The sequence below is a fragment of the Corvus kubaryi genome, unplaced genomic scaffold, assembly GCF_017639235.1.
Source record: "Corvus kubaryi isolate FWS band 111438036 unplaced genomic scaffold, C.kubaryi_AGA036_p1.0 37398, whole genome shotgun sequence".
NCBI lineage: Eukaryota > Metazoa > Chordata > Aves > Passeriformes > Corvidae > Corvus > Corvus kubaryi.
The window spans coordinates 53,169,980-53,314,158 of record NW_024581137.1 but is presented as its reverse complement, the minus strand read 5'-3'; the positions used below and the strand labels follow the sequence as shown (position 1 = coordinate 53,314,158).

The window sequence follows — 144,179 nt, the reverse complement described above, 5'->3', positions numbered from 1 at the left end:
AGCAGCTCCAGGCATAAATACACACGTGGCATATACATACAGAAATCCCCACAGCACTCTCCAGCTGAGGGTTACTCACACAGAGTTTTCCCCACAAACCCTGCCTCAAGCTCTGACTGGCAACTGGGGCCATTCCTGGCTTGCCTTTGACCTCCCTCAGTTCTGCAGACATAAACGAGGTCTGCTCCTCTTTGCACACAACACTCCCAGCTAACAGGAAAAGCAAGTGGAACCAGAAGTTAGCTACAGTTGTCAAGCCAATATTATATGCTGGGGAAACCAGCAGAAGTTGCAAATCTCCAAGGAAAACTGTAAGCCCTCTTGCACACAGACTCCTATGGATAAGTAGGTATCTAGGATCTAGTATCCCCCCGGGACCTCAGCTACTGTGTCTTCTCCCTGGGGAGTCCTCAAAGCATGTTTTCTTCTCCTTCACACCCTAAACCTGCAGAAGGCAGCAGCTTTAATCCCTGCTCAGCAACACTTCTGCTGCTCCACAAGCCAGCCCTGGCAGGGGCTGTGCTTGGCACAGGTAAAGCAGATGCCAGGTGCACATCAGCAGGGAATCGCACCTCAGAATCTCACATGTGCTCGCCGCTGGAGCCAGAGCTGCAACCAAAACCCTCTGCAAGACGTGCCCTCCCAATCCCCACCCATCTCTGCAGCAGCAGCTGGGAGAACTAAGCTGCATCCCTTGTCTGGCACATTTGCCCTCATATCCCTCTCTCCAGGTGTGCACATCTTTTTTTAACATTAAAGAGAGACGCTCCAGTGCCTCCAACAGAAAATAGATACCCCTCATTGTCTGAGACTGTATTCGTAAAAGCCAAAGTCTCTGTAAATTACAATTTCATGGATGTTCTGCTGTTGGTCTGGGTCCATTAGAGACACTTATTTTTCTTACCTTCATTTCCTCTCTGTTCTTCTAAGTAATAGGCTTTGCTGGTGCCGGTTCCATGCTGCTGCCCCTTGGAAATAGCTGTAGGTGAGAGAGGATGAGGATGTTCACTCCCCAAAGCCTTTGACTGTACAGCATGGGAAAAAATGCCACCTGCTACCTGATAGGGACTAATTTCCTACTAGGAAAAATGGTTGCTAAACATCTGGCCTGACAGCTGATTTCCAGCAGAGCTGTAGGAGGCAGCAGAATATGCTGGACTGGAGACCCTGGCCACAGTTCAGCAGTACCAGGCTGCCCACAGCAATAGCAACAACAACAAAAAGAACTGATTTATCTTAAGCCTCTGGTTACCAGAATCCTCTGCAAATCACAGACAGGGAGCACAACAGTGCCTGTATGTAGAGGAACACAGCACCACAATGAGGATTTTATGGAAGCCAGGACCTCAGGGAGGGGTCTGATGGAGTTTAGCCCATTCCACTACCAGCTGCAGGTGCCTGGATTTTCCAATATTACTCCACAGCTGACATAGTAACAGCCACTCATACCCTGACTGCAGTGCAGTAACTCCTGACCTGGGGAGAAGGTGCCCTGAATTTTCTTTTTTCTCTCCAGAGCCCTTTGCGTGCTAACAAGTTAGCAGTGTTACTGGTTCCCTTCCAGAATGGGATTTGGGGTCCTGCTTTCATCCCAGGCTCCATCCAGGCTGTTTCTGGGAGCCCTGGCCAGTCATCTGATCCCAAATAGCAAAGGGCACCCAAGCAGCCCAGGATTTGTGAGCGGTGATGGTGAAATAACCTAGAAAGAAAACACACCTTCTGCATTCTGGGGAGTCCACCACATTTCCAAAAGTGAATCTAAAACTTAGCTATGAAATCTTTTACATGAGAGAGCTGGACCTGGATGCTGGAATTCTCTTTTCCTGGAGGAGAAAAACTTCAGTTTTGAAACGGTGTGGAAATGTCCAGGGAGCAGAAGCACCGGCAGTGAAGGGAAAGCCTCAGGGTAGAGCTGTTGTGCAGATCCAGTAACATCAGGGCAGTCTGTATTTTGCAATGTGGCTTCATGCTGAGAAATGAATTATCTTGAATTATGAATCATTTCTGGTAAGCAGTGTGTTGTGAGGAGATACTTTAGGAGGGAGGGAAGATTAGGGAGCCCTGTGCATGGCCACAGAAGAAAGACAGCAGGAGGACATCTTGGAGCTCAGCCTCCTGCCTTTGCTGCTTCTTCTAAGGCACAGCATCAGAACAGGAGACATAAACTCCATCCGAACTGTGGAGACCCATCTGATTTTGCTCATTTCTTTGGTATTTGGGTGAAACTGAATGAGCTTTTTCAGCAGTCTGACAACAGAGACTTGGCATTGTCATCATAAAGCATGAGAAAAACCATGGAAATTGTGAGATTGGCTTGAAAAGCAGAAGATCTTTTATTATTATTATTTTTGCATCTGTTTAGAAACAATGCACATTCTTTGTCTTCAACTACAGTTCACTGAAATGTCGGGGTCTGGCTTTTAAGGAAATCTGTCTTTTTCAGTGAGAAGGAATAAGAACATTTTTTTTCTCATTAGTGATTGTTGTGCAGTAGTATGACACTGAACTCCAGGCTTTGGAGTGGGGGCAGAAAGCTCCCAGTGCCTTTCGCGGGGCTTGCTGTCAAGTTAATCAGTGAATTGGCTGGTCATTGACGTGCATATAAATGCAGGCCTGACTCGTGCTCCCACCGTTCGTGTCCACTCACAGAGCTCACCTCCCATCCTGCACAACTGCACAAGCCAAAAGCATCCCCTCAGCTGCCAGAACAGAGACAGCAGATGTAAAAATTGGGGTCTAGCCTTCCCATTTGCCTGCAGCTTTCACTGAGTGAAGTTATCCCCTTGCCCAGTCCAGATCTCTAAGGTTTGGCAGACTTGAGCCTTTGGACATAAGCACACAACCAGAGTGCTCAAGTGTGAAACACTAGGTGGTAAAACCTTCTTATTGCCTTGATGTAAGTCTCATGGCTTAGAGTCCTCATGATGAAATTCAAAAAATTAACCCCAAACATTTTTCTGCACAAGGAAAGCCTGTCCCCTGACACCTCCTCCTGCATGCCTGGTGCAAGCAAGACCAGAATCAGGCCCTTTATCAAAGAAATAGGAAGTTTCCCCCCAGTATTGCAGTGAAAAATGGCCATCAGTTTGCATTAAAAAGAAACCGCAAACTTGGTTCGAAGTGCTCAGCCATGGAAACGTGGTTATGTGGCTCCCAGGATCCCTTTCTCTCCATCAGAATTCACATGAAAAGCCCTCTCACTGCTTTCCATGTCAGCATTAACTCTTCCAAAATGATTGGCATCAAAGGTAGCAAACACTCCCCGCTGACAAAAGCCCCGCTCTGCCTGCCTGCAGCAGCCCCCCGCCCGCCGCCGCCCCACTCCCCAGCGCTGACAGGTCCCATTGTGCCGCTGTCCCACAGCAGCTGCACAGGCAACAAAGACATCAAGGCACAGGGGCTGGGGCTTGTTGGAGTTGTGGCAGGAAACACAAGCAAAGGAGAAAAGTGAAGCTGAAGGGAAGGGATCAACAGTTGGTGACTTACGAGCGCACTCAGAACACGTGAAAAGCAGCTAAAACCTAAAGGTTTTCTGCAAAGGTACCTGCACAGGCATTTCTGCCTCTGATTATCCACTGCTCTGGCTTCCAATAGCACCGGAATCACTCAGCTAATTGCACTGTAAAAGTAACGGCCTATGAAATTTTTAATGGAGCAGATTGCACTTATAATTTTTTTTTCCTCTGTGGTTCAATATACTTCAATATCTTTTCTCTCTTCTAACGTTTGATTGAGGCTGACAGTGGATTTATACAATTGCCTTTCTCCATGCCATAAAGACTAAACTGCAAGACAGGTCTTTTTTCCAGCTGGATCCAGGCAGCTGAGGGCCACAGCTGGGTGATCGAATGTTCTGAGGAACATCTGAAAATACATCCTCACCACCAAGTCACCAATAGATGCATGGAGCAATCACTTATCAGCAGTCACAGAGCTTGGGCATCCCTCTGCTGTGGCACAGCACGGGGTGAGGACAAAAGGCAGTGGTCCTTGCTCAGGAAGGCATGGCTGCTGGGCTTCTCCTGCTCCTCCAGGGAAAATAGAACTGGAAAAGGGAAAAGCAGAAAATACTTGAAGAGGTAATGCCACGGATGGAAGTAAAGCAGTATTTAAAGCTGGATGAGGGTAAAGGTGACATGGACCACTGTGATAGAATGCAGCAATAAAAGTACCAGTGGGGGCCAAACTCAAGGGAAGACTGCAGCATCTTTCTGCAGGCCATTTAGGTCCAAAGCTGCCACATCTCACAACCACTGCCAGCCCCCAAAGCTGACAACAGCCTGCCATTGGCTAGTGGGAGGTTGCAGTTCTTGAGCAGAAATGAATTATCTTATGCTGGTGCTGATATCCAAGAGAGCAAGAGATATCCAGCTACAATCAGATCCTACAGAGCCGTCTTACCCAGTGCCACCTTCATGGGATTGAGGATATAAGCATCCATCTTCTTTCCAAGTTCATCACTCATCCAGAATCCAGGTATTCCATTGCCTGGGTTGCCTGAGGGGTTCATTGCTTGCCTAATGACAAAAACTCCTGCACAAAGCACAGCCCTCAGGGTCACACGAGTACACAAACATGGCTGAAGGAGGAGAAGGAAAGGGATAATGTGATATATTGAAGCTCTGCATATGGAGCAGGGAGAGCCAAGAAGCGCAGGGATCCACAGATGTTTTTCATAAGACATCAAAATGAAACATCCTCTCAGCTGTTTCATATCAATATCATGAAATTCCTATTCCCTCAGAGATAACAAAATGGTCCATTTTCCACGCTGCCTCAAAAAATTCCTGAGTGAAAAATTCTAGCTCCAGTCAGTCCTAAATATTAGCAGACAGGCTGGGAATCATCTACAGACCACAGCCCCACTGGGCTAAGTCCTGCTAGAAGAGATGGGATCCCCTTAGTGGACTGTATCACATGAGAAAAAGAGCACAGAGAAGGAGCAAGCAGAACAAATGGAGGAAGAAGCCCACACCCCAAAATTAACAAACACCCCAAGCCATAAATAACTTGATTTCCTGACTGAGCCCACCGTAAAAATGATCACCCATGGTCTGCACCAAGCAGATCATCATGAGATGGACAAACAGTGCTGCATAGGTGCCACCCGCTCTCACATCTGCAGAAAGTATTGATTTTACAGTGTTAGTGGGAAGCTTTGCTTAGCATTGCTAACTCACACAAACACGCACACGATTCAGATATATCCTAATAGACAGCTCTGGCCCATGACATTCCTTCAGGTCAAAATTAAAATAAAAGGCAGAGACGCGGCGTGCACCTCTGGTTAGACTGCTGGCTTGCTCAACGCAGAGGCTGCCTGCAGTTAATCAGCCTTCTTTCTCCACTAACTGTCACTGCAAACAAAGGAATTAGCAGAAGGTCTGTAGGGAGCATTGAGATAATTTGGCTGGCTGAAGCAAAGAGAAAGAAAAGAAAAGCAAAACAAAATTACTGAGAAATTTACTTGCACTGACCTCTCCATAAATATTTAGATATAATCATCATTACCTTGGAGTAAATTAAGTTATAAACAGTCTCCACAATTGCACATGATGAATGCGTATCGGCATCAGAGAGCACCTTATTGCAAGTTAATGTGGAAACAGAACACCTCAATCAATCAGGATACAGAAGAGCTGTCTTATGATACCAGCCCATCTCAACCTATTCATACAGGACACCGTACACTCGCTCATCCACACACATCTGCCCCCCCCCATTCTTATTATATTAACAAATACATATGGAACCCCAGGAGATGGTAAGATGTATGTTTGTGGAGCTGGAATAACGAGGGATGTACAGTACGTGTTCTCAGTCGTGGTGGTGGTATTATTTATGTCATGGTACATCCACGGTGACTGAGGATATGGCCCCTCTGTGCTGAGCTCTGTGTACAAACACAGCCAAAAGCCATCTGGGTAGGATTCATCCGACTAGACACAGATATCCTCAACAGGGATGTTGAGCTAATCACCGTCAGCTCCTTTCACAGCCAGCCGAGAGAAATCGGCACTTCCCGAACACAACTTTCCAGACCTATTTTAGACATCTAGTTTAAGAAGAGATGAATCATGCCCTGGACTCCTTCGGCTGCCTTGGCTCTGTCCCCGCAGACCGTTCAGGAGCCCCGGGTGACTGCTGCTGAAGTCAGCACCGACACTGCGGATGCCAGTTTGATGAGACGAGTCCCATCCGCTCCGACCGAGAGACTTGAGGGTTTAGGAAAAGCAGACAAACACATGGCAGGCCAAACAGAATCATATCTGAGCTACATTTTTGGATGTGAAACCATGTAGCCTCCCAGGGCTGATGACTTCTCTGGCTTTAGAGCTGGGCTGCTAAAGAGCAAAGCAGAAGGGGGAGCGTGTTGCAAAGGCCCGTGCTGCTTGCACCTTGCCTGCCCCTTCACTTTCAGCGTGAGGGCTGAGAGATGACAGTCCCTGAGCTTTGCCTTCCCTTCAAGCCACAGAGGCTCATTCCCTGGCCATGTCTGGCCCTTCATCTCCACCTCCTCCCCACGCCAAGCTGGAGTAGTTGCAAGTGCAGAGAACATTATCCAGTGAGCTCTGCCATGGCACTGCCTCACAAGGACAGGCTTTAGGAATTGGCTTCTTACGTCACCTTCCCCATCACACATTCTATTGCCACCTCCCAACAATCCAAAAACCAGACATGCCACAGTAAGGGCTTTCCGACCTGCAGAGAAGAAAGGGTGTTGGTGGAACAAGACAACTGATGAAGAAAGTGTTTCTCAGGAAAGGAGCATGATTAGAGATTACTAAGGCTCATGACTTCAGCAAGGTCTTGTAAGAGAACAAAGATTTTAACTGGAGGCTACATGTGCCTAAACCTCTTGAGAAAGTCACTGAAATAGGTCCTAACACTATAAAGTGCTGGATTTAGGTCAGCTCAAGACATCAGTGCATCATTCTCTGCCAGTGATCTTAGGAACAACTGGCTTCATTTTTCACTTTAGGGTTTTCTCTTATGGGGAAAAGGTTCATATGCATTCTCCAACATGAACTGGGATGTCCAGTCCACAGTGATGCTCAGCTTTTATCTGCCTTTACAAAACATCAACAACAATAGACAGCTCAACAGGTAAAATGTGCCAGACAGAGAAAATAATTAAAATGCAAACCAAGTGGGCTGAGAAGATCCTTCTCGCAAGAAGGTATTTATAGCAAGAGGTGAAAGAGAGACAACATAGCACTGACTGTCTATACCCTGTTACAAGGTGAAATAAAAATATTTTTCCTTCTTACCCTCCTTGTTTATAGCCTAAATAGAGTAAAGTAAATGTGAGTTTGTAGCTGCCTTGTTCCCTAAGCTGGGGGACCTTTCAAAAGGAGGTATCACAGATGCCTTTGCTGTTTTTGCACCAGCCCTGCCAGATTCTTCTTGGGACAAGACCCCATCTTCTGTCAATGCCTTCCCTCAGTGCTACAACACTGACCCTTAATCCAATAATTACCCAGCCCAGTAAATTATTGCAATTAAGCCCAGTTCCCAGCTGCAGCTGTGGACAGCCTCCCAGCAGGGCTCCTGACACAGCCCAGCAGAGTGGCCAAGCCTGTTTTGCCAAACAGCCTCTCATCCCTACTGAGACTTAGTCTGAAGGAAGAGAAGGAAATTGCTAAATCTTTCAGCACAAGGCCAAGATTTCTATAGATACTGAAAATCTATTGACGGGCTCAGATCAAGGGCTTTTTAATTGAGTGAAGAACATTAATTAGTAAATCTACTGACTTCTAAACACAGCAAGACCTAGGGCTTCAGATTTCCATTGTGCAAGGACAAAGCAGCTTTCAAGGTCTAGAGAGCTTTGTCCCTCTGCTGCCCTACGTCCCAAACAACAAAAACTATCTCAGTTAATCGTGGAGATATATGGATGGTGCAGTGACAATCAGACACTGCTTCTCTTTAGCTGAGGGAAGCACTCAGAAGAGTCATCAGGGATGGTTATCTCTGGAAGGTGAAGAGGTCTGAAAAAAACACAAGGTATTGCTAGAAAACAGAAAGATCAAAGTTAAAAGCATTTGGATGGATAAAATGGTTGCAAAGATTATTACTTCTTAACATATAAATTACTCAAATCATTCCCATTTTTCTGCCTTCATGACCATATGAAAGAGGAGACCAAAGGCTTAGGTTCCAAGATGTTAAATCCTAAAAAATCCACCCATGTTTTACGTTGTAATACGTGAAGCACTTTTCCTGGAAAAATTGTCTGCAGACCAGCACCAAAGGTTTTAAAACATGTTTGTTGTGGAATCAGAAAAAGAAGAGATCAAAACACAGCAGCTCAGCAGAGAAGGATTGCTGGAAAAGCAGAAACTAAAAACGTAATAACGGGAAGATGAAGACGGGAGGAAGCAGCTCACCAAAGGGAATGGCCTTGCCAGGGAAAGGTAGCAGAGTTTATGGCCCTGCTCTTTATTAGCTGAGGAAGTCAACGCATGCTTCTGGGGAAAAAAAATATAGGAAAGGAAATAAAAAGGAGTTTAAGATTATTTTGATGGCTTGAGGCCAGATTCATAGCAGACCTGAGTTGTGTCTGGGGATCTCTTCTCTATTTCTAACGTTCCCTGATGTTCTCCCATGAAATGATGGCTGGGAGGCTGGCGAGCACCATGTTTATGGTGTGCCACTCTACATCCTTTCCCTGCACCTGCCATCCTGCCAGCCCACACGATCCATCCAGCACCACTCAGCAAATGTGTAGACCATTCTGTACTTTCACAGTTCCTAACCCACTTTCCAGAGATGTGGGGGGCCCTTTCCCCCGCTGGTCACTGACACCATGGCCACATTTGCCTGCCCAGAGACACCACTTTGGCCAAACTTTGTGGCGCAGGGACAGTGCACCTTAGAAGCCAGCTGCAATTTTTGACCAGAAGTGCAAAACTTGAGAAGGCTGAGAGTGTGCAAGGAGCCCAGGGAGGGAGAGTAGGACCTTCAGCCACGAAGGTACATGATATCCATGTACAACCACCCAGACAGCTCCTTTTCTGAGAGCAACAGGATGGTATTTTGGAGAGATTTTAGTGCCCAGGGAGAGCTAGAAATTACCCACCATAAACAGGCAACTTCTGGACAAGTGCAGCAACACCCAGCTTACTCAGTTTTCCCACATCTAATCAGGAGAAGCCAGGATATTTTGACATGAAACTTGTGCAGGGATGTAGATAGGTGGGGGCTATGTTTCTAATTCTGTTAGGATCTAACTATGGGTGATGGCAGCCTGAGAATCCTTAATGGACTCAGACGGGGAGAAAAACTTTGCATTTCACTTTGTAGACCAGTGACAATGCAGGGCACTTAGAAAGATACTGCACATGTTTGCATATTTCTTTGCATGGCTGCAACACATTATGCCCCTGGCCCTGGCAAGGTCAGCATTTACAGAGCACAGTGGACAAGGTGACAGTCCCACAGTGATACCTATCCTACATGTACTGCTTGCAGCCATCCATCCTTGCCTTGGTGCAAAGAGTGAAGCCTGAAGCTGAGTCAGGATACCTCCTAAGTTAGGGACAACTTTCAGCCTCTTATGGCAGGGTGGCACATCACCGAGACACAAAAGCATTTTTTCATTTAAATCCTTCTTAATGGGGGGTTATTGTGCTGTCCAGAAGGATGGACACTGGCACAGCAAAAGGTTCTGCTGGCCTGTTTAGCATAACCTGGAGTTTAAATAGAGAGGCAGCATTTCCTGCGTCAGCTCACTGCTTCAAATCTCACCTGAATCCTGCATCATGTATGAGACATCTGCGCTGCACACTGGTGGAACAAATCTGTCAGCAGAACGAACATGCAGGGACAAATCTATCCCTGTTCCAACAGCAACAGTGTTAACCCAGGGGACTGCTTTTGGCCTGCCAGAGTCAAATGGGACTCCGAGCAAGTAGGTCCCTCAATGCATCTTGGAAGACAAATGAATGACTAAAATAGCATTAGGGGAAGCAGGAGATGTTCAGTGTGCTGAGATACACTGGCTCAGCCGTGGCAGTCACACTGCATTTGGATTCAAATTCCCACCAACCAGTTGTGCCCTATACAAATCTATCCCTTAGTTAAAAAAAAAAAAAAAAGAAAACCCCCCCCCCAAAACCTTCTTAAAACCTATCTTGTGTTATGCCTTCAGGGCGAATTTGCTTTTAGGAGCATGAATAATTCATGCATGTTCATTTATTATTAATTAATATTCCATGAACATGCATGGTTAATTCACCCAAACAAAGCACTGTGCCCCAACACTCTCCCTGCAGCCTGGCATTAGCTATGCACCACAGCCCAGCTGACCAAGGTATTCCACCAGTGCCATTTATCACCTCTCTCTCCCCAGTATCCACTTGAGAACATTTTGACCCTTCTTGCTGGTCACTGACTTTCTCCATTTCCAGGGCTGCAATAGGACAATTCAGCTCTACTGAGCTTAAGTATTGGGAGAAGTTGAAAATGTGAGCAAGAGGGAGGCAAGAAGAGGAGTTTGATTTTTTTGGTGTGCTGTGCCAGACCATACCCATTTCCATTCTGGACAAGCAATGCCAGGCACACCAGGTCATCATAGGATCACCGGTCAGATGGACTGTTTGGGGGGAATTATTCCTCATTCAGTGCTGTGTCACCAACAGCCACAGCAGCATTTCCCACATGGAACTGACTTCTGTCAGAGATACTTCATTGCTGATATGGCAGAGATGTCATAAGCCATATGCCCATGCCAACCACATTCTCCTGCTGTGCAGACATTTTGCTGAGAGCACACAGGGATCCCCAGCAAAGCCAAGAAACTAATGAAAGTCTTTTCCATTTCAATATAGATCCTCATGTGCATTGGCTCTGGCATCAGTCTACACCATGGAGGGGCAGCTGGGTTTTTCTCCTCAGCATCCCTCCTCTGAAGAGCCCACAGTTTTTGGATTTTCTCCCAGTCCTGGATCTGCACCCCAACACATGAGCAAAGCCTGCAGAGCCAGGACAAATTATGATCCATTGCTGTCCAGAGGAACCCCAGCTGAGCCCCCTTCAAGCAAGGTCAGACCTGACACTCATAGCTCTCTGCAACCATCACCATCTACAGACTAGCAATCCCCATTTTTATGGGACAGGCAGAGCAGCACTACCAAATGCCCCATGAAAAATATCACCCTCAGATATCACCCACCACCATCCTCATCATTGTCTCCACACCAGATCCAGGAGGACTTCGGGTGCAAGCAGACTCACTTGGGTCAAATCACCACCTGGATCTTCTTTGCCCTCCCAGAAAGTGCCCACAAAACCCCCCACGAAGGGATGCTTAGCTCTTGAGTCTTCACCTGATAGGAGCAGCCCTGTCACAAAGCATTCCTGGATGCTCTGTTCATGTCCGAGGTCTCAAAACAACCACTTCACCTGCATCCTCTGTGTTACAGCCATAAGGGTGCAGGACCAAGAGCTGGATTTCCTTTATTTGGGCTAAACCATTGCAATCTCTTTATATGGTCCTATGTCAGTCCTGATTTCAAGCACAGGAATGCCGAGAGGAAATAGTAAAAAACTCCCTGTGTGTTAGACACTGGAACAGCTTCAAATCAAGGGTTAGCTGAAGCAAACAGAAGAGACACGATTTCAGCATTTATTAAAAGCAGAAAACAGCACGAAAAGAGGGAGAGAAGACAGCTTTGCTTACAGGAGATGCTCACATGGTACTCAGCACAGTGGGGTACCAACCAGAATGATGGACAGGCCCTCGGTATTTCTGAAGCAGCACATGGAAGAAGAGAGAAATTAAAAACAACAATCTAATCAGTTTTAAATAGTGCTGGGTACAAATCACATGTCTAAAGCCAGATAAGCCCATCTTTGAGAGCCTGGAGCAGGGAGTGGAGACCAGGCAGGAAGCACCCCTTTCCCTTCCTTCTCTGTAACGGTTCGAAAGAAAGAACTGGGTCCAAATTCCCCCAGTTGTGGCATGTTTTAGACCTGTACATGAAGTGCTTGATTCCAGTAAATACCCCAAGCACCTTCCTATTGCCTCAGATTGTTTTACCAATAGAGATAAGTTCAGAAACACTCTGACAGTTACAGACAATTTAACACACAGGGGCTGCTCAGGGAAAACTTAAAACTATCATAATTCATCCTCCCCTTCCCCCAGTCCAGAAATGAAAGATTAAACCTGGGAAGATTTATTAAACTGACATTTTAATAGAATTTTTAGACTTTCCATGTTAATAGTTTAAATATAATTGAATTCAATGAAAGGGAGCAATACAGGATGGAGCTGGTGTCCCCCAACAATAAGAATGTTTCAAACACTGGGGCATATCACTAATGCATAATTTAGTCCTATTTGCATGGCCCTTAGAACTGGGAGTAAGGAAAACACAAATCTAATTAACAGAGTGAAAGAAATGCCTCCACCAGCAAACTTCATCACAAGCTCCACTACCACACACCCACCCTCTGCAAGTTACAAACATGAAACAGATGGCAAGGATGAGAAAAAAAAATAAAAGACATCACACATCAGCTCTTGGAGAGGAAGAGGGGGGAAAAAACAAGAGAGAAAGCAGAAGGGATAGGATGGATAACCATGCTACTTGACGATGCAGCAATTAACTTGCTGAGGGTGGAATAATTCTTGCAGAGCCTCTCTGGTCAAAGCACTCTCCCAACTTAGCTAAGTAGATGTACTGAGTGCAGTGGAGAGTAAACCAGTTTCCATAAATCCCAGCAGGAGTCCGTTTCACTTTATAAGATTCATGTGAAAAATTGAAAATTCAGGTTCTTCCAAATGCATCTGTAATCAGCAGGCTGAGCCCCATGGGCCCCAGAGGTGACTGTTCACAGCACAAAGTAGGGTTTCACAATCACACTGTGATTCTCTACTGCATTTTTAAAGGTTAGACATTAATTCCTGATCAATACAAGGAACAGCAGGCTACCCCCTACCCCCACTCCCAGAATTGTCTTACATTATTAACTGAGCCTTGGCATGTCCTGGAATTACTTAAAATCACAACTCAGAGCTGTAAGACACAGGGTCCATCCAGATCCAGAGCAGAGGGGGGTGACAAAGACCTTCCCCAGTACCTTCTTCCCCCACGCAGAGACAAATCCACCCTGTTTTAGATCTGACAGTTGAAGGCAAACAAGATTCATCATGCTTAGCATGACACATTCAAAAACAAACACCAGAATCTGAAGATTCTCCAAGTTAATTGGACTTTGTAGAAACAGGTGATTCCAAATTAATCTTCATGATCGAGTCTACCTCCCTTAACAATGAATGTGCCACACTTATTTTTGCTGTTGTGCCATCACCATTACAAATTTCATTGACATCAAGACATCTCCCTTTGGAGCTGAAAACAAACTCAGTGTATCCCAAGCACCAAGTTTTCCAGCAGCATTAAAAATAAGGACAAAAATATAAAATCCAGGCTAGTCAACAGCTTTTGGTCAGTGAAAATTTTCTGGTCTTCTCCATACATGCGTGTCGGGGTGTCATTTGCTTTCCATTCACGTGATAGGTGGTGGCTGCTGTATTTGATGATGCAGTTTGACATGGACTAGGTCAGGGGCAGGATATAAGCTGGTCCATCAATCAAATTTAGAACCACTTTTTGATTATTGGTCATGCTGGTTCTTACCCTGTCTCTCTTCCCTCTTGGTAACACTCCTGCAGCTTTGAAGGCTTCAGCTGCTAACTGTACAGGTTCCTGGACTTCAGGCAGCATTTTGGGGTGGTTTTGGAAACCTTCACAGTTAGGCAGGTTCATTAGCATGCGCTCATGGTCTCATATTTTTTACTGCCTCTCTGCAGGGCTCATTTATTCCACTGAAATCAAACACAAGAATTCCCCCAAGGCATCCTTGTCGGATATGAAGTGACTGGGCTGCACGACACACTCTTTCCAGGTACTGCAGCAGGTACAGGGAAGCTTACGATAGTTTTTGGTGTCATATCAATTCATTATCAAAGGGGAAATTGATGAATATCCACTTTTGCTGAGTTAGAATCTCCTGATGGCTAATGAGCGTGAATAAAACGTTATGCAAATTAGTGGCTGACGAGGGAATTCGGAACTGAACTTGAATATGAAATAGGTCATTAGTATAACATCTTAACATCTGTTGATTGTTTCTAATGTTACATTTGAGGCAAAACTGTTTATGTTGAGATTTAGTGAGAAGAACCCAAGCCGACCCTGCAGTCGTGTACGCACCCTCTGAACTTTGTGCCACGCTTGATGTCAGGAAGCAGGAGTGATTCTGGCCAAACAAACAGGTCCCCACTCCTGGAGAAAAAACAGAGTTTATGGCCTAGATTGCTATCTGATCAGCTGCTCAGGACACCTTTGTATTATGTGTGCCTAGGTGGCTGTGCAGTGTCTCATAAAATATGAATACTTCTTCCAGATCAGATGGTGCTTAATGTGCATTTACTGTATGAACACTTACAGGTTTCTATTATTATTTATAAGTCTACAGTGTGAGAAGATTTTCTCTAATGCTCAAGAAGTGACAGTTTCCCTCTTGCCAAGGACAAGCAGAGAAGAGGACACATCAAGAGAAAGGCAAACAGCAAACACTATGTGTAGACAAGGCAAACTAGATTTTCTCTAAGCCATACAGGCCATCTAGGTGTTTAAAAGGAATTAAAATTTGAATGGATTTGAGCTTTGTGGGCTTGGTGTAGTGTAAGGTACAGTTTGTGTCTTGTCCTTTTGGTACAATCCAATCTGTCTGGATTCCTGCACATGGGCTTATTTAGGGCTTGGGGGGTTTTTTTCCAGGTTGAAGAAGGAATGATGAAAGTCCTCAAGTAAAACAGGAAAAACTGACTTTCTTTGAAGATAAGCTGCCCCAAAGGGTCTCTGACACATCACAGGAGAGGAGTGGCAAATTAATGTTGGAGGCAGTGTGTCAATGGTCTTTAAAAATGAAAAACTAATAATGTGACCAAAAAAATCAAACAAAACCAGTCTCAAAATAAAGGAATATTTCTTTGTGGGAAACAGGCACTGGGATACACAGATGTACTCACATCCCTCACCTCCCCTGAGGCAGGATAGAGACCTCCCAGGAGGGCTCAGTCTCGTAGAAAATGGTGATCATCAGACAGTGTTTTTTAATTTGCTTCTGCAAAGAAGAAACCTTCCACTCTTGTGACATTCAAAGGGGAGATGGAAAGGGGAACAAAAGGAAGAAAATCTCATTCCTACCTTCCTCCTGCTCAGTGGTTCTTGAGCTATCCATATGAAGTGGGGAAGGTGCAAGAGGAGAAAAACAAACCGTGTGCAATAAGCAATAAATATCTGTGAGCAAAGCAGTAAGTACAGGATGCAGCACAGTGAATTTCAAGCCATGGCATGAGATTCAGCTTCTCTTCTCTGAGGTGACCACCAAATTCATCCCATCTTCAGGTACTTCTGATGAGGATATTTCTCTCTGGCCAGAAATTCTACCCTTCCAAGATGAAGTTTCAGCTTCCATGACCTAGTTTTGACAATCCTGTCAGAAGTTTCTACACAAACTCTACATAGGACAGCATCAGGAGCCCCCATTTAAATGAGGTCCATCTTCAGGAGAGGGAGTGATAAAAAAGGTGGTTTGTTTCCCCATTATTGCTTTAAATCCAGCACTTTATTTGCAGCCCCTGTTTACAAAAGAAAAAAGCAAGCCTTGTGGCAACAAATGATCAAAGCTGACACAAGTAGCCCACCCAAGCCATGGTCTGGAGTTTTGGTCAGCAATAGAAGGAGAGCAAAATACAAAGGTCACTTCTAGATGAGATGCATAACCAAGGAGAACACAATCAGGGCAAGAGTCCAAGCAAAGAACAGACCATGCTTCTTCAGAAACAAAGGCATGAAAAAGCAGGGAGACAAGAGTACTGTCTAAAATTTCAGTGAGAAGAGAGGATACAGCACAACACTTTTTCTGTTGAAGTGTTCTGCCCATCCCAGCCATGCTCTATGTAGTGTCTCCATTTGCTTAGTATAAAAAGTTGTTCACTGCCTGAGGTAGGAGCTTTGATCCAAGAGACTGGTGTCTCAGGATGTGCCAAAGCCTGCTGTCTTACAAGACAGGGATCACAAAACATGCCCTTTATCAGAGCAAGCCAAGGCAAAAAAGTAGCAATGCAAGTACTCAGGGCTTAGAGTTCTCCAAGCAGAGGACTCAGGTTGGAGAGATCCTCATCAACACCCACGGTAGTGATTTCAAAGACCTCATTCCAGATCAGAGCCACCTCTATAAACAAGGGGTGAGGAAAGACAGTAGGAGTTTCCTGATCCAACATGCACTGCAGCCCTCTGAACTGAAACTCCAGAGCTGGTGTACGGAGCCACGGTGGGGTAAAGAAACCTAGAAGCCGTGCATCTTAACCTCAGCTCAGGGACTGCAGCTGCCTAAACATCCAGATATCAAGAGTCACCAGATTTATTGAATGAGGACCCACAGCTCTTACCCAGACCCATGCCAGGCCCCCACATCCCCCATTCATTGCCTACTCATAAGTGCTAAAATTCACCTGAGCATCTACACCTCCCTTCTGCAAACCACAGTGGTGGACTACTACATTTATTATCCCATCACAATTAACCACTTCTGATTAGTTCAACTAATTACTGGGTGCTAGCAATTACTCACTGACAGGCCTCCTCAGAGTCTTTAATAGCTGTTCCCACAAGAACAAACAGGTGAAGGCCAGAAGAAAAAAGCAAAACAACTAAACAAAGGGGAAATGAGGGAAAGAATTAAGAAATCCCTGGACAGACCCAGGTCCTTTGAGATCCAGAGCAGCAAACAGCCCAGCTAATTAGCATGCGTGTTGCATTGCCAGCATGCATGGAAATTTTCCCTCCAGCCCTTTTTCTTGCAGAAGCTCATGATTTGGGATTTGTCCACAATACAAGCACTAGACAAGATGTTTTTGCACATTGTCGTTTCAACACTGTAATGTCCCTCAAAAACACGAAGTCATGTCTGGGTAAATTTGTTTAGAGGGTGAATTTTGAATCCTAAGCCACAAAGTGGAGGCATTTTCTTTATAGCTGACTGAAGACCTCTGGCAACAGGAGGATTAGGGGAGAATGGAAAATCTGAAAAAAGGGAAGCCTTAACTGATTGGGAACACACTTCTTTTATGGATAACAGAGGAATAAAATCCTTAGGAGGATGCTCTACATGTTGTAATAGCAACTGTATGTTTTCTGTTTCAGACCCTGACAACAGAACAGAAAATAAGTTGTTAATGGCACTCATAGAAGCAATCTTTATCTGTATTAAATTCTACAGTATGCAGAAAAAACCATAGCTTTGTATCAGATGCTTAGAGAATGCTCTTGCTCCTATTGTCATTGAATTTTATGGGGTTTCCATAAACAGGAGAGCATCCAGTGTCTTTGTTTCCAGGGGCTGCATGCTTCACCCCCGTGGCTGCAGCACCTGGAAGGTGTCTGCTTCCAGACACCCTACTCCAAACCCTTTTGAATTTCATAATACTGACCTGACAAGCTTTAAGGGAGGATTTTAACAGGTCCATAAAGCACATGTGTTGACTTCCAGGTGGCTTTTTAACCAGAAGCCAGTCAGCCACAGACAACATGACCACAGATCCTGAAGTATCTCAGCATCCCAGAGACAGTCTCCAAGCACAGCTGAGATCTTATCAAGTCTTATCAGGAGGACTGTAATCCTGGGGAAGCTGCTGGAGAACAGACATTAAGCAGCCTGACAACAATAAGCCTGGTTCAGTGCCTTATACCTCCCTTACTCAAAGCATGATTTTCCAAAATGATGAATGATTGTTTTCCAAGTAACGGTTTTGCACTAGAAACGCTCACTATTTCCTAAATTGCCCCTTCAATCTGGAAAGACTGCAGTGAACACAGGGGATTGTATCCCACACTTTGAGCCTCGACGCGTCACAGGTGATGGTGGGAGGACTGGGCATGCTTGTGTGGAGACTGGTGGAAAACATGATCCCCACAGTGGAAAAGTTTCCTGAGCACAAGACCTTGTCCCTGGGGTGCTGGGTATCTGTGTGGGGTGGGTTGAATCTCCCTCAAAGCCCACAGATACAGACAGGATCATCTGCAGGTCACAGAAGGAAGAAACACTTATCGCACATACGCATGAAATTATTACCCAAGTGCATTCCCTGCTTGAGCAGGAAAGGACAGTGAGCATGGTCAGGAGATCTCTCTCACCCCGACAAACAGCATCATGCAGGTCCTTTCCCTTTCTGAAGAAAAACAAGGTGGGGAAGAGGGGGAGGGCACAGTTAAAGCTAAATTGTGCCATAAAACTTTTTCCTGCAACAAACCGATTAACATCTCACTCTGCTATAGAACTCGAACAATGCTAAAGGCTGCAAAACGCTGTCTGAAAAGGCAATGCAAAACAATGATCACACAAAGAGCCCTCGCCGAGGCAGGAAGGGCCCCCAGACAGCCCCTGCCCAGCCTCTGCCCAGCCGTGGAGTGCTTTCGTGCTCATGCCGATGCAGGAAAGGTGTTTTGTTTCAAAGCGCAATCTTTCCGAATGAAGTGTGCACTGCAGAAAGCCAGGGCACGCGATGGCATCCCCTTGTACAGGAATTCAAGAGCCCTTTGCTCAGAAACCCACCCCAGGCTCTGCTTTCTGCCCTCAAGGCACTCTTTGCTCTCATATGCAGCCCAGGGACTCCCTCCTGTTCTGCTTGTGTGGAGGTGGGAAGCACATGAGGATGTGTGCAACTGGCCACACAGCCACCTCCTGAGTTCAGCCAATCTCTAGTTCTGCTACATTCAAGGTATGCAACTTCCATTCTTCTACAGTTCTGGATGAATTTTCCAGACCTAAGGAGATTATCATGTGAACTGCATAAGAAAAGACTAAGTTTTAACTCATGCTTTTGCTAATACAGTGCTGTAAATCAGTTGAAGGTCAAGCAGTCATGAATATCTGTAAGGTTAAATTTGATACTTCTATTCAGCAATACTTTTTCCTGCAGACACACATGCACATAATACTGTTTTTTCCTTAAAAGTCTTCATACATTTTCACCTTTTTTGTTCATTTCTGCTTGCTTTCTATGACTGAAGTGGACAGAACATCTCCCAGGCAGGCTCTTGGAGATCTCAAGAACAGCATCTTCCATGGTTGATCCCTTCTTGGATCCTGTAGGCACCTCTGGTAGCAGAGCCAGAGCTGCAAGTGGCCTCCAATATTTGGGGACCCAAAGGGAAAGCATCAGGAGCTGATGCACTGAAACCTGGGGGTCCTGGCAGACAACAGGGAAAAGCTTCTTTTTATGCACTGGAACAGATTGACCAGAGAGAGTGTGGAGGCTTCCTCACTGGGGATATTCCAGAACCATCTGGATACAATCCTATGCCCTGTGCTTTGGGATGACCCTGCTTGAACTGGGACATTGGACCAGATGACCCACTGGGGTCCTTCCAACCTGACCCATTCTGTGATTCTCTGATTCTGTGGTCTTGCCCACTCTCCAAAGTACAACAGGTTTTCGTGTTCCAGGCTCAAAGACGATTCACAATTGGACTTGATCTTAAAGACCTTTTCCAACCTTAATGATTCTGATTCTACGAGCAGGGCTGGCATCCAGGAGCAGCAAACCATGGCCTGGAAAAGGTGGGTGCAGGAATTTCCAGAGAGGCTGCTGTCAGAAAATCAACATCAGGAAGGAGCCTCTAGGGAGGGGAAGTGTCAGACCAGCTTGTCAGTCAATAGGGAATGGCTGGCAAAGACAAGGCTCCTGCCACGTCTTACAGGGGCTTTATTTCTCACCTGCAAGAAGAAATTCTGGCTATCCCACATTCATGAGGAGGCACATCCTCCACACTCCACCAGGCAGCAAAGCAGCAGTGGTCAGGTGTGACCAGCCTTGCCATGGCCACCAAAAACAACCACCAGTCATCTTGGGCAGGTCAGGCAGTGCTGGGCAGGGCCCACGTTGGGGGCTGTGAGCCTGCAGGAGATGGGGCTTCGTTCAGAAGGAAGATGTGCCCAAGGAAAGGCCCACTGCTCCTCTGCACCAGGCCTGAGGAACAGCTGGCCACAGCGTGAACATCCATGCTGGTCTGGGATGTTTAACATCAAATTGAGAGGGAATTAAGGTGCTTGGGTCTGTGACTGCTTTACATTAACTCTGGATGGTATGAAAACATAACCCACAGGTTTTGCTTTTATGAGCAATACTTGGCTTGTTCTGTTCCTGAGCTTGTCTCCTGTGCAGTGTATTTCTTGTGCTGATAAATATTTATGCTCCGTGATTTTGATTTATACAAGGGGCTTAAATATTGTAAAGGTGGATATAACCAGCATAAAACAACATAAAACAAAGCACCAGTATCCAGAATGGGGTGGACTAAAAAGGGATGGCTCCTGCAGCAGCCAAATTTTACCCCAGAAATGACCTCTTCCCCTCCCAGGAGCAGCACAAATTGGCAGCATCCCCCTCTCTGCTTTACAATTGAGATTCCCAACCTGTGTGTATCAAACAGGAGAGGTGTTTGCAGTATTGCCAAGGTTACTAGAGTGAAAACATTGCAAATGGCATTTGCATGATTGTACTTTCAAATCCTAACTTGTAGCAACAGTGCATTTTAAATGAAGGGGATTTATAACTCAAACCAGAACACTAATCATATTCTGGAGTAATAGGATTTATTTGTTGGTTGTTTGGTGGTTGTGGGGTTTTTTTAAGCTCAGAGACAACAAGATATGTTCATGAAAAGGGAGATGGCTGGGCTTAAACCCTACTCCAACAACATTTTGAAGGGATTAGGAAAGAAACAAGAATGTGCTCCATTTTCAATATGCAGTTCAGAGCCTCTGTAGTCTTTAATGCCTCCCTGCTATGAGAACATCCTAAGTTGCTAAACAAGTTCAGACAATTGCCATTTTAAATGTGAAACTCAGCACAAAAAAAAAGGAGTTGTCTGAGGATCAAGAATGGATGTTTAACAGCACCCAGATGTTCTCCAGCTATGAAATTCCTTACCCAAAGCACAGTGGGCGCATTTTGAAGCAATGCTCAGTCCTCCACCAAGGCTAGGATTTACAGCCCAATATCAAGACCAGCTAAAGCTGGAAGCAGTTGTCATGTTCCCCACAGCAGTGGATTTCTGGGACAGGCTGTTAAGGTTCTGGAGCACCTGACTTAAAGGCATGCAATATTTATGGGAGAAAGAGCTCATTTAGGCTGTAATTTAGGAGGTGCACTAAATCTCCCTATATCCTTACATGGAATAAGTGGATTAAGTCAATGTACACCACCCAAAGAGCTTGATTTTAATCCCCATGCCCTGCACACACCAGATTTCTGGGAATAAAGGTGCTCCAAGAGGGTTTGATGATTACCAGAAATAGCTCCAAAAAATTCCCTGGATTTTTGACAAAACGGAACTTTTCCAGACATTTCTGAAATATCTCTGTATAACACTTGTTAAAGACACCTTACAGGGCTTGCTTTAATATAAAAATTCTCGGTGGTGGGCTGTTAAGATATCCTTTCAGATATGGAAAACCAGGAGTGTTCATGTGGTCTGTTTCTGCAGCCATCTGAAGAGATAATAAACCTCATCTGACCACTGAGAACTTCACAGTACACACACTAACCTCGTCACTTAAATTGCATGATCATATACTTGCTGGCGATTGATTTTAGACTAGTCAAAGGATGTCAATTTAGGCAGCTGAAACCACCACCTAAAATCTCCAGTTGTGCTTGGAAATTCTGGCCTTCAGTATATTCAGGCACACACTGATTTTATACAGTGTGTGTATATATATATGTATAATCTCACACACATACATGCATCTATAAATGAAAAAATTAATCTGAAATGTGTTGCCCCGCAATCTGTCAAATAAAGCTGATATAATAAATATGTCACTTTATTTAACAACTGATGCTGAAGAGAACTAGGCAGAATGAAAGAAATGAAGACAGGGCTTAGTAAAAACACTGAGGAAGGCAGAAATTAAAGCAATCAATCACATTCTCATGGAATGTCTACACCACTCGAAATAATATTTTATTGTCTGCTATTGATTGGATGCCACTGAACAAAATTACAAACAATGAATCTGGTGTTATAAACAAGAATCACAATAAGAATAACTTATTTCAAAGCCTTGGCCATACACTTTGTAGACTGCAGAGTCCTGGACCTCTGTTTCCTGTACCACCCTAACCTAAGAGACATCCCTGCTCACTGACAATGGGGAGGCCAGGCTGCAACAGTGCTGAAATAAGGGAACACTCCCATTTTGCCCTCCTTTGCATTTTAAGCATGAATATTTAAAGCTTACAAAATTTGGTAGGATTAGAGGACCCCACAAGGTAGGAGTGCACAAGAAAAGTGACACTGTTTGTTTCAAACAGTGAGATCTCAGTTTAGGAAGGAGGAGGAGAATACCCGGAATTTTATTCTGATGCAATCATAAGAAAAATTAAAATAATTATGCTGAATCAGAGAGTAAAGTTGTGGTACTCAGCAGCCAGTCCCAGGCAATGTTTTGGAAAATGAAAGAAAATTTCTATGGGCCCTCCAGCCAGTGGCCCCCATATCTCTTGCCGGGTTCCTTGCCCTTGCTCCAGTGGGATGCTGCCACTCTGATCCATGCAGAGACAAGGGACATGGGTCGGGACACAAGCTGAGCCTGATGGAGAGAGCACAGGACAAGTGACATCCTCTTGCTGCTCACCAAGCCACAAGTTACTCATCAAACACCTTCACTAACAGCACCAGGACAACCTGGGAAGAAAGGTGCTGTTTATGCTGAGCACTGGTCTGAAAGACTCACCTCCAGAGAGAATGAGCTGACACAGCAGTGAGAAGTAGGACCCACAGCTGTTTCCAAAATCCCTCTGAGCTTGGCTTGTTGTAAGGAGAAAAGAATATGTGGCAGGGGGTTTTTGAGCAACTGAGGGGAAGTCCTTTCTCAGCCCTCTGAAGCTCAGAAGATGATAAAACAGCATTACTAAAACCTCTAGAAAAATAAAATGAGATGTTTAGATAAGCCAGTCATTCCTGATAGTATCCAGACTCTAAAATGAAAGTGGACAAATATGAATGCAAAATGCTGGATGGAGAAGCAAGCAGAGAGGATGGGATAGAAGACACATCTCCCCGTCCTGCATTGTTCTGTGATGCCACTGGGCTGTCACACATTAGCCATTTACAGACACATGCAAATGGCATGAAAACACTGGGCCAAATCCATCCACGGTGCAAATTCATTGAGTTCCAGCAGGTCTACACTGGGTTCTAATTAGGCTTATTATGTATAACTGAACATAATTCTAATTGGCAGCTTTGATTACACCCCACATCATTTCTGCTCTAATTTACCCACGTGGGACGAGAAAAAGGTAACACTCAGATCTGGCTCCAACAGTGACAGCAACAGGAGGAAGAAGGAAAACCATCCCTGGAACTGTGCACAATGGCCATGAGTGGAGTTGGAGGTATTCCCGCTGAAGGAACATTTATCCTGCTGGTATTCAGGAATCAGGTTGTGTTTAATTTACCTTTATGCAGCTTTACCTACCCAATAGTTTACCACCCACCCCTGCAATATCCAACCTCTATGACTAGAGATTTTATGGAATGGGAGTCCTTATAGGCATTTGGGGAGTAAAATCTCTGCTTGGAATATGAGGAAGAGTGTGTTTGTGCATGGGTAGGATTGCAATTCAAGGGATTTGAAGTTAATAATTATTTTCTCCCATCTGTCTCATATACTTCCCCTTCTTTTATAGACTCCACATGTCTCAAATTAGGAGAAAATCTCAAGCCTACAGGGATCAGCAGTGCCAACCCCACCTTTCTGGGAAGGAGAGGCACTTCCAAGGGGCTTCCAGTTAATGTCGATGAGAGTTGTGTACACTGAACATACCCATCAACCAGTTTGGAAAGAAAAGCTGCTGTCCTCATGAATTATAGTCACTTCAGAAAGCTTGGCCTAGACCCCCACCAGGGTGAGATTTTCCTTGAAAGACTGTGACTGCTCAATAGTGTCCATGGGAAGATCCATGGATCTTGGTTAATTGATCCTTTGGAGGCTTTGGGCCCATAGAGATGATGGGCCCAGGTTGTAGAAAAGTTATGGAGGTAAAGGCACAAGCGGTTGAAAGACAAGATACAAAGTGGTTAGTGATGGCTCACTCCCAAACCTGCAGAGGTTTGCCCCAGATCTGGGTGTGGCCAACATCTTGATTGCTGCCTTCGATGAAGGGTGGAGAACTTGCTTGTAAAATGGCTGGTGGGATCAAGTCCTAAGGGGTTGCAAGTGTTCAAGAGGACAGGAGCAGAATTCAGACAGGCCTCAGCCTGAAATGCCATCTGAAAGCAGCAAGAGGGAAATCCAGAGGAACGAGTTCAACCTCCTACCCTCGGGAGGGACATCTCCAGAGCACGGGCAAACAAGAGGTGCTGGTTTATGGTCTGGGGGACAGGTAAAAGGGCCACAAAGAGCCAGCAATGAGAGCAGCATCCCATCAGAGTTGTGGGATGTACTGACTGGAGGGGATCCACAGGGAAGCACATGAACCTGCCATAACATAAAAGGGGATAACTCCCAACTTTCCTGCTGTGGCTACCTATCCAAGTCCAGGGCAGACTCTGGGTTCCCTATTGAAGACCAGGGATGCTTCCTGCTATCAGATCAATGCACATCCCACAATCAGACCAATTTGCTGTTTGGCCACTCCTGAATCTCAAGATGCAGCTCTGGCTTTGGGACCAAGCCAAGCTGTGCAGAGGAGGACACCACATGTCCACGGCACAGTTTTTGGGGTGGCCAGTGCTCTGCACCCAGTTGGCAGCAATGCTGTGTGCACACAATGAGCATTTAGGGGGTGGAAGGAGCCTTCAAGATGCACAAAGCCAAATCTGTCCAAGTGTGAGCGAGGGAAGGCAGCAGGGTGGAGGAAAGCCATCTGGCACCCTCTAGTGTGACGCTCTGAGAAAAGCTCGTCCCTCCGCACCCAGCGCCGTTCCTCAGCAGCCTCTTTCCTCGCCCCCGCACCGACCACCCGTGCCCGCAGGCTCCGTCTCATCAACCCCCTTTAATTACCATCCACTGTAGCAAGACACGAAACTCATTAGTGCGAGCAGCATCTCCTCGTGATGAGCCTGTCGTGTCCCAAGACACCCAGCGCGTGTGAGCCCGATCAGAAGGAGATGCACAGCCCAGAGAGGCTCTAATGGAGATTTTCAAAGCTTTGGGGACCTGGCGTGGCTGAGAGTGAAGAAGTGCCAATGCCAGCGCATCAGGGCCACCATCGCTCGCAGCGTCACATGTGCAGGGTTGGGCATGAAAATAAGACACGTCCCAGGGCACATGCTGGGAAATTAGACATGTTGGTGTTGGACAGCATTAAGATGGGAGAGAGCAGATTCAGCTGGCTGTGTGACATCTGGGGTGGGACATTTGTATTAAGAGAGTCTAAATTAAAAAAACAAAACCGCCAAGGACAGGCCAGGGTGTCCCAGCCCAGCCCGTACCCAGCAGTGTAGGCACAGCTAGAGCCACCCAAGCACATTTCACTTTTTACGATTTGGCTCTCAAGTCGCTGGAAGAAAAACAACTTTCTTCTGTTCCTAATCACCTTCACTGTCCTCCAGTGAACTTGTGGGTAATGTATGCTGTGTAATCGGAGCAGCACTGCTCCATGAATGGTAAACAGGCACCCATATACTTCTCAGGATGACGGTTCACAACCAAGGAACCAACACAGAGCACAGGCAAGAGGAGATAAAACATCTTAACCCAGAGAGCACAGTCCCCTCCCAGGCACTGGGACCACCTCCACAAACACTTCTGAACAAAATGTCCTTCTCTCCCAGGGCTTTGAAAGCGAAAGGGTTTTGGAGTCAGGCCACGTGGCAATGGGACAGTGTTTGGTGGCCTGATCTTCAGCACTTAGGATGGTGTAGGTAGGATGTAGGTCCCAGGAGCCACTGCCATCAGAGACAGGACAGTGCCAAGTCCCAAAAGGCCACATGAGTGGTACTGCAACTACATTAATGTGAGTGTCCATGTTGACCTTGAAGAGCTGATGTCTAACCAACCTTCGTGCCAGTGAAGACCACCCCTGCCTGACATATCACTGCTGGCATTTTTGCGTGTTGGAGGTTTCTATGATCTGCATGGAGTTTTGTATTTGGTTTAGGGCCAGCTTGTCACCTCAAAACAGTCCTGTATCCTCATCCCTCATAGAACCATTTAGGCTGGAAAATACTTCTAAGATCATCAAGCCTAAACCTCAAGCCAGCACGGCCAATTCCACCACTAAACCATGTCCCTCAGTGCCACATCTACACATCTTTTAAATCCCTTCAGGGATGGTGACTCCACCACTGCCCTGGGCAGCCTGTTCCAATTCTTGACAGCCATTTCAGTGAAGAAATTTTTACTAATATCCAATCTAAACCTCCCCTGGCACAACTTGAGGCCATTTCCTCTGGTCCCCTCAAAGAAACCAACTCTGACCTCTCTACAAGCTCTTGCTCTTCCTTGTCCTGTTAGTCCAACACCAAAGGACTCTACTTGGGTAGGGGAAACCCACAGCCATGTGTCTCCTGCATCACATCTTGCATCCTCACCACCATCCTCTGTGTCCTGTGCTCCTCTGAACCAGGAGTATATTTCCCATGAAAACCAGCTGTCAGTAATGCAAGCCATGGATCTGGCTCAGCTCTGGGTAAATCTGGATCCAATTTTACAAAACCCATCTCACAAGCAAATTGAACTCCTATAAATAAACACAAAACCTGGAACGTTTGCCTGGCCCCTGAAACAAAAGAAATTTTGCTACACAGCTTAAATTTTTATTGCTAGTTAGCGTAAGAGAGGCAGAAACGAAAACACAGGCTGAGCCAGGAACTGTGCAAGCTCTCACAGGCAGATCAGCCAGTGTATCCCCTTAATAACCTTTAAAATGCCTCTTGCCTGTCATGCTAAATTGCATGGCCATTTTATGATGTGGACACATGTTCACAGAGACCATCCACAGGACAGACTGATCTCAACTGATCAACGTATTCAAAAAAGAGTGACTTTTCCCCCCCTTAGACATGTAATATTTCTTCTTAAAATCAACTATTATTTTCAAACCAGAGACTCCCCAAAACCAAGTAAACCGAATTCAGTGAACTAAAGGCATCAGAGGTGACTCAAGCCATGTTCAAGGCTTCGAAGCTATGACCAGATCACCAGCACCCATCAGAAGCAGCAATTTTTTTTGGAGGAACATTTAAACAACTCCCTTACACCAGCCTTTCCACTTGCAAACCACAGCTCCCTTGACGTGTGCTGCTTGATTTTTTTCTGGGAAACCACAGAAAGATAGAGTCTTGACATAGAAACCTGACAGAAGCAGTGCTTCAGAGGGCATCACTTTAAAACAGGCCTTGGTTGCTCTGTATCCTGCCTACCACAGCAAACATCTAGAGAAGAACAGCAGACAACTCAGTGTGTAAAACTGGATTGTATTTTCTAGTTCTGCTCTTAGAGAGGTCACAAAAGGAAGAGAAACTGGGATCCAAACCTGATACTTGATCTACATTAGTGCAAAGTCACAGTGATCCACACCCACAGCTGTTCAGTGCTACTGCAGTAAGAAAACTAATACAATGATACCCAAATCAAATGGGATGTCTTTCATCCTCCCCCTGCCCTCCCCATAAGTTTTGAATAAGAGCCATTAAATGAAAGCTGGAGGGAAGGCAACTGCTCAGGGTCAACTGACTCATCTCCCTCATGGAAATTGCAGCTGGCAAGGGCTTGGCCAATGGACCTCAGGAAGGAGACAGGGGCTGTGTTGGTGAGAGCACAGTGAAGTCAGCTATGGTGAGAGAAACAGCCTGAGCTGTTGTAAAACTGAGGAGCTGAAACCAGTGAATGGAATAGAAAGATGAGAAAAAAATGGCAGGGAAGGGAAGGGAAGGGAAGGGAAGGGAAGGGAAGGGAAGGGAAGGGAAGGGAAAGGAAAGGAACTGTTTCAGTTGGAAAGGACTTGAAATGACCACTCAGTCCAGCTCCCTGACCAGTTCAAGGCTGACCATGGTAAAGGCTATTACTAAAGCACTGTCCAAATATCTCTTAAACACTGACAGGCTTGAGGCATGGACCAAATCTCTGGAAAGCCTATTCCAGTGTTTGATCACCTTCTCCGTAAAGAAATGCTTCCTAATGTCCCATCTAACCTCATCCAGTGCACCTTTGAACCATTCCCACACAGTCACAGGATCCCAGAGAGAAGAGCTCAGTACCTCACTCTCCACTTCCCCTCCTCAGGAAGCTGTAGAGAGTGATGAGGTCACCCCTCAGCCTCCTTTTCTCTGAACAAGACAAACTCAAAGCCCTCAGCAGCTCTTCACAGGACATTCCTTCCTCTGCTTTGTTGCTCTCCAGACACATTCAATGACCTTCACACCTGTCTTGGGGTGACTTTATGATGTTGTATCCCCTATCGCCGCTCTATGCCCAGACATGAACCCTGTGCCTTTCTGTGTCTTTAAGACTGGGTGTGAGAGAAGGAAAAAAAAAAAAGCCAGACGAACTTTTCAAAGCAGTTTTGTGTTCAAGAACACAGAAATAGCTGCTGCTTCTGCGGCAGCAAGCACGGAGGAAGCACCCTTTTGCTGCTCTTCAGCCAGCTTTCAGCTCAGTTTTCTCCAGAGAGACACAGAGAGTTAAATAACTTTTTTTCCTGGGGCTTTGGTTTCTTCTTCTCTTCTGGACTGTTCAATAATACCAGAACACACCAGGAGACCCTACACCATTGGCCTGGAGTGGGCCTTATGCCAAACTCCAGCTCTGAAGAGGAGAGAGAGAGAAAGACCACAGAAAGGACTCTAAAATCTTCCCAGGTTTCTCTCCACAGTGAGAGGTTTTATTATTTAGCATTATTATTCTTTTCCCGTGTGTTTGTTAAATAAACAGGGGCTTTTTCCTTCACTTTCCCCTTAGGAAAATTTATTTTTTCCCAAACCTGGTGGGGGAGGGATGGCTGTAACCTGCCTTCTATCAGAGGACGTTCCAATTTGGACGCTCCTCCGAATTTGTCTCAAACTGGCACAACACCCTTCTTAAATTGAGGGGCCCAGAACTGCCCACAGTGCTCCAGGTGAGGCCACACCAACCCTGAATAGAGCAGCACAATCACCTCTTCTGTACAGCTAGTCGTGCTGTGTTTGAAGCCACCCAGGATGGATTTTGACCTCTGGGCTGTCCAGTCTCACTGCTGATTCATACCGAGCCCGCTACCAACCAGCACCTCACTGTCCCCACATCTCAGCTGGGAAAAGAGAGGAGTGCTCAAGCAATGGCACTTACCTGTGTTCGTGCTATTAGAGAAAAAGCTTTAAACTCAGCACATTATTTCTTCATTTCAAGTACTAAAACAGAGATAGATTTTTTTTCTCAATCTCCCTATTATCTTATTCCTCTTGCTTTTTCTTTAGCCATTACTTAGTTCAACTCAAACTTACTGTTAAGTGTGCTCCCATCAATGCTGGTCAACAAAGCATTTAGGCACGTGCTTAACTCAAAGCAGATAACTAATGTACATTCAGCAAAACTCACCCATACACCTCACTTTTTTTCTCTGAAGAGGGGTTCTTGGTTGCTTTAAAAGCTGTATTTCTTTTCAGCACAAAGTACCACAGCCACAAAAATCAATGCACTCTGCTCCATCAGTGTGCATCTGTCACTCAGCTCCCAGAACGGGGAAAAGAAGAGGCACACACAGAAAACACTCACCCAGTCCCTTTCCTTTAAGAACACCCAAGAGTAAAAAGATGCATAATTTAGCAGAATGGTTTTATTTGTGTATCGGGTTATTTTAAATGTCAGCTGAGGTTATGTTCTTGTCTTGAGTTGCTGCCGGGTGTTGCTTCAAAGTCATTCTGAGTCACTGCTCTCCATCTTCATCTGCTGATGGGCCCCCAGGTAGTGATGGAAACATAACTTCCCTTGACATGGATAACCTCCAATAAAGGAGTGACTTCCCTTTTGACATGCTGATTAGAATAAACGAGGGGAGGCGGAAGGGAAGAGGAAGGTGACTGTAGCTCTTGAAAAGCAAAGACAATGGGCCACATCCTGCTGCCTGCCTCCGTGCCATCAGATTCACTGCAAGTTATTTGCAAAACCGCAAGAAACTCATTAGATTGCTGCTACGACTATTGATGGAAATGCAAATCTTTACCTACAGGTCCTTATTCCACAGCAAATTAACAGCAGGCTGGGGAAAACCAAAAATCTGTAGTCTCAGGGCTGGGAGTCCATCAGAATGAAGTATAATCTCTTTTTCAGATATCACTCCAAACAAAAAGACAAGATCTAACTTCATTCAGATTTTCCATTAGTTGCATCAACATTAACTTGAAAGAAATTCTTCCATGTTTCCATGAGCCCAAATAAGGTGAGAATCAGAGCCTGAGAGTTCCATAAACTGGCCTGGTACAATCTGAAAGGGCTGTGCTCAGAGAGACACAGTCTGGCTGGCAATTTACAAGACGAAGGGAAATCTCCTCTAGAGTCGAGTTTTGTTTTGGCCTGACACAAGATTTTACCAAGCCCTTAATTCTTTCCATTATCTTCCATGGGCTTTGGATTAGGCTCTTTATAGTGAATTCAGCTTTGGTGGACCAACGTGATACCTCAAGAGATCATCTAGCTGAGAATCCAGGTAGAAGGTTTTCAGAAAAATCCTGCCCTGGTCTTCCAAGGGGTCCTGCTGAGATGGTGACTGAGTCTGCATTGTTCCCAGTAAGGCCACCTGCAACTGGATCACACAGCCAGGGGTTTCATCTCTCTAAGAAAGAGCATGAATACCCCCCACCTCAACCCCTCAGTAGGGCCTGCACTCACTGTCACAAGCTCATTTCCCACAGAGAGCCAAACATTGTCATTTACACCAATAAAAAGCTGAATTCAGCACTCTTTCCATAAAACGGATCGTGAACCCTTAACACCACTTGCCTCTCCTTGGAATAATAAATTATGAGGACAAATGGCAGAATCATTATCAGTTTCAATATCCAGTCATAAATAGTCTTGTAAGAACACTCAAATGATGGTGTTTTATTGCATTAGATATCAGTTGCCATTAATTACAGCATGAAACTTTTGTACTTTGATGAAAAGCATTTTAGCCAGCTCAGTTATAAATTTAAAACAGTCTTAAAACAAAAGTCACCCCAAGTTGTGGTGTGGAGATTTTTTAATCTATAGATCTGAACACATAATAGCATTTTTGGCTTGGAATGACACAAAAGCCAGGTTTTATAAAAGCTATTTTATTGGACACTCATTCAGCTTCAGCGCTCACAGCAAACTAACAGTACCCATGACTATGTTTTACAATAACACTGTTGGCAGCCAGATTTCACTGCTAGAGATACTTCATAATTCATTTGTTTAGTGGGGGTTTTCTTCCTAATGATCAAGTGCTGTCATGAATCAACGTGATCTAGTTTACGTTTCTGCCCTGTTTCTTTTGTTTGGATCATTTCTCCCTCCTTCTGTTGGCATAACTCACCACGAGGGACAGAATCACAGCTGGCTGGAGAGCAAGCCTGGCACCAACAACAGCTGCTGGGTCAGTCCCCAGAAAATCTGGGATACACACAAACTCTCACAGAGAGAGAGAGAAAGCTCACAACTTCAGCCTATGAGCTAAATTTTCAAACAATTGTGGGATCTGTTTTCAAATTTCCAGTTCAGAGGGATTCAGGCTGAGGCAATTTACATTGCTGCTCCATGGCATTGATCACAATTTGCATTTGTTTGCAAAAGGGATTGAAGAGATTATCCCAATCCACTCTGGGCATGGCAGCTTTGCAGCCACCACAGCCAAATTCCCCAGAAACCCGGATTCAGTGCCTCTGCTCAGGTGAACAACAGCATATTTATTATAGCAATCCCTCTGAATTCAAACATCCATACATGAATGCACAGTCCCAAATCCAGGTGCACTGCAGCAGTTGTACTGGATCCCATTGATTTCTCAGTAGATTTGCAGAGGACATATTTCTTTCCTTTCCCAGCCCTCCAGGAGGAATTATGGGTAGCCCAGTATTTAAATTATTCTCATGACACCTGGGAGACCAAGGTTCGGCTCTTGTCTTACCAGAGGTTCCCGTTTTGCCCAGAGACACAGGAAAAACACCCAGTTTCTCAGACATATGGTGGGAATATGCTCAAGCTTAAGAGAGCTAAGCTTAGGAGTCAAAATCCTGTGACAGTCAAAGGAGATCAGGTTCCTGCATTCCAGAGTGACTTCTTGCCCTTCCCATGCCTGGAAATGGTCCCCGAGGAGATTTGCTCTGTGACCTTCATGGAGACAAAGGTGAAGCTGACCACTCTGCAGTTTTCTTAGGTCCTCCTTGCTTGAGGATGACCTCGACATCAGCATCTTCCCAGTCACTGGGGACCTTCCATGATCACCCCCACCGTTCAGAGATCATAGTGAGCAGTCTTGCAACGGATCAACCCTCTTCCTCAGCACCCTTGAACACATGCCACCTGGTCCCATGCACACAGGTATGCCCATTTTGCTTCACCAGTCCCTAAGTTGATCCACCCCTATGACAGGTGGCACCTACCTCTCCTAAATCCTGCCACTAGGCACAGAGATGAAGAGGTTTGACAGCAGACCTTGTCAGTAATGACAAAGGCAAAGAGCACCTCAGCCTTCCCCATGCCCTTTTGTCACTAGGTTGGCCAACACATTCAGCAGCAAATCAATATGTTCCCATTTTCCCTTTCCTGTGATTTACTTATAGAAATCCTTATTCCTGCCCTTCACACCCCCACCAGTTTCATCTCACTTTTGGCTTTTTGAATTTCATCCATGTTAGAGTATATCTGAGATCTGAGGACAAGTGACATTGGCCAAGACTCATCAGCACCTGTAAAAACAGATGTCATTGTCGCAACTTGACTGTTTCTTGAAAGGGTGACCATTTGCTTTTTGACACAAAAGTGAGAAATTGAAGAAAAACAGCCTAACTGCTCATTTAAGGCAGCCTGTTCCTTCCCTTCTGCTTAGCCAGTTAAAACCTCATTTGACAATCTGAGAGTTTAGCTCTCAGTGCTCTTGCTTAAAATATAACAGATGGCCTCTAATAAGTAAATTGAAAAGTGCAAATAAGGTTAAAACAATTTTTCTTTATTGAATATCATTAACTTCAAGGCTGTCCACTTTAAAATGCTAATTAAACCTCACTTCCTTTTGCAGGGTTCTAGTGAAGAAAGATTGCCGTGGGGTAAATTCCTCTTGTTTGTAGAGGACCAGCCCAGCAAATTGATAGCAAACTGGGCTGTTACATGCCCCAAGATTAAGAAGTGGAGTTGGAAGCTTTCCATTATTTGTCCCTTCCATACTAGTTCCTTCCCACAAACCAAACACAGTCAAGAAGGAAGAGGTCACCTGTGAAACCCTGCTCTGTCCACACAGCAAACAACAGCTTCTTTAAAGGTCATCATTGGTCCAAATCAGTGTTCACACAGGATTTCTAACACTTTGTTACCACCCTACAGCATGTTGTACTGTAGGTATGGGGCTCTGTATTCCTGGCAACATGCACAGAGTACAAGAGGTCCTTCAGTGCCTCACCCCCACCTTGCTCCTAATTTCCAGTGCAAATTTATTCACAATCAGTATGTGTCACTTGCTCGTGTGCCAACACTGTCCTTTGGCTTGAAGAGCTTTCTCCACCCCCAGCCTGAAGGATTTTTACTGAACAACCCAGTAAATAATTTTTACTGAATAACCCAACTGCTTCGTGCTTCCAGCGAAGCAAGTTAAACTTTCAGTCTCCTCTTCTAGGACAGCCCTTCCCTTCCCCTAATCAAGGTACCAGCCCCTCCCTCACCCCCTTCCAGTTTAATTCTTCTTCCTTCAGCACAAGAGAGCAGATCTGGCTGGGTCTTACCAAAATTCTGCATGAAGCAATGTTCCCATCTCAACTGGGAAAGCACACAGGTAAAAGTCCAGGATAACATTCGCCTTCCTCATGGTCAGGTCATACAGTTTTTAGTCATCATGTCAAAAAATTAGTATGTTTTTTACCTTTCACCTCCTTAACTCCTTCTGAAGGTTGAGCTCCCAGTCTGAGGCAGATTCAAGAAGCACCACAACTCAGCCCCCAAAGAGAGCCTTGTGTCCAGCTGGTGCAAAGCAGCCAACTCTTTGGACAACAGCCTCAGGACAACAGGCCATCACTGGGAGCAGGGAGCTCTGGGTGCTCCCCCTGCCTGGTGGATTTGACCCCAGGTCTTGGTTTGCAGGCCACCTTTGGTAGGCTGCAGGAAACTCAGGGAGGGAGAAGTTTCCATGTCTGCTGTAAACCTGAGCTGCTGTAGAGCAAAAGTCAAGATGCATCAGACCAGAAGAAAGGGAACCTCTGAGTGCCTGGGTCCCCTCACCAAGAATTCCCGAGTCAAGATGCATTCTCCCTCTCCCTCTAAACATGGTTCTCAGTCATCTGAGCAAGTTAATTTGCTTTGTCATTTAAAAATTCAGAGTACAAATTACAAAATGCAGAACCTGATACAAATTGCCTATCCAGTCTCAGTGATTTCTCATCCGGACAACCTGGCTGAACTTCAGCATCCTTCACTGCAAACTGCTCATACTATGGATAATCCAACACTGCCTGTCCAGTAAACCAAAGTTACAACAAAGTTGCTGGGCCAAGAGGGAAGGGAAAAGAGCCTATTGAATTTACTCTGGTCTTTATGGGAATCCCTTGTCCCACAGAGGCTCATCTTTCTTGCTGTGGAAGCCCATGACCAAGGAGGGTTGACAACAGGCAAGGGCAGTTATAGCAACACTTGTTTAACTGGTCCGTTTATAAATCATGCCAAAACCACACACAACACAGATCAAAACAAAAAATCTGTATTCACTGGACAAACAGCAAAATGAGTCTGTGCTGAAAGGTTCTTGGGAGAGCCTGCCAAACACAGAAGCACAGAATGGTCTGGGTAAGACCTTAAGATCAACTAGTTCCAATCCCCCTTCCACGGGCAGGGACACCTTCCACAAATGAAAAACAATGGCTGTATTTTCTGAGCCAAAAATAACTCTGAGGAAAATAAAACACTTTCACAGCAAGGGAGGGCTTGAAATGCAGCTTATTTACTTATTCATTCAGTTGAAGTCTCTGACTAAATCACATATTGGATTAGCTGCATTCAATGTTTTCTCTTTCCTCTGTTTGAGCAGGTGTTCCTTCTGAGGGACAACAATTGCGGGGACCCAAATTATTTAACTGAGAAATGGAAATTGGGAAAACATATTGCTGCCTTTCAAAACACCTTTCTTGATGAAAAGGGTATTTCTGCTATATGCAACTGTCCTCAAGCAGGGCAGGAACCCAGCAAAGAAATTGTTCCAGGAGTGACAGGGGAATGTCCCGTCCTAACCTAACAAGCTGTGACAGCTGTGTGAAGAGATGCTCCCAGGTGGCATAAGCTGTGATATCAAAGTTGTGTGACTCCTTTGCTTCTTACTTGCTTTCTGCAAGATGTTATATTTTAAGATAAAAGTCCTCAGCTAAGAAGCAGCTCCATTTCTGCACCAAGTCCTTCTGTTACACAGCATGGCTTAGACAATTTTTAAGGAGAACTCCATCTTCCAAAACACCAGTATTTATCAGGCCTGGAAGAGAGTTGAAGTTTCAGGAGGGTAGTGCATACATGTCAATCAGAGAATAAATAGTGTCCTCGAACAGCAAGTTGAGCACACCTTTGTTTTCCTGTGCAGAGCTTGTCTCAGTCGTAAGGGAGCTGTCTTTCACTGAACCAGTGTTCAGAGCTTGCAGGCATAACACAAATGCCTGAGAGAGTCCAGCTTGAAGGGATAAACACAAGCAAGGGCATGCAACTAAAGGATAAAAAGCAAGAATGTAAGTAACAAAGATCTTGAACTGTGTCTGCTGGATATCTCCGTGCAGGTGTATGGAGAGGCAGTCTGAGGGGAGTTGGGGAGGTCAGTCTCATGGATTCGACAGTAAAACCAGAGCAGTCCTGGAACAAGAAATCTTTCCAGCTGTGCAGTGGTAACTGGAAACAAATCTTGTCTCCAAAACTGAGACCAGCTTTCAATCAAGTCTTCAGGAGTTTTGGCACAAGAAGAGAAACTGGCTTTTTCTGTCCTCATCTCCACACCACTGCCTTTCTACTCAGTAGGAAGAAACTGCTCACTCAGGAGACGAATCACCTGATCTGTTGTAGACATCTGCCACAAGGTAAGATGAACAACAGCCAGAAACTCCTCTCCCTTGTGGTCCTCTCCTTTGATTTCTAAAGGAGCCCATATGACAGCAGACAGAGATGTCTACACTGGTCAAATGAATCCCACACCTGAGTGACCAGACTCCTGTTTGGCTGATGAGATGTTAAAAGAGGAATGACAACCAGATGGATGCATTACAGAGTACTCTGCCAAAATATACCCAAAAAAAGCATCTTAAGAATGTGTCACAAATACCTGTCATCTAAAGATGTTAGCACAAAAAACATTGCATGACATTAATAACATCCCCAAAGTAGTCAGGCCGGCGATTGACCATCATGTGTAACGGGTTAATGGGCAGGCTGACTCACCAACAGATGAGGTAACTCTGTGAAAGACTGGAATCAGAGATTGTAGCTGTGTCCATAGGCAGTGATAGCTGCTCCTTCAGCCTTCCTCTCAGGGTATGTGCTTCAAGAACACTGAACCAAGTCACTGAGCTCCCACAGTGGTTGAGAGGTTCCCAGAAGTATGGGATCACCACAGAAACACTGTTCTCTTTGTCAAGGCCAACTTTTAGAAGCGGCAGAGAAGTAGAAGAACAAGAGAAGCAAAATGACTCTTGGGGCTGGATTTCAGCAAAGTGTCACGTAAGAGAAGCTCTCAGCATCCCTCAGAAGTGGAAACAGCCAACAAGGTAAACCATCTACAAGAAAAGGTTGTTATCTGCTGCAAGAGAGGAAAAAACTGGTTCTAGGGGGGAAAAAAAATCTAAAAATATTACATTCTAGCAATGTAAGTTGTGATGGCTGACAGCTAAACCACTTGAATTGGCTAACCAAAGAGGCTTGATCCAGACTGCAGTCAAAGCACGGAAGGTGAGCAGGGGTTACGCAAGGAATTCATTCCGAGTCCTTTTGCCTTGCACATCACATAGCACTTTTGACCTGCACAAAGTGAGCTTAAAGTAATAAAGAGGTAACATTCTTTGGTGCAGACATGATTTTGTACCCAATTTGCACAAGAGTATAAAATTTCAAGCCACATGGAATTGGGACTACAGTCACCTTCAGAGAAGCTTGTTAGGGAAACACTCCTCACAGAACAGTGATGCCCTGGTATCAGATGAGTGAGTGCTCTGCCTATTTTCCTTTGCCATTTGTTTGGCAATTTCAACCCATTTTAACATGAGGGTCAAGATGGCACCAAAATCAAAATCCAAGAGGTTACGTGAAAATTCATCAGCTGAGGAGAAGAAAAATCCAAATTTCTCCAAAGTTGCCTTCTTCTAAGGAAGAGGTTTGAAATTGGCCTCATATTGATGACAACACCAAGACCAGACAGTTGAGTTCTCTGAAATGTTGCTCTGTTTTTCCCTCAGCCCCTAACCTGCACGCAGCAGTCCGGGGACCAAGGTAATAGAAATAAGGATAAAACAAATGATTTGTTCAAAGTCCTGCTTTGGCTTTTTATGGCTTTAGATACACATCCTTCACTGCACTGCTCTGTGATCTGTGGTGGTAGCTCAACTCCAAAGGAAAGCAAGCTGAAAAACAAAGAGGTCCCCCTGGGATTGCACACGGCAGTATTCAGCTCAATTACTTATTAAAGCCCCAACACAGCATAGATTTTTTTTCAGTACATTACTTATTCAATCAGAGCTCCAACTCTCTCAGACTGATCCCTTAAGAAAAAGCAAACATCTTTCCCTGTTTGTTTCCAGCTGCATCACAAAAGATTTTAAAGACTTCAGGCTGCAAAGAAAACTGTTTGTCTTTGGGTTGTTGTACAGCAAGAGCTTGTGGATGAATCCAGTGCAGCTCTGATTGACTGGTGAGAGCACAGGGCCATCGAGCTAGGGAAGCCGCTTGGATTTTTCCATGTAACTCCATGACCCACCTCCAACCTAGAGCAGCTTTGCTTGTGCAGGACAGGAGCTGCAGGCTAGACAGCAGCAAAACAATCTCTTTGTGGAAATCAAGGGGTTTTGGGTTTTTTACAGGGGATGAGATCAATTTTCCATGAAGTTATTCTAGACTGGGAATAGTTCATCAGATATTTAAACACAGAAGCTAATCTTTCAACTAGACAAGATGGGCATGCCGTGTTGCTCACCTTGAAGAACAGTAAGGTCTCCTGTAGAGGAGGGAGGGAATCAACCTCTGTCAAATATTTAGAGGTAGAAGACATGGCCTTGCCTTTAGGTTTCTCTTAGCTAAGCTGTTGATTAAGTCATAGAATCACTAAGGTTGGAAAGTAAGTCCCAGATCAACGAGTCCAGCTGATACCATAACACCACCTCTACTCCAGACAACCAGAGTAACATAAGGTAGATAAGCTGGCAAAAAGCCCACGTGGTTTTGGAAACCAAAGGGCACCAGATCCTTCCATCACTGGAGACTTTTTTAAAGGGATGTGCACGTAAGAGCAAGAAGCCTGTGTTTCCTTGGTGAGCTGATGTGCATTCCTAGAAGGACAAGAATAAAAGAGTAGTAGAAGTCTTACAGCAGCATTTCTTCAAAGGACCTTTCAAGGGGAAGATTTATTGAGTCTTATTCTATCAGACACTAGTCAGTGAACATGTGCAACTTGGGTGAGCTAGAAAAAAAAGAGCTTGTCTATAAATTCTTGTACTCCAGACACTGTTCCTCAGAGGCCAGCCCTAATAAACCCATCACCACAGCAATACTATAATTCAGTGGCAGCTCACTCCTGGCCCTTCAGAGCCTTGCACCCAAGTCTTTTCTCAGGGACTCCTGCAGCAAACACACAGTGCAACAGCTGCCCTGAGGAAACAGCACTTTAATGCTAATGTGGGACATGTCAGTGAGACCCAGACCAGCCCAACAGACAAGGGAGTGTCTCCTCTCCCTATCCAGAGAATAGCTCAAGCCCAGAAAGTAGTTAAATCATCTAGACAATATCCTACTAGCACCACATAATACTTTGCTAGGAGCCAAGATATTAACTAGAAATGTTCTACCATGTGCTACGAGCTGGGAAATGTAAGCTTTAATCTTCCTCAGCTGAGTAAGAAACTGATCTTGAGGCTCCCATTTCACAAGCAAATAGAGCCAGAAAGCTACGAGAGACATCTTCTCACTCTGACAAACCAAATGAGCTACTCAAGAAATTGTCACCAAAACTGCACAGAGCTGAAAGAAAAGGCAGAGTTATTGAATGCCTTCCTTTCATCAGTCTTCACTGATAAGACCAGCCCTCAGGAATCTCTGACCCAGGAGACCAGGGTAAATGAATGTCAGGAGGAAGACCTTCCCTTGGTCATCAAGGGTCTCGAGAATCTCTCTTACGAGGAAAGGCTGAGGGAGCTGGGGTTGTTCAGCCTTGACATAGACCAGCCTCTGCTCCCTGGTGCCCAGCAATGGGACAAGAACCAATGGGCAGAAACTGATGCACAGAAAGTTCCACCTGAACGTGAGGAAGAACTTCTTCACTGGGCAGTGACTGAGCACTAGAACAGATCACTCAGAGAGGGTGTGGAGTCTCCCTCACTGGAGATATGCCAGAACCATCTGGACACAATCTTGTGCCATGTGCTCTGGGATGACCCTGCTGGAGCAGGGAGGTGGGACCTGCTGACCCCTGTGACCCCTTCCAACCCAACCCATTCTGTCATTGTGACCTCTCCAAACCCCTTCCCTGTGTGGTTAACTTTGACATCAAACCAGGAACCAGGCACAACTTCAGACTAAGGATGATGGTAATGCTGCTTAAACCAGCAGGCATTGTCTAACTTGTATTAATTAATTCTGCATTTCTCTACAGCCTTGCTCAATGACAAAGCAGCTGCTGACAGTGGAGGCCTGCAAGAAGTATTATATGTTTTAGCACTGTACCTTTGGACCCAGAATAATAAGCACATAAAAGAGATAGATGTGTATTTCTAATGCCACCTTTTAAAGCAATTGCTTAAAAGAAGTCTGCTTTAGCAACTCGGAAATGTAATTCTTGACCTTCCTGAGTAATCATGCTAATATCAGGAGAAGTAGTAATTATTCAGTTGTGAACAAAAAAAGGTACTGTTCATACTCAAAAGTGAAGCACTTATATATAAAAGGGAAAGCACAGGAGGAATGAGAGTATTCCCTGGCCACTCCAGAGGTGAGTCATGGCAAAGGGTTCCCACTCTCAACAGAGATGTGGCAGGGATAGGGAGAGTGCTCCTATGCCCTCAAAATGTGAAGAATATGAGTCACCCTACTCCAGTGGGAGCACAATCCAGCTCTCAGTCAATAAAGAGATCCTCTACTCTCTACAATTCCCTGGCTTATTCCCAAGACACATTACAGCTTCTACAGGAAGGGAAGAAAGGCTTCAGTCACTTTCATTAAACAATCTGCTTTATTCCCAGGAGAAATTTTATCCTGAGGGAAAGATACCAGCTCCACAGAATGCAGTAAAGTGTTCCCACTTGCACAGGGATGTTCATTCAAATTCTGCAACTTCCACACATCTTTGCAGAAAGATCTCCTGGCTCACATTTTCTAAGATTTTCTCAGCTAGAAGCTACTTAATGTGGACTAAAACATTTGAAGTGAAACAGTAGCAACAGAGCAAGACAATCAGCTATTCTGCTCAAGATCTCCAAGAAAGAAATGGGATACTGGGGGTGGAAGAAAAAAATTACCTTCCTGCCCTGTTCAGAGCAGAGCAGGACACAGAGAATTTAGCTGCCATGACAAGGAGGAGGAAGAAAAAGAATAACCCTAAGCTGGTGTGCAGGTGAACTGACTGCTTTTTGAAGCAGAAAAGAGATGTGTGAAACTTCCAATGTTTGGTCTATTATTTTATTTTTTACAAAATTGATGTCAAGTAAAACATTGCACAGTGGTGTTTGCATCACTTAAGATCTCTGTGCTTTCCACAATCTATAAATCCCTGCCATATCGTGTTTTATCACACAACAGGCTTTCCACAGTGTCATGCGACAAGAATTCCCCTTCTTCAGAGGATCCCAGGGAGTCTTTAAAGACTTTAAGCAGCCTTCTCCACATATTAAAGAAAGATAGGATTAAGTCGGTGTGCTTATGCTTTTTGTGTAGGCAAAGACATAAACATCTCCAAGTTACAGATGAACAGAAAGATAGTCTCAAAACATTAAGCAGGAGAAGCTGAGGAATTAAGATACTTTGCTCGACAGGTATGCAGAGGCTGGCATGCCAAACACATGGAATCAAAGCTGACAGAGAAGGGTAGAGTGACTCACATAAACAAGGCACTTGACTTTGTCACCCAGCTCTTCCAAAACAGCAAGCACAGTCTGAAAAGTACCTAAGAAAAATTGAGGCCACAAACACACAGAGCAATATGATGCTTTTTTAATCAGGTTTTCAATCACAATGTAATTTTTTCCCACCAACACACTCAAACACAGACATTTAAAAATTATTTGTCTACAAAGAGGAATGAAATGATTTAAACAGCTCCAGTAAATTCTGAGCAAATCTCTTCTGATCTTCTCCTTGGGAGTCCACTCAGCCCACATATAAATTTTGTTTGCTTCTATTTCACAAGACAAGAAGGGACTGGGTTGTAGATAACCTTCTGTTCAAGCTCAGCATATCTTTTCAGAAGTGGACAATAGAGCTAAAAAGGAAAAAAGAAATAAATATGTCTCATTGAAAAATTAGATTTTTAAATTACACTGCAGTTAAAAACCACCGTCAGACATGAAAAATGCTGCATGTTCACAGGTACCTGAAGGTTTGGGCTGGTTTTTCCCCAGTTAGCTCATGAAAATGCTGCAGAGTTTTCCCTCTTTAAATGTCACAGTCCTTTTAACCATCACCTTTACAGCTTAATTTTATGACACGCACAGGTTGTTCTTATTGTGACTGCGTTCTTGCTATAAGCAGAAGTCATTACTTCCAGCAGAAGCAGCTCAGCTAAAGTCACCTCTCCCAGTGTGACATGCCCCCTCAGTAATAGCTGTGCTAATCACCCAGGCAGAACTCCTGTCCTTGCCTCCCTCCACTGCCCCAGGATGGATCAGTGCATCTGTCCCCTCCTCCTCTGCCTCACTAATCACCCCACTGCTGCCCTCCAGCACAGTCAGACAGGTCCTCCTTAGCCAATGTGCTGACCAGGGCCTTCTAAAATGCACTTCATACTCCCTCTTGGACTCCTCTACCTGTTTGAGCTGCTTCTCTCCTTCACATCTTTCACAGCCACAACCTTTCCCATCCATAATTTGCTCCGTGGCCATGTTCCTCGCTCCCCGATTCCAGGCCCAGGGGGCCAAATGCAGGCCCAGCTGCTATCCACAAGTACACAGAGTATCTGAGTAGCTTTTTCGTATTTCCCTAGCTAGAATTTTCCAGGAGGTTTAGATCCAATGTTGATACAACCATAAAAAGAAGAATCAAGACTCAAATGTATTCAAAACCCCGCACTCAAACATGTCCTGTGCTTTTGGATATGGGTGAGATCTATTACATAGCAGAAATCCTGAATAAATCTCTACTCTGGCTCCAACCAAAAACTGTACTTCACCTAGATCTTGGAGATGCACCTTTCTCCTTATCTCCTCTCTCTGATGTTAACTGTCCCTCTAATAAAATCAGTACTTTGACAAGCCACACCAGGACAGCTTCGCACATTTGCTGGCTCGAGCACAAAGAAGGGACTGCCAGGAGCCAGTGTAGGGTCCGGTACAGGCTCGAGCAGTCCTTAGGAGGATGCCATAAGGTCATATCCCTGCCACAGGGAATCCTAGAGGCTGCCAGTCTGGTCTACAAGCCCTCTGCACTGACTCATAATCAAGGCAGCCTCGCTCCTGGCTCCAGGTTCAGAGAGGTTATAGAGCCGTAATGAATCATACCCAGCAAACTGAATTACTGCTCTCATCAGTAAGCCAGATCTAGCATTTCAATGCATTTTATCCTTTTCAGGACAGCCAACAACTGTGTGTGTACATGCATGAAAATTCAGGAGGAGAATTTTTAAGGTGTAAACTATGGAGATGTAGTAGGAGACCGGGTTGTTTCTGTGCAGGTCTCTGTACTGCAGGTCTTGTGGTAGCCTCAGTGTCTGTAACAGCCACACCTTAACAGATAAAAAAAGAAATCACAAAGTTTTCTCATCTAGGAAACACAAAATAGTGGGGTTTTGTTCTGTCTTTCAACTGATGGCAAAACACCCAGTTTCTATGTTTCCCTCCCCCTGAATCATAGTTTAAGCCTGACCAGTGAAAACTGGATTTTTGTCTTCATTCCCATTTCCACCTTCCACAACAGCAGGTGGAAGTGACCTAATGGACACATTCTGCAGAATGAAGTGGTTTTTACCAACTCCTATCTTTTTACAAACCAGATGTTATAGAAGATAAAGTACATTTCTACAACAGATTAAATATATGAAGGGGTAGAAGAGAAGGAGCATGCACAGCAACTGGAAAGAGACACTGTTTGTTAGCTAAGGCATCATAAAATGGTTTTTAAAGCCATCTCACACTGGCTGAGTCCTACAGTGTTTTCCACTGATTAAAGCAGAGAATCCTACTCACTCCTGCCTCTGCAACAGACTCATTCAGTGACCCCAGGCCAGGCATCTAACATGCGTGTGCCCCACATCCTCTTCTCCACAGGACAGTGATGCTGAGATCCTGGAGGTTTATGCAGATTTACAGGGTTAGAAAATAAAATGCACCACTATTATGAAATGTCACATTACTCAGCATGGTATTTTTAACTAACTACATGAGGGCCTGGAGGGCTCAGAGAAGTACAGATTATATATATATATCCTTTTCATGTTCCCAAAGAATATTATTGCTCCCATTTCTGGTAAATATGCACTTCAGAGTAAACAAAACATTGAGCAGGCAACTATGGCTATACTGGGAACATCAGTATTTCAAACAAAACCAGCTCCTCTATTCACTGAAGCATCTGTAATGAAGACTGGCTATTTCTTACTTCACTATTCTGTAAATTTGATAAACCCTAAGTGCTTCTCAGCAAAGATTCAGCACAGCAAAGCTGCACTGGTAAGTGAGCTCAGGCACTGAGAAAGCAGGCTCCCTATTACTTGCCCATCAGTATTTTTACAAAATACACACAACGCATTTACCAGAAGGCTGGGAAGTATTATTGTTAATATGTCACTCTAAATTAAAATGTGTCAAAATAAATGAACAACCACATTTACTGACACAGTTTCTTTTCCTGTTTATTGGACTTAAGCACTTAGCTTGCTAATTGAGCAAATTCAGGCATTTGCAATAAGCTTCTCAGCCATTAGTGTAAATGAATCCTGCATTATGGACCATATGAAAAAAAATTGCAAACAAATAATTAAGAATATTTCCTGTACTCTATCCTGTTCTTTGGGGTAAAAAGCTGCACAGCTCAGAGGGATAAGCAAAGCCTTTAATTCCTCCTCCTCAGGGAATTTGGCTGTAATACCACCAGTACATCATAGCTGCTAAGTGCAGCAGTACCTCAAGCTTTTCACAAGCAGTATTTTTCATGACAGCTGAGGTTTGGGGCCGAAGCAGTGCAGCTCCCACGAAACACAGAGAAGAAAAGCCAAACAGCACGAGCCCAGAGCATGGCCTGAGTGTGCACTCAGGTGTGTCTGTGGAAGATGATGCTCCACGTCTGTCACGACTGAAGTGCCTGCACAGAACCTTGGGCAACTCCCCCTGTGCAGTTCCAGGAGTCTCTTTCCTGAGGCAATTATATAGATGTATTTTTATAATTGGGGTCCAAAGGGAATAAAGGACTCTCAATAATGCATAAAAACCAAGGACATAAATTCCCTCTCTGTCATAGCCTCAAACCTAATCTATCAAACCATGATATTTAACAAAAGTAATTACATGTATCACAACACAAACCTTATTATTGTCCATAATTTAATTGTCCTTGCTTAATTATGGCCCTTTCTCCAGTTTATCTTTACACCCTACTCCACAACATCAAGAGTATGCTGACTGCTTCATTTACAAACCCTCAACTTCTCTCCTGGGACAATTTGGTCACATTCTGACAGTCCCACAACTATCCAAAGAAAATACTAATGATAAATAATACATTATAACAGAGATTAATTTAACCTGCCCTCTCTGAAAAATGCATTCATACAATGCTACCTTGTTCTCTAGCACAAATAAAATGTGCCATCCTGATACTACATCTCACCACAGTACCAGCCTATGTACCCAACAGGGCTTTTACAGTTTACATTGTGCCTACAACCTTCTAAGAGCAAAACCAGCTACGAATTATTACTACAAGTGACCATCCACAGGGATCCTCCTATCTCCTGCAACGCTCCATTAGCCAATCACTGGAGCAATTCAAAATTTACAAATTACAAAGATGATGCTGATGATTATCTAATTTTAATCTACCTGAGTACATTTAATCTACCCTGAATAGATTAAAATTAATCAGTCTCTCACAAACACTTGCTACTTTTTAAAGGTTCCTTTTTTTAAAACCAAAGTCAAAATACTCATAGAGATTTGCTTAAGAAATCAAGAGTTGTTTTATTTTTCAAATCATAGCAGTTGTTCACCTTTCTTAACAGAGAAAGAATAGTCATACAGCAGAGACAATGAAACAGTGTTTTGAAATACTCTGAAGACTTGTCCAAGGAACCACACCTGAAACAATTACATTCTCTACTTCAGATATCCATTCTGCAAGCCTATCTTAATCAGTTTAATAGGTTAAAAAAATTATTGGCTACACAAATCACCTTAATCAAACTTCTATCAATACCTATTATATTTTTTGTGGTTGCATTATTATTACTTACTCGGCACTAAATTACCAACCCAAACCAATTCTAGAAAGCAACCTCCCCCCTCCAAAATCTAACTCAACAAAATAAAATTATTTTAAATCAATAAATAGGTCATTATAACCTTCCTGGGTAATAGGGTCACTTCTATAAATCCACCCACTTACAAGGCAATTCGCCAAAGTCAAGGAAACCTGTTAGGTTTACATTTTCCCTTCCTGAATTTTTGCAAGATTAATACACCTCAGCAGAGTCAATAATGCAATCAAAAATCACACATCCAGAGGTAGTGAGCTGCTCTATGCCTTCTCCCTACAAAATCCCACAGGACAATATCACAACCAATCTGGCGCTATGTCACAGGCACACGGCTTCTATAAACACAAGTGACCAACTCCCAGACAATCATGTTCTCTCTCATGTTTTATTTTTGCTTAATTAACCAACTAGCCAACCATCCCTGTTTTAATAGATTACTAAAATAGATCTGAATTCTAATGCCGGAATAACAGATTATTTCTGTCTGTTAACATATATTTATTGCTCTAGAATCTCTTGGTTATTTTTGTCATGCTTAGTGGTTCTGATTAATCTTTTTCCTCGGGGGAGAGAGGAGGCCCCAGAGAGGTGAGATGACTCTTTAATTTTTGCTATTCTGAAAAAAAAGGAAGAAGGATTCATCAAATTAACCCACAGATGACTGACTTGAGCTGGTTGAGTGAATGACCATGGACTATCACCACAGTGATTTCCACCAGAACACCTCATGACCTGTTTGGGTATTGACAGAATTAGAAAAAAGCTCAGATTAATACCCATATACTACAAAAAATACTGGGAAATCAGGTCCAGCTAAGAGACTGGGGTCATACCCACAGAGAGGGATTCATCCTCTTTGAAACAGTCTCTTCAAGGCAGGATGGTCTGCCACAGGACAAAGTCACATTGTTGCCAGGCAAGTTGGAACTTTTGAGACTTCAGTTTCCACTAACTACTGATTCATTGCCCACCACAAGCTCTATGCTCCCCATCTTGTGACTTTATTCTATTTTACCAGCCCATCAGTTTAATTGAACCAGAAGAGCTGCTTTGTGCGCCCTGCCCTTGCTTTTTAAAATCACATTCATTATCACAAATGATCCCTCAGAAATCAAAGAAACGCTTTTTGCATTTTTGGTTCCTGGAAACCCCTACTGCGGGCATAGGCCTTGGCAATGAAGGAGAAGCTACATAAAACTGTCGCATTTGACCTCTGTCTATAGGAGGTTTTCCTCTCTCCAATGATCTAACACATGTTGTCTCCAACCTATACCAGGAAGAAAGGATGAAACCAGAGCAGATTGCTGTGTTATGACCTGTTTTTTATCCACCCTGCCAAGATCTAGCTGTAGCCGTCCAAAAAACGTAAAGAAGTGGTTGGGGGAATTTCACATTGGTGAGCCAGACTCTTTCAGAAGAGCTCCTCAGCAAGACAGGACTTAACCTCGGGACGACTTTGAAGTTTATAAAAAGAACTATCATTTAAGTGAAAGGCTCTAACCTCAACAGAATGAAATTGGATGGACAGGGAGATGCAGCTCTGTATAAAACAGAATCAAACTGACTCATTGCATTATGAATTTTTATTGCACTGTTCATGCTAACACAGTGTATTACTGACAGGCCCTCTGGCTTTCTGCAGTTTCACAGCCATGAAACTAGCCAGGGAATCCACCATCAACTGCAAAATTATAAGGCAGGAAGAAAAAGAAATGGCATGGAATATGTAATTGCAAGAAGCTGCTTTTAATGGAATGAAGCTGGAAAGCTAAGCTAAAGAGTAGGAATGGTTATTCCTTCCCATGCTGTTTGGCCACTACTTCCCTGTCATTCACTCCTATCTACTGGGGCAACAATTCACTACTGTACATCATTTAAAACCAATGAAAAGATGTGCAAGGAGAGCCAGGACTAACCATGTGGAAAAGGAAAGTATTGAGAAGGAGATAATTAACTCTTTTAGCTTCCAGGCCATTTTATGCAGACAGCAAAATAGAAAGAGGTAGATGAATTCCCTGGCAATCTCTCCAGTCAGGTTTTCTTGGCCCCTGCAGGGCTACAAGGTGCTTGCAAGGCCCCTGTGAGTGACAGCTGTATTCCCTGCCCTTGATTTTTACAGCTGAAGCAGCACCAGGGGGTCAAAAGCAGGTCTCTGAGCTCTCCCCACCTCCACCCCAGCCAGGCTGGCAGCTTTTGAGCACACAGCATTTTGGGGGGGAACAGGGCAGCAACGTGAGGTTGAATCAGACACAAGGGAGCTGCTCCTGTGGTGTGTTCCCTGCAGAGAGCTTCAGCTGCAACACACGTGGCATAGGCCACTGCTGTTAATTATTTTATCTTTTAAAATGAGGGGGGAAGGTTGAGTAAATGAGATCAGATCAATCAAGTTTAAATTATTCAATGTCTTAATATTTCTGAAGGGGACTTCTATTCGATTACTGAGCTCCTCCATCTCAGTTAATAATTAAATAATACGCTGGCAGGCACAATACAGCATGATCATTTCTATTATTACTCATGATGATATCTGGTGCTCCTCTACACATGTAGCTGGGAGTTAGTAGTTTTGGCAGATCATTAATTTCCCAGTTTAAATAAAAGCTTTAAAACCTTGTTGCCTGTAGTTAGGGCACATCCAAATCTCATAAATGGTGGAGTGTGTAAGGCTGTGCTGATGTAAAAGAAGTTTTTGCACAGCTGAAGACCTTGGTGAGATTCACCTTTGTTATTTAAACATGTTCTCTAGGAATCTTGCTATATTGTATTGTTTATTTATTACTGCGTGTTATATTTCAAAAGCCGTTGTAAACTAAAGCCTTTGGCTGCGAGTGAGACGTGCAGGGCTGCACTGGAGAGCCTGAGACAATGATTCCTTCCTGGGTTTTACAAGGGCTGGAATCCCATAGTTACCAACAACGAGTATCTCTTCTGCTTTGTCTACGTGGGCCATAAGGCACAAGCCTCACCTTCAGACGTGCTGAAATTCACAGGATGGGCACAGCACCAAAGACCTGTGCCTACTGAACCCTCCCAGCTGGCATGTTTTCCAAGTGGGAGCTACCAGTGATTATATACAATTGCTGACCACTGTTTACAATCAGACAGGAAGGATTTTTGGAGATGTTTTCCAATAAGCCCGAAAGCACAGTCACCACCCCTCTTTCCATGCTGCTTGCTGCAAACAAGTCCAGACTATTTTGTCAAGACTATCAGTTACAACCTGACTGACCTGTATCCAAATTCAACCTATTTTATAACTTTTTCTATCCCTTAAGGAAGAGATTTTGCTCTCTGGTCATGCCCTGTTAGGAAAATTCACTCTCACAGACCTGGATGGTGGGATCAGATTATTGCAGTGATTATCATCATTACAACACCAAAGATCTCCCAAAATCAAATCTGGCTTCACAACAAGGAATAAGAGTTGTGTAACCAAATTTTTCCTAAACTCATCCATTTTACTAGAATAATTAGCAAACCACTACATTTTGAAGCAGACAAGAAATGAAAACAAAAATGGTATTCTCAAGCTTGCTCACCTCCTCAGCCCCTGGGGTGGGTGTAACAGCCAATCTGGGCTCCGGTGCTAATTTCACAACATCAGCCAAGGACACATTCCTCTCATCTACGAGTCCTGCAATGAGAATCACAATCTTGATCAATGCAAAAAAACACGATGAGGGATGTGCCTTGACTCCCTAGCAAATTAATACATTATATTGATCTTCCCTGGTCAGGTCAGCATTCAGGATTGAAGGATAAATGGCAGAATATCTTACATTCCTATGAGCTAGCCTGGGAAGTGGGGACTCTGTGATTGAGTTTTTGCCAATCACTCAATTCGTACCCTGGGGAATAGGTAAGCAGCAGAAATGCTACTCAACAATATCAGTAATTATTTATAGTTACAACAATACAGTAAACAGCAGTGAAAATATGTGGAAGCAAGGGATTCAAGGACAAAATGTGACTAAACATAAAAATGAAGAGAAGTGAAAACACTTTCAAGAAAATATAGTACAAATTTTTAAATATATTTATATGTAAGGAAGCAGAATAATAGGGGAGTTCTGCTACCACAGCATTTTGCTTTGTGAGCAAATCACAGCATTTCAGGAGCTCCCTGTACACCTGCTAAGAACCCCAGGCTAACTGTGAAACACCCCAGATGCACATTGTAATATTATTAAAGAGCCCTTGCCATCAGTATTTCATTTATAATAGTAAGTCCTCACTTTTCCTCAATTCCTTTGCCTGGCCAAGAGGGAGGTAGCTGAAGGCATCAATCAAAAATGCCATTTAGGAACACACACAGCAAACCCCCTGGGGCTTGGCTGGCAGAGGACATGAGCCGAGGAGTCCCTCCATCAGCATGGCATCTGAAATCCTCGCTCAAACGCTCTGTCAGCCAAGCCTCCACATCTCATATGCCAAACTGGCAGAGGGAATACACATCTCCCACACACACAAAATATCCACACAAACTTTAATGATGGCTCCACATTTCACATGCATTCAAGGACAAAAAATTTGCCTGCAGCATTAGGTGCCGGGAGGCTTCTGAAGCAGTAGGCAAAGTTTGAGTATAAAGAAAAACAGTTTGGAAACTCGACCCATAAGGTGCAAAAATGGTTTCATTGTAGCTTCAAATATACAGATAATCCAAGTGTTTCCACTGTCCTGCAAAAGCCTACCTGGCCTGACAGAACCCTTGTGCCTTTTCTGCAAATAAAGAGGAGAGCATGCTGTGTGCATTAAACACACCAACCCAAGTTTTGGTTGTGCAATCTTCTGTGCTGTTTTCAAATGCAAGACAGCATATAGTCTTTAGATGCTATAATGTGACAGCAGAATTTGCTTCTAAAATTAAAACTTGACTGATTTCTTCTGATGGCTGATGCTATCCTTTCCATGCTTGTTGCAATCCCACGAACTTGTAGAGAAGTTAGCCATGAACTTGTAGAGAAGTTACCCATGTCTTACATGAACCTGTAGAGAAGATACCCTGGTCTTAAAGCCCAAATCCTAAAGCTTCTAATCAAAAAAACCTGAGGCCAACTAAAGATGACCTAAACAAGGATTTCCACACTCCTTGAATTGTTTAGCTGTAAGATATTAGAAACCATTTAAAAATACATGAATAAAATTTCATGGTTGGGATTCAAGTCTTAAATAGCTGACAGCCCACTCTCAACACACACCTGCATGCATTAATTATGTTAATAAGTTAATTAACATATAAAACCTGGTGCTTGGACTGTTGTTTTACAGTAGGTGAAGCAAAATGACTGGTGAACCTAAAAGTATCCCAAGATTTATGCTTTTACAAGAGAAAATGCATGGAACCCAGGACGCCATGCATGTCCCTCAACTTGATGTTTAAAAGCTGGAAGATATAAATGTAAGTTTAATACTGGCCAGCAGTATTACTGGTCCTGTTGTCCCTGCCCTCATAGATCTTCTTTGTGGGATCAACCTTTTGTTTGGTTTGGCGATTTCAGCAACCCAGTTTACAGCCCAGTCCACAAACCAGGGCAGCAGGCTACACCAGGACCTTCAGTTTGCTGTATTCCTCCATGGATGTAGCAACTCAATATGTGAAGGTCCTAGACCTTCCCTGGACAGTACCAACACTTCCCACACCCCATCCCTTGGCTGAGAAGCAGCCACCAGGCTTGGAATTATGATGTCAATGATATTCTCTGGCCTAATCCAAGTGTACTAAGAGCAAAATCCCTCTTTGACCTGTGGGACCTTCCAGTCAGATGCGCACAGCTTTACTCCCCCCTCATGTTCAGCAACGTTAATCCCAAGTATTAACCAAGTGAAATTAAATTCCCTGACTGCTCACAAGCATCTCCTGGCAGCCTTACCATGGATTGCTCTGTAAGCACTTCCCAGACAAGCAGAGTTGGCGGTGTCGATGGTGAACACGGGCGCGCTGAACACATCAGACAGGACCTGAGGAGCATCAAAGCATCCATGAAACACAAAGGGAAAAGAAATCCTCCATCACTGCTCAGGAAAACAAACAGCTGTCCCAAGGCCCAGTCAAGCACTCAGGAACCCGTGGAAAGAAGCACTGCAGACAACAATGAGGCCTGAACTTGTCACACAACAGGGTATTGGTAATTCTGAGCTAGAGAGGTGACTGCAGCCAGAAAATGAAGTCCCATTTCTCTCCAGATCTCTTGGTTACAAGCTCAGAGGAGACTGGGTTCAAGCGTCATCCCTCAAAAGCTCACACAATCAGCCCATGCTAAAGGCTTACATCACGGCAAGGAGACCTGCTCAGGAACCCACAACTGGAGCCTGTTTTCTTCCATCGTGTTATGGCTGATTCAAGTGGGAAGGAAGGAGAGAAGAACCAGTCATAACTCCTCAGTTCTCAGCTTGGATAAAAATAAACCTCCAGCAATACGAAGGCCTGCTAAACCTTTCTTCTTCATCTCCACCATTCCCATCCTATTAGGATCAGCAGGGAGAATGACACAGGAGCTGATTACATAGTGTCTAAATTTATCAGTTTTCCTATTTTTAAGGGAACCTTAGCTATGAAGATATATTGAGACACTTGGCTTGAGTAATAGAAATAAAATTTTACAGGCAAAGAATTTATTATGGTATCCAACAGATACTAAAGTTATTCGACCACACATTGTTCTGCACTGAAATCAACACCATCAGCACCTCACATCCGCTGAGTACATGTGCTCTTCCCCACAGTTTAGGTTTAGAAAAACAATACAGAAGGGGGGAAATTAAGACATATTTGGATAGGGACACAGGAGGTTCAATAACTCCTTTCCAAGAACTTTGTCAACAAATGCTTTCCATTTTGGTTTCATCACTTCTAGGACTGCAGGTGCCCCTCAGGCTGAGCAATGCAAGAAGCAGGCAACAATTCAGATAAAACTTGTGCTGGTTTTATTACTTTTGCCAAAGGAAAAAGTGTCACACCTGACTTAAATCCATGCAATTGAGTCTAAAATAAGACCAGAATGTCCAGCATTCCAAACTATTTGGATTAGTGCAAGGTAACCCTGACCCTGGAATTTATAACCCTGCTGCTGATGTACCCCAGGGCTTCATAAAAGATGACTAAAAAGTACAATCCATATCACCTATAGAAATATATAGTATGTGAAATTTCTAAAGGATTTTTCTTTCTCTGAAGTTTTGTGGAGAATCTTCAAATCAAAACCTTTGAAAATCACTGATTTTCACAATTTAAATGAAAGTAGCTGTTTGCTAACTAGAACCCAATGAAAGCCTGAGCTTATACACTTAAATCACTCTCTTCTAGTAAGACAAACAAGTCAGGATTGGCTGATTTCATTTGCAAGCAAGCATTGAGTAACACATGAGCTTCAATGCTAGAGGACAAATGAAAAATTAATCATGGTTGTCTATTAAAAAGTCCTCTGGAAATTATACGGTCACAGAGCTCTAGTCCCATCCTGCCAGCCAACACTATCACCTTGTTTCAACACATTTCCCACCTGCATCTTTACCTCATCTCTAGTAGGCATTTCTTGTCTTAAGTTTAAATTGTCCTTTTGGACAACAATTTTTTGTTTTTTCATCTCTGCAGAGCCTCATACAATGCAGCTCTATACTGATTGCTAAAAAGTGCTGCAATACTACAAATAATATTTTAACAATTTAACAAATAACTTTTTTTTTACCACAATTCTAAAATAAAAATTATTCTAAGTCCATATATTTAATAAGTCATTTGGAACTGTGGTATCTCTCACAAATAATTTTAAAGGACACTGTTAGAGGTTCTACTGCTTAAGATATTTCACTGTATTCCATGTGGTCATTAACCAAGCACCACATATGTTATAAAAAGCTTCCTGGAACTGTGAAGAAAGCTGCTCTACTAAATTTTTTTAACAGATTTTCCTAAGTTGTTTCCTTTGTGGTGTAAAATATAGGAGTTACTGAACGTTGATTAATTAAATGATAGTCTTTTGTAGCCCTGGAACAAATTATCCAAAATTGACCATGATAAGGGTGGAAGCTGTTATTCTTTATGCAACTGATATGGTTTCTGAGGTTTTGATTAAATTAAAAAGAAAGATCCAATTAACCAGTGATTGAATTAAATGAATGACACTGTATTGATCATATTATTTTAAGGCACTTCTAATGAGTTTTAAAACCAGCTGAATTGTTATACGTGAAGAGCAGGCACCCCAGCCACCACTCTCCCAACCCCATGATTTTTCAGCTGTGGATGTTACCAAATTACGTATTTTAAGAACATTCATTTCTCTGCCTCCATTCCACAGCAAGGAGATCCTCCTGGCACCCAAACTGGAAATACAGCTTTAAAAACAAACTCATCTGTGAATCCAATCTTTCCTGATGTACCCTCAGCAGAATTACTCCTGTAAGGACCAATGTTTTAAGCAATTAACCAATCAGTTAATTTTCCAATGTCACATTCTTAGGCAAAGTAACCAAAGCAGGTGAAGAGAAGTGACATCTGCAGGCAAAACATGCCAAATTTGCTGCTCCTCAATCAGCTGTACAACCAGCAGTTACACACACATGTGGTTTAGATGCCTTAGGAGAAAACAGCCTTTTGCTTTTTCGCTCTTCGATCTCCATTTAATCCAGCTCAGGCTTTGTGGAGCAGAGAATTGACTGCAATTGTCAAAGAGAATGGTGTGCAGCTGAGGCTGGCCTCGACTCTCTGGAGCTGACGGGAAGGGATTGGAATCCCCAGAAAACATTTCACCCTGTGTTCACTATCACCAGTGATAAGATCTGGCCCAAGATTAGGACTCCTGGTGTACATGTCTACCTCCAGGTCAGTGTTGGAGCCTGTGATTAAAGGGGAGCTTGTCAAGGCAGCCTTCAGAGCCCAGAAAGCTCCTCAGATCACCCAGAGGGAGACAATTACATTTGTTAAGTTAAAACACCATCCGTTTTCCTCTGCATTGCAACAGACGGGATCTCCCCCGACTATTACAGGGTTGACAGATCGTAAACAGACATCACATCACAGGTGACTGGATTTGGGCAGGATGAATCCCAATCCAGATGTCTCGCTCTGTGTTGTTGAAAGCCAGGTGAGAGGCCTCTCTCCATTTGTGAGCGAGGCTTTGCCAAGTCTCAGTGGGCAGAAACAGAGAGCAAACGGTTCTCTGCTCTCCAGAAGATGGATGAAGGATCTTACCCAGGCTGGATGTGCAGCAACAGCAGCAAAAGAGGAGGTTGGGAAGAGAGAGGAACGACCATACAAAAGTGTAGCTTCCTCCCAGTATATGATATGATGCTAATAAGTAACACAAGGACAGGGGGTTGAGGTTTCTATGAGGGTGTTTGTTTGTTTGTTTCTTTGTGGTTGGGTTTTTGCAGGGTTTAACAACAGTGTAACTCCCCTTCAGTTTAAAGCAGCCAATGGCTCAACTTTGACCTGAATGATAAAAAAAAATCTCAGGTATTATATAAGAAGTTTCTTCTTGATTTCTTTGCTGATTGATTTGATGTAAGTGATGAGACCTGGAAATCACCAGTGCTTAAGATACACATTCATGAAACTAAAAAAACCTCTAAGTTCAATATAAAATTAGCACTGGGCTAAAGGTTTTCACACTAAACCTGAAGAAAAACCCCAAAGACCTGCAGCAGAGTCACAATTCCATATCCACACCTTCCTCTGCAACTGCAGTGATTTGGATTTGGTACAGCAAAGTAAAAATGGAGATGTAACTGCAAGTTCAGTTCAGGATTTAATTTTCTACTTACCTGTAAGATCTTTTTATTGTGGGATGCACCACCAGTGGCCAAAATCCTTGTTCTAGGCACTGCAATGCAATAGAAAGTACAAATCAGAGTGAAAGTACATATGGTCAAGATTTGTACTACTGAACCAAGCAGTGAGAACAAGGAGGTGGGAGTCAGGGTTCTCTCTCTGCCCTCTAATTTACCTTCTGTAAAAAAGGAGATAACACTAATTACCCAATTTTCCAAGGCACATTAGAACACTTCCTTAGGAGAGCTAACATAAATATTGCAGATCTATTATTATTATTATAGTGCTATCAATGTCAGGGAGATTTGCAAAGGAGATACACAGTAAGAAAGGCAGTGTTATTATATTACAGCTCTGGCTTGAGGTCAGATTAGTTTGGCTCATAGCTGTATATATACAAACTGACAGATAACCTTTAAAATCAGCAGTATTTTCCAAACTTATCTCCTCATGACGTTCACAGTCAGAGTTCTCTGAAACCTGGGCAATCCCTATGCGCTTGAATGACAACAAAGTGTGTCAAAAGGCAATTAGAGATGGTCTAAATCACTTCACTAAAACAAAAAATATCTGAATCTTCATCCACTGCAAACCCACATCTTTGGGGGAGTTAAAAAAAATACCCTGTGTTCTTTAGGCTTAAAGAAACCCATCCTTTCTTCTACATTCCTGAATGTCTGCCGTGTGCCTCATCATCTATTTGTGTGCATGTTCCTCTGGAGCATGGCATGCAACAAGCCACACATGAATCCATAATCACAATTCAGCAAGGCATTATGAACATAAATAGTCCAAACAGTCTCACTGAAGTTCTTCAAAGGCTTAAAACAAAATAAATGCATAAACACTTTGATATCATACATTTTAAAAAAATCTAAACATTTAATTACCCTGATTTATGACAATAACAAATGATACCATCATGTATACCCTCCCAAAAGGGAAATTTCACTGTAGTTATTGCTTTGTTATCTTAACTTCCTTTTCAATAAAAGCTAAAGATAATTTATTTCTCACAAGGCAAAGTTGGGCAACTTACACTGATGCCCTAAACAACTTATTGTCATTTATCCTTTCAAGTATCTTAATGACGAAAGCCCTGAAGATAGAATTATAAATAATCAGAAGATGCAGCTCCCCAAACCATTTCCAGAACCCCATCTGGGTACTCAGGTGGAGCCCAAGACCCAGACAAAGCATTGCATGGGGGACCCTATTTTACTGATAAATTCAATTTTATTTTCCTCTTTGGAGGATATTCAGTGATGCACAAATTGGGTTTTAAAAGCCATTAGGATCTCTGTCAATGTCAGCAAACAAATAAAACAAACAGCAGAGTGATTCCTCAGGGAAAACAAGTTTCAATTATACCAACACAGAGTGACAGATTCCTGCCAAGATTATCACAACAACATAATAGCACAGAAACCAGTGAAAAATAACTAGTAAGCCTCTGTTCCTAGAAACCAAACTGAACTCTAAATGATTTGCCTGGTAGTCACAATTCTGTCTTGCTAAACCTTGTTGTGAATATAAATTCTTGCGGAACTACCACATCCGATGTGAAAACACCACATTTCAGAGACAGCCAGCAAGACAAAATGAGAAACAAACACACTGGGTACACTTTCCAGCAGTTCAAACCAAAGAATAAGGCAGGCCTGCTCTCCAGTGCCTCTGGAAAGGGGCCAAACCCACTGCTGGGCTTCCACCACCAGGAAAGAACAGTGGACAACATAAAAGTGCCAAAGCCAAACAGCAACCACCCCTGTGAGAACAGCAAACACATCTTAGCTCAGCTGCTTCCTGTACTTCCATCTGCATGCCAGCTCTCTGTCTCAGGGCTTCTGTTCCACAATTTCCCAAATGTTTTCATTTGGAATCCAGGAATGGATGGGAGAGTTCTTGCTAAGTCAGAACATTCAGGTTTCAGCTACATTATCAATTCATGCCATAACTGTAATTCAAGCCACTTCTATACCAGTAAGTTATCAGAAAAGTAGGTGTGAATTTACAGTGCATTTGCTATTCTATACAAACCACACACAAGTATGCATTTACCCCACCATTACTTGAGTCAGGCGTCTTCCAAGAGGCCAAACCGTATCTCAGGTCTAAAAGTGTTTGATTTATGCTGACTATTAAGTGTTTGATAAATGCTGATTATCTGCACACCCACCTTAATCCAGACTAATTCTTTTGTAACAAAATACTAAGAAGTATTTCAGAATATACCTAACCTACTTGATAAAAGAAACTAACCTAATTTACACTGTGAAGTTTCTGCTGTTGGTTAGAAAGCTCAAGTTCTAAATTGGATCCACTCATGAGTACAAACACACACAGACACACTGTAAAAGCACCCAAAACCCTATGCTGAAGCTACATGAAGGGCAAAATCATTAATTCCCTTTCACTCTGAGTAATTAGGATGGCTCACTTCACCAAAACACATCCCAGCAGGTTACAGCCAAGTGAACTTTAACCATCACTGTGGGATGACCGACTCTGAGCTGCTGTACAGGTGGGACTGATCCATCCAGGCCAAATGGAAGCAAAATCTCAGGTGAATGTGGTGCTCTGCTAGTGGCCAGAGCAGAGACAACAGCATCCCTCGTTGAGTTTCCATCACTTCTTCCAGACAAGGATTAGGTCCCAAAAGAACTACTCGAATTTGATGAATTTTAGGTTTACTTCTTATTTCAGTCTGTCTCCAGAGAATGAGGAAAATGCATTGATCACTGATTCCAGGGATTGTCTTTTTAATGCCAATATTGTGTGCTTTACTGAACAGTGGACATTTGCTCTGAGATGTGTAATTGGATACATCTTATAAATAAACAAAGCAAGCCCATCATTTATGCATAAAAGGCATTAACAGAGACATTGTTCATCCATCACCAGCAGTGGTCTCAGCCAGCTGTGTTTGAATCTGTCAGAAGCTACCATCCATCCCCTACAGCACTGCACAAAGAGAACTTCACAGTGATACTTAAAAAAAACCAACAACTGTAGCAAACATAATTCATGAATTCAATTCCTTGACAGTTGAGAGAATCAGATTTAAACATCTTTTAATCAAAAGCTCCCTGCATAGTACCTAACCAACCAGTTTATTTGCTTCTTATTGAAAAACTAATTATTTTTTAGAGAGCTGATGCTGAATTTTAACCCTATCTAGAAAGGGTTTGCAGCTGCATATGGCACAGTGTTGTTCTGCCAGATGCACATCTTCTGTAGATCTATTCCCTTCTGTGGAACACGGTGATTGACCTGACAAAATAGAGTTAAAATAATGATTCTCACTGGACAGGAGGAGGGAGGAAGACCCAAGTAAAGAAGTTTGTTTATGTGGGAAGTCTGAGCAAAAGGCACTTTCCCACACAAGGCTTAGAAGGCAGCACACTCTGTGCACGTTACTATGCACACAAAAATACTCATTGTGCTTTCCACAGAGATCCAGCAAGAACTGAGTGATGTTAAAGTTCATCTCCTGTCTGTTGCTTTCAGCCAAAATATTGCTTTCATTAAAAGGTACATAGGAAAAATAAAAAAAATCTGTCACTGAGAAAAGAGGGAAATGACAATTATGTATGTTCAGCATTGTCAGTGGTCCCAAAAAGACTGGAGTCCTGCATCATGGTATGTTTACAAACACATAACTAATGCCTTCCCAGAAAATGAAGCAATTTAAGAAGATTCAGATCAAAAGTGGAGGGAAAACCAAAGAGTTTATAAAGAGCAGGCTCAAAGAGCATTGCTCAAGTGGATTCAGCAAGTGGGACACCGGAACCAGTAACACAGGATGAGTCTTTCCTGAGCAGTCTGACATCCCTTCTGACGGCATTGGCACATAACTGCACTGGGGTGGCCTCACCTCAAGGCCTGTGAGCAGGTTTGGATGGTACAATATAAGAAGGGTATAAAGCTATTAGAGAGTGTCCAAAGAAAAGGCAATGAAGAGGATGAAGGGCCTTGATGAGAAGCCGTGTGAGGAGCAGCTGAGGGCACTTGGTCTGTTCAGCTGGAGAAGAGGAGACTGAGGGGAGACCTCACTGCAGTTACAACTTCGTGAGGGGCAGAGGAGGGGCAGGCACCGATCTCTTCTCTGTGGTGACCAGTGACAGGATCTGAGGGAACGGCCTGAAGCTGTGGCAGGGGAGGTTTAGGTTGGATGTTAGAAAAAGATTTTTCACCCAGAGGGTGGCTGGGCACTGAACAGGCTCCCCAGGACAGCGGTCACAGCACCAAGCCTGACAGAGCTCAAGAAGCATTTGAACAACGCTCTCAGACACATGGTGGAATTCTTGGGGATGGTCCTTTACAGGGCCAGGAGCTGGACTCGATGATCCTTACGGGTCCCTTCCAACTGAGAGCATTCTATGATTCTATGATGATAAACGTAGCACCAAGCAGAAGGTTAACACTGATAATTATCACCAAAAGTCTTCTGCCACATCGTTCATGCAAGGAGACTGGAGGTAGAAATTCAGCCTTCTGTTCTACCAGGAGGGGGTCAGATCAGACCGGTAACGGATCCAGATGCTGAAATAGGTGGGATGACTCCTGACCTAAGGGCTTTTGGATCTGGCTGTATTTCAACCAAACAGAAAGTCTGTGTCAGTAAAAAATTTTGCTGGTTCGTGAACTTCAAAGTCCAAAACCAGAATTTGACCTTCCATTTTGAAGCTGAAATTTCTTCAACTTCTTAATCTAAATTTTGTGTGCTACCCACAGCCCTGGTTTGTATGCCAAACTCCAGGCACTCTCTGACTTTCAAACCTCTTAAAAGACAGTTCCAAGAATTCATCCAAACAGCTTCATAACGTCTTTCTCATCACAACTGAATCCATAAATAAAACAGAACAATAGAACATGTATTCAAAAAGCAGCTGATTATGCACATGAACCCACGCCAGTTACAAGCATGATTGCAAATAACTGCAATTTACAATTTGCAAGCAACAAGAAAAGTATCAGCCCCTCCTTTATTTCTCTGATTAACTTCAAACACTATAATTTCAAAAAAAAAGTATTTGCCAGCTTTCCATTCAAGAAAAAGAAACCAAACCGAACCAAAACAAAAATATATGGTTATTTTGTCCCATTTATCAAACAAGTGTTCCAAAATCATCCTCCTTGCTTATTAACTCTTCCAAAATTCATACTAATTTTCTTTATTCATATAAAGACACTGAAATTTAACTCCTGCTATGGTAAAAGATTTCTCTTCTCTAAACCCTTTAAAATATGGCCTTTTATGTCCCTGAGAGTTCTAGGACTGGGTCCTAAACAATATCTACGTGAATGAGGCAAAAGTAATGGAAACTGGAATACACCTATTTTCTCCTTTTTCTATTTTTTTTTTTTTATTTAGACAAATACAACTGCCCAAGTAAAAGCCATTCAGAAACTATTTTTTAGAAGTGTTTCTGACTTTCACTTTGAAACATCAGCTAATTACTGACAAAAGCAAGCCAGGTTTGCCATAGAGGATGGTTGCTTTCTAACTGGCAAGTGAAGAAATTTTCATATATTTTGTAACATGCTTTAATTTCACTGAGGGTTGCTCAAATGTTTCTCAGAAATTTTCCAGACACAAAATTTAGTCTTATTTTTTAAATTCAGTGCCTGGGGAAGAAAAACAACTTTTACAGATAGAATTGATCATCACCCTCTGAGGCCAGGGTAGTAGAGCTACCATTAAATCAGCTGTAATTCAACAGAGGGGGAAAAAAAGCTTTGATTTTCTCAGCAGCAATGACAAATATGCCTAATATTCTCAACATTTATGCTACTTACATAAATAAAGTCTCTACAATGATGTGGGGGAGACCAGGCATGATTCTTCTTGCTCACACTGCTGGAAGGCAAGAATAACACCACTAAAATGAGCAGAGGAGCAACAACTAAGTTGAAACAGAGTAGGAACAGTATAGCAACCAAGGCTCATGTGGCACTGATAGTCACAGGCCGCCTTATGTTCTCAAGAAATTGATCTTCATGAAGATGCCAAATTTGGCTTTCCTAAGACCTTGTTTCAATCAAGACAAAACTTAGTATTTCAGAACCTGAAGCTTGAAGACACCAAATTACCTAACTGAAAATCCTCTCAGTCTTGGTCAGTTCAGAGATTAACTTAAAATTTAATGTTGACTCAAAGCATTCTCCTTCTTGATGGATTTCAGGAAGAAATAAACATAGAAAAACATGCACATAAATTATCTCCTAACAGCAGTTTAAATTACTGCAGATCACCCCTAAAAAATACACACAGCCCAAGGGGTTCCACAGAAGAAACAAAATCTACTCAAGATACAATTCAACTTAATTGACTTCAGGAGAATTATACTGCAGGGAAAACTTTGGTTCATGAGTGGTAAAGAGTTCTTTGGGAACAAGCAGATCAATAGTCATAACACTGTTATAACATATACATTGACACGCTCGCAACAAGGCCTCTGAAATATTTGCAATTCTTGTAGAAATACTGCACAGCTGCAATTGCTTATCAAGTCACAGTGATTTTTTAATTTATTTTTTTTTAGACCCAGATCTCTATTTGACAGAATATTATAATGAAACCTGGGACAAATTCCAAAGGTAAGGTATTAAAAAAAAAATCCACAACTCGGCACTAGAGCTTACAGCAAGGGGGGGAAAAAAGCAGCAGATTCAGACCAATAATTTTTGCAGATAAAGGTTGAATATTTTTCTGAAGCTTTTAAGGAAAGAGATAGAAGAAAGATGGAGGAGTTGGAACTAGATGATCTTTAAGGTCACTTCCAACCCAAGCCTTTCTGTGATTCTATAAACACTTAAAATCTTTGGTCAACACTGCAAATGTATTGGGGAGAAGCCCTCTCCTGAAGACAATATTACTAGAAGCAATTTAATGAACCTTTCTGTCTCTTGCTTGTCTAATTTCTACGTTCTGAATCAATTCATTAAAGAAAAAATAAGTAATATATTGCATGAAGTAGTAAGATAAAAAGGACTCATGCACCAATGTAACTGCTTACATCAGGTTTATATTTTTTATTTTTTGGAAACTCAGTTTTCCTCTTCTGTTACCCAAAGTTTGGATATTATAAAAACTGTGTGTTGGGGAAAAATACTAATAACCACGAAAACTTTTCTGCAGTTGTTCAAACATCTACAAAGTAGCCAAAGCTCCAATTAAAGGCTTAACCTAACAAAGAACAACCCGCTTTGATTTACCCTATGCTGCCACAATTAATTCACAGACTCTTGGCAACACCTCTATCTTTACCTTCCACTTCAGAATTCCTGTCGTTCAGCAAATAAACAAGAAATCTGGAACCAATGTGACAAATTCACTGATTCTCAAAAAATGTTCTGAAGCAGGTGGTACCAGTCTGCAAACAAAACCTAGAGGAGATCCAAACCAGGCATTTGAAATCTGGCCATCTCATCCTGTGTTTTAATAACCTACCTACAGACAGCTCCAAAACAGCAAAAGATCAGAGTGGACCATTTGCCAAAATGAGATCACACAACTTCCACACAACGATCCCAGAGCCCAGATCTGTAATCGCTGAACTACAGTGACCTCAGAAAGACACAGAACCTCAGCTAAAGTCACTGAGAATTTACTGTGTCTACTGGCTGTTTTCATTTTTAATACCTTTAAATAGTTGCACTCTTCCCATAATTTATATTTTTATTCTTTAAACTTCTAGTCACTTGATCTTTGTGGCTTTAGCCTTCCAGTTAAAACATTATTATTAAAATTAGGTTTCTCCTTCACATGTTGGCACTTTACAGACCACAATTAAATTACGTCTTGTATTTCTTCTTGGTAAGCTAAGGATATTAAGTTCTGCCACTCATTAACGGGCATAATTTCAAGACCACAAACCACTGATGCTTAGTGCTCCTGGTCTAATATCATTGCCTTGCAGAAATGTCTTCACCTCTGAAACCACTATCAAAATAAAGAGCAGAGTTGGTAAGAGCACTAAAAATGTCTGTCCCAGAAGTGTCTGACACTGCATGTTGTCAGTTTGCCTATCCAGCTATTTACCAGTTTATAAAAACTCCTGATAAATCACAGAGAATCTTGCACTGGAAAACTGCCTGGGAGAATTTTGGAGAGAATGCTCCAGCTCTGAATGTCTGTAGCTCCAACAGGCACACACTCTGCAGTGCCATGAGAGGAGGTCAGGTGTCCTGTGGTTCCCATCACAGGGAGCCCAAGGTTTTGGAGAGCTCTGCACTGAGCTACATTCCAGTGCCTCTAGCAACCCTGACAATTCCTGCTGCTCAGGTCCCAGATGAAGGTGACAAATTCACCCAGAGACGGGAACATGCAAGATATTTCCAAAAAATAGTTTTAATCAAAAGGTCACTGCTACCTTAGGCATTCTCCATGGACTAAAACCAATTTTTTTACAATGTGTTCTGTAGGCAGCATTGCAGCACAGCCTAGTATCTCAAAATATTCTGACACAGGAAAGACTTGTGCTTGAAACTCAGCAAAATACACACCCTCCCATGCCTATCACAACTCTGATGTTTGTAAGTACCACATGTGGCTTTACAGATCACACATCAGTAAATAATGCTTGTTACTGAGTTATTTAGGAACACAAAAAACACTGTTTCATTTTTTAACAAAGATTTGTCCTCATACAACAATATTCAGCCTTGCAAATCTTCTAAGGCAAATAGAAAATGACACTGGCAAATCAACACATGACACCATCCATCGAAGGTTAAAACGAGAAAAGCAAGGAAGGGGATAAATGAGCCACCCAAGGTCACACAAAATCAGAAGAACAACCAAGAATAGAACAAAGGCCTCTTCATTACTTAGATCACAAATGCATTCAATTCTGCATTAATCTGCAGAGTATGAGCATCAGTAGCAAGACATGTCCACAGGAGAAAATATAATAATAATGAGCTGCAAGTTCAGCATTACCTAAAGCCATGGGATATAATTAAAAGGCACAGGATGAAAATGACCTGACCTTGAATGCCACTCAAGTGACAAGAGGAGAGAACATGTTATCAAGTATTTTGATTCTAGAGAAACCCAAAGCACAACAAACATGGGGGGGAAATCAGTTTGGAATCTAGATTTGCAAAGCAGATCTCTACCAGATCTCAGGTCTGCTCTGCTTCCCTCCACACCAGCCTTTGTGTCTTAGCAGCAGCAGCAATAAAAGCCTCTGGAAATGCAACAGAAAACAGTCAAGCCCAAGCAATATTTTATTTTAGCAAAGGATAAGCTGGATAAAAAACAGAAAAGAACTTCCAAAACGAGGCAATTTGGGTGTTTTCTTCAAACATTTTTTCAAAAGAATTATTACAACTGTTTTGGCATCCACAAATATTGCCTGTAGCTTTTCATCTCCTAGTCTAGGAAGACTGGTTTGTGCTCATTCCGTGCTGTTGAAGAATTTTTCTTCTTGATTTTTCTCTTTCATACCTCCTACTCCTCTCAAAAGAAATAACCTACAGGTTGATAGGTACTTCACAAGAATAAAATTAATTGATAGAAGGGTGTAACTGCTCACCAAACACTAGCTGAGGTAGCAGAAAATCTGTTTACTTTGTTTGTTCAATTAAGTTCCCTATATCAAGAAGAGAAGAAAATAAATTGAGGAGGCAACATTTTTCTCCCTAAAAACTATACCAGACCTACTCACAGGAAAAAATCACGCTGACCTGCTCTGTGTGACTGTGCTGAGTTATTTCACTCCTCTGAACTCATTCTTTCTGTACCTAAAGAACACAGCACTGGGGACCACTTGTACCAGTTGGGTCTCTGAGCACCACTAAAGCCTTCTGTTATTAATAAACCTCCTCCTGTCCAAGTGGATTATTTATAAATGAATTATATGACCTCTGGCAGGCTAGAACCAAACAGAGAATACAGTTTGTTTCCGTTAAACTGAAAAACAAAGGCTATGGAAAGATGAATAGAGAGAAGCAATTAATATTTCCTAATAATTGTCATGGTGAATGGGAGAACTGCTACGTTTCTCAGGGTTTCTGCACAGAAAGGTTCCAGGTAACTATTCATTCACGGGGCTGGGTTCATGTAAATCAGATGTTGTTGCCAAGCAACTAAAGGTGCTAAGGAATGAAATACAGTCTGCAGAAACCTAATAGCCTGGAGAGAAAAAGGACTACAATCTGAGATTTATGGCATATATAAAAAGAAAAGAGTCATTCTCCCACACACAAAGAACACAGATACTTTATTATAAATGTCCTTAGCATGTTTTTCTAAGGCATAATTAAGCAATAAAATTCCCACTACACCCCAAATCAAACAGGTAAATTCTTTTTTTTTTTTTAATGTTTTGCTCATTAAGCTCTCTAGAAATAGATGTTGAGAAATTAAATACCAAGACAAAAGGTCAAATTTAACCCAAAGATCTTTCTTTTGCCCAAGAAAAGTGTTAGGTATACAGACAGCACTGGAACTGCCAATCAGCTTTACACTTTACCTTCTTATGTTTTTATACCATGCTCATTAACATTGCATCTGATCATCAGAAATTCTCTTTAAGCTTATTAAGATTTTAAAATATTTTTAGCAAGTTAATTAGAATACATTAACAGAGCTCATCTGTGTTCACCCATCATGCATATTTTATTTTATTCAGGCAAATTGCTTTTAAATGAAATATTAGATCTAAGAAGGGTACACTGTTGGGTACTGAACAATACAACCCCTCAGTACAAACACAGGCTCCCACACATGAATAGCTTCATGCCACTGAAAAGTGGGAACTTTCTGATACCAAAGGGCTCTTTAATTCCTATTGTTATTACAATCCCCTGCAGCTGAGTTGCGCATACACGGACCTGGTGTATCATCCTAATACCTGAACCATCCTTTGTTGCCCTCATGTTCCCATACAACCCATAAAAGTTAAAGATTCAGAGTCCATTGCAAGGGGAACCAAAGGTCCAGCTAAGGAGAAGGAAAGAACACTTTCAGCCCCTCACACCGTAATTCAAAGACTTTTACAAATTCATGTCTGGTGGGTTTGTTTTTCTCCTGCTGATGGTGTCTGAGGATATCACTTGATCTAAAGGCAGGAGCCCAGTTAGAAGCTCTGGCATGGTGTGGCACAGGTTTCTGACAGGCAGGGGTGCACATGGATTCAGCAGAACAACAAGAACAGCTCACAAAGGATAAACCTGAAATACCCTTTGCTTTAGTGATCATCATAAATGCCTCCCTCTAATGTGCACTCAGTGTCACCAAGTATAATTAAATAATAATTTCTGAGGAAAAAGGAGACAACAAAAATTACCTTGGTATATTTCTGGCATGCCACTTACAGAATTTCACTCTAGTCAGATGAAGTCCATCACTGGCCACTGAAACTTAACTAAAACGCTACTAATAATAAGATGTTCCTCAAACTCCTGAAATACCTTCACTCAATCCAGCCAAACAAGACATCTTTGAAATTATTCCTTTATGGCCCAAATACCTCCAATCTGAGGAAGGATGGAAAATCACACTAATTTCACCAACAGTTCTCAAGTTAAGCGGTTACTTTTAGAGATCTGCATAAATAAAAGGATAAACAAAGTTTGCCAACCTCATGCTTGATTCAGATTTTGCACTCTCACTGCATTTCAATTAACCTGCCACAGATTGCTGAGCTGAATATTTGATTCAGATAGTAAAGAAAACACTTTTTAAAAAACAACAGGTCTGAATCCTTTGATGAGTGATCATACAATCCATATCAAAACACACATTTAAATCTCAGTCACCACACATTTCATGATCTGCACCATTAACACTGTCTGGTTTGAGGGATTTTGATAATCTCTTTGACAATCTATAGCAGTTCTTTATCTCCAAGGCACTGATGCCTTTTAACCAATGATCATTATTTAGGTATGCTTTGTGCCTGCAGCTTTCCCTGAGATGTTAATCTCCATAATTCAAGAGGCTGTTCTTTTATAAACTGCTGCCATACTCCCCACATTTTCTCCCACTGATGAACCCCAAAACCAGGCATATTTCGTTTAGCATTTGGCTGAACACACCAGTCATGCTGACAAGGGGATATTTTAGCCACAGCTAAGCAATTCTATGGAAAGTTCTTCCAAAGGCCAAGAGAAGATAACTGTATCAATGGATGGAATCCCTTTCCTCTGGATAAATCACTATGAATTGCACTGAACCCAAACCCACCCTGCCATAACCTTTTCCTCATATTTCTACGTTTATTAGTCAACTCACACATCAAAAGCATAAGCTGAAGTCTGCACTTTTTTCTCAAGCTTGACCAAGCAGAAGTTTTATGTTTTAAAGGAATTCTCTGCCTTTGACAGCTGGAGAAGAGATTTCACCTGCCTGCCACAGAGCTGGAGTCCAGCAGCTGCCTTGGCCACAGGGATCAGCTGGGATCTCTCCCTGGCTCTCACTGCATGCTGAGTAACGAGCCACACAATCCCAAAAACCCCTATCTGCTGGCATTAAAAAGCAAAAACTGCCTTGGTTTATTTTGTAGCATTTAAGCAGAGATATGTGCTACCCTAAGGAAAAAAAACCCACATAGAAATCAATATAAATTTCTAGTAGCACCCTAATTGCAAAAAGTAGGGCTTGAATGAGCAACGAAGGCAAACCAACATTTTAATGTCATTTAGAGTGACCAAAGACACTGAAATATGTTTACAATTAAGAGTATTCTCTAGATAAAGGAGGGGGTAAAGTAAAGCATGACTACCAGGCAATAGTAAAATAAAATGCAATTTAGCAAAGCACATTTTGTCATTGGCCTACCCTGGCACACACTCCTTGTTCCTACAATGGAAACTGTGACTCATTTATCCAGGCCAGCACAATTTTAACAAATCCCTGTAATACCACTGCTAGAGCTGCATCTGCAGCACAGCTACGCTCAAGCTCACCTGGCTCCGGATTTTAATGAGAACCTGGAGCTCTCCACTGCTTACAGAAACTTCCCTGTTAACCCAGCCTTCCTGGGTTAACAGCACCTCAGAGTGTGTTACCCGCCCCAATCCCCACCTGCCTCTGTCATCCCTCCCGAGAAGTCTCAGCTACCTTCATTAAAAAGCTGAAAAGCTTCTCCCGTCCTTTCCCTCTGTCTTCCCCTTCTCCCAAAAACACAGCAGAGGACTCAGGACCAATTCTTTTCTTCGAATTTTCTTCTGCAAAGGCCAAAATCTTCCATTACCTAAAACCCAGCCCCAGATAAGTATGGGACATCAATGAATAGCCACTGACTCTATCAATCAGTTTTAATTTTTTAATTATTATTTCTATTATCATTTTTGCTGTTGTTATGTTACAGTAAGAGGCTGCTCACATTTTCCTTTCAAATGCAAAAGGATAAGGTTTTCCACTCTGGGTACATCCTCTGGGTACCTGAGATGTGGTTCACCAAAATCCAGCATAATCTCTGAGTCCCTTTCACTACAACACATCCAATCCTCACATAAAACAGCAGTCAACAAAAACGTACAACATCTTTTCCCAATTCCTCACAGTTAACACATTAAGTGGCAATAAAGGGTGCAATGACTTTCCAAGGGCATGTACCTGTTTAATTATTCAAAAGAAAATTGACTCAGGCACCATGGTATGAAACACTAAAATATGCAAACGAAGTAAATTATGGGAGAAAGCAACAAAAGAGAAGAAAAGGGATCATGGTGAGAGGAACATATGGGGGCAGATTCTGATCATCTTGTTGTTTCTGAGTTTGTCTATATATGTGTGTATAAGAAGGAAAGCTTGTGAAGTGACAGAGAAATTATTATTTACTCATTTCAGTACTCTGACCAGGGTCTTGAAACAATCTAACCATGCCTGGAATTTCCTAAGAGAGTGTTATTTTCACCTATATACATGAAGCAATTTCAGAAAAAGGAATGTTTACACCTTTCTAGACAATCAAATCTTACTGGTGGGAAAACACTTGTTTCGACACAGGCTGTATAGAACAGAAGAAAAGATGCAGGACCTGATCCATGAGTAAATCTCATTTATTCTAAATTAAGGGTCTGAAATAACTCACTAAAATAATTAGACCAGGTTAACAGATATCATAACACCAATTCTAGCTATTTGTCCATAAAACATGAATATCCCACTAAAACAAAGAGCATTTGATTTTACCTTGGACCAAAGCAAATGTCTTTCCAATCAAGACATCCAGTGAATTGAATGTCTCTTGTAAGCAGGTGCTACTGTGTTATATTTTCATCCAAACTGCTGAGAATAAGCTAGAAGAAAATGACAAAGTAAATTGAACAAGAAAGTGTCTGATCTTGATGAATAATTCAATGATGCAATGCAACAAATACTGATTTTTTTTCCTGGTAAAGGCAGTTTACAACTGTCCTTTGCTTAGAAAAACGACCTTCTCATGGTAATTATACTTTTGTCTTTAGGCACTGGATGACAGTCTTAGTAATGCTCATGATTCCAGTTCCCAGCTCTGCTGCTGATCTCAAAGCACTCCATTCCTGCTACATCATCTAATCCTTTTTTAATAACATAACACAGCTGCTGAAGAACTTCAACTATAATATCAGGCACACTGGTCACTGACCGTTAAGTCTTCTGGTCACTTTTCTTAAGTCCTAAAAGGCACCAGAGAGCCACAGAGCCACAACCACCATTCCCATTCCCCGAGGAACTGCTTGACTGCATGGATAACAGTGGTGCAGACACAGAAAACCATCACTCTGCCACTCCACAGCCAGCACAGACAGAAGGAAGCCTGGCAGTATTAAGCCTTGACACACCAAAGTTGGACTTGTTGCAAGAAAAGGTTTTAACAGTCAGGATAACAAGGCACAGGAATAGGTGAACCACCATTCCCATTCCACGAGGAACTCCTTGACTGCGTGGATAACAATGGTGCCAACAGAGAAAACCATCACTCTGCCACTACAGAAAAGTCACTCTGCAGCCAGGACTGCCAGAGCCACAGGGCCAGAATAGTCACAGCCATACAGCCTAATGAAAACAGAATTCACCAGGAAAGGGCTGAGCTGGATGCCAGTCTCTGTTCCCAGAGTGATGTTTTTTACTACCAACAATTAAAAAAGGCAGAAAAGAATTCATCTGTCAAACCTGTAGCATCCAGAGTAAAGACTACATTGGAAGAAGCTCATCACTGGGGAGATGGGCTCAGCCTGGTGATAACCAGAGAGCCAGAGAAATCTTCCCTAGAGCTGTGCTACAGCACAGTGTATTCAGGTCTTTCTGCAAGCCATTCTTCACATATCAGTATTAAAAAGGGACTTAGTCACTAGAAGATCATGACTGAGAAAGGCTCATTTTGCCTTTTCTCATTTATTCTTCGCTCATTGTGCTCTACATCTCTTCCTTGATGCACAGACTTATTATAACAAAAACACACAGCAAATAATACAGTCTGCAGTAGGTCATCAATATAGCCAGAAAAACAACAAAATTAAGAAAAAAATAACCCTACTAAAATATGTGACACTTGACATAACCAGCAGGACTGTCTTAAACACCAAACATCTTCCATTTTCCTACCACACAGAAATCCTTAAATGCAAGTAAGGACACAGGCACTCAAGTGCCTGTTTTCTGTCCCCTGCAGTATTTCAGCATTCCTTGCTCATGAATACTCAGATTACATTTGGCAACTTGGCAGCACTTCTTAACACCTAACAATCTAATAAAAATATTTTTTCTCTGTGCTAGACAAATCTGCCCACCTTCAACCTCTGCCACCCATAAAACAATTTATTCAAGTACCTTTACTCTGAGCACAGTTAACCTTTTCAATGTACAAAAGCTTCTGTGCCTCTTAAATGAGCAAAGAGCTCCTAATGAACAAAAAATACTTTCATGACTAAAAGTTTAATATTAATTCTGGGAATACAAACTATAATTTTACTACCCATATACTGTACATAATACAGTACATAGCTCATGCATCTTCTTTTAAAAGGCTTCTGTTTTCAAATTACCATTGTATAAGACTTTTATACACCACAACGATACTTTAGGTTGCTGCAGATTTACACTGAGAATCAGAAAAAGAATGATCATGAAAAAGAAAAAGCCCACTTGCACTAGTTTAAAAGCCAAGGGATGAATATAAGAGGAAAACAAGATTAATTTTGTTTTCTTCATTTCAAGGTTAAACCTCAAGGAACCTTAATATCTCACACATGGATGTAAGTTTTCAGTGCATGGTCCATGAACTCTTGGCAGCCCATAACGTAAGAGAAACACATAGGTTGCCAAGGAGACTTGAACTTACCATGCACGAAGCCCAGTCACATACTGGAAAATTTAGGGCCCCTAGAAATTTTAAGTTTGAAAATCAATGATCAAGAGGAAAGAAAAGTGGAATGTGAGTGGTTTTCATCCTCCTTTCCCCAGTTTCTTACAGGGATGAGGGATCAGAATTGGACTGAAAGGTTTGAATTCACCAGTGCCACACTTCTCTGTGGGGACATTTTACATCAAAGCAAATGCTGGCTTTAGTTCTGTATTTTTAGCTGTATTTTAAATGAAAAATTGCACTGAATTCTGCAGTAACACAACTGTTGATCACATTCTGTTTTGTAACAGAAGTCCTGTCAGATATTTAGCCTTAGTTACTAAAAACTATCTTCAGGGAGTACAAACATTTCCCCTCTGGCATCCTGTCAGTCACAGCAAATCTGTAAATAAACTGTCAAACTCCATTCCAATCATTCCTGAATCTGCAAGGGAAAAAAAGTAGTAAAATTGGTGCAGCTGGTTGTAGTCCCTGTAGAGCAGGGCTGATTTCACAGCTTTAATATGGTTCACTACTTCACAGCCAGTCCGATCTGATATACAGCATGCAGAAATGAGTGACACCTTTGCTAATCATTTTCTTAAACTTATCACATGTGGAGGTAATAACAGATGCAATGACTTTTCAAGGGCATGGACTGGTTAATTTTTCAACAGGAAATCGACTCAAGTTCTGCAAAATTAAAAATCCACTAAGACACACTGTCAAGCTATCTAAATTATGGAAAATCACACAAAAAGGGAAAAACAAAGGTCTAGTCATGAGAAAGACAGTGTTAGACCCTCTCCTTATATTGTCTCATGAAAAGTAGGAATGCAGCAGTAGTAATCAAGCCAAAAATCTAAAGAGAGGCACTGACTTTAGCAAAGACTGACTGAATAAAATGGGAAACCCTACGTACTATTACCTGGAACATATTAGCACCTTTGTTCTGTAATTCATAATTCATTAAGTAATCCTGAAGGAGCTGGTCAAGAATTTTTCTGCCAGATAAGCTTTGTTGAACTTCAACAGCTAATTGAAGAGTTTTTCAAGGCCACACTGGAAAAGTGCAACAGAAGAAAGATCAGAAAGTGAATAAACACTATCACCTTGCTGCCTGTGGACTCAATTAGGACATAAATCCCCTGATTTAGAGCAGGGACAGAACCAGAATTGGGATCTGCTTTATCCCACAGATTTTCCTTCACCATCAAGTTATACAAAGTCACACTGTCTCTCTGGACTGGTGAATATTTCATAAGAGGCAGAATAGCCCCAAGCAGAAGACAGACTGACTCAAAACCCAACAGCAAAGAAGACACTGGCTTGATTTATGTTAAATTTAGGCTCAAGACTCACTTCTGTTATCACTCAAAAAAGGGATCTCAGCCTCCTAAAGGAGATGCATCCTTCATGTTTCCTCACAAAAGCCCCCTAAAACGTGACTTTAACTACGAGACAGTTTGAACAGAAATTTTGAAAGCACGTCATTTCTTATGAAACAAAACTACAAGTGTTTGATTGCACATGCTCTCACAGTCTCCCTGCTCAGGAAAGCAAACTTTCCATGCTGAAATGCACCATAGGAAAGCAAAGAGCACTGAGGTCACTATAACTGCATTGAGTTTGAAGGTGGAAAAAACTAACATCACCCCCTTAATTAGGGTTGCCATATGGTCAGATTTCTGCTTTCATGTTTCCTTTCTTAAACTCAAATTTTGACTGGCTGGAAAGAGAGGAATACAAAATGCATCAAGGTTTACCATATGGGCCCTGGTCTCCTGTGCACTACATGTGTCAGAGATCTGACATATCAAAGACATCATGCTCACCATGCAAAGGCTACATGGCCTATCAGCTCCTATTTCCTTCCACAAATTCCCAGAAGAAACCATGGGAGCCCTACCAAACATCTTCCATTTTCCTTCCACACAGAAATCCAGTCCATATGCTTCAAAGTTTGCTGAAGCAACAACTACTGCTCTCCAGAACTGAGTGCCAACCTGGTTTATTCTCCTCTGCTGGTACACAAACATCTCATCCAAGCTGCAAATAACCCCCTGTGAATCTGAAAACTTCAGTGATCCAGGTCTAGATCCCTGTACATGTTGGAGTTCAGGGTCCTTATCAGAGCTTTCATGTGAGAATTAAGCACCAAAAAAAGAAATCGCCAGGTCTGAATCTCATTTCCCATTTAACAACTGAGGCAGTTGTCAATCCCAGTCCAAAAATAGTCAATTTGTGCTCAGAACACCCTTGACAGACAGGAATTACCAGCATCCTGATTTCAAATGTGAGAACAAGAGAACATACTCTTCTAGGTGAACGAGGACTGCAGGCCAAGTCTCCTGAGGGTCAAAGCAACACTGAAATCACCCCACATTTTCACTGTGAACTGCAGCCATAGCTCTGCTTTACAATCAATGAGACATCAAAATCCACCCCGTACACTTCTTTCCACCCAAAAGCAATATTATTTCAATTTCCAATAAGAAAGAAAATGGTTTATTGGATTGTCCTCCCAGTATATATATATAAAAAAATTACTTTGCATACAAAACCTTCAGCCCTAGAAAAGTCCACAGTGAAATACATCCCTTTCTGGCAGACAGCACAGCACAACACAGCAACTCCTGACATGAAATGGACCCTAAGATAACACCTGACAAAAAGGGGACTTTAAGTTAAAAGAATGCAATTATCCCAATGGGAGTTGCTCCAGGGCACCTGTGTTAAGGCCCCTGCCAAAAGTATTTTGAACTCTTTAATGGCTACAGACGATAAGAAAAGTTATGATGAGAGAAAGTCTGTGAGGCAACACCTGCAAAGTGAAGTATTTTTAAGAAAAATGCTTCAGATACAGAGACGGAAGTAATTAAAAACCCAAAGAAAAATGTGTACTGCTCTCTTTGTTTTCACCCAAGCTGAACTTCCCCTGGAATTGAATTGCTGGCTCACTGGGGAAACTGGCTGACATCCTGAGCCATGAACAGGAAAAGCTTGTCTGGGAAAGCAGCACAAAACTCAGGCTTGTTTGTTTGGAAAGGAGCCCACAAGTAAACACACACACAGACACAGACCAAGGTCTGCAGCACAGACAGCAAGGGAACAGGACTGCGTGATAAAGGACCAAAATTCTTCACACTGACTTTGCCTCAGTCTGATTTGCTTTCAGGAATGGCAGGTCCATGAGGCCAGGAGGGAAATCCAGATCAGAGCACGCTTACTCTCAGTGAAATAGACCAGGTTAGGGAACATTTATATAAACTGAATGCACGGAAGTCCATGGGACCTCATGGGATGCACCCCTGAATGCTGAGGCAGTTGGCTGATATAATTGTGAGACCACTCTTTTATCTTTGAAAGCTCATGGCAATTCAGGGAGGCTCCTCAGGACTGGAGGAAAGCAAATGTCACTTCTATCTTCAATAATGGCAAAGAGGAGGATATCAGGAATTACCGCTCAGTCAGGCTCACCTTGATCCTTGGGAAGATAGAGCAAAACCTCCTGGAAACCATTTCCAAACATATGAAGGATAGAAGGGTGACTGGAATTCGTCAGCACAGCCTTCTAAGGTGAGAGACTGGTTTGATGGAAGAGGAGAAAGCAGGGGATGTTGTTTATCTCTGTTTTAGCAAGCCTTTTGACACTGCCTCCCACAAGATCTTCACTGACAAGCTGATGAAGTACAGGCTAGATACATGGACAGTGAGGGGGACTGAAAACTGGCTGAACTGCTGGACTTAAAGGTTGTGAACAGTGATACAAAGTCCAGCTGGAGGCAACTCCCTGGTGGTGTATCCCAAGGGTCAGCACTGGTCTGATACCGTTCAATATTAACGCCCTGGATGATGGGACAAAGTGTACCCTCAGCAAGTTTGCCAGTGACACAAAACTGAGAGGAGTGCTGATACACAAGAGAGTTGTGCTGCCATCAGCAGGACCTCAGCAGGCTGGAGGAATGGACCAACAGGAACCTCAACCAGTTCAATAAATGGAAGTGAAAAGTCCTGCAACTGGGGAGGAAACACCCCATGCACCAACTGGCTGGAGGCCATCGTCTGGGAAGCAGCTTAGCAGAAAAAGATCTGAGGATCCTGGAGTACAGCAAGGCAAACAAGATCCAGCCATGTGTCCTTGCAGCAAAGGCAGCCAACAGCATCCTGGGTGGCTCTAGAAGGAACAGCACTCGCAGGATGAGGAGCTGCCCAGCACATGGGACACACAACAACAGCAGTGCTGGGCCTGGGCTGGGCAAGAGAGTGCAAGGACATGGACGTAATGGAGTGAGCCCAGTGAAGAGCCATGCAGATGATTAAGGGACTCGAACATCTGGCATCCAAGGAAAGGCTGAGAGAGCTGAAACTGCTCAGATAGGGGAAGAGAAGACTCACAGGGAATCTTACCAGTGTGCATAAATACTTCATGAGGGAGAGTAAGACAACAGATTCTTCTCTGTACTGTTTGGTGATAGAACAAGATGCAAAGGGAACAAATTGAAATAGAAAAAAAATCCTTTTAAATATAAACTTTTAATTTAACTGTACAGGTGATCAAACACTGCAGCAGGTTTCCCAGAGAGGCTCTGGAACCTCCACCCTTTGAGACAAAGGGAAGGTTTAGATTAGCTATGAGGGGAAAATGCTTTACTGCGAGGGTGGTAAGACACCCTCTGGGTTGCCCAGAAAACTTTTGAATGCCCCATCCCTGGAAGTGTTCAAGGCCAGGTTGGTTGGGGTTTTGAGAAACCTGGTCTAATGGAAGGTGTACCTGCCCATGGTAGGGGTGTGGAATGAGATGATCTTCAAGATCCCTTCCACCCCAAACCATTCTGTGATTCTGTGATTCAAAACCAAAGTGGACACAGTCCTGGGCCATCTTCTCCAACTGGCCCTGCTCTGACTAGGTGAGTTCCAGAGGTCATTTCCACCCTCTTCCACACTGTGATTTGAATTACTCTAACACTACATCTAACTGCAAACAGTGCAAAATATCCTGAAAGATTACTTTTCAAAATCAGCCCGTGTGAGATACTAATGTACAAACATCCATTTTTCATCATCGTATGTTTCGGTCTGTACAGACAAAAATACTAAGCTGCATGTAAGGATCTACTTTGAAATACATAGAAACTAAATACCTGGGGAGCAAGGAATTAGAGCAAAACAGAAATGTAGTCATATGCCCCTAATTGAAAGTGCATCTTCAGTAGACTTAATGAAATCAGGACAGAACAAGCTCAAGATGACAAAATTACTTAAGACAGCACCATTATGAAGGTAATTTTTTTGACTAGTAAGTAATGACACTCTTGAGGACATCACAGCTATTTTGCAGAGCAAAAGTTTGTGAAAGTCACCATCTCTGCTTTGCAGGAGCCTTTTGCTCCAACTAAGCCAACTGATTTCAGTGGGAATTGGGTGGGACCACAGCAACACAGTGTAACTTTGCAAGCTGTGATGATCTAGTCCTAAAGACTTCAACAAGAACCAAACACGTTTAAAGCTGAAGACCTTGAAGACAGCTAATTTACATTTTGAGATAGTACAATTGAGATAATTTTCTATCCCCCATTATAAGCAGGGGACTCTTCATCATTTTCAAGTTCCTCGTACAACATTTTATCAGAAAAACAAGTGGTACATCCCAGCATGCATAATACTATGGTTTTTAAGTGAGTATAAAGGCTAGAATATGTATAAAGGACATGACTAAATTCATTTTCAGAACCTCCTGACTTCAGTATTTAACACTGTGATAACTCCAGGGAGGAGAGTGGCCCATAACTTTGAAAGGAGGAAACAAAAGGAAGCACTTGGATGCTACAGGGAAACAGACAGACAGACACATTTACTTGACATGCTCCCTTGAAGCCCTGCAGGCTTCATCAGCTGTATTTGTAAGGCCTTTGAAGTGTGGCTGTTGCACAGCTTGTAAGTCCCTTTCTCTGGAGCTCGGGAGCTTGTGGCGTTATAAGCTACTTAAGCTCCTTAGTCCAGATCTAAGCAAACAGCTTGACACACTTACGAGCTTCACTCCCTCTTATTCTGAAGATGTTAAACTGCTTAGCTTACTGTCTTCAACTTTCAAATTCCTACAACCAAATCCTACCCATACACCATGAATCTGCCTTCATTAGCCTGATTCTCCCCTCTGCTGAGGATTCTGAATGTCTTTTGCCGAGTCACCAGTAGAACAAAATGTTCTTCTATAGCTTAGTTCTTCCAAAGTCATAGCCAACACCTGAATGCCCATTGCTTTGGCAACTACCACTCTGCATTTCCAGTATCCACAGATTACTGTATATCGAGCATATTCACCTGTTCTAACAAATCTCTTTCTGTTAATAAATAAAGTCTGTTAAATATTTCAGTTGGCATTTAAAAAAAAAAAAAAACCTCCACACTGGTGTAACTCCTCATTTTTTCTATGAATTTTTGTTTCAGTAGGAACTGCAGAAACTTTTGGAAAAAATGCTGCTTATACATAAAGGATGGTGTTCATCTAAGTCAAGCTGGTACCAAACTACCAGCATTTACAATTATAATCTTACAAGAGAATCTTTAAACTTAGAAGTACAGTAAGGTTGCCACAAATGGACATGACACATTTTCTAGGGCTGAAATCATTAAAACTTTGTATCTATAAATAAAAGGGCAGACATTAATAAATCTTAACAACTAACCACAAAGAAGACACAATTCCATTTTAATCATAGCACAAAAATAAGATACTGAGCCAAGTGTGGAAGTGCTGTTATATTGACACTAGAAATGTTAAAAAATAAGACAGAAAGGCTTAAAATGCCTGGTTTTCACTGAGGATATTGATAGAAGGAACACACTGGTGAAAGGCAGGCAATCATTACATGCTGTATAATAAAAGAACAAATTATATTGCAAAGATACAGGAAAACCACAGTGGTGAGTGTTGCTATACACTAATGAAAACCTGAAGCCAGAGCAGACAAAACAGTTAATTGTACCAATTTGTAACATAATCCATATGGTCTGAATATCACATCAATACCAGGACCATACAACAACCCACTTGCCCAGGATGATGGAAATGATTAAAACACACACAAAGAGATCACACAGACTGCCTGGACAGGCAATCCAGGAACCATGACACACTACAGTTATCCCTATATTAGGATCAACTAATAAACTAATAAATGTTAGGCTAAACATCATGCTCACATATGCTTTATGCTACAACTTCTCAAGAACCCTAGGAAAAAAACCCAGGCAACACTTGACTTCTCCTAAGCAGAAAATCCATGGGTTCAGGATGTCAACAAGGGATGTTTTAGAACAAATCATATGTTACCCATGCAAAAATTGTGTATAAATGGAGTGCCCAGTTGTTACAATGTTACCTGAGGAAAACAGAAATGCTTTACACAAGCATAAACACAGATTTCCAACAGGTATTTTGAGAACGTTCTTCACCAAAGTTTCTGGTAGAAAGAAGGCTGCCACAGGATAAGAATGGACGTGGTCTCAAAAATTGATGATCATTTTTTAAAAAGACATGACACAAAGAGTACAAGTAAGTGATCGGTTTTCTCAGCTGCTAGTGAAAGGTAATCTGGGAAAAAGCAGAGAATTAGAAAACAAATCTAACTCTGAAGAGACCTAAATTTGCACACCCAACAGGCTCTGAAGTATTATCTTTGAGTAAAACATGGTATATTTTTAAAATTTCATGAAAATAACAGATGAATACTTAAAAAATGGAAAAAAGCAAGTGTATTAAAAACTTTTATAAAAGGAATAAAGCCAGAAACAGCAATATGCCACATTTTAAATAAAAGTTGAGTCTCTGAATACTCAGTGCAGTACCACTCCTGCATTTCAAAAAGAACATAGCAGAAATGGAAACAATATAGAGAGACTCAACAAGGCTGATCAAAGGTGTGGGACAGCTTCCAACAAGACATGAGTAAGTCCTGATTACAATTCTTCAGCCAAGAAAAGAAATGGCTAAGGGGATACCAGGAGGAGGCCAGCAGAGCACAGGAAGTCAGAGATGATAAATACAGAATAACTATTCTCTATTTCTCATAGTACAAATCCTACCAAAGTGCAAATGAAGTTATCAGGTGACATGCTCAACACAAACAAAAAATAGGGACATCTCACACAATGAGATGCACAGCTCAGGTGAAGCTCTCAGTGCTGCAGGATACCATGGGTGCCAAAAAACTACATGCTTTTAAAAAGTGATTAAAGAAATCATGGCAAAATATCTGTCAACAAATGTCACATAAAAAAAACCTTAGGCTCGGGGAGTTGCTAAGCTGCAGACTGGGAGGATGTTCAAGCCTTGCTTGTATATTAGAGACTGGCCACTGTCAGAGGAAGAGTTTGGACTAGCTGGGCCTTCAGCCTGACTCAGGATTACCATTCTTACCTTCACAAACAGCACCAAAACTATTTCAGCTTTGAGCACTCTTGAAAGAGCCTCCCCTTAATTCTCTTTTGAACAAAGGCCTGCAAATCAGGTAAAACCAGAGGTGATCCAAAAGACTTTTCAGCTGGGAAGACACACCTTGAACAATTTCCCTTTCACTATTCACTAAATACATGAAAGTATTTCACATTGGGTGTTTAAAAAATTCACTATCAAGCCAACAAATAAGGCACCTTCAAATCTTGCAAAGAAATATTTGATTCTACCAGCCCCAAATGTCCAAGTGCAGCCATTTCCCCCCTCAGTGTGTTTGTTTCAAAAGTTAAAAAAAGACAAAAGTCTTTCAACCTTAATTATATCTATCATAATTCTGGAAATTGTAACAATCTTGACCTTTTTACCCATGTGTTAATGCAACTTCACATCAATCTTCTCTGCTTAGCAGGAGTTATCAAATGCCATACAGCATGTAAACTACATCTTGATTGCCGAGAAAACATCTCTTTGCAGAACATCATTTAGGCAGGCACTGAAGTTTCATTGACTTGAGAGGTACCTAAGCACCTTCTTGCATCAGACACATCTAAACCTGACAGCACCAGGAGCCAATGGGAGCCAAAACCCTGGACTTCAACCCCGAAACTTCAGTCTATAATATCCCACCCAAAGAGTGGCTGGTCAAGATGCTGCTTTGCCTTCTTCCACTGTCCTGAAGGGTAAAACACAATGCAGATAGAAGAGAAAGCATTCTCTATTTGTCAGAAGTAATTAAACTTGTCACTGACTTTCTGTAAAACTCAAGAGCCATCTGGGAAAAGAGAAGTATGTCTCCACATCCGTTTGAATGACAAGGTCAGAGCACCCCTCACTTCCTTGGTTGCATCTCCATCACTGACTCTGTTCATCATGCTGTAAATTAATCCATAAAAATTTGGATGGAGTACCTACTGTAATTAGCTCTATCTGTCCAAAGGAGGCAAAATGAGATGGGGTGGCAGCTGAGGGATCCAACTGGCTTGTGGCTGCAAAGTGACAGAACTAGGTCAATATACCAACTTTATTCAGAAGGAGGACAACATAAAATTAGCCTTGTCGTGTTACATTTCCCAGACAAGGTTTCAAGACCTTCAGTTATTAGCAAGAGCTCACTAATAAAATTTTATATTTATACTCCTCCCTGTGATCTTTTTTTTTTATATAACCCATTAGAAACTCTCCTCTATCAATTTATGAACATTGCCTCACCTTCTTCTGCTGTGTACCTCAGACAAGAGCACCTCAACAAGCTGCCATTAGGCCCCTCTGAAGCCTCCTGTTCTTCAGGCTGAGCAAGTCCAGCTCCTCCAGACTCTCTGCCCAGGGCAGGTCCTCCAGCCCCAAGGCATTTTGGTGGCTCCCCACTGCACTTGGTCCAGTTTGTCAATAAATTTCTTACATTAAGGGGCCCCAAACCAGGCACAGCACTCCAGATGTCAACTGCTGGGCTGCTGAATAAAGGACAATAATTCTTCTCCCTCAACTGCCTGGCTGTGCTTCTGTTGCTACAGCCAGCACATTGTCAGCCTTCCTTGCTTCAAGGACACACTGCTGGCTCATTTTAGCTAGACCTCCCACATCGTCTTCAGCTGAGCTTTCCCCCAGATTCTTACCAATGCAGGGAGTCTATGTGCCCCAGGTGCAAGACTTGACATTTTTCCTTGTTGAATTTGATGAGGCTCCCAACAGACCATTCTTCTGTTTAACATGCAACTTACATGATTTATTCAAGTCACAAGCATGAGCTCCTCATCACCATAGTAGAGGATAAGCCTGGAGATAGAGCTGAATGTGTAAGACAGGATTAGGTGTACACTGGGTGGAGAAGTGTGTTGCACAGCTCACCTCTTTGACCTTTTCTCATTATATCACAAGACCTCTCAATGTTTATACTCACTGTGACTGACACACTCGGGGTCTCACTGCTGATACTTCTCTGTTCTGAGAGACTCATGGCCCTGGTTGAGGGATTTCTGCCAGGAATTGCTAAGTACACACTGGGTAACAAATGACACAACTCAGTTTTCTCGCTGGCTTTCAGGAGGAGGTGAAAAATTCAAGTCTGGAACTTGGGAAACTGCTTCAGAACATGCTTAAACACAAGCAGCATCATTACTATCAACAAGTCAATGAGATGACAACGTCTGTATTTAAATATAGGCCCACAATAAAAACAAAAAAAAAATTGGCCAGACTAAAGGTAAAGTCCATTTTTATAAAAATATGTACATTTTCTTCTAAAGGTGCTTTCTTAAGTCACAGCTGTGATTGAAGGGTAGGGGAGCTTTCACTGCTGTTGGCTCTACAGAACCTACTCTGCAACTAAAGAAGCAGCTGAATTTCCACCAATGATCCTGCAGAAAGTGTGTTCCCTCTTGGTTTTGTCTGCCTTCTAAATTTTCTGTGAACTTTGAAAACATCTCAGGACTGGCTGTCTGAACTTGTAATGGCAAGGGAAAGAATACAGGAGACTCACACAATTAAGTGTGAGGGAGGAGCTGCCACTACACTGACAAGTCAAGAAGTGCATGCATTTATGTATTTGTATTTATGTAAACTCATGCATACTTATGGATATCAACCAAGTGTGTCTCAAGGTAAAATAATTCCTGCCACTAAGATCAGAATAGCAGGATACCTGTGTAATTTTAAAAAAAGTTTCAGAAGATTTAAAGACTGCCTTTTCACCAAAATACACATTCCTAAATAACTTCCAGGGACTATTTACTAAAATTATTAATAACATTCATACACCTGGGCATTTCCTTTGCATCACTGTCAAGACTAACACATCAGACAACTGCTGTGCTTGCAACCTAGAAGCACTTGGGCATTTCATGCATGAGCAGCATTAGGTCAGGAAGAGGTTAATGTGTGGAAACACAAAATGGATTTGGCAAGAAGGAAGAGGAGGGAACAGTGCACTTCAGCAGAAGAATATGACATTTCAGCACATGAGGATGTTAAAACATCAGCTATTTTCTTTCTAGGCAACAAGGGATGTGCACTACTATGTGCTCCACATCTTGTCAAACTGAGTGAGTGTTAGAATTTTCAGAGAACATGGAAGGGAATAAGAGAATCATTTCTCAATACAGTGTGGGATTTGGATGAGCTGATATCCACTAATAATCTGGAAATGTCCTTTTTATCTCTCAGTTACAAAACAATTTGAAACATGGTGGGGAGGAAACAGTTATTCCCATTCTGTTCTCTAGCTGAACCTAAATCAAGACCTGAAGTGTCAATTTACCCTCTGGAATCTTTTGTTGCAGTTTAATTTACTTTTCCTCCAATGTAATCTGGTGTCACCTTACTGTTTAATATTGAAAGTTATTGACAAAGGAAATGCTGATTCATGAAAGTGAGATTTTGCTCTAATGTATTCATGTGAAAACAAATGAACCTGTACTGCTACATGGTTCTTCCTCTTGCTCACATTTCATTTCAGCCCTGATAGAATTTCAGATGGGGTGAGTGAATCCTGCACAAATGCTGCAGCAAGTTTTTCTCAGCTGTGGGCCAACAAACAGAGCAGAGAACTGGAACAAGATGCCCAGGGAGGTCATGGAGTCTCTTTCCCTGGAGACATTCCAAACCCACCTGGACACATTCCTGTGTCACCTGCTCCAGGTGACCCTACCCTGGCAGGGGGATTTGGCTGGATGATCACCAGGGGTCCCTTCCAACCCAAACAGTTCAGTGATTCTGCAAACAAATTTGATGTCAAAGAAAAGCCTCGTATTCAGTGCAATAAGAATGCTCCTTGGAGTGAAAAAGGCCACGACCACTTACAGAGTGAAGCAGAGCTGTCTCTGAACTTACAGAATCTGTTTATCTAGCTTGTTCCCTATTCATACAGCACGTTCTGCTTCATAGATACATATTTGCTGGGGCTTAATCCTGATTAAGATTTATATTCTAATCCAGCAGTATTTATCCTCACTACTCACAGCAGATGCACTATTCATAACCCAGTGCTTTCATTGATGCTGTTTTGCAGGAGGAAGCAGCACAAGCTCCTGTTGTGAAGCATGGTCAAACCTTAAAGGTCAACACCAACCACGCTTCCTTTATGCCAGTGCTTCCAGGGCTTCTCCATAACTGATTCCCATTTAACAGTATTCATTTAAAACAACTGCTGTTTGCTCTGCCTGGATGCAGAGATCCTCATTCTTTGCAAGTTGCTGGTGCCACACCATTCAATTCAGCTCAAGTACGAAATGATGCCATTGCAATATGGTCCTAGAAGGCCAGAGAATCATTCTGGAAGTCTAGTTATTATCTGACAGCAGTGTGGCAAAAAGGCCCCTAATGCTGAAAGAAGTACCTGAAAACATCTATGTAAGAGCATTTTCAAAAATCTTCAAGAGGAGAAGGCCAAGCAATGTCAGCCTCAAAACCACAAGACATTTCCTGCAAGGTAAAGATCTCTGTCTCCAACCCAGAAACTCCTCTCTACACACCACCACTGTGAGGAGACACTCGCTAGTTGCCACCACCCTCATCAACAAAGCCAGCATATCTTCCAGGAGGTTTTTCAGCCAGAATGGTGTCATTTCTATTCCTAGCACAGATCAGGGATGACCATGGGAATGGACTGGGATGAATAGACTACACTGGCAGACAAAAGCATTTCAGGGAGTCAGTCTGCAGCCACACTCCAAGGATTTGTGCAATGAAGAGCATTGGAGGAAATCAAGAAAGGGAAGCATTTTGCTAATTGTATGGTAGCAGTTATTGAGCATTCAAATGCATGAAACAAAGCAACATGGCAAATATCCTTAGGGTCCTCATCATGATGCAGAAAACAGGGGATTTTTAATTCTTTCCAGTAATAAAACATTATGGTGCCTTTCAGTGCCTTCACAGAACCATTTAGAATGGCTCTGGATGCAGGATGATTCAGAATTCCAAGAAACTGAAACAAGAGGAGGAAGACAGAGACAGTATGAGAAAAGGATTGGGTTTCAATATTTGGAGTACAATGGGCAAAAACTTCTCTGGTAACTGGGAAGAAGGCTCACAAAACATGCTCAGTGCTCAATGTCTTGCCCTACTCTGCCACATGCTCCCAGTGTAGACATGGACATTGCAAACAACTTAATTCCAGCATTGGAACCCCATCTCCCAAAGCCAAGTAGCACTTTGTATACAGTAGCTATGCTCACCCCATTAGGCTAAAATAGAGCAGCAACCACCTCCCAAGCCTCCATCACATCAATTCCAATAGTTATTCTGCCAGGAAAAGGCTAACCATGGACTGAAGCTGAATCAGTTGTACTCACATGCATGATTATGAAGCTACTTGCACTGCTTATCTCATACACTGGGAGAAAAAAGGGATCTATGTACAGTGAAACCAGAGCAACTGCTGCAAACATCAGCTGTCACCACTGCTCTGGCAACATCCCACTTGCATGGATTCCCAAGTGCAACAGTGCTTTCCAGAAGGCTGAAAAACAGTGATGGAGGTCTCATGTTTTTTGTCTCTACACCCTGCTGTAAATGTAGAGCAGCCAGAGCAGAGGCAGCTCCTCCACTGGGGCTGGACACATGCCTTGACACCACCAGAACAAACTGAATTGATGAGCACACTGAGCTGAAAGTACTTTTTATCACTATACTGACAAGCTAAGAACACTTCTGCATGGGGGCTCAACAGGACAAGCAAGTTCTTCCAGAGTGTATAATAATGATTCCTGTAGCAGCTCAGGAGCTGCTAAACAGGAGCTCTGGAGAACACCTGAGAAGCCCCATCACCTGATCCAGAGCCATGCAGCACCAGGATGGATGCAGAGGCACAGGCACAAGCCTGGCACAGCTCAGGAACGTTGGTCCCACCACGTGCCCAGTCATGCAGCCAGACCTACCCCTGGTTATGGTGTCCTCTCTCAATATCGGACTGTCACAGGGTAGCCAGGGGGAGGTTTGGCAGCTGGTATGCTCCATTTCACCTTCCCGAACAGCTTCCGAGGAAAACACAGCTTAAAAATGAAAAATGAGCTTTTACACAGGCAAGTAGCTTGGCTGTGCACAAAGCAGGCAAGTCCAAAATGGCACACACACTTTTTCCTCTTTCCTCCTTGGATTTCTACTGATTCCAGTCAGTGATTTATAAATACAAAAATTATAAAAAGATATAAACCAAAGGACAAAGAACAACTTGGATCAATCTAGCTCTGATATGTGGAGGCATGCTTCATTTATTTTGGATGTTTTAATCATAGAGAGAGATATATCATGTGAAATGAGCATTTTCCTCGCTAGCTACCAGTATTTAAAGTTAGCAAAACAGAAGCCACTGAACATTTATTCAGGTGAACTCATGTATGTAATGGAGTTGCCTTCAGCAACTCTCCCTCGCTCCTGGGCCTCCTGTGACTGTGCTACCTACATTTATCTTCCTCTGATGATCACAGCTGGGCAGGATTTTCAAACTTTAAACCAGAAAGCCTTGAAGCCTGCATTATACACAGTGTTAACAGCCCAAACAAGAGGCAAGAGCAGCAAGAGGTTTATTGTAATACTGGTATTTTCCAAGCTTTTATCGAACAAAGCATTTAATGTAATGTATTACACTTAATGAAGAGTCAGGAACTTGTACTGCAAATAACAGATCAGATATAATTGAAATTTGCTCTGCACCACTAGCCTACGTATATCAATAAAAACAATAACCACATTGGATTTTGGGCTCACTTCATTTGCATTTCTTAATTTAGTGTTTAACTAATTTAACAATAGTAATGATTTAATTCAAATTACAATCTAAGGAAAATAATTTTAAAAAGCCATTAAAGATTTCATTAAGATCCATCTAAATTAATATTAGCTTTCTTAATATTTTCCGTAAATGATTTTTTTCTCTCACCACTGAAACAAACATGAAGTTTCCTCTGTGCAGTGAAGCTTTAGACAAACCTTGTTAGATTTATTGGTATTATTTCAAGCAATTAATTAATATACATTAGAGTTATTTAGAGGAAAAGCACAAAAAATGGCAGGAAAATGGATGAAGCTGTTTTTAAAACACTGCATTCAACTTAGTTAATTGTTCTTTGAGCTTTTTATGTGGAGCTCTTAGGTACACACCATCCATTAGATCACTTTTTCCATACTTTTGTGGCATTGCTCCTAAGCATCAGATACACATGATTATTAAAGAACTACTTGCAATTAACTTATAAACACAATTCTGCATTTTCAAATAGATATGCCAGCAACTTCTTATTCTAATGTGTCATACTCAAAAACAATGGTTTCAGATGTTCACATCCATTTCAGTGGGTGCCAGACCTTTGCATTCACAAAATTAAGTACCCAATATGAGCTTTGTATCACTTTCTTTGCAGCAAAACAGTTCATTTGCAGGTAACCTTAAGTCATTTAAACAGAAGTGCACTTAATTTGAAGAGATTAGTCAAGCAGCTCTTCACTTGTACATTTGTATTACCATTATAATTAGAACTACTTCAAAATAACAAAAAGTTCGCTTTTGACCAGAATAAACACAGAAAAAAAAAAAGATCAAGAGCATCTTAAGTGAAGAGAATGGATACTTTTGAAAATATCCTTCAAAATCCCTCCAGCTCTGTGACCAGTGACCACCTCCATTCCAATGCTACTCACAGGGCTGCTGCCTGTGATAGATAAAATACAGGTACAGGATAAAATATATGACATTTCTGTATGTTTTAAGCTGGCCACCAAGGAAATGGCTACGTGCAGATAAATTCTGACATCTATTCTGCTCTGCATTGCCATCTACAGATATTGGCAATGGAGAGGGAAGGAACTGAATGACCACTCCTGGAAACACAGAGAAGGCAGCCGGGGATGCCCTGGAATGGAGTTCCCAGGAGCCTTCCTTCAGCACATAGATACCTCCAGGATACAAAGCCCTCTGCCAACAAAGCCCATATTTGAAATGCAACAGAAGTGATATTAAGCTGTTGAAAACAAGACATAAGAACACCCTGAAGGAAGCTGCTAAGCGATGGAGTACATTTACAAGATAGACAAGCATGCTGAAATTTGGTTACCAACTTTAGAAATTGAACATGTTTACAAGCCAGTTCATTTGTTATTGTTACTGCAAAAGTGGAAATCAAAGAGATTGGTATTTGAAAAAGATGCAGCTGATTTCTACAACCAGGAGCTAATTGAACTTTCATCCACCAGAACTTCTGAAAATGTCTAATAAATATGCATTTCAGAAGAATCCACCAAGATAGGCACAACCAGAGGTGAAACATTAAGTGCTAAGGCAATCTTTAGGAACATTTCAGATAAATACTGGCAAGTGCAGTTATCTGTAGTAGAGGTATCCTCCAAATAACTAAGTCACTTTGAGACACTATGAAAAATAAAACCATCACAAACCCACCTTTTGCTTGTATTGTATATGCATCTATTTTTAATTTCAAATTTCCAGCTTTCAGAGATTTCTTGACATTTCTTATTAAGCTTCAGATATTGTCAAATGGAACACAAATACTTTAAAACCAACAGAAGTGGTAGAGAAGTGGCCGTTTTTAAATTCACTTTCTACTTGAGTAGTACTGATGTACAATGCTCAGCAGGTACTCCTGAGTTTAGTTTTACTTTGTCTGACGCTGTACAATCACTCTAACTGCAGTCAGAAAAAGACAATTTCAGATTCAAGCAAACTTTCTTTGTGTTCTTTTATCCATTCTTTGGATTTTCCAGCAAGGAAAGTTACAGCACTGACGAGCCGGAGGTCACTGCAAGACACTGTCAAGTCCAGCCTTTTGAACATCAAAGAGAAAAATTATATCACTGTCCAGAAGCCGGGATCAGGAATTTCATGTCACCCACCATGTCATCAAGGGACTTAATTCTGTGGATGCTCTAATCTCGCTCTTCCACACACCCGACTTTCTTCTTTGTGTTGGTCCTGTCACTGATCCCGAATTCCAGCCTCCAAGTGAAAAGGTAACACATTTCTGTTCTTACCTCAGAGAGAGAACTGGAGAAGTACACACTGCACTTGAAGGTTGTTTTTCATTAACTTCCCATCCTTTGCCACCTTTTACACTTGGACTAAAGTGATGTTGTGAAAGCCTTGGGGCTGAGACCTGTCACTTTACATGCCCCCCACACACCTGTGCTAGTGCCTAAGTTAGACATACAGGTTAAATAACATTATAGTTTAAGGAATACCGTTCGTGTGTGTTCTTGAAAACCACAGGCCAGAAATAAGAAAAAAAAAAAAAGTTGCCCAAATTAATTCCTCATGTCTGAAGAGAATTGAAGTTATACAAGTAGAAAGCAAAATAACTGTTGTCCACAGTTGTGTGAACTTTACTTGGGTCTCACTTAAACAAGAAATGTGGGAGGTGGTTGGCTATTTTTTTCTTGAGATAATTTGGGTAAGGGCTGAGTAGCTGACCTCTGGAAATCAAATCTGGTTGGAAACAAAGCTTTAGATAGTCAAAGTTGGTTTTAAAATTTAGGCAGTAATCTCTTTTTAAGTGAGGGCAAATTGCCTTGCCTAATTTCGTGCAGCAAACAATCACAGCTAAAAATCACTGTATGTGCAGGCAAATAGAGGAAGCAGGGAAAGAATGACTTGTCAAGTAGGAACTGCTGTTAATACTGAAAACCCCAAGTGTGGGTTGATGCAGCTGAAAGCATTGAGATACTCAATGCTCAGGAGTGATGCATAACCTGAGACATGTAAAAGAAGCTGAATAACCTTAAACCAGAAAAAAAGGAAAAATGGCTGGAAGGACTAAGGAGTCTTGGGAGAGATGATTAGAGTTCACTAACAGGACTGTCACATTTGAGCAATAAAAATGAAAATACAGGAACACACAGGAAGAAAGATTTTAAAGTAATAAATATGCAGCATTTCAGTAAGTGTCAACTAAGGTAAATGTAGTATTTTACAAGCAGAATGATTGTGAAAACAGGGCATCATTTACAGTGATACCAGAAGCTGCTCTGGGTATAAATGATTAATACACAGCAATGTTATATAGCTGTGAATCAGACGAACTTCCTAGAAATGGCATTTCTTACAGATTCCCATGTGTCCAAGATGGAATGGACAACTCTCATCTTTTAAACTCACTCTTCTATAACATAAATGATCTCTTTAGACCAGAGCACCTGGTTTAAGGGAAAAAAAAATAAAAATCTTGTTCTTTAAACTGCCAGTGCTAAAGAATTCACTACACCACTGTCAATTGCTGCAGTTTGATTTCAGTTTCTGTTAAAAATCTGCACCTTGCTTGTCATTTGAGGTTTGCCTGCTTTCAGCTTCCAGTTATTGAACCATAATGTTTCTGCCTGTAAAGCTCAAGAGTCCTATACTATCAAGTTTCCTTTCCCCAAGAAGGTACTTATAGAGTGCAGTCATGTCATTCCCTTGCTAATCTAATTGGATTTAAAACTGTAGATCAGTCTCAAAAAACAAGCAATAAAAGGAGATTTAGTAGATAACCCAACTGATCTCCAGGTCCCCAGCTTCCAGAGATCCACAAAGCTCTAACAAACTCAGCAAACTGACAGCTTGACTATTTTTCTGAATACTGCTTGAACAGTACACCCACTGACAGAGCCATAAACAATCTCTCCTAACATCAGGGCACAGGAATTGAACCATTTACATACTTGGTCTTTTGCTGACCAAACATTAAAAGCAATTGTTCAAACAATGACAACATTTTATCATTGTGTCAGAAAAGAAAGACAGATAGCACCCTTTCCAATCTTTTTATTAACTCTTCAGATTTTCTGTCTTCATTGTGTTTCCTGTATATGTATGACAACAATAAAACAAAATAAAAACAAGACAATAGTCACTGCATGAAAAATTCTAGAGCACGTAAGCAGCTTCCTTATAGCCCATGAGGTCATTTCCTTCAGAGACATTTTATCTAAACCTTTAAAAAATTAGTTAAACTAATACTTTACTCTCCTGAGCCAAGTAATAATAAAAAGCCATTTTTTGTAAAATACTTGGTCAGGGAATTGGTAATGAGCTAACCAACCTTTCCAGATCACTGGCTTAAAACCAAGCCTTGCTTGATTGTGCCTTGAAGGCTCAGCTACGTGATAAAAGGCTGATGCTCTGTGAAAAATAGAAGGGGATAGAGTCAGGTTCTTGGCAAGCTATTGCCCATCTCACACTGGCACTCTTATCAGCCAGAAGTTTCATCAGAAAATACAAATATCCTCTGCAGCAGAATGGCTTATCTGGGAGGAAGATCCTGCCTCTGATGAATTTCAAAGTACTTCTTGAGCCAACACTCCTCCCTCAAAAATACAGGTTTAAGATGTAATGCAAAGGCATTTATGAGGTCTGTTTGTACTGCATGCCAAGCAGTACACTGTGCCCCATCTCTGTTCTACATGTTCCAATCTGGCTGTTACCACTATTCACTAGCTTGTTTCAAAAAGAAAGCTTTAACCTGTCACTGTCCTCTAATAATTTTTAAACTGTTTTCACAAGCTTGCTGAAGCAGAAGGCCCCTAACAGAGCCAGCACCCTCATGCTGCTGAAACACCATCAGCACTCTCAGCAGCAAACAGCAAGAGACAAGCACGAAGCCAACACAACATTTTAGTATTGATTTCTCTAAGAAATTTAAATCCCGCAGGGCATAAACATCAATTTAATCTGTATGCAGCTACAAAATGGCCTCACTCCCAGTGTTCCTTATTTCAGCCAAAACACTGCTACAACTGGAATAAACACACACTTAGCAGTGCAAGCAAAGGCTGACAGAACAAGTATTTCCACGTTCCCAATAATTCGCAAGAGTTTTGGAGAGCACAATCACAAATACCAGACAGTCAAGGACAACCACCAGCAGGAAAATCTGTCTCATAGCCAGACACAAAGGCATCCCTGGAGCATCCCAAGGAGCAGTGGCACCCAGCCTTGCCAAGCAGGAGAGCCACTTCATCCTCCAACGAACCCAACACTTTGTTGTGGAACAGCCTCAGGTGTCACTTATGGGTTTCTGTGGCTCCACGTGACAACAGGAACAATGAAACACAACTCCTCCATGCTGTACTGATAGTTAGGAACAGGCTCCCCAGGGAAGTGGTGCAGTCACTATCCCTGGAAGTGTTCAAAAAACGAGTGGGCGTGGCACTTCACAACATGTCTTAGTGGGCATGGTGGTGTTAGGTCAAATGTTGGATGTGATGGTCTTGGAGGTCTTTTCCAACCTTAATGATTCTTTGATTCTATTATCTGAGCATCCCTGGCTCTGTCAGACTGCCTTCCCTGCAGGGAAAATGCCACACGTTACTGCTACCTCCAGCCTGCTGAGAAGAGCATCAGAAGAAAACACCACCTGAAGAAAATGGAAATTTGTCACCTTGGAGTTTGCCCTCATGTAATTATAAGTTGAGTTTTTCAGAAATATAAGTCCCCCCTCTAATCACTGAGAAATCAAGCCTAGCATGCTCTGAGATTCCCTTTTTTCTTCTTAGCACTCCAGGACTGCTATTTTTTTTCAAGAATGCACCCCATGGAAAAAAATCAGCTCATTCTTACAGCAGTGCCAAGCCCCAGGCATGTCAGTGTCACCCTAGCCAGCACTTAAGCACCAGTACAGTCACTAGAATTCAGGGCACCAGCATTATTTGTGAGTGATGGATTTATGTATGTAAGAAACTATAAATTACACGATAATCACAGACACAGGGCTTTACGGACAAAGCCTGCACTTGTAAAATGTGGCACCTTCTATCCATCAGCCCCTGCTGAGGACAGTTAGGCAGCAGTATCAGATTCTTAAAGGTATGAAGGTGACAGAACAGCACACTGGGCACCTGGAGTATTATGAACTCACTGATGGGCACAAAAACATGAAGACAGAAAGCCCTGTCCCAAGTCAACAGCTTCAACACAGACCCCACCCCAGATGACCTGCCTTCCTACAGGCAGGATTTATTTTATTAATTGCTGCTGTTGTTCCACAAAAGCTTACTTAACACAACTCTAGCACACACCTGATCCAGTATGTATTGACTCAGGGCTCAGATTACAATTGACATGAAGGTTTCTACACCGTAGAGCAGAATGTAATTTAAATATCTATTGACTACATGTGTGATCAACACAGAACCCCTACCTGTGTGCTGTTTTCCTTCAGTATGTGTAACATACATCATGGCAATATTTACTTCACCTATCAGAAAGGAGGAGGATGGATTTTGCTTCCAAAATTAATCAGTTTTGTGGGTCTTCACCAGGAGAGCCTCACTAGGTCCAAGCAAGGATCATGGCAACATTCTCCGGTCAGTGTCAATTTTAGGATGAACTTTAGGACTGCTTGGTCAGGAATAGAAGCAACTCTGAAGTGATTATCAAGATTATTGAAGTATATACTGGCAGATCAGTCTGTACCACTGACAGCTTTATAGCTGCTGTGATCACCTGTGTCACTGAGCCGCAGACACTGTCATTTCTCCACACAGTTACCATGGTTTTGACTTCAGAGAGTCCCCAAACCATGCAGCAAGAATGGCTGTAAGTCCAGCCTCTGAACTACAGTTGTGAGCTTGGCTTTCCAAGGGGGATGGCTGCAAGCACTAAAAGGAAGTGACAAAACAGAAGGTGTTTATGATACAATCAAAATTCCGGAAAATAAAGGCAGAACAGCAAACCTTCACCTTATCTTCATGAATCTCTCAATGGGAGGATGTAAACAACAGGGACAGACCAAACTTCACTTGTTTGTTTCTAGATTCAACGCTCAGTCCACCCCTTGAGCACATAAGCAAAACAGGATACAGGGTGTTACTGAATGATTTCCTCTGAAACCTGATTGAGAAAGATTAGAGCAATTAGAACAGAGTGACACACACTTTGAAGGCCCTTAAATCACAATTAATATAAGGTTTAACCTTTCTCCTAAGGATCATCTGGTGACTCTGCCATTTTCAGAACAAGACTGACACGTCCCAGCCTCCGAGACAAAATTCATGAGACAGAATCCCCTGCCCTCTACTGGTACCAAACCCGCACTGAAATCTGAGCTCATGTCACAGGCAGCACAAACAGCACCTGAGGAGTTGTTTTAAGGGGTATTTTAAACTATTATTTGTAATTTATATCAGATCTATAATGTGCCGGACACATCCAACTGGGAACAAAACCTCACATATAAAAAGCTCTTTCAGCATCATTGCACTCCTTCCCGCAGCACCAGCTACACTGAGGATACAAAACACTGCTCCTAGCAAGATAATATATTCATTAACTGGAAGCAAATTCTAAGGGATTATCTAATGTTTGTCATGTTCACAGTGCATAATGACAAACTCTATATGGCAGATTTTTATTTGTTTATTTTTACAAAATTCTCTCTCACGTACACTGTTGCTTTTCTGATTACAGCCATCCAAACTGCATTTGGCCCAAGAACTGAGAGGCAAGTTCATAGCTGCCAAAATCATTTTCCAGCACCTTGGTGCCAGAGCTAGGGAAATTCTTAGCCAGGTTTCTGACTCGTGCACCACTGTGACAGCACCACACAAACCTCAGGGCACCACAGCAAGGCGTTTGTTGTGACTGACCATGTCACATACATTTCTTTTACACATTGATTTAATAGGTGTCATCACAGAACCTTCCAGATCTTGTGAGCACTTCTTACTGTATTCTCCCATTGCTGCAAACAACAGCAGAAAAAAAAAAAAAAAAAAAAAGCCAAGATTTACCCTGCTGTGATTATGTTTCTGAATGTAAATCAGCTTGATTCCTGGAAATATCAAAGTAAATCCCCCATGTAGGCAAGGTCTAAAAGGAACTGAATAAACACAAGGATCCTGACTGCATATTTCATCCAAAAAATAAATAAGCTTTTAAATCACATTAAAAGGAAGGGGAAAAAAAAAGGCAGCCTGAAAAATAGCAGCTATTAAACAAGAGAAAGTCTGGCAATGCTGGAGTAACTCCCACAATGCTCATCCGTACCCTGAAACACATTCAGAACACACCCTGTTTTCAGAGCTGTCACACAACAAATGCAGATGTGAGCCTGCCATCACTACACAAACAACAGAGTATGACATTTAAATAATACCACTAAGGAGAAGTGGGAGATGCACACAGCCTACACTATGTACTGCAGTTCTTTTTTAAAGCAACTCATCTGTTAAGTTACCAAATAGCTAAAAGGCCCTAGGGATGCAACAAAACAAAAGTATGTGATATTCCAAGGAATCTACAGGAATACAATCCAATCACACCTGTCTCCTTTTCATTACAGGCAGGTACAGCATTTAAAAAAATACTAAAGAAGAATTCTTAAAGCTTATTAAGCCACACCCTAAAACTATTTAGATTTTTGGCTGCCCTACTCAGCCTAAATGTATTTACAGATAATTTGTCCCCATTTGTTCCTGTGTCAGGGTTGTCTGGTACTTCAAATAGTCCTTCTCACATTCTGCTGCTTGTCTAACCCCTGACATTTACAGAGTGCAAAAGTGTCTTCAGCCATGAGCTTTCTAGGCTAAGCCAAGATTTTGGTGCAGCAGAATCTAAGAATGAAGGATAAACAGGTATTTTAAACAGTCTATTTGAAACTCTGCCTGTCTCCATGAATAACCTCCACAAATAAATACAGTTTCAACTATATAAGAAAATATATAACACAAAAACCTTTACAGCGTAAATTTATGAGGTGGTGTTGTCAAGCCTTGTGATTTGTTCCAGTACCTCTGCATTTTCTCAACTTTCAGCTCCTGGAGTTCTCTCTTAAAAATAAACAATAAAAATATTCTGTCCTTCATGATTATATATAAAAGCCTGGCGGCAGGAGTCAAGCAATGACTTGTGAAGAAGGAGGTCAGGATGTAAATAAAAATAATATGATTTTAAAAAATAAAATATTTATTAAAAACCCTCCAGAAGAGTTAATTCAGTGTTTTTAAGATGCCACTGGCTGATACACTGACAGAAAATGCCAATAAAAATCCTACAGACTTGCCTGTATTATTTTTGTAGAATTGTATACCCAGTAATGATCTGATCCCACTTCTCTAGGTAAAATACTGGCTGACTTTGTTTTTCCAATGTGCTAAAAACATATCATAAATTCTAGGAAGCAGGATCCCTCACTTTCTAAATCACAAGACAGGAAAAGGCTTCTGCCTTATTAACAGAGAACAGAGGTAAAGAGGTACGTGACCAGCTTATGGCAGATCCAGGAACTGAACATAGATTTCAGATTTTCTGAGTTACAGTCTTGTGCTCAAGGCAGAAGGCTGGTCTTCTTTTCACTTAACAAGCTACCAAAGCCCAAACTCTTATTTAAAAATGGACAGTGCAGCTCAGAAACAATGAAACAGCAAGAACACTTGAAAAGTAAGTCTTCTTAAAGTTAAATCATTGGTCCTTCTAGTGTTAACATCTGCAAAAACTTGCCCCCAACATGCCATCAATAGTTTTTCCAAGAGACCAAATTCAGAATTCATACCAGTCTCTGTATCCATCAGGCACAACAAGAATCACTGCAGACTGCCTTTGGTCTCTAGTACCATTGGTCCTGCAGCTTCTCATCATACTTACAGACTTTGTATCCCAGCTTTTCAGCATGAATCCTCTTGGCCATGAACTGCCCTTCAATCAGTGCTCGTATTTCTACTTCCTTTGGAAAGTTGGAGACCTGTACGAAAGAGGGAATGAATTAACACCTTACCCAGTGTACAATGCCACGCTGCAGAGTGGTTAAAAACACAAGACAGGTTTATAGTTGATTATCCTTGTCTTCACCGTGAAGTCTGCTCTCATCTAGGCCCAGTTCTTTACTCATACACACAAGATGGACCTAAAGACTCATGACAGAGAACACAACCCATAACCTCAGTGCTGTTGGCAAATACATCGAACTTGAAGTTGATGCACAAGGGGAAGAAGTTTAGGGCAAGTTGTAAACTTTTCCCTATGCATTTCCCATCACCACGAACTGCTTAAGAATCAATACCTCAAAAATATAAAATTAAACCAATTAGATAAAATTCAGATGAGTTAAGCAATGTCACGCAAGTTTAAATCTATTTCTGTCTGCACAAAGTGAAACCGGGTAATCTTTTCATTAATTTATTTATTTTCTATCTATAACATTTTTCTGTCCTTTCATCAACGAGGCAGGCAACAGAAGCAGGAGAATATTGAACTGCAAACAAATACAGGGAATCAACATGAAGTTGAGTTTCTCCATGCACTGCAGTAAGTGCCTCCATTTGTGTAACAGCCCGAGGTGATTAAGCATTCATTTAACGGCCAACACTTAAGAGAGTAGAGCTGCACTGCAAACACCAGATAGCATCAATCTCTGTTCACCTACGTGAGGTCTAATCGACTGGGAGTCATGATTGATCAAAGACATCCCTTGAGTTTCAGTACCACCCAGAAAGCCAGGCATTTGAACAACATCCATTCCTCAAAAAAAAAAAAAAAAAAAAAAGGAAAAAGATTCAAAGAACTTCCCATAACTTAATTTCTATTTCATTGCTCTTGGACTTGAGCCTGTGGTTACTTACATACCACTCATTGTGTGGCTTGTAGGTTACTCCAAGACATCCAGAACAAAATGAGATCTTTAGTTTGCACACACATAAACAAAATATTACAGCCCAAAGTTTCAACATACCCTAATCTATGTGTCTGAAACTTAAAAAACAAGGACTAAGTCATGTACGTGTACAAAGTTCTCAGTAAGCTTAAAGTTAATCCTGTCTCAAAGACAGTGTTGGTTTCAGTAAATCCACATTTTCCAGTAAAGAAAGTATATCATAAAAAAACTACCATATAAGTTCTAGTTCAAACATTTCTCCATAGATGCTCTCAAGCTACAGACCAAATACTTCCTCATGAAAATCATCCCAGGGATTTGCATCAATAAATGAAACTGGAAAGTAAATATTTCAGACAGAACAGAAAAAAACAAAAAAAACAAAAAAAAAACAAACAAACAAAAAAAAAAACCACAATGGCTAACATTTGAAGCCTTGACAGCACTCCTTCAAAGTATGAGACATTAACTAGATTATTATTACCTTTTCGTTGTCTCTGTTGAATCTGTGAATCCCAACTGCTTCAGGAGTAATTTCCATCACATCAAAGTAGAAACCTGCCTCAAGGAACATTAAAGAGTGTCATGCTTGCTCCCAGGCCCAGAGTTGGAACCTTATTTCTGCACACAGCTAAAATGATAATAGATGTTTAATCATGTATTTGGACATTTGAGTCACCACACAGCCTGTTTCTTTACTAATTTCAGTACACACATCAACTTCTTAACAATGCTCTGAGCCACATGGTGGGATTCCTGGGGCTTTCCTGTGCAGAGCCAGGAGCTGGACTTCAATGATCCCAATGGGTCCCTTCCACCTCAGGATATTCTATAATTCTATGATTCTTTCAGTTTACAAAATGTGGATCTTAAACATGCCAAACAACATCATACTAGAAATAGTATGAGTAGGTCATATGCAAGGGTGAAAGAAGAAAAAAACACACACACAGAAAAAATGGCAAGTTGGTAAGAAAAGTACAGGAATATTGGAACATTTCATACCCTGGATTAGATTTCATGAGCTTATTAGAGAACATCAGATATTTTAAGCCACGAAGCAGAGCCGGGCTCTGAATAGTTTTGATGACATCTGAGGAAATGCTGTAATGCTTTGTAGACAGCTAGACAAAAACTGTGAAAAATATTTCTTTCATGTTGATGGGTTGGTCAGAAAAGATATTCAAGGAAGGAGACCAAAAAAAATGAGGACAGAAAAACTGAATAGAATAGCTAAGAAACTAAGGAGAGTTTCTAAGGTTCAGACCTTGCAACAAAACTGCACTGTCCTATGAGACCTGTGATTATTGGCAAAATAAAACCCAAAATAATACTGTGCTTTAGCACACATAACCTTTTTGGTTAAACATTCTGCAAACTTGCCAGTAAGCAACTCTGTGTGTCACAGATCTGCAGGCCCTGTTAGGGGAAGCACATCCCAACATTCCAATTCTGACCTCCAAACCTCTGCAGAGGCACCTTCTCACACAACAGGGAGTGCAGGGAACAAGGAATAAAAGGGGGTATTTAACCAGCTATGCCTTTGCTTTGCTTCCCCCAGGCACTGAAATTATGCAGATTACTGCATTTCTACAGGTATACTCAGAGGTTATTCTAGTATATAGGTTATTAAGGATGACTTCCATGAAACACCCATTTTATAGAGGAGTGAGATATTCAAGTGAATATACTATAACACAAATCTTAAATCTTTAAGGCACTGTCCTGGTTCAGTAACAATATTTTCATCAACTTCCAATTTCTTTAATATTGTCTAAACTGGCCGACTTTGGGGTTTTAGAATAATTTCTTCCCATTTTCTAAAACACCTGAATTGATTTGTCTTCTAATGAAAAGAGATTCCCGGTCATTTTAATACCCCACAGAGACTGGATTTGACAGACAACATAACAGAGCTTCTAAAAATGAAAAATCTAATCTCATAGTGTCAAGAGGCTCTATCTTAAATTCACTTTGCTAAGGAGTGAAGTCTTCTGTAGCTTAAATATCTACATTTAAAAACTTTGCTGCCTATAATTTTTACATAAATTTTACTCATATTAATTCACACCTGAGATGATGGTGATGATTTCAAACCCTGCTCTGCAATGGGTCCATTTTAATCTTGATTAGACATGTGCTCACTTTTCAACAGCTTATTTCAGAGCTATATATTAGACTTGTTAAACTGTGGGAAAGAAAATAATGTAAAACTTCAAATCCATGGGTTTAATTGTATTTTTAAATTATTTCCATCATCATAATTTTGTTACATTTCATTCACTAACCATAACATGGGGGAAAAAACAGGGATGAAATGATTCTGTGACACACATTGGGGAAAATGCAGGAAATCTGGGCTTTCCTTGACATCATTGCTTTGTACTCATTCATGAACAAGATTCTAGAGTAATGACTGAGAAAGAAATAATATGGGGCTACTTAATTCACTTGGTTTGAGTCTTCAGAAAAAGAAATAAACTTTAATGAAAGCCTCCTTCAGAAATTACTAGTTTCAAACATTCTACAGCTAATATGTTACTAACACCCTTCCAGTGACCAAAGGAGATCCATAAATATAATTTCCTTGGTCAGTGAATATTGAAGGAAAACACTGTAATGACACTTAGGCTGTCAACAGAGCATTTCCAAGAACACATTAGACAATTTCACTGCTCTAGTCAACTTAATTCTTGACCTTTATCACGACCCAAGTAAAAAGCAGGTACAACACCTACAGCAGGATGTGTCTAAGCAAATCCTCAAAGTCCCAGCCCTGCTAAGGTTCATACCCAAGTTTCCATTGTTTCCAGCAACAGTTGATGATAAGGCTTTGGAGAATTCATCCCAGGAGCCTGAAGCACAGTCATCTCTGATCCTCTCTCTCATCAGAGAACCATTCTTAAAACTGAAACACACAAACACACCATATGCATTTTCCAAAATGTTTAGCTCTAAATTTTTAAAGCATTTTGTTCCTTTACTTGATATTATTGTTTAGTTTATCAGCTGAATAAAGCTGGGAAAGTTAAAAGATACAATCACTTCATTATGGAAAGAGATAGAGAAGGAAGAGTGAGATAAGAGAAAACAACTTTTACAGGAGGTGCTGAGGAACACAGTGGAGATGGTGATACACACTTCTCCAGTGAGTGAGGTTAGATCCAGGCTGGCAGGCCATGCTAAAGCCAGGCTAGCTCTGAACAGCTGAGACATCTCCTCAGAGAACTGCCCTGACACCACTCTCTCTGAGATAACTCTGCAAGGAGCAGCAGGAATGTCTCCACACTGCATTTATCATTTCAGGAGCATGGTACCTGTGAGGAACCAGCTTGGGTCCAACAAGACTTATGATTCTCTCTGTGCCAGGATCTGGCAAAGGAAAGCACCACAGCCAGTAAACAAACCATGCAGTAAAATATTCATCTCTTCACATTTTATGGTCTTTGCACACTTTACACTGTCACCTTCGTTGTGAATATCACACTCCTGCAAAATACTGCAGTGTTGGACTCGTATCCAGGGGAAAGCAGCTTGAACACTCTCCAGCACAGAGTTACCACAGCAATTCAGCAGGAGAGGCACAGAAATATCAAAAATGAGGGCAAGGAAATCACTGAACGTGCTCAGCAGCACCAGCTGAAGTTATTTGAGTTTTCTATACAAATACTCTGCCTGGTAGCCCAGGCATTCTTTTTCTACTGAGGGTCCTCTATTAACTCTAATATTCTAGAAATAAAGAGGCATTGGTGCCAAAGGGGCAGTGTCAGGTCAGAAATTACTACAGAGGAGGAACAGGAAGGATTAACTCAGCACTGTCAAGGCCACCACCAAACCACATGTTAAGCTGCAGTGAAAGAACAGCAGTGTAACATTTATTCTGAAAAATGCCTCAGTATCTGCTTTCCTGTTATGAACAGGTTGTTTATATAGCTCTTTCACACAGCAAAAGTAAAGAAAACACTGGGTAGAAGAAAAATGTAAATCAAAAACAAAGCAAGCAAACGAACAACCAACCAACCACACACAACAAAACAAAACAAAACAAAACAAACAAACAACAAAACCTGCTGGGAAATCACACAATAAAACTCAGTAACTTGCAACTGACATCATGTTTCTGAACTCAACTTCATGAACGCTGTTCCCACTGTCGTCTACTACTGTACAGGTGGGACTCAACAGTACAGCTCCAGGGCAGACTTGAGCTTTGCTGAAGTTTTGAGTTTCAAGCATCTACAATCTAGGGGATTTAGACACAAAATTTATCTATTTATTACTTGCAAATATTTGCCAAAACACTATGACCTGTATTGGAAGTTTTCATCCAGAATACAGTGGTTCAGTGAGGGCAAACACAGTTCCAGACCACCTTTCCACCTACTTGGCTGGCAAGGGGTCAAACTACTCCCAAATCACAGCAGCCAAAAGCTACCATGAGGATCATATTCTCAGCTGGGTTTCTTGAGATCTCAATATTTTCCTCAAGCACAGCCCTAAAACATCCCTGAACAGCATTGATTATGCTTCTCTCTGGAAAGGGAATCTTCACCCACTCCATTATGACCTCACTGGACCACTACAGGAGCACTGAAGTTCCACAGCCTGGTCAGGCTTCATACATTTCACATTCTGTCTCAGCAGATTTGTTATTCCTGTACATTAAATGTATTACCTGAGGTACACAGTGAACTGGCTCTATCTGTATGCCAAAATAATTTCAGCTTTTTATTGCCATGAGAATTTATCCTCCACAACTCTGCAGCTTCAGTTCCTCAAATTAAACAATAGGAATGCTATAACGTTGATGGAAATGTTTCAGCAGTAGATTGCCATATACCGTAGAGAATGCTGAATGTTCTATTCATTATCATTTCACAAAAGAAATAAAAAGCACTAACGCAGAGAAAGAAATATATGTTATTGATCCCAGATGTACGAAAAATAAATGATATTACCATAAAAGTGCCATATATGTTTGAGAATCAACAGGATTGCAGAGGATATGACCTTCTAAGGCAGGAGTTGGCTCTTGGATCCACAGAAACAATGTGTCACTTGTGCCAAGGCTAATCTGGAGGGGGAAAAAAATAATTGAAGCCTTATCACAATGTGCATGGAAAGCAATACAGAAATTAAATTAAAACCATTTGTTATTACCACTAATTGTTTTTAAATTACACATTAAGTCAATTGGATTCGTGTTGAAGCTTGCTCTGACTTAGGCTGTCATGCCAGTGAAATACATACTAGATGGAGACTTAGGTTTTAATGTCTGGAGCATTAGTTAAAAATAGTCACGAGAGTTTACTTAAAATCTTTCAGGCAGCTTACAGATTGATAGAAATAGAACAAGCATAAATCCAATAAACAGCAAATCAACACTAGCAGTTATGTTTAATTGACAACTGCAGCTATTTACATTTCATGTATTTCAAGTATCCAAGGACACGGACAGTGTTCAGGAGTGAGTTCTGACTTACTGCAATGTCTCCTTCTTGAAGTCTCATCCCTGCCAAGGATGCTGAAAGCAAAAAGAATACCAGGTACAATGGTAGTTCTTTGACTCAATTACAGCCTGTTATCTGAGACACCATAGGATATGACAAACATCATCTCAAAGTACAATATAAATGGCAAATATGCTCCTGATGGCCTTGGGCTATCCACCATAAAAGAGGAGCAAAGCTTTTGGGTGAGGGAGTGATTTTTAATAAAATCAAAAAGCTCAAGACAAAAGACTACAGAACAGCATGATTATCTAATGGCTTATGTATTCAAGTTTTAAATACAGTGGACCCTTGATTAACAACACACTTTAAAGGAGGAACATTCCCACTCCCATCAGATTAATCGCATATTTATTGGACGAAGTAGAATGTGATTTTCTAGAAGAAAAAATTGGACTTTTGGGTAATGCAGAGTTTACCCAACTCCCAGAATATGAATGTAAAATATATCATGATGAAGTGTCTATCATGATTCAGACCTGCACAAGCTACTGTAATACAGGTAAGTATTTATTTTCACAATCTTGAAAAACAGAAAAATTTGCTTTACACTAAAACAGTCTCCAGGATTCAAAAAAACTGACCCCAAATTAACACCTTCCCTTAGAAAATATGAGATCTATCAGTCTGACTAAAGGATAGCTCTAATTTTTAAAGAAAGCCAACAAGGTCCATCTCCACCTTTTTGCTTGAAAAGATAGAAGAGCATTTTTTAAATTCATATTTTCTAAGCTAAAATGTTAGCAGTTCATAGCAGGGATAGTTTCTTATGGGCAGGCAAACAAAAACGGAAAGTTATCAAGAGGCAAATGAATTTACCTCTGATTGCTTGGCAAAAGAGAATTAATTCGTCATACACAGCTTTTCCAAGACATTTCTATCTCAGAAGAATCAGTGATGGAAGGGTGCTGGAAAGAGGAATTAATGCTGATAAAAACAATATTCTTTCATTTTATAGGCAGCATCTGAGAACCAGTAAGATTGATTTAGAATTTCAGTACATACATAATCATATCCACTGAATCTTGCACAGTTAATCATCTCACCTGGATTGTCTCCTGTAAATGCTACTATTTTACAGTCTGGGCTAAACCCATAACGCTGACTATAATATGGAGAAATAGGCCCCTAAGGAAAGAAAGAAAAAGGAAAAAAAGCTCAAAAAAAAATGGAATGTAATCTTGCAATATATGACATAATGTATTGTAACATAGAACTGAAAAACCCTAGAGCAGCTACAAGAATAATTTCTGAGCATTTAAAGTATAAATGAATATTTTAAAAATTTTTAACGCACTCTTTTCATTGTTGCTGTTGAGAAGCTCACAGAAATACCCTCAGATTAGATTTTGAAATAGGCTAGCAAATAGCAGCATTTTAGCTTTGGGTCTTTCTTCAGTCATTCACATCAAGTAACATAAACACATCTATCTGTTTTGCACATATACATGAATATTAATAGATAGAAATTAGAAATTCAATGCAAACATAAGAGGAAACACAACATTAATATACATCACAGAATCAAATGCTCGAATATGACCCCTATTATTTTAGAGGTCAAGAACCATATTTTTATAAGCCACATTTGATAGCCATAGAGAAAAAACAGAAGAAAACTATCCATAAAAAATATGAGGACATCTATAAGGATTTTTTAATATGTTCCTCTCCATTACAGATCAGCAATGAATTCAGAGGGCTCAGTTAATGGGTATCTCCAGTGTCTCACGTTCACCAGCTAAAGAATAGCTGGTTTTGTGCTGGGTAGTAAGACTAAACTCATTTAGTCAGGAGATCTGAGGCTTGATTTGATTTCACCATTATGCTATGTGAACTGAGGAGCTTTAAATATCCCAAATTATTCACAAAGATTACCTCATTAACTCTACAAACAGCTTAAAACAAGATCTCTGTCAGGAAATATAAATGTTGGGTTCTGTTTCTGCAGCAATAAATGCCCATGCACAACTCTGCAGTGACCAAGGGCTTTGGGGCACGGGAGAGGACCCCAAAGATTCTTATCATTGGAGCATCTACCAAAGAGTCTCTCATAGAGCCCAGGGCATGCAAGAATCCAAGGAGATCAAAGCTGTGATGGGTGCCAGCTAACAGCTTCCAAAAATGTCTGCATTTGCTCTGAAAAACACCTTCACAACACAGCTGGAAATATTAAATCAGCAGTCTTGCACACACAAATACACTCCAAGTGCCATTAGCAGAACTCCCAACAAAGCCCCAGTTGTTGCTTACAACTCTTCGGGGCAGGCACATACCAGGACTGAGTGGGATGGTACAGGGCATCCTAGTCTCTCCTCTAATCCAGGAGCACAAGCATCAAGGCAGGACTTTGACCATGCCTTTTCCCAAATCTGCAGCAAGTTCATGCCAGAACCTACAGGACAGATCAAAACAGGAAGTGCATAGGATTAAGCAAAGACCAGAAAATTCCAACAACAGAAAATTTACAGGTGTATGTTTTACATTTAAAAAGAACAGTTTCAGCTCTTCTAAGAATAAAGGATACTGATAATTCAGCCTCTGGAGAGTTTTCACCTGCAAAAGTAGCAGAAAATGCCTCTCTGATGTACAGTGCACTAGGCAATTCAGTCATTCACAAATTATGAGTAAAAACAAGAATATCAATGCCTCCCCATCAACTACTCCCCAAATCTTCCACCTTAGACAAGGACTTCACAACAATTAAGCAAAGGTGATGGAGCAATGTCCCTTGAAGATGTGCTGTGCTCAGCAGAGATCTAAAAGTGAAGAAATTCCCCCCTGGGTGGGATGGTTTTACACTTCTCTTACCTTTGAGTAGAGTATCCTACAAGCATCTAAATCCATGCTGACTAATCTTCCCCCATATCAACATTTCCCTTTTCAATTTTTCAAATAAAGTCTCTAATTTTGAGGATAATTCGGTATCCAGTTTTGAATACCATAGCTTCGATTTTCAGGAATGCTGAGCAGCCCAACTGAAATCTGCAAAACCTGCAAGTGTGCAAACCTTTAAAGGCCAGGTTCTGTGAACTGATTTACAGGATGCAAAAAACCTAAATAACTGATTTGGTCACCTATTTCCCCACCAGAACTATCACTTGATCTGAGAAGGCCTGTGCAGTTTTGGTTTGGTTTCTCATTGCTCTTTCCTCAGTTGTTTGTTTTTGGCTTTTTTTCTGGTTTAGAAGTTAATTGAAGTTGGTTAGTGGCCAAATCTATATAACATACCGGGTACTCCACACCCCTGGCTTATGATTCTAAGATGCCTTTAATTGCACATTTCATTTGACTTGAAAATCTGTATTTATTTCTGGTTCGTGCTGTTCAGAGACATAGTAGTCTTATTCTAGATTAATACCATTTTCATTTCAAAGACTGCTTAGCCCACCACTTATTTATCTCAGAAACACAGCCACATCCTCAGTTGAGCACAGTGGAAAACCTGGTATTTCCTTCCATTCAGTACATCTTCAAGCTTTTTAAATCATAAAGATGGTGAAGTTGATGCCACATGCAGTGTCTGTGGAACAAGACTTTGCTTGCAGTGCTGGGATGCAGAGGAAGAAAAGGATTCAACCCCCATCTCAGACACCACATCACAAGGCTCCAGCAGAGCTTCTGCTCTGAGAAAAGATCCTGCAACAAACTCCACATACGCTCTGCTGCTGGTTACTTGAGCACAAATGAGCCCACCCCATCAACTCCCAGCAGAGTTTTTCATACAGGCTTAAAAATGGGTTTAATAGCATTTGTAAACAAACTTTATATTTGTCAGTCCAAACCTAAGCACCACCAGCGTGGTCTGGACCTAGTGCTCCACACAGTGTTGTAAACAGAAAAGTGTTGCATACTCGAGCTGAGACACCAGAATAACCCAAGCCAAACAGCAGGATATTTGATTATATTTAATAACATAAAAATAGAATTAATTTTCTCCAAATCAATCAATCCTATTTCAGGCAAATTAAACAGATTTAACATACTTGTCCTATGATGCAACAGCAGGAATTTGATAGAGCAAAAAGTGCAACAACTCTCCCACAGGCAAAGGATGCAAATAACTTTTCTGCCATCAAAAGCACTACTACACACCCAGAAAAGGAAAAATAGCAAGAATTATTCCAGCTTCTCTCAGTTCTCTATGGGAGATCACTCTTGAATCCTGCAATCCCTTCCTTCCCAGGGTAAACTGTGTCCTGACAAGGTAAACTCACCCAGAGTCACCATCTGCACTTTTCACAAGTAGAGGGTGTGAACAGCCACGTGTTCCATGCTCTCAGGCCTAACAGGGCTTTCTACAAGGAAATACACAAATCTATGCATTTTCCTGGAAAACTCCATGATTTAAAAGGCCAAGAACACCTTCACCAAACTAAATTAATCAGTGAGGAATAGAATCTTTAAATAAATTGGAATTTTCTACAGAAAAGTTAGCTGTTGTTTTCTGCAGATTTTTTTTAAATCCTTCTTGCTCCACACCCTACAAACCTAAACAAACATTTCAGCAGTATCTTCCAATGCAATTTTGCAAGATATTAGGGCAGCCTCCAATCTTTCCTGCATAAAGCAGAAAAGCCTCTAACCTTTATAACTGAATGTTTACATTATACAGAAACAACACTTCAGTTTATTGACTGGTAGATGCAGTGGCACAAAGACTTTCATATGCCCTGAGAAAAGAGAGATGAGGTAATTTGCCTCAACCTCAGAAACTCATTTAAAAAATGTGAAACAACTGTTTTAGAAGAACTATTAATCTGTTGGGCTGGATTCATCCTATCCAGCTATTGGCATGGGAACCTCTAGCCAGTGGAAAACAAAAAACAGAGCTGAATGCTCCTCTGATTATATGAGGAGTGATGCACACTGCGTTTCTAACTCTAGCACCTCTGCTCAGGACCTACACCACAAAGTGCAACACTTAAAACCAGCAATAATCTGAGAAGTCAGGGGAGGAAAAACAAAATTCAAAGGCAGCCCTTTGACTTGTCACCCCATCAGCAGTGAAGGTCAACAGCCAAGGCCATGGCACAGCAAGAACTGAGGAAAACGGTCAATTTGTGGATGAATAGAATTCCGTATTTCACTGCAAACATCACTGACTTTAAGCACAGAATGACCAGGAGCACAATCAGGACTTGCTAATATTTACTACATATACAAAAGTTTAAGTGCTTGAACACTTGGGGGGAAAAGGAGAATACAAACACTTTCATTACAATGACCCAACAATGCAGACTAACTGGTTTAACTGATCAACAAAGTAAAGATCAATATTTGCATACGTTTATAAGCAGTTAAGTGCATCTGTTTCTGCATTACAGCCCTCTGGATTGCCTTTTCAGTGAGATAAGGCCATGAGCAGCGTAACTGCTGACACCACACAAGCTACAGAAGGAGTAAATTCAGCCCACTACACTCCTTTTGAAAAGGCTTCAGTCCAACACATCCTTTTTTGATAGAACAACAAAACCAAGTATGCTAAGCTACGATTTGCCTAAGGCTCTTAGAAAAGCATTTCAAAAGATAAAGCTTCTCCAGGTCAAGAGCTGAATTGCTGTTCTTTAAGGTGTCTTCTAAAAGAAACAATGCCCCAAGTGTTCAAGTTGTTTAGGTCCCAGATGTACCTTCCTTTTAACATCTGCACAATAAAAATGAAAATCATTCTTCATTCCACTAGAAGGTAATTTCATTTTTTTAAATCAATCACTCAGGGTGCTCAGCCATTCACAAGTGATTTGAACCTTACAAGATTGGACCTTTAAGAAGAAAAGGAAAAAATCCTGAAACTGAATAGCACATTTCCCACAATAACCTACAAATTTAGAGAGATAAGTTATTGTGTAGAGCTAAACAATTTGACATGGTCTTTTAAAGATGATATGACCTGAAGTTAAACCTACAGAAATGAAGAATAGGTCTATTATCTGAATATTATTTTGAGAGATGCATTTTAAACTACAATACACAGGTGCAAAGTAAAAGATCAAGTGAATTGCAAGAAATTATAAGTGACAAGTAAACAAGTTTTTCAGCTGCATCCAAATAACTACTGCATCTACTGTACTTATATTTTATTACTGGAATTAGAATTCTCTCTCATTATATTAACAGAAGAAAGGAATGAATGAGGCAAAATATAGCTTACAATGCCAAAAAATCTTTTGTCTCGTAAAGAGAACAGTAACACCCTGCTTAGTTCTCTTATCTTTTTTCACAGAAAGATTTAATAATCGTACATGCTCTGAACAGTACATAACATTTATTCAAGCTCTGTAAATATCCATAGGTCTAACAGAACAGGCTCTCCTGGAGCTGTTTGAAAAATGTGACTCATTTTCTAAGAAAATTTTCCAATTATGGAAATTTTAATTTTCTTTACTTTAAAATATTTTGTTTTCCAACAAATTTTCATGTTCTGAAATTGGAGAAGCATGGCTTTCCTTCACTTGCTTCCAAGAAGAAAAGGAAAAGTAACATTATCAAAAAATAAAAAAACAAACTCAAACCAAAGATATTTTTAATGCTTATAATTTTAAACATTCCAATCAAAATTAACACTTCACTCTTATTGAAAAATAAAAAATCAATATGTTTCTTTATCAGAAAAAGCACCTAAAGATCTCACTATCTCTCTTTGAAATACAGTGGGTGGCTGAGCAACTCAAGTGCTCAGTATTTGGACCTGCTGAGGAGCAAAGTGCAAACCTCCAAAGAGTTCTTGTTGCCAATAATACACAAAAATATAAAATTCAGCTGTGAAATACTTGGCTAAAAGGACAGGACCAGAAAACAGATATAATAATCTCACAAGTGTTACAAAATAAGCGTGGATTGCCTTGCCATTTCTGAGGTCTCGAGTATAACTGATAGCAAGTAAGTTGTCCATTAGCTTAAATTGAGGTGCCTTGTCTTTTCCTGTAAGATTTGATGGAATAACAAAGGAGAAAAAGCAAATTGGTCTTAACACACGGGTGTCAACCATGTCTCTATAATGCAAAAATTCCATAGAGAGCCTTGTTATCTAACCTTTCAGCTCTGAAATGTATCTTCTCTTAGTTTCAGAGCAGAAATCAGAAATGCTATTTAGAAATAACAGCACAGCTCCCAGGAAAATGCTCTCCTTTGTAACTGCCATTTTAAATTGCCATTTAAAAGCTGGATAACTGAGATAACACACAACAGAAAAGAGAGACAGTAGTCTTGTCACTTTTTTTGTCTTTGTTATGATGAAAAGAGAGATAGAAGATTTTTTTTTTACTGGGTTTAGTACTTTTTTGCTTTATTTATGCTTTTTTTCCTGGTTCATTTTGAAAATATACTTCTGTTGTAGATTCATACTCCAGTTAGGTGGGGAAAAAATTATCACAGTATACATCATGTTCACATCCTGTGCACCTCCGAGAAACCAGCAAAACCAAAGAACAAATATCAGAATTCTGAAGTTTAGTTTAAGATTCCACAACTTTCTGATGCCTCTAAAAGATCTTTCACCACTCCTTTATACATCACAAAATAATGAAAAAAGCTGTAATTGCATTTAAGAATCTTTTCTGTGGATCCATTTGATAGAAGTGGGAATCAGTAGGATGGGGATAGATAAGCACAGCAAACAACAAACTGAAAGGAGCAATTTAGTTTAAAATCTAATATACTTGTAATTGCAATTTAAAGACTGAAAACATATACCATAGACCTTGTCCCCCACCTATGTAAGGCGGGGATGGAAAGGAAAATTTCCTTGTTAAATTGTTACTATGAAAAAAGCCCACACTTACCATCACTGTAATCAATGGGTGCAAAAGTTCCTAGGAAAAGGGAAGCTGCAAAGCTACTGACCAAAGAGATTCTCTGCAAAAAAAAAAAAGTGAGAAATAGTGAGTCCCATCAGTATTCACTTCCAAGAAAGTAACTGGAAATCAAAGAGATTAATTGGAAACAGCAAATGTTAATAGATGCTTAAAGTTAGGCCCAGAAAGCACACAAAAATACACCTAGGAGGATTATTCAGTTCTGACCATCGCAGTAATCCAGCACATATCAATCTAAAAGTAACCCCATGATAAAAGCTGTTAATAGCTCTGCCTTCTGAAACATGCAAAGCACATGTATGTTAGCATACTCTGTGTTAGCATGAATCCACTTCTGTCTATCACAGAAATTCATTTCAAACAAAAAAACTTTCTAAGGAAAAAAAAATAAGCCAAACAAAAAACCACACACGCACAAAAAAAAAAACAACCATACAAAACCACCTGTGTATTGATGACAGGGGAAATGCCCAGAACAATGCTCTGCCCCACCCAGAGCACAGGTCTGTAAGCTTTTAGAAGCTCTGCCAAGGCTCTTCGAGCACCTTTAACACCTCTGTGTGACCCCTTGCCTTCCTTCCAGCTGAGACCCCAGACCTCCCAGAAGTTACTCCCAGGAGCTGCTAATAACCAGCTTTGAACTGAACCATTGCCTGCAGCTCTGCCTCAGGGCATGCTCCACCTGCATGAAATCCAGAAATCTGTAGGGCTGGCCAAAAAATGCCCCACATGACACAAGACACTGATCCACCATGAACCTGCTTCCTCTTCACATCTGCTGTGTGAACTACCGAGTTAACCAGCCACCACCGGGCTTCCTGCACGATCAAGTATTATCTATTCCCAGAATCTGGCATAAAAGCAGACAAATTCCTCATTCTGTGGTGTGACTTGCGCAGAAGAAATACAGCTGTCACCCAATAACTAAACAGAATCAAACCTCTGCTGGTGGAGCGAGCCAGCAATGACAGGTTTTTTATTAATGATCACAAAACCACTGCTTCACACAGCATTCAAGGACAGCCTATAGCCAGAGCTCTAAGAGATGGCTGTAATGACCAGGAAATTTAATGATGCACTTGCTCTTCGTGCATCTCTCCCCAGGAATACATCACATTGTGCTCAGATAACAAAGGCCTACCTTCTGTGGTGCCCCAGTGGGCACTAGCTGCCTGAAATGGAAGGAAAAAAGGATGAAGTTAAACTGTGAATCAGCCAGCCAGTTTAACAAGCTGACCTACAGAAGCAAAAATATCCACCCCCCACATGTCATTGAGATTGCCACGCTGTTAAGTGCTCCTTGAGGGTCCCCAAGAGCAGCTCTGGCAGAGAGCTGTATGTGCTTGAACACATCTTGCATAAGCTTTACTGCTAAAAGTTGCCATCAGTTCAAACAGCCCTCAGAGTCTGAAGTTGGTCTGACCAGTTCTCAGTTCCACAGACCCACTTCCCCCCATTAACATATCTTTCTCTAAATTTAGTCTTAAACTTATGATCAGACCCTATTAGTGTTCTGTTTCATCTCATACCGTACTAGTTACAATGAGAATGTAAAAGAAAAGAAGGAAATAAAACTAAAAATTAAGCATTCTCCCATAAAATAGAGAGTCAACTTTGCAACTCACTTTCTCATGAAATGAACTGCTTCATACAGGGGTGAGATTTAAAAAAAAAAAAAAGATTATAATGCTATCAAAAACTGAAGTAATGGAAAACCAGGAACATCCTGGCTTCATGGGTCTGGATGTTTGGCATATTCTAATCACAGGACAGGAGTCCTTCTCTCATTCACATAGTTTTTTTCATGGAGTTTTCGCCTTGCTTCAAACCATGGCATTTCAGTCACAGCTAGATGCAGAGTCAACAAACTGAAATAGTAACGGAATTGCAAGCTGATTTCTGAAAATTAAAAATCAGGAGGAAACCAACAACACAATGCAATTAAAATGTAATAATAGAATCAAAGTTAACTCCTCAGTGGAAAATGAAAGCCACTTGTCCTTGTTGAAGTACAGGAGGTTCACACAGCCCCACCTCTCCAGCCTGCCCAGGTCCCTCTGGATGGTGTCCCTTCTCCTCAGCACCAACTGCCCCACGCAGCTTGGTGTCGCTGGCAAACTTGCTGAGGGTGCCCTCAACCCCGTTGTCCACATTGTGACAAAGCTGTTTAACAGCACCAGTCCCAATTCCAGCCCCTGAAGAACAACACTCATCACTGGTCTCCACTTGGACATTGAGCCACTGACCCCAACTCTTTGAGTGTGGCCACCAAGCCAATTCCTAATCCCCAGAGCGCTCCATCTGTCAAATCCATTTCTCTCCGGTTTAGAGACAAGGATCCTGTGTTGGACAGTGCTGAACACTTTGCACGAGCCCAGGTAGCTGACATCAGTTGTTCTTCCTCCACAAACTCTGTAACCCCATCATAGCAGGCACCAGATTCTTCAGGCACTGTTTTCCCTCAGTGAAGTCATGGTGTCTGTCACCATCACCTCCTTATGTCCCGTGTGTCTCAGCACAGTTTCCAGGAGGATCTGCTCCATGACTTTGCCAGGCACAGAGGTGAGACTGACTGGCCTGTGGTTCCCCAGGTCTTCTTTATTTCCCTTTGTAAAAATGGGGTTTATGTTTCTCCTTTTCCAGTCAGTGGGAACTTCACCAGACTGCCACAACTTCTCAAATACGATGGATAGTGGCTTAGCCACTTCATCCACCACTTCCCTCTGAACCCATGGATGTATCTCACCAGGTCCCATGGACTTGTGCACCTCCAGGTTCCTTAGATGGTCTTGAATGTGATCTTCTCCTACACTGTCCCTGCCTTTGCCTGCTGTGACTCAGGTGATGTGGCTGGAGCTCTTACCAGTGAAGGCCAAGGCAAAAAAGTCATTGAGTACCCGGCATTCTTCATAGCCTGGGTAACCAGGTCTCCCACTTCCTTTTGGAGAGGGCCTGCATTTTTCAAAGTCTTCCTTTTACCACCAATGTACCTATAAACGCTTTTCTTGTTGCCCTTGATGTCCCTAGACAGATTTAACTTTGTCAGGGCTTTAGCTTCCCTAACCTGATCCCTGACTGCTCAGACAACCTCTCTGTATTCCTGCCAGGCTACTGCCTTTATTTCCACCTTCTGTCGGCTTCCTTTTTGTGTTTGAGTTTGTCCAGGAGCTCCTTGTTCATCCACACAGGCCTCCTGGTGTTTTTGCCTGACTTAGTCTTTGCTGGTATGCATCACTTCAGAGCTTGAAGGAGGTGATCCTTGAATATTAACCAGCTTAGGAAAGCCTGTATCCCTCCATTCCAACACTTCAGGAGGCATCCCACCATGGCTTCACAGTGCCAATAGGGTCATAACTCTCATAACTCTGTTTATTCCCCGTGCCACGTACGTTTGAACAGAGGCATTTAAGCTGGACCCCCAATGAAGGTGACTTTACTGGCTGCTGCTGTCCTTCAGGTGCTCTCCTGCTGACCTGCCATCCCTCTCCAGGCTCTGGGTATCTCTTTCTGATAGTGGCACCAAATTGGTAGGAGTGGGATTGAGGTTCACCTCCCCCAGCAAATTCAGTTTAAAATTCTATTCAGCAGCTTGAGAAGTATAACACTCAGAATTGATTTTATCTGCCTAACTATTAATAATGTAACAAAATTAAAAAATAAAATAATGAAATTTTCTATTTTCATCCTAAATTCAAACACAAGAATCAAAATAATCTTTAGCAAAAAGGTTGGTAAAAACATCTGCACAAAATTAATTTTAAAAGATTTTCAAATCTGTTTTCCAATAAGAGAATTGAAGATAAGCCAACCTCAGTTTGCTTGTAGACCTCAGGATTCTGGCTGTAAATCTTTGCTATCTGGTTTCCTGTAAAACGCTGAGAAAGAAATGCAAATGCTTAGAAACACAAACCCTAAATGGAGTCAATAATCATTAACTCTGTGTAATGAGTTCAGAACATTGCACTTTGGATATTTAATTTGCCTGATGCATGATGAAAGTCAGTGCACAGCAGGCAATCTGCACTAAACAGGGTATAACACATAGTCTCATTATGAGAATTTTGTTCACCTTTTGAAAAAAAGGCATGTGGAAAAGCATTACTATCCATAATTTACATTTCAGAAATGACAGTTCAATGGAATGAATCACACTTATTCTATGCACAGGAACCAGCACAATTCAAATGCTGCCTTCAAATCCTTGAAAAGGTTTAAGCTACACAATCTATGTACCTGCCTGTGAGGCAGGTGAATTGAAATTAAAGCAGGAAGTTTTGTACTCAAAGCAGAAACTCCAGCAGAGGCTAAAACCAGATACAAGAATATTTATTCTTCATTGACATATTATGTCAAATAGCCAAAAAACCTTCTAGCACTGAAACCTTAACATTTAGCAAGTGAAAAATAAACTGTTAGTGATTTTAACTGATTTTAACATTAGCCATAAACCTTGCATGATGATTCAAAAACAGAAACATCAGTTTGGGAGGTTAAAGACTGATTCTGTTGAACCAAGAGTATGAGCAGCCAGGTGCTGAGATGCCTGGAGGGCAGGCCTGCTCCCACTCCATAACTCATTGTCACAGTTACAAGGAGGGAAGAGTCAGGAAGAGGAGATGAGTGACATTGTGTCTGTGACAGTGTCCCAAACCTCTGAAACACTTCTCTTAGGTCAACAGCTGCTTGTTAGCCTCCAGGAAAAATTAAAAGGCCAATATTTTAATTGCAGAAGTATCCTAGAACAGGTTATCCACAAATAGGTGGATGGATTTCCCCTAAATAAACCTGGAACACAAACTGGGTTTCCATCCCCATAGAAATGTGGCTACACAAGATGCCCCCAGGGGACAACCAGGCCCTGAGACTTTAAGCATGGCCACCAAACACTGTATTTGGGAACCACTGGCCAAATGCTCACTCCAACTGCCTCCTGAAGCAAAATTTCCAGTTCATTTCACAAATTTCCGTATCTTCCTTTGTGAGACTAATGCAAAGCACAGTATGGTTGGAGTTTCTTCAAAAGCTCTGCCTTTCATAGTTAGTGGCTGATGGTTACCTGCTGCAGATCCCTGTGATGACAGAATTGGTTCTATCACAGGATTCTGCTGGGAGCTTTCTCCCCATCCATTCCTTACCTCATAGGCCCGGGAGCCAGTGACACTTGCCAGCTGCTGGGCTCCCCCCACGGCTTTCTCCAGCGCCCTGCACTGGGAGGCTGTGCTGGAATCCATCCAGATGGGACTGTTACTGACTGAAAAACAGCCCTGAAATGAACAACACCCTTTGTTAGGAAGTCTGATCTCTGAGAAGTCCCTGCTAGAGTAATAAAAATACAGCAGCCATATGTATCAGCTCACAGCTCAGCTCTCTGACATGCCTTCTGCCCTCCTCTCAACAATTACAGAAAGCAGAATGTTGGCCAGTGATGGTAAGTTCAACCCAAATTTTGCATCAGAGGGAAGCAACATTCTTTTTCTCCTGTCACTTCACAGCCCCTACAGCACAATGTCTCAGTACATCCTCTGGTAGCCAAAGCCTCATCCCCTTTTAGAACTTCTCTGCAAACCATCAGATTAACTTCCCACAGCTCTACTAACACATTTCTCTTTAATGCTTGGCATAACTCTTTTGAAATACAACTGAGGATTAATACACCATTTATTCCAGCATTTTAATGCCATTTCCATGAGTTTTGCACAGATGAGACGGTTCCAAAACTAGTGATTTAACACATCAGTCTCCCTTTCAACATACATCTGTCCTTTCTGACCCTGAATTAAGTAAGGGTCTTCCAGAGGAAAGCTGATTCCTCCCTATTTTTCTTTTTAAATAAAAGCTTTGTCAAGTCTGTGTTCAAAGCTTGCGAATCACACACATACAAAATGTTGAGGTTCAACAAGGTACTTGGTTAGGATTTTAAGTCCACACAGCATTACACATCCATCCCTTCAGAGGTAAGTGTAAACTGCTTTTTTTAATAGATATATTTTCTTATGAAATCACTTGCACATCATTCAAGGAATCTCAGGTACAACTGTCTTTTTTACCACAATTTTTTGTTAATACAAATATATTAAAGAATTTAAAATATTTACAGATTGTTCACAAAAATATTACATTTTCTAGAACAACAGGCTGTTACTCTGACACTGAAAGATTCTGGGACACCTACTGGCACCTGTAAGCTTTTAAAGCAACACATACTGTCATTCAGGAGAAAATGAAATGTCAACAGCCTTGCAACTAAAGGAATAACTACTACATTTCATTTATGCAACCCAGCCAAACTAGAGGAAGGAGAAAAGCAATGTGTAAGGATCAGGAAAAGGACAGTGTAGCTCTTCCTTCAGAGCTGTTGTGCACCTTACCTTTAGTGACTGATGTAAAGGCAGTTCAGATGATGCATTCTTTAAAATCTGGATGCTTCCTTTTTTCCAGTACACACTCCCATGTTGCTGTAGGAAATACAGAAGCAGGAGTTGGAGATGCCCTCCCAAGCTTCAGAGTTCATATTCTGATCCTACACTCTAAGGAACAAAAGAACTTTCTCCAAACTAGTACCCAAAAATGCTCCTTTTGAAATCAAGGGTCTCATAAAAAAATCTTTAAGACTGAGCAAAGCAGACACTAAACCAGAATATTATTTTGAACTACAGAATCTTCTCATGGGAACTATTATTATACTGCTAATGGCATTAGATACTTATTTGAGGGTTCTTTGAGCTGTAGCCAGGGCTCCACAGTCAAGATTTAGTTCTGGGCTATTTCAGCACAGTCCCCTGATCCATCAGTTACAAGCCTGCCCACCTTGCTGGAGGGTGGGCAAAATAAAGGGAATATGGGCAGTCTGGAAATGCACTCCCTTTTTTAACTTGAGGTGGGGTTACTTGGCAGTCCCCAACTTCTGCTCCACTGAAAAATTCATAACAGAGCCTTGATACCAGCTCTGATTTTCAGACACTTTGCTCAGACTTTCAACTGCAATCAATGAAACATGGAGATAAAAGCAAGGGTTTTGATTAATTAGCCCCAGATACATCAAGATGAATAACCTAAACCTCGCATGTCAGAATTAGCTATTGCTTTGGTGCTGTCCTCACCCTGAATAACATCTGTGAAAGTTATAAAAGCCTTTGTTGATTCATTGGAGTACTAGGAGGAGACTGGCTAACTGACTAAATGTCAGGGTGGGTTTTATAAATCTCAAAAAAAAGGCATTATGCACTACAGGCTAAATCACGGCAGCATTTTTGTCATTTCTGCATCAAAGACTCCCATCATTTGGGTTTTGTTGTTTTTGGGCAGATCCCTGCCCTAGCCAAATAAAACTGCTCAGTGGGATGTTACTGTGCTTTTAGCAAACTGTGCTCCTTTCTGTTTTTTCCACCCCATTTTCCACAAGCACCTGGATCTGCTGAAATTCAAAATGAACAAAAAATTAAAACAATGGGAAGCCAAGCAGTTCTGCACTACACTGATCTAAACTACACTGCAAACCTCATCCTCCACTCCCACTATCTTCTAGTGATTGCTTTGTGTGCTTCAGGTGTCAAGCTCCCCTGAGGAGTGTCTATGGATGCTTACAAAAAAATTTAGATCTTATTTTATTCCATTACAGTCTTCTGCAATACAATTGGTCAAATTTATCACTCTACCTTACACTCCATCAAAGAAATACATTAAAACAGAACTTTTCTTTATAAACTAACCTGGCCAGCACCAGACAAAGCTTTGACTTGAGAGAAGTTAAAGCCTGAAGACCTCATCTTTTCCAAGATCATATCCAGAGCCTACAACAACAAACAGAATCAAGAATGACAGTAACGAGCTCTCAAATTATGCATACTCACAATCTGGAATTAAACAGTAAATTCATGTCATCACTGATAAGAGTTCATTGGCAGATAATGAAAAATTAGCTAATGACTATGGACTTCTCAAAAATCTGCATAAATTAATTTATTAAGTGAGAGTCCATAAAAGAAAAGTTGAGTCACACAGGGGAAAAATATGATCTTTAAAGAAGCTGAATCACAAAGATCCATTCTTTGAATCCTAAATAAGAGGCAAAAATTAAAGAATTCCAATTCATTTAAAAGCACTTTTAAGAGTGCTAGACACAAAGCAAGATTATCTTTTTCTGTTCTTATTTTTGAAAATCTATGAAATCTTAATGGGGTACACCCTGCACCCCATCCTACAAGACATTAGGTAACCTCAATACCAGTGCCCCCAGTGTCAGCAAATTCACAGAGTCTTTAACAGAAGGCTAATTCAAGTGATTTTAGCACTTCAAGCACACAGGTAAATTTTGTTCTTGACACATTTTTCTGAAGTTTAAAAATTAATCTAGCTTTAAATAGTTTAATTTAGATCAGCAATTCCCAGACTCTCTTGACAAATGGACCACTGCAAGACTTCCAAAGAAACATCATATATACCTGTATCATCATATTATTAATTTAATAATTACAACTGTTCTTCTTCATTATGGTTCAAAAAACCAACTGCAAGCAAATTTACCAAACCTTTGTCAGCTACTGTGGATTACCAGCTGGGAGTTCTGTGACATTTCATATATTTTAAGTATTCAAATTCCTCAAGTAAGACAAATTTACATAGTACCATGTGAGATTAAGTGTTGTAGAATCTTCACAGAAGTAAGGAAGGCCTTATTTTAAAATTAAAAAAAAAAAATGCTGTACTTCAAAATAAACATCAGCCAAAGTTACTGGGAATTAGTGAATAAATTGCCCTTTCACCACTTACGAGTTGCAACATCAATTGGTAAACAAAGCTTATTCTAAAAAAAATAGTTTAAGTAACCTGGGTGCTACAAAAACACAGATTTAAGCAAGGCAAAGTGACAGCTGCCCCATTTGTGTATGAGGGAAAAAAAACACCAGTAGTCTTTTTTTCAAATGAGGGAAAGTCAGGAAGGAATTTTTCACACACAGAATGCTCTAATAGTAGAGAGTCAAGAAACAAACAAAAAAAACCATCAAAATGTTAGCAACTTCTACTATGTTTGTTGATAGCATTACTATTTGCATACCAAAGACACAGAACAACACTTCAAAGAAACAGAATGTAAGCAAAAGGACTATGTTGATTTGAGTGATGACTTCCACTATTGCTCAGAATAAACTTTCATTTCTGTAACAGCAAGGGAAACGTTCAACCATATAAAGTTTGTTCATACCTTGACCCACATAAGCACTGGTGAAGTGACTGTCAGTCTGTCACTGTGAATATAGACTCCACCTTGAGTCCTAAAGAAAAACAGGATTTTATCTTGGTAAATTCAGCAACTTTTTTTCCCTGCCAAGCAGAGTTCTTCAAGTTTATTAATGACCAAGGAGAATTTGCAATGCTTTTATGTTAAGAGCAAGGACTGGTATTTGAAACATGAAAAAGTAAAAGCCAGCTCTTAGGAGGTGACATGTTTGACCCAGTTGCAAAGTAAGTAATTTTCAAGAAAAGGCCCTGATCCTGAAGCAAGATCTGTGACAGAATCCATTGCTGATACTGCTCATTGGCTCCATGTAATTCATAGTTCTTTCTGTCACAATTAGTGACTTGAACCCCAAAAATGAAGTTCAATTTCGCTGTTAAATCATCAAGTAAGTGTATTTTATTGAAGCTTGTGACTGAAGGATGACATTTATCAATGCTAGTCTATTGTTTAAGTAAACAAATACTGCCATTCTACATCTCATTGTGAGATTTGAACAACTGAATTTGCCTCCAAATGCCTTTTAGATGTTCCCCTCAAGTAATTTACTTGCTGTTCTGAGAGCATCCCACCCAGTCATGTCCACAAGCCTGAAGTCACAAAAGAAAAAAAAAAAAAGGTTTGTTTATATATAACATTTTGGGGTCTATTTTCTTAATTTATTTCCTGTTGGGAGCTCTTGTCATATTTACATGCAAGGAAGGCAAGAGCATATACTACCTTTGCAGAGTGGGAAACATGAACATGGCATGACCTTTTTCCATGCCTCCATACATATCAATGAGACCAATAGGGCAACAGTCCCCTCACCCCAATCTCCAAAGCTTTAAATTACATTATTCAAGTAAAATATAAAATATAAAAAGCCTTACTTAAATTCCGGAAGGTCCTTATCAAAATGAACATTATCCTCATAAATGACCCTCAGCTGTTCATCAATAGCAATGACTTTCAACTAGGAGATATAAAACAGGAAGTTAACAAAATCTTGCAATAATTGAATAGCACTTATAAGTCATTTATAATAATTTAATTCCCACAGACAAAATGGAAAAAAAAAAGATCACCCCAAGGCATACAACTGACTGAAAGTATGGGCGTAATTTTACATTAAACAAGTTATTACGTGAATTTCTAGCATGTCACCAATTCAGCAACATGTAGTTTTGTTTGTATTTCCTCTCCCCATTCTCTTTCTCCTGTAATTCACAAGATCGAGCTACAGGCATGTGCTAAAGAACAGCAAACATATCACCAGGTTCATTGCTTGCATCACAGTAGCCAGTTTTCCCAATTTCTCCAAAGAATACAGTATCTTAGATTAAAGATGCCTTCTTTTTTTTTCACCTCCTTTTTTTTGTCCCATCTTACCGAGGAAGCTTACAGACCCCTTAGGGTACCTTGAACACCTTCTCTGCTCCCGAGAAGGTGAGTAAATCAAACTCTACCCATTTGGCAAAGCTCAAAGGGCATTACATAAGTGTATTGTCAGCTTCTGCAACATATGGAAATCAACATCCCCAACTCCATAAAGCTGAGCCTTCTTGTACGCATGAATTAGAAGGGTACCACAACCTTTCCTCATCTATCTTAAGTTCACATAGTTCTGAAGAAAGACAGTAAGAGCCAAGGAGAAAAGCAAGAAGGTAGGTCACATTCTGTGCCTCTTTCGACCAGGGAGAGAGTGCAAACTGCTGCTAAAGGAACTGATGAAAAAAAAACCCTACAAAGACTGTCATCTCAAGGAGCTGCATTCAAATAACAAGGCCTTCCCCATTTTTACCATAGCAGTGTAGGGCCATTATCTATGCCCTGGCACAACTCATTACCAACCTGCACGAGCTTAAAAATGGCTCTGACCCACTGTAGCCTAATGGGCTCTCCTCTTGCAGCATGTCCCTGTAAAAACACTTGATCGACCTAACCTGGATGCGTCTTTTCAAGCTCCCAAACTTCAGCACAACCATAATGGCAATTTATGTCCAAACACCTATTTTTAACATATTCAGGTCTCTGCACAACTTGGGCACAGTTTCTATTCACAGTGCAGCAATACCCCCGGCTGTGCCGACAAAGCAGAATTTCAAGCAGCAACCCAAAGATCCAGGTTCACAGTCTTGATTCACACAAGGACACTGGGAATCTGGGTTTGGGTGCAAATCCCAGCTCCTATAGCAGCGGGCAGAGGGGTCTTCAAGCAGCCTGCATAGAGAGAAGGGCCACAGCACTCATTTCCAGGATTTGACTCATCCCTGGCAGGATGGGGAAGCAGGACACATTCGGACACACAACCCACTGCTTCAGATGGGGCAAGCATTTATGCAGCTGAAGGGGACATGAGAATAACCAGGTACATGCACTCTCTGCAGGCCACAGACATCTTAAAACACACGAAGTGCTGGGAATTATTATGGCCATAAACTAAAACACAGGAAGTTCCACTTCAAATAGAGGAAGAACTTTGTTACATGGACAGTGGCAGAGCACTGGAACAGGATGCCCAGGGAGGACGTGGAGTCTCCCTCTTTGGAGACATTTCAAACCCACCTGGATGTGGTCCTGTGTCACCTGACCCTGCCTTGGCAGGGGGTTTGAACTGGATGATCTCCAGAGCTCCCTTCCACAGAGTCACAGAATCGGTCAGGTTGGAAGGACCACGGTGGATCATCCGGTCCAACCTCCCTGCTTTAGTAGGTTCGTCCCAAAGCACATGGCACAGGATTGTGTCCTGACATCTACTGACTACCTCCAGGGAGGGAGACTCCACAACATCTGTGGGCAATCCAACCCTAAGAACTGTGTGATTCCGTCATTCTGTGAATAATTTGGCATCAGCCGTGTCAGGCTGCAGCGGGTGCGAGCCCCGGGCAGGGAGTACCGCCCCGCTGCCCGGAGACCCGGCCGGGCCCGGCACGTCAAACCCGCCGCGGGGAGGAGGAAAGCGGGGACGGAAGGCGCGGGGAGGGGACGGAAGCGGCGGAGAGGAGGAAGGCCTGGCCCCGATCTTGCACGGCGGCCGGAGCAGCGCCGAGCGCATCCCCCGCACCCGCCGCGTTCCGGGCCTGCGTTCGGAGCCGTCGCGGGCAGCGCAGCCCCGCAGCGGGCAGGGCCCGGAGCAGCCAGGGCAGCCCCCGGCCCCGCCGCCCGGCCGAGACGGGGAGAGGAGGGGCGGGGGAGGCGGCGCGGTACCTGCTGCGTGCTGAAATCCCAGCCCAGGTAGCAGGGAGCGGCCATGGCACGGCACGGCCCTCGCCCTCAGCCGGGAGCCGGGGCAGGGACCGCGAAGGGGGCGGCTCTGCTGGCCCGGCCTCCCCGGGCAGGAGCCGCCGGCCCGGCCCTGCGGAGCGGCAGCACCGCGGTTAATGAGTGCTCCGGAAGCAGGCAGCGGGACGAGTGCCCCATCCCTCGCACAGAGGGGCCGGGAAGAGTTCGGGGGGTGAAGCGATGGTGGATTGGGGCCGTGGTGGGGTGCTGCTGTGGTGGGATTGTCCCGAACGCGGGCCCGTTCCCCGGTGCGCAGCCCCAGTTCACACACCGGCGCGAGGTGATGCTGTACTTCTTTCCAGTTTGCTCAGGGTAGGGCGCTGGGTGGTAACCCACAAAAGGCTGGCGCGCAGGACTTCAAAAGTTTACACTGCTTGTACATTTTAACAAACAAAGGCGTCAGCTTTCATTCCTTACAATATACATGACTTTTCCCCGCATTGGAGTCTGGGGTCCGTTTTCAGTAGGTGGTCCATAGGTCGGTGGTCGTGATCATCCACTGCCACAATCACCTTTCCCCCAGTTACTGCTCGGTTCTGCTGAATTCACTCTTGGTGGCTCTTGTCCAGACAGCCCATTCATCTTGGGACTGTCTTCCCTTTTCCTTAAAACAACAGATTAGCCAAGCATACAGAATTCACAATGCAGTTGCTTAATCATAACAGCTACATCTACTGGTTAGCAACTAAAAAAAAAAAAAAAAACCTGCGAAGTTTAACACAAAGCCTTGTTCAAATCTTGAGGGGGTCAGCATCAGGATGATGGGGTGGTGGGGTAATGTGATAGTGGGTGACACCATGCCAGGGCTGTGCATGGGGCTGAGCACCAATAACCAGCACCCATACACGGGATCCCCAGCAGCAGCACCCAGGACGGTGAGAGAACACCAGAGGTTCTGTGAAGGAACGACCCAGGAACCAGAATCAAATCAAAACAAGCAACCTCAAACCACAGTCCCAATGAATTAATTAAATTTTAATATCCCATTACTGGGATTAATATCCCACAGCCTTGTTGCGGTATCGCACTCTAATCAGCACAAACACACACAGTATTCCATTAAAAACACAGTATTGTTACTTTGGCTGAAATATTATTTTCTAGCTTGCCTTTTTTCACTTGGGAGGTTGGGGAGATTTTAGGTTTTTCCATTATCTGCCACAGAATGTGACAAGCAAAGTGGTATTCCTTAATCAAAAGAAGACTCATCTAAAATATGCTTCTACTCTGCAATCAAAGAAGTATCTCAGCAGAGCCTTAATGAAGTCAAATAGGTTTTCCATGCCCAGGATCTTAAACTGTTTTTACAGTACAAACACTTAATTTGAGATAGTTCAGTTGGTCAGAGCATGGTGCTAATAATGCCAAGGTTGTGGCTTTGATCCCCGTATAGGCCATTCACTTAAAAGTTGGACATGATGATCCCTGTGGGTCTCTTTCAACTCAGAACATTCTGTGATTCTAATTATAAAATATTATGAAATTTTGTCATAGACTGAGCATTTAAAAATATATCCAGTGATTTCTCAAAGCCCTAACACCCACAGGTTTATACCTTCAATATTTCTAGTTACTATTGCAAAGAACAACCTTTAAAACAATGGCCACCAAGTAGTGGTGGAATTTGCCTGCCCCTGAAGAGCTCATGCTGGATGAACCTGTCCTGAACAAAGGTCTCACTTAACCAGAGGCTGTGAAGGAAATAATGTTTTTGAAATGTTACCAAGAACTGTTTCCTCTGTGTAATTTATACCAGAAAACAAAGGATCAAATAACACATAGAGGCTGGGTTTTTTAATAATGCAGAATGTGACTGGTGAGCCAGACAGGAGAGGCTTGCTTGGCCCTTTCACTGGCTGCATAGTCCCTGTAAACAATAACAGATTCAAAGGCTGAGGCTTGAAGTGCTGCAATTTTCAAAAGATTTGAAAAAACGAAACTGAAGCCTGTTCTGAAAAGAAATGTAAGAATGATTAATGACTTCAGAAAAAGAGAAATTAGTGGATTTTTATTTTTTAAAAATAGGTATTGGCTAGTAGAAAGGCAACAAGAGTTTGTAAATAAATAAAGCAATCTTGTGAGGATATAAGAATCAGTTATATTCTTCAGCAATCAGGTCAGAATAGTCTCAAATAACAAGAAATCATTTGACTTAAACAGCACAGAAAAGCTGGGGCTGGGATAACCACCCTTGTATTATCAAATCTCCTTAAGTTAGGAACAAAGGGGCAAGACAAGTCAGGAGGAAAATCCACTGAAGGACAAAGTGAGAATGTTATTGTTGCTGCTTTCACTCTTCATGTTTCTCCAAAGAAAGTAAGGAAGTTTGGAGAATCAATGCCTTACCCAGTCACTCTGTTGCCCATCTTTTCATCAAGGCAGCGTTGTCTCCAATTTATTGTTTGTGTATGGAAAATGTGCATTGCTGCTGTTCTTTCTGGACTCAAATTCATGCTTGAAGATACTGCCATAGCCTCCAAAAATGTTTCTTGAAGCAAAGAAGGTTTAGCTGTGCATTTATCAGTGAAGTTGCATTCATGTACTAGTGATGTTTTAGCACTGACAAATCCAGAATTTCCAGAGGGGATGGACAAAATGCCGTTTATAATTGAAATGTCACCACTGCAGATTAACAGCTTGAGGCAAAGCACAGATTAATCACTCAAGACACATGGAGCAGAGTAAAGGGAAAAGCAAGTTTATTCCCCTTTTCCTATTAACTAGTTTCTGACCTGATGGAGAAGCAATACTTCCATGCTTTCCTAGGCCCTTGGCTGTTTAGATAAGTTACAACTAGGACACCAATTAAAGCTATTTTTTCTTTCCCTACTGTCAAGTTAACGGCAACTGCACATTTATTTCAATTCATTGCAAAACATGAATTAACTGTATTCCACATTCCTACACACTGAGATTTTTCACTTTTTAGTCTCACTTCCAGTATCAAAACCTGCTTCCGATCTCAGCTGCACCCTGATATGAACTTAGATTTAACTGCACTCTTCAGCTTTGCACAGGGGAACTCCTTCGAAAACAGTGATAGCCTAAATTCTAGGCTTCATTATCGTCACATCTTCTGAGACATGCCAAGCTAGAGAGCAGATAGACCACACCTTTGATATAAATTAGGATGACTGTATTGACAGCAGTCCAGCTAACCTGATTTATACTGGCTACATAATTTAATGGGATGTGGAAGGACTCACACTCACTCACTCGCACAGGAAGTGCATGGTCAACTACAAAGCTAACAATCCTTCTGCTTCCAGCAGTAGATTTTGGGCACCTAACCAGTTATTCTAAGTAGCAGGGCAGAGAAGTGTTTCTAAGCCCCAAGCAGGTATTTCACGTTGGTGCATCAGCATAGGTAGGCACAGTAGGAGCAATGGGACGGGTAAGAGTCACTGCACATAGAGACTGAAGTTATGAACATGCAATAAACCACAGCAGCCCATGTTAGTAACAAGCATTGTTGAGCCTGTTGACACAATTATTATTTTCCCAGTAAGAAATCTTGTGGCTCTTTAATTAGCCTCAGAAACATTAAACATAGTGAGCTGGGTCCTATGCAAACCAACCTTTTTGCCAAGTGACCTGACTCACGTGCACTGCTGCTAATGAGGTGGGAGATGTTTACAATGTTAAGCTCCAAGTAACACAACAATAACACATTAACACATCACATTTAAAAAAAAACAAACCAAAACACCAACTCTCAGCCTGAGCATTAGACCTACCTGCTGGAACAATATCTGAACAATGGCAATGCTCTAAAGGTCATTCCCTTTCTACTTAGCATTGCAAATACTCTTATCACAAAATCTCCAGCAATGTTTAACCAAGTACTGAGAATATAAAATACCACAGTACCATAAATTAAAAGATTAAGTTTCTGTTCTTTTTATTGAGATGGCATTATAACACCAAAAGTGTTTTTCTTTCCCTAAATACATGCTTATCTGTTTAAATTATTTTTGCACACGATCTTGTCATAGCCATTATGTTTGTCCATACCTCCAAATGCAGTGGAAAGTCTCATTATTCACTCTGTAAGAATAAGAACTTGATGTTTAGAAGCAATGGATTGAGGTGGCTGATTTTTTACTGAACACCTGAATATGAGGAAGTCCTTTACTGTGCAGTGAGCACACACTGGAACAGAGACGTTGTGGAGTTGTGTAGTGTCCCTCACTGGAAACATTCCAGAACCATCTGTACACAATTCTGTGCAATGTGCCCTACGACAACCCTTGAGCAGGGATGTTGGACCAGATGACCTGCTGTGATCCCTTCCAACCTGACCCACTCTATGATTCTAGGAAGGCACATACAAAGATCCAGCAAAATCCCTGTGAATGAGTTCCACAAGAGGAAGCCCGGAGCACAGTTGTTACATGGAGACTGAAAATGTAGATTATTTAAGTATAGTAATTATTCCACAAACCTACTGGCTGATTTAATTTTTTGACATGTGCATATTCAAAATGCCAGGTGTGGTACTGCATTAACCAGTTAAGGCCCTTTACAGAGAACTCATGAAGAATTGGTGCAGGATTCCATATAAAAGCACACACAAGCACACAAATAATGGATACAAGAAAAGAATGTAAATGATTGCTCAACTACATAATCTCAACTATATCGTCAGTTTCGTAGGTATTGGTCAATTTGCAGCTTTTATCTAATCATGTACATAAAATCCTCCAATTTCACTTTTATTGAATTCAGCAGAAGATGTTTTGACTTCAGTGGGTACTGAATCAGGCACTGTGGAATTGTATGTGGTTTTATATACTCTAGTTTCACAGATGTAATTTCCTTGACTCAATTAGGCTACCAGTGATTATGAAGTGCAGTACAAATTCCTCATGAGATTTCTGCAAGGAAGCAAAGTAAAGGATGCTTCTGAATAACAAATTATTTTTAGGATACTTTCCTCCTCTGCACAGACTTCAAGACCATGTTCATTCTCACAATGGTAATAGTACTTAACCATCCTCTTTGGAGGACTATCCTAACTACCACCATTTGCAAGGCTTAATAAAGTTAACTTATGCACCCAGCAGATTTTCTTGAAGATGAATACCAAAGTGGTTTGTGCTCTAATGCTCAAAAGCAAACATCTCAGAAGCTAGATGGTGTCATACAGATAAAACTTTTCATTAACAACAGATTAACCAGTTCTTTCACGTTGTACTTGATTCTTATCAAACTCCACTTACAGATAAGTACATCTTATTGACTAAAAGCAATTAAAGATAAACTCATTCCTACTAAAACAATGCCTGAATTGGAAACTAATAAGGGGCAAACCTTTCACTTTTCAGCACCATCCTGCAAGGAACAAAAATCTTCTTGCTATCAAGAGTGAATCACAATCCTGTAGTTTTCAGGTGGAAAAATCAAGGCAGAAAAGTTAGATAGCTTATACAATTTGTTTTAGACCCTGCTTGAAATTCCCACACAATTCCTGTATGCCTATTATGTCTATTGGGAGAACAAAAAACCACAGGCTGTTGTCACCTCCTAGAACTGTAGCCTTCATAACTCCATGGATAGGAAACAGCCAGAGAAGTAGCTGGTATAGAATAGAAGGAGGCCAGGGAAACAGTGAGGGAAGATGTCAAAAGTTCATTTGTTTAAAATCTCTAACTGGTAAATACGTTCGGTTTCTTCTTAGACTTGCCTCTGCACATTGTCACTTCTAAAGGGAATTTCAGAAGTTCTTGGTGGGCAAGGATAGCAGAGCTGTAAAATGAACAACTCCTGACCCTCAGTTTTGGAGGCTGATAGTTTCGCACAGGAGAGATTCCAGTCCTATCAATGAGACAACCAACAGAGGGAGCAGCCTTCCAACAAAGCAAATTTCAGCATTTTACTTTACTTTTTGTAGCAACTAACACTCCAAAGAAATATTATTTAATCCTCAGCAAGTCAATACAAAAGAACAGAGGTTTTTAAATGCTGCTTATGTCAGGCACAAAAACACACACAGAACATCTGCTGCATTTAACTCCTCACAAGCAGCACAACTGAATTTGACCTACAGGAATCCAGCAACTTCTTTCTGACCACATTTACCATCCACAAAAATTAAGAAAAAAAGCAAAGAATGTGGTTCTGCAAAGGAAACTGGATAGCACCAAGCTCCCAACACCTGCAAAGCCAGATAGGTGAGTACTAAATCATAGAATCACAGCATACCAGGTTGGAAGGAACCTCAAGGATCAGCTGGTCCAACATAGAGACTGAAGTTATGAAGATGCAATAAACCACAGCAGCCCATGTTAGTAACAAGCATTGTTAAGCCTGTTGACACAATTATTCTTTTCCCAATAAGAAATCTTGTGGCTCTTTAATTAGCCTCAGAAACATTAAACATAGTAAGCTGGGTCTGATGCAAGCCAACCTTGCATCTTTCTTGCAAAAGCATGTAAAGCACAAGATATTTGGTATGATACCCCAGCGCTAACTTGGTGTTCTTGATTTAAGCCTTTAGAGACACCCAGAAGGAGTGCAGGATCAGAGATATTTGGTATATGCCTACCTACACACACCACCTAATTATATTTATATAAAGACACAAGGAATAAAAGGGATAATTAGAATCCTATCAAGGAAATGTGAAGATGGGCTACATACAACCCAAGCTCACCAAACCTTCAGAGTGACCTGAAGGACAGCTGGTCCCTCCCTTTGACATACTTGAACCCTTTAGGTCTGAAAGCACATGAAAGATCAAGTCAGAGGAAACATCTCGAGATCATCTTGAAAACTTCCATCGTAGGATCCTTCACCCCATTAGCAAGGACATGCAGAGAGCACCAAAAATAATCTTGCACCATCAGAAAGTCCTGTGCTCTACTCACAACACCCCGTAACTGGGGCATGCTTTAAGGTTGTGCTTTCAAACAATAGAAATGTGTGTGCTCTTATCAAAAATCTCACTAAAAAGTAAACAATTAATATTGATTCTACTGTTACTGTCTAGAACCCAAATAATAGCAGCCACCTTGCTTCTCTCTTTGTGTTATTACATTTTCTAACAATAAAACAGTCACTTTCTTACACTCCAAGTTTGTACTTAAATTAAAATTTAAAAAGCACTATAAAAAGCTAGAGAAAAGGGATTATCCCAGTAACTTTCGTTTTCCTTTTCAGTGCCAGTTAAAATCTACAGACATTTGTATTCTGTCTTTTTAACCTCCATGAACAGTGCTGAACATGTCTATAATTCAGCACACGAATATCATGAGTAATATACCTCTGGTCTCAGGTGTGCAGTAAAACCCAGCGTTACAGGAAGTGCATTCAGTCAGTTAACCATTATGAGCATTTTTAATTATCTTTAAATCAACAATTATTCCTAAAAGGTCCTCCAAACAATTTTTAATAAAAATCTAATTTACTACATGCAAATTAATTAGTATGAGATAAAATTAGTTGCATCTTTTTAAATGAGATTTTGCAACCAAGGTCAAGGGCAGTAAACATCTACTTCAAGTTCTAAAAGCCACTGCTTTTGGACTATGAAGTATTCTCAATTTTTTTTTGCCTCAAGGAAATGAAGAATTGGTTCCATTGTGATAGAAGAAAAGACTTAAGGGAAATAGGGCACTTCAGACTTCAGTGGATAATCAAGTGAAAACCACTCAGATGATGTTTTGATCAGGAGTTTGTTCAATTAAAAAAGAACAAGTTTTGACACAAGCCTAATCATGGCAATAAATTCTCAGGACATATAGTGCTGTTCAGAGATACGTGTGCCAGTGCTAGAAAATGGCTTGGCTGCTTATATTCCTCAGCAACCTACAGCCCAAATGGAGACCTCTAACGTTTCAGATTCAGGCAAACACAGTCATGCCACTCCAATAGTGCCACCTGCTGCGTACTGGGAAAGCGTACAGGGCTCTGGAGCTCCAGGTAACTCAATTTAAAGATTGATTGACTGATTAAAAAGAAATCACACATTGGTGTGCATGTATGACAATAGAAATTTATTTTTATTTCTTAATAATACCTAAACAGGCAATACCTAAAAGGAATTCCACTGTGATATAAGAACAGAACCCACGGGTAATCCGTTTTCAAGTTTATCCCAGTGGCATAAAAAGGATTAGCTACATCAGCTCACTACACATCAAAGTCACAATTAACCTCGTACTTTCTGATGTCGTGCAGATTAGAACTGCAATTCATTTCATTAATCATATCCTGGTTGCAAATTATTCACAGAAAACACACACACACACACATATATATGTGTGTGCATGTCTATATATATACAGACATACAGACATGCCTTGATGGCAAAGTGTACCTGCACAAACGTACATACACAGAAACCCACCCACACACACCTCCTGAGACTGAATCAAGCACATCTGAAATCCTATGTGCAGTTTTGGGCCTCTCATGACAAGAAAGACATTGCTGAAGTGTGTCCAGAGAAGAGCAACAGAGCTGGGAATGGGCACAAGTCCGATGAGGAGCAGCTGAGGGAGCTGTGGGGGCTCACTCTGGAAAAAAAGAGTCTCAGGGGGGACCTTCTCACTCTCCACAAATCCGTGAAAGGAGGTTGTAGTGAGGTGGGGGTTGGTCTCTTCTCCTGGGTAACAAGTGACAGGACAAGAGGAAATGGTCTCACATTGCACTGGGAGAAGTTCAGATTGGATATTAGGAATATTTTTTTCATGGAAAGGGTTATAAAGCCTCGGAACAGGCTGCCCAGGGAAGTGGTGGAATCACCATCCCTGGAACTGTTCAAAAAACACTTGGGGAATGCCACCTCAGAACATGGTTTAATGGTGAACATGGTGGCACTGGGTTAACTTGCTAACATTAAAGATCTTTTCCAGCTTTAAAAATTCCGTGAAGACACTCTATTCACAAGATTTTTCCTGAAAAGGAAACAAATTGCGATGTATATGGGATTGGCTGAGCTAATCCTGTTCCCAGTTCCACCACTCTGCTGTACCACTTGGATTAGTTCCCTTCATTTCACCAGGCATCTGGGTCCTTTATCCAGTTTGTGGTTTTGTTGCTTACCTGTGCAACTGCTTGGGAAGGGACTGCCTTGTAGAAACTATTCACATTTCCATGATCCCACGGGAATGCTACAGTACAATTAATAATAATTTCTGATAAGATACAAACTCGCTACACGTTAAATGCTCTTCTAACAAGAAGTGAAGCACGCATTTCTGAAGACAGAGCCTATGTTTCAGGTTTAAGGATGCTATCCCAGTAATTCCTCCTGCCACACAGAGGCAGGCTGCTGCACAAGTCACTTTCACAGGAGGTCAGAGAGTCAAATAGTGTGACTGGAATTTTAAAAAGGTTGGGTAACTTTTATGACCATTAATAATGTTTGTATTGAATGCCAGCTCAAACTGTAATGAGGTTAATTAAATCTCCTGTCCCAATGTATAAACCAACTACCTGAAGGTCCAGAGGCAGACTCCATGTGACAACAACTCAGAACACTGGACAAACAAGGCAATTGAGGCACTGCTTGCTAGGGAGCACCAGGTGTTTGTCACTGCTGAAGGCAGAGTATCAAAGTATATATAACAAAGCCATGATACATCAGAACAATTCTAACATGACACATGCTTTTTCTGGGGTAGAGAGAAGCCAACTTCAAGAGTATCCAGTGTCTGACAGAGAATTGTGTTTACTGTTCTCTCCCTGGTTAAGGCAGGAAAGGACTGCAGCTGAGGTAGGTAACACAACCTGTAAGACACAAACATATTGGGAAGGTGGGAGTAATTATTAACAAGTCAGCTGCAGCAGACTTACACGTGAGCCTGCTGAGCCTTCCCAGAGCTCTGCACTGCATAACTAGAGTCTTGTCACCTGCAGGCACAGAACTTCCAAGGGCATTCCCAAGATCTGCAGGATATGAGCCTGATTCAGTCAATCATTTATGATGCAACCTGAGGAATATGAAGAAGCAAGTGAACTGTCTGAGCTCAGGCAACTGGGAAGCTCAAGCGTGTTGAACAGTCCCAGGGAAGAGAACGGCTGCAACATTTCAAGCTCCTGCCAAAAGCCTCCTCTGAAATCAGCCACTGCAGCACTTTGGGCACATCAGCAGATTTCTGCTACAAAATGCATGCCAGCCTGCAACAAAATGAACTTTTACCCTTTCCCAAATAGGAAAGGGCCCCGAATTTCTGAAGCAGCAAGGAGGCTTGGATTATGTGTCTCACAGTGAGGACATTCAGTAATACCTAAAACTTAGTCAAAAACTTAACTAAAACTTAAAATAGCCAAGTAGTCTTCCCAGTTCATTACACAGATCAACCTGCTGAGGGTCTACTACTTTTATTAGCCATGGAAGATTCTGACTAGATAATCTTTAATATCTTTATAATTTTTAATATATTATTTCATCATTCACTTTCAAGATATTCAAGATAATTTCTGATGTATTTTTAAAATCAATTAATAAAACCTCTGCTCATTTTTATTTTTAATGGATCTTAAGAAATGGCATCTTTTTCTTCTATACAAATTTTATAATAACATATTGTTGCTTCCCGACTATCCCCAGTATTTTGTTAGAAAACAAAACTTGGATTTAATTACTCAGTTCCCTGATACCATCTAACAACACACCTTCCTTACCAGAGTGTAACACATCTTTCTGCTCTTACCGTGTGTGCACAAAAGGAATGTAATCATTTCAGCTACACAGATGTAACTGTATTAGCACAGCTGGTTTTTATAGAGAGGGTTTAACATCTTGCCTGGTGAATGGAAGGTTGTGCAGATCCCATAACAACCTTCCAGTATCTGAAGGGAGCCTACAGGGAAGCTGGAGAGGAACTCTTCATCAGGATTTGTAGTGACAGGACAAGGAGTAATGGGTACAAATGGAAAGAGGAGAAGTTTAGGCTGGGTATTAGGAAGAAATTCTTTACTGTGAGGGTGGTGAGACACTGGAACAGGCTGCCCAGGGAGATTGTGGATGCCCCAACCCTGACAGTGTTAAAGGCCAGGTTGGACAATGCCTTGAGCAACCTGGTCTAGTGGGAAGTGTCCCAGCCCATGGCAGGGGAGATAGGACAAGATGGTCTTTAAGGTCCCTTTCAACCCTTAACATTCCATGATTCTATGAACTTCTCTTGTGCCACAACGACACCACAAACCTGTGCAAGCTTTCACAAGTGAGTGGTTATTGCCAGTCTAACAGCTGTGGTTTATGTCCTTCTAGACACAAACTCTTCTCAGCCAGAAAAATAAAACACCCCCTCACAAGGTATCTTGGAAATAGACCAATGGATAAGTAAAAACCTGTTGTCAAAGCAATAGGAGTGTTATCCATTTCTAAGAGAAACTACTATTTTCTTTGCACTCAGGGCAACTTCAAACTATTAATCTTCCCTACAATTCCACTGACTTTAACTCAGTGGGTTAGAGCATGGCGCTAATAACACCAAGGTTGTGGGTTTGATCCCCATATAGGTCAGTCACTTAAGAGCTGGACTTGATATCCATGTAGGCCACTTCCAACTCAGGATATTCCATGATTCTGTGACTTCTGTTGTGCTCGATGGAGGATGTTTGCACAGAGCAACCCAAGCCTACACTTCCAGTGCAGGAGATTCACAGTTCTAAGTGTATCACAGGACTTCAAGTCCACAAAAATGGAAAAAAAACCCATCGTGGAATCCACTGCTATTTCCTCTGGCCATACATCACATTGTCCATTGTGACAAGCGCCCTCCTGGCTCCTGTGTCCCTGCGCCCCGGGTTCCATCAGAGCCCACTGCTGCTGCTGTGCCCACAGCCCCCATCCCGGCCGCTCCAGCGCCTTCGCCTCAGGGACAGCAACTCTTGTCTTGCTCCTGGGAAGGAGCTCAGCGAGCAACTGGGTGGATCCCCAAGCATCCCCTAGAGGCTGTGCTGATCCCGCAGGGTACAGGTGGGTGCCTGGGGCTGCCACAGGGTGCTCCCAGCTCAGAGGGATGCACAGGACGCTGCTTTGGTGCCTCCACTCCCCCAGCCATGAGGAACACGTCAGAGCTGTGCCAAGTGCCTTTCCTCCTTGTCTTTAGGAAAAATTAATGCACCCTGCTTTATTAGCCAGCCGTTCTGACAATCCTCTGTCCCTTCCATCAACAGTTTGGCTTTCAAGCCTTATTTCTCTATGTGGTTTATGTCACACAAAAGGTAAATTGTCTGTAGAGGATGACATTTGAGTTACAGAAACTCAGTCTTGCATTCAAAGTGGCTCTTAGGAAATACTGTTTACTCAAATTAGTTTTGAGAAAGACCTTTTAAACCCTTACCAAAACTGTGTCACTGCATGAAAACGAGCAAACACACAGTTGTATTAAAACTACAGTTTAACTGCATTTTTTTTTTTTCACATACTACTGTCTTGGGCCCTTGATGGACCTATTTCAGGGACAAAAACTTGGGAGTACACAGCCCAGGCATAGCTTTATACTTCACCTGATACGATCAAAAGCCACATGTTTTTTCAAATTCGTGCCTCATTATGAGATAATACTGTTAAAAGTTCATTAAGTTTTAAAATTTAGCTTACCATGCATTTGAAGAGTTTGCTCAGCTCTCAGTAACAAAATTATTATTCCTGTAGTTTATTTCATTCTACAGAAAGACAGAAGTCCTAAATGAATCAGAGTAAAGTGTTCCTGTCTCCAGCCTCCCAATTCCACGTGTTGTTGGCCCATATTTTTTTGATTCTGCACCCAGGTCTGAATAATTTTTAACATATTATTTAAAAGGGAGCAATAAGCACAAAAGTATGAAGGCATAATAAATCCTCCCCTCCCACCCCACTGCCCCAAGGAGCGTCAGCAAGAATGTAACTGGGTGAAAGTTAAGGAAGGGAGAGTGGTGGGGGGGAAAGACACAAAATACACAGGAAAAAACATAGAAAAATATTTCCCAGGTGGAATTCCTGGCCTGGGGATGCCTCCACAACAGCATGCCTTTAAGAATTAGCATTGCTACATAAACCAGTATTACCCAGCCTTTTCTGCACTTGACTGTGTTGAACGAGGGTTTGTACTTCACTGTTTTTTTTGGCAAAGGTTCATATGCTCACAACCTTAAGTAAACATAAAATCCAGCTATCCAGTCCTGATCGTGAATTCTGTATGCAGGAGCTCCGGGCACACGGCATGAAAACAACCCGACTGACATCCACAGCTTCAGTGCAGACCAGGCAACCCCTGACACAAGTCACTGTGCTTGGAAGAAAGTTATCCCTTCATTTAAGAAGATTTCAGATGTTTCATACTTGATTTGCTTTTTTTGCCAGCACAATGAAGGAAATGTCCTGCTTCTGCATGACTTTTTCTTCCTTGTTGGAACAGATGGTGAAGGCTTACAAATACGTGACTGGTATTTTTTCAGTGACTCATAGCTCAGAGCCACAGGTTTCAGACGGTGATAAGAAGCTCACCAAGATGGATGTAAGCGTACTTGAGGAGCAGTATGACCATATAAAACAGAAGCAAAAACTGCAACCACACATTATTGTATATAAAACAGGTATGCTTGTATTCGTAGAAAAAAATGCATTTGTAATGTAAAAATTATTTCTTTAAATCTTTAATAATTCCTAGTTTCATTCTTTTTGTGTTCAGCTTCAAGAGAGGTAAAAGTAAATTCCTTTTCTGTCATTTTGGGGTCTTATTCCTTTTGCTGAAAGATGGTTTTATATTTATATCAATAAGCTTCATGTCAGTGAAATATTAATATGTATTTGCAACAGATGAACATATTTGAGGTAAGGTTTTACAGGTTTTTTACCAGTAAAATAAAGTTCTAAACATAAATAGTAACTCTTACAGGAACCATGTTCTTCATGTCTATGGTAAGTGTATTTGTGCAACGTATTCTGTAATATTTCTGCTCTCTTGAATGCTTCCATCAGAACTAGCAATTCTGGGTCATCTTTCTCTTTTTCCCTTCTCTATCTGGATAAAGAAAGACTACAGGAAACAATGGCAAATAGCAAGTAACAAGCACAAATTGGGGTTTTGTTAAAAAATAACTTTAATTAAAAGTCATAGTGGGTAACTAAGATACAAGCTTTGAACAAAAGGTCCTGTTTTGAAAGTATTTCAGTGCATATTGCTTGGAAAGTGCATAGCTAGAAAAACAAGTAATATGTATCACTCATCTACCTGCTATGTCAAACAGAGTTTATGTAAGAAACTTGCCATTATTTTAAAGCTTTTAGTTAGACTACTGCTTACAATACTACACTGATACATCAGCTTTCCAAGTTAAAGTGATATTGAGAATACTAAGACAACTAATGAAGTTGTCTTCTGAATTTAATTGTAGTATTCAAAACATGCTTCATTCACCTCTCAGTATTTAGCTCAGTAAGTGCAGAACTTAGGTTATTTCATTCTTTACATTTTCTTCTAAGTTTTTCAGCAGTTCTAGCATTTGGCTGTGTCACACATGATCAAAACAATCAGAAAAAAACATGTAATTATGAACTGTACAACAGATTTGCTTGTTCAATATTCTTTCATCCAAATGTTTTGAAATTCTCATGTTAAAAGAATTAAGATCTCTATGAGGAAGAAAAAATATATCTACAAGCTTATATTATCAGGTATCAAAAAGCAGCTAACTTGAAGAAAAAACAGCCCATCTAATCAGCTACAGCAAAAATACGTTAGTTTAAAAAAAGGGAGCAGAAACCTTTATTCAGATTAATTGAAATGAAGTTTCAGATATAATGAATGTAATCAGAGCAGATTTTTTGCAAGGTAATTTGAAGATTAAAATATGTTAGAAAATAGGACTGCACAGTTTCTGGGGAGTTTAAAACGTAGTAGGGCTAAAAATCCACATACAAATATTTTTATACATATGCACATGCCCCAAAACATTCACAAAACCACATAACCTGCTGCACTGAACTTCTATCTTCAAGCAGCCTGTGTGGAAAGAATTCATGTCACTGTTAGAAGCAGTCGGAGTTTGGGCATTTTTAGTTATGCTGAGTTCTCAAGGTCCTAAAAGTTTATCTTTTACATTCCTGTGGAAGCTGGGAAAACCTATTACATGGCTCAGCACTTTGCACCTGTTACATGCATCAGTTTTCAAGCATATGTGGAGCAGAAATGAACATTGCCATATAGGACTGCCCTACACTATCCCGAAATTCAGGTAGTTCCAAAAGGAAGTCCATGTATGTATCAGTGATTCCTACTAGCAGAAAATTTTTTCACTACCTAGAGGGGGAAATTATGGCTGTACTGGGAAAGGGGTGACAACAACAGCACCACCACAAACCCCACACATACACACAAACTTCAAAGGCCAGACACAAAAACTCTCATGGAACGAAAGCACCTTCAGTCCCTTGGGGTCTTAAAAGTCCCTGACAAAGGTCTTTCTTCTACCTAGTAAAACCCTGCTTTGCTCCTGCCTGGCAGACCAGCTGTCCTTCCATGTAACCACAGGGATTTTGAGCACTGTATGTTTGTTGCACCACAGTTGGAACAGTAACTCCAAGTTTTCTGGAGGACTTTGTATGTCACTACCTGTCTTCAAGAGTCATGAAATCATGGACCTTTAAACAGAACTTAAGACCTTTAACTTCTCTGTTTTTTTGACAGAGGGGTTAGTAACCAAGAAGTCACCTGAAAACAACTTTTTTTTGTTTCTTCCCCAATACACAGAGCCACATCCGTGCTTCTGCCCATTCCTGATTATTTGAGAACAAAGACCATGACAATATTTGAAAGGCACCATCTATGGGATAATACAACAGTGTATTCACTATTTACTGGCTAAGAAGCTGAAAAACAGTATTTACTTTAGGAATTAAATGGGAGTATTCAGCACATGCAGTCACAACAGAATAAATACTGGGGCTCTGATTGCAGAAATCTCTTCCAAGTATTTCCCAAGATAACTTGAGATACGATTAACTTTTGCCACTCCAGAACCTTAAAAGTTTCTATTGATGATGACAGAGTATGACCAGATGGTAAACAACTCTGCAACAAGGCTGTAATACACAATTTACAAGGGAAAAAAAAGACAGAAAGACAGAAAGACAGAAAGACAGAAAGACAGAAAGAAAGCTTTCTTGAGAAGTTTGGACAGTGCTGAAGGTGTGTTAATTCAACACCCAGTGGTTCAGGACTATCGCATTTCTATCCAAGGTCATTGTTCAATTTTGTGTGCTGCATCTGTAGCCAAGCAAGGAATCAAATCAACCTTAAACTCAAAACCAGTGCACACTATTAAAACTGGACTATATTTGTCACTCTGAACTTTCTGATCAGCTCAAGACAGATCATAATTCTTCTGATGACCAGTTCATAAGGTTCTAGATAACACCTGAAGTTGCCTATTAATGTCAGTTCAACCAAGAGCAGAGTTAACATCCACAAGAACGTGCAAAGCTGCTTCCCCTCAGTCTCTCAGTTCCATTCTCTCTTGATTTGTCTCCAACACACAGAGAGCTGTGGTTTTCACAGCTTGGTGCAATACTGTGCTGTTCTACAGAACACACAGGGCTCTGTTTTGCACGTGGACCTTTTTGTAGCCAGCCAAGCTCAGCTCTACTTCTTGGATAAGGTCCAGTCATAACTTTGATTCTCACTGCTGCATGGTAGAGAACTGTGTGTTCTTAGCTCTCCAAGTGGTGTCACCCTAAGAAATTCTGTTAACACACTTCACTGTACAGATGGATGCACAAACACACCTGTATCTCAAAGCTCTGCACGTGCTTCAGTCTCCTTTCTCCCAGTAACGCAGCACAAGAGCCAATGTGGGCTAACATGGCTCTCCCTCCCAGCCATGCTGCAAAACAGCTCTTATCAGATCAACCCTGCATGGCCAAGGAGCAGAAAAAGTTCTGTGATATTATGCTGGGGTTGTTGTTTTGGCAGTGGGAGCCAAAGGCAGCAGTAAAAGCCCTTGCTTAGCAAAATCCCTGTTGTACAGGTTCATTTACTGCCAGTAAATCAGCTGGGTCTGACATCTGCAAATACTTATTCATAAAGATGACACAAAAGGCAGCTATAAAGCAGAGGTTTGCTGTTGGGTATTTGTGCAGGCAGCATCCTACTCGAACTAGCTTCATTTCAAATTCAGGGTTACAATCCTTTTAAAACAGCTGTTCAGAGACACTCAGAATATAACTGGCACTCTTCTATGTCTACTTTTCTCCCTGTAATGTGTTTCAAAACTTATACTGCAACAGACACAGTCGCTATAACTCAACCCTGTAAATAAGGCCAGTATTCTGCACAGCCCCTACTTTAAACTGTATTTATACTAACTGAAGTATATTTCATTTGTGTCAATGGATTATCTTTAGTGTAATAGATTGGTTTCTGTTCGTTTTCAAGACACAGACAACCAGTCATGTCCAGCAATTTGATGACTTCTACATGTAATTAAAGAAGTATTAGCATTTCTATCCCTAATATCTTAAACATTTTTAACAGTAGCTTTAATAGTGCTTTAGAAATCAAGCTGTAGGGGTAGAAGAATAAAAAAAAAAAGGAAACCAGTTTCTCTCCCACTGTTACAGCTACTCTATACCTTTCACAGAGGAAGCAGATTCCTCTAAGTGATCATTCAGGCAACATTAGTGTGATAAGGTATTTACACAATTTATACGGACTGGAATAGTAAAATTGCAGTAAAATAATAAAATACAAGCCTATAATGTTAATGATCCCTCATTAATAAAAAGAAGACATTCACAACTTGTTTCATCTAGAAATAGTCAAAATATTATTAAGTTGTGAATACAAACTTCAAACTGTATCAAACAGAACATTTTTGTCTTTCAAATTACAGCACTTGCCAACACACTGAGCAAGTCCCTACTCGCCTTAAGAGGTTTTGCTTACAACCAATTAATTACTGAAAGTCGATTCTCAATCTGTGCTGTTAATGCATCTTAGAGTACCAGTTAGATCAATATTGTCTTGATAAATTTCCATTTTCATTTGAAAAACTAGGATACCATTTATGCCCTCAGAACTGCAAAAGCAAGCATGAAGTAGTTCTACTCCTTAACCTGGCATCAGAAGAACTTGCACTACTCTCAGCCACTGAAAGAAAGAGCACAGATAAACTCATGTTAAAGCTTTTCAGATTAGTTTATGCTGCAGAAATCATACCTTTGACTTTTGTCACCATAGTAACATGCACAAATGCATTTCTCTTGCAGATGGACATGAATCTATTCTCCCAGAATCAATGGTCAACCCTGTTCTAATTAATAAGAAAGTTAAAAGATCAAAGTCATATAGAGGAGATGTCCCTGTCAGAAAGGTCACACTGGAGGCAACCAACAGTGGCGACTCAGAAGACAACTTGTTATGGCGTGTCCACCTGGGAACTCACCGCCTGGGGCAGGGCCCTGGACAAGGAGATTCCTGGGAGCTTTCCCACTGCAACAAGGCACCATGGAGTTTTGACAACCAGAGACTGATTTCAAAGGGAAATGACACACTGCAGACCAAGGAATATGAAGGAGCAAGTGAACTGTCTGAGCTCAGGCAACTGGGAAGCTCAAGCGTGTTGAACAGTCCCAGGGAAGAGAACGGCTGCAACATTTCAAGCTCCTGCCAAAAGCCTCCTCTGAAATCAGCCACTGCAGCACTTTGGGCACATCAGCAGATTTCTGCTACAAAATGCATGCCAGCCTGCAACAAAATGAACTTTTACCCTTTCCCAAATAGGAAAGGGCCCAGAATTTCTGAAGCAGCAAGGAGGCTTGGATTATATGTCTCACAGTGAGGACATTCAGTAATACCTAAAACTTAGTCAAAAACTTAACTAAAACTTAAAATAGCCAAGTAGTCTTCCCAGTTCATTACACAGATCAACCTGCTGAGGGTCTACTACTTTTATTAGCCACGGAAGATTCTGACTAGATAATCTTTAATATCTTTATAATTTTTTACATATTATTTCATCATTCACTTTCAAGATATTCAAGATAATTTCTGATGTATTTTTTAAATCAATTAATAAAACCTCTGCTCATTTCTATTGTTGTAAAGAGACTTAGTAAATATAATTTCTTTCTGATACATAAATTTATCATAATATATTGTTGGTTCCCATCTACCCCTAGTGTTTCATTAGAGAAATAATGAGGTCTCCCCTTCTGCAAGATCTTTAGAGGGAGGAGACCCTCTCTTGCAGGTGCTTTTCAATGACACAAACAGGAGCTATGCATCGCCCACTTCCGGCTGCAAGTGTTCAGACAGGTCTCTTTTTCAAACGTAGGCTTCACAAAAATTGGAAATGGGAAATGTCTCCCCATTTAATAATGGGTAGGATATCATAGTAACTGGGTTTTTTTCTTCACAGTAGTTCAGTATTTAAAGAGTGATTAGGAAGAAAAAAACAGATAAAGCATAGATATACCTAATAGGTATAACAGGTAAAAAGTACTAGATAACAATTAGTCCACATGAAACAAATTACCTGGAAGAAAATACTTCAAGTATTTCATTGTCCTTTGATTGAATTAGTTATCTTAATTAAACATGGACCTTGAAAACCTTGGTTTTAAAGTCAGTGCAGGTTTATGCATGGACTAAGTAACTAACTCCTTTGTAAACTCCTTCATACAAACACTTTATCCTTTCCTCAGGCTTCTCTAGCATACTACTGTGCTTTGTACTGACTGGAACTAATTTAGAAAAGGCGTTTTGCCTTTGGAGAATCTTTCAATTTAATTTCCAAGGACATTATGAAAGAACATTTTCAGTAAGTTTTCATTTGTTAGTGGAGTAGTTTCAGTTATGAGAAAAGTGGCTATACTAACATTTCAAGAGACTGGAATACTACACACACACAATTGTCTAATGAGAAAATGACGGGTTTTTTCCTAAAGCAGCTGTGGTGAAAATGAAATAGGAAAATCAGGAAAAAACTAAAACTTCAAATACTAGAAAGTCCCACTTCTCAAGTGGGCAATACCTTTCCTGTTAACTTCTTCATGTTTGGCCATCATGGGCAGGAGCTTTCATCACTGTTACCACAGGCTAAGTTTCAAGCACTGAACTTAAGACTGCCATAAAGCAAGTTTACTCTGAGTTTATCAGTAGGCAAGCCTGACTGATTTATGCACATGGGGGAACCTGGAATCCTGAAATTCTAGTTCAATGTCTTGTTCACAAGCCCATGATTCCTGTGAG

General features: G+C 41.6%; 2 protein-coding genes across 2 annotated transcripts; one reads left to right on the top strand and one right to left on the bottom strand.

Moving 5' to 3' along the window:
- Positions 1 to 41,587: 41,587 nt before the first annotated feature.
- XYLB (xylulokinase) lies at positions 41,588 to 124,074 on the bottom strand. Its single transcript, XM_042043882.1, has 19 exons — positions 123,916 to 124,074; positions 121,599 to 121,681; positions 120,694 to 120,763; positions 119,201 to 119,281; positions 117,860 to 117,946; positions 116,627 to 116,755; positions 115,301 to 115,366; positions 111,459 to 111,531; positions 105,954 to 106,072; positions 104,724 to 104,805; positions 103,651 to 103,691; positions 103,126 to 103,241; positions 100,960 to 101,075; positions 98,652 to 98,725; positions 97,162 to 97,258; positions 55,850 to 55,908; positions 51,958 to 52,045; positions 49,624 to 49,718; positions 41,588 to 41,881 (listed from the first exon to the last, which is right to left on the bottom strand). Exons 1-19 carry the CDS (start codon positions 123,958 to 123,960, stop codon positions 41,798 to 41,800), a joined length of 1,605 nt encoding a protein of 534 aa, XP_041899816.1. The 5' UTR covers positions 123,961 to 124,074; the 3' UTR covers positions 41,588 to 41,797.
- Positions 124,075 to 137,129: 13,055 nt separating this feature from the next.
- Positions 137,130 to 143,007, top strand: CUNH9orf152 (chromosome unknown C9orf152 homolog). The gene is made up of 2 exons (XM_042043780.1): positions 137,130 to 137,523; positions 142,196 to 143,007. The coding sequence occupies exons 1-2, from the start codon at positions 137,295 to 137,297 to the stop codon at positions 142,765 to 142,767; spliced, it is 801 nt and encodes a 266-aa protein (XP_041899714.1). The 5' UTR covers positions 137,130 to 137,294; the 3' UTR covers positions 142,768 to 143,007.
- The last annotated feature ends 1,172 nt before the right edge of the window (positions 143,008 to 144,179 follow it).

Excerpts from the sequence above, each read along its gene's own strand:
- CUNH9orf152 (XM_042043780.1), top strand. The coding sequence starts at position 137,295 with ATGAAGGAAATGTCCTGCTTCTGCATGACTTTTTCTTCCTTGTTGGAA. Across the intron at positions 137,524-142,195 it reads CATTATTGTATATAAAACAG|ATGGACATGAATCTATTCTC; the intron begins GTATGCTTGTAT and ends TTTCTCTTGCAG.
- XYLB (XM_042043882.1), bottom strand. The coding sequence starts at position 123,960 with ATGGCCGCTCCCTGCTACCTGGGCTGGGATTTCAGCACGCAGCAG. Across the intron at positions 119,282-120,693 it reads CAGTGCTTATGTGGGTCAAG|GCTCTGGATATGATCTTGGA; the intron begins GTATGAACAAAC and ends TTGTTGTTGTAG. Across the intron at positions 52,046-55,849 it reads ACAATAAAAAGATCTTACAG|GTCCTGTCTGATGTGTTCAG; the intron begins GTAAGTAGAAAA and ends GATGCTCCTCAG.